The 144,179-nt window shown below is 42.8% G+C and overlaps 1 protein-coding gene across 1 annotated transcript; it reads left to right on the top strand.

The window, feature by feature from the left end:
• The first annotated feature begins 55,964 nt into the window (after nt 1–55,964).
• Nucleotides 55,965–138,758, top strand: COL6A1 (collagen type VI alpha 1 chain). The gene is made up of 35 exons (XM_068245256.1): nt 55,965–56,251; nt 71,828–71,957; nt 79,671–79,871; nt 80,038–80,197; nt 80,282–80,404; nt 81,375–81,395; nt 81,496–81,516; nt 81,662–81,706; nt 81,793–81,846; nt 82,924–82,968; nt 83,061–83,087; nt 84,623–84,649; nt 85,404–85,448; nt 86,005–86,058; nt 87,645–87,707; nt 93,888–93,950; nt 95,519–95,572; nt 95,657–95,692; nt 98,074–98,136; nt 100,968–101,030; nt 108,409–108,471; nt 111,028–111,090; nt 114,468–114,518; nt 116,563–116,598; nt 116,689–116,751; nt 119,076–119,141; nt 126,619–126,654; nt 127,034–127,070; nt 128,433–128,441; nt 129,392–129,525; nt 130,158–130,267; nt 131,400–131,583; nt 131,663–131,837; nt 131,961–131,990; nt 136,041–138,758. Exons 1-35 carry the CDS (start codon nt 56,077–56,079, stop codon nt 136,649–136,651), a joined length of 3,138 nt encoding a protein of 1,045 aa, XP_068101357.1. The 5' UTR covers nt 55,965–56,076; the 3' UTR covers nt 136,652–138,758.
• Nucleotides 138,759–144,179: the final 5,421 nt, after the last annotated feature.

Raw genomic sequence — 144,179 nt, 5'->3', positions numbered from 1 at the left:
TGATACAATCAGATGTTTGTAAGGAATGCAACAGTGAATGAATGGCCACAAACATAACAAATGTATTTATAATCGCCTATACAAAATATAAAAAACTGCTTTTCTTTAGAAAGGTTCACCAGAAAATCAGTTGGGTCTCTTGGTGATTCTAAATCTGAAACTAATCAGTAAGAGAACAGCGACTTGACGTCTGACTGCCGAATGCAGCTAATAGGAAGAATGCAAGTTTGTTAATGGCCAAAATCTTTATACATTTGTTTTTATTCAAAATGGAAAAATAGACTTTCTTCAGAAATGTCTGGGGCAACATTTCTCCAGAAATTCAGGTGAGTTTCCACAGAACTGTAGATACTAAATCAGTACCCTCACAGCAACTTGAACTTTGAACTCTGCTGATGTCAGCATGAGGGTCCCAGCTGTTACTTCCAAAGATTATAATAATAATAATTCAGTTTCAGTCTGGCTACACTGGGGAGATTTTCCATCACTACATGTTCTATGTGATACTCTGGGACAGGCCAAGCATAAAGCACAGCAAAGCCTCTACTTTTTGAGAGAGCTAAAGAGCACTAACCTTCCAAAGAAGCTGCCGGTTAATTTCTACAGATGCACTATAGAAAGTGTCTTGACCAACTGCATGATGGCCTGTTACAACAGGCTGGTAGAGAAGCCATGCAGCAAGTTATAAAAACAGCAGAGGTCATTATCAGCACTGAACTACCATCACCTGGACTCTTGTATAAGACTCACATATAAGAAGGGCTTAAAACATTATCAAGGATAACCTCACCCTGGAAACGCGTGTTTGAGCTCCTACTATCAGGTACAGGTTTTAGATCAATCCACAAACAAACAAACAGGCTGAAGACCAGCTTTTCCACATCTGGAAACTTGGTAAACTCTGAATCTTCTCTGAAATAATTACCATTGTGTACAAATTGTTTAAATATTTAATATACAGTACCTGTTATACTTGTATAATTACTCTTTAGGCATCACTATTGCAAATATCTTATCACATTTCCTGTTTTCAGTGAACCCGGCACTGCGACAGGAAAGAAATGGAAATAGCCCTAACTGGAACACAGACAGCAATACAGACTGGCAGGCATAATTATATGCTGCAGGGCTCAAACAAAAACAAGTGTAATGTGTCATATTATCCAACAAAGAGTAGGTATTGTTCGGCCGACTGGCCAATTGAGCATAATTGACCATGTTGCTGCCGAAATTCCCAGCGGTGTTATTCCCTCTCTGAGTGGTAGCAACTTGGCTGGGGGCTAAGTAATTTGGGATCTGGCTCACCGATATGCGGTCACAGACTGTTGCATTGCAGCGCTGATACCAGGTACATTGTGCGTCGAGTTGAGCTGCTTTGGAAAAAATGATAGCTCATTGATCCTTATGAAATACACCTTCAAAAGATGGCTAATAATTTATTTTCTAGATTCCTTGATATCATTAGTGGAGGAATTATTTTTCATATACAATGTATCCACATTTTTTTTTACTATTATTTCTCCCTTCTCATACATTACCGTATTGCCAAAAGTATCATAATGCCCCTCCAAATCATTAAATTCAGGTATTCCAATCCCTGCCATGGCCAAGTCTATTGAATCAATGACCTAAGCACGCAGAGTAGTTCTAACAACCCTATGAAAGAATGGGCAGGAACTTAATAAATTCCATTGTGGCACTGTGATGTTTGTAAATTTTTCTCACTACAAAATATCCCACGGTCAACTTCTAGTGGCATTATAACACAGTGGAAGAAATTGGGAACAACACCAACTCAAACATGAAGTGGTAGACCACATATAATCACAGAGCTGAAATAGCACTTAGACGTCGATTCACTACTCATAACGCACTGGAACAGCACTAGTTACAGTATATCCCCTTCACAGTATATCCCGTTCTGCATGCTAATAAAGTAAAGTGCTAGTAAAGACTTAATGACACCACTGGGTACACCAGGCACACTAGTAGCAGTGTAGCGTGCGTACCTAAACAACGGGGTATAATTTGCACTGTTCCAGCTTGTTATGAATAGTGAATCAAACTATTTCAGAGGGAAACATTATGCAGAAGTCACCATCTTTGTGCAGAGTCACAACAGTGCATAGAAAGCTTAAAGGGACTCCGAGCAGTGCAGAAACTATGGAAAGATGCATATCATTTTAAAGCTCTTTTTCTCCTCTTTCCAATGATATATAAACCGCCGCCCTACGCCTTTTAGTTTTCGCTATTTTCGCGATTGAAATTGCCGCGGCCGTGATTTCAATCGCAAAAATAGAGAAAACTAAAAGGCGTAGGGTGACAATTTAGGGGTCGTCAGAAAAAGGAGAAAGAGAGCTTTCAAATGATATCCATCTTTCCATAGTTACTTGTATTACACAGGACGACACTTTCCCCAGTGTCAGCAGCTCCATTCAGCAGAATGGAGCTGCTGACTTTAGGAAAAAGTCGCCCTGTGTAATACAAGTAACTATGGAAAGATGGATATCATTTTAAAGCTCTCTTTCTCCTCTTTCTGGCGACACCTAAATCGTCGCCCTACACCTTTTAGTTTTCTTTATTTTCGCGATTGAAATCGCGGCAGCGACAATTTCAATCGCGAAAATAGCGAAAACTAAAAGGCGTAGGGCAGTGGTTTATATATCATTGGAAAGAGAGCTTTAAAATGATATGCATCTTTTCATAGTTTTTGCACTGCTCGGAGTCCCTTTAAAAAAATGGTTTCCAGGGCCAAGAAGCTGCATCCAAGCCTTACATCAACAAGTGCAATATGAAGCATCAGATGCAGTGGTGTTAAGCACGCCACCACTGGACTCTAGAGCAGTGGAGTTGTGTTCTCTGGGAGTGATAAATCTCACTTTTCTGTCTGGCAATTTCATGAATGAGTCTTGGTTTGGCAGATGCCAGGAGAATAGTTCTTGCTTGACTGCATTTTGACAAATGTAAAGTTTGGTGGAGGGAAGATAATGGTGTGGGATTGTTTTTCAGATATTGGGCTAGGCCCCTTAGTTCCAATGAAAGGAACCCTGAATGCTTCAGAGTACCAACACATTTGAACAATTTCATGCTCCCAACTTTGTGGAAACAGTGTGGCTATGGTCCCTTCCAGTTCCAACATCACTGAGCACCAGTGCACAAAGCAAGGTCCCTAAAAACATGGATGAGTGACGTTGGTGTGGAGCAGCATGATTGACCTGCACAGAGCCCTGACTTCAACCTGACAGAACACCTTTGGGATCAAATGTAGTGGAAACTGCAGGCCGGGCCTTCACGTTCAACATCAATGCCTGACTTCACAAATGCTTTTTTTAAAGCATAGTCAAACATTCCCATAAACACACACCTAAGCCATGTGTAAAGCTTTCCCAGAAGACTTGAAGCTAGCTGTTATAGGGGTGGGCTAAGTCCATTTAAAAGATTATAGATTAAGAATAGAGTGTTATTAAAGTTCATATGTGTGTAAAGGTAGGCGACTCAATACTTTTCGCAATATTGTGTTTTTTGAGCTGTGGAGTAAAGAGTTTAGCATAAAAGTGCAATGTTCCTGTCATTTTTATACTTTGTAAAGTTTTGATGCTGAGAAAGACCTCTATTACAAGTGTTTGAGACATTCACTACCACATGCGCACTTCAGTCACTTCCTGCCAATATATTCAACACAGGAAACGCTGGAAAGAGTCTCTGTTCATTCAATCACTGTTTATATATTCATACTGCACTCACCTTCTCATCAATCCTCTCAGCATGTATCTGTTATAAACCTTTCACAATTGTGCATTACCACTATAAACTTGTCACCAAACCCGCCAAGCCATGCCTAGTGTCAAAAGGCCAGCGTACATGATTCCCCTTAACTCTTACCATATATGTACCATGCTCAGTATTGGTGGAGTTCTCGTTTATATGCAAAAGGGGGGTGGCGATGTATACATTATATTATCACATATATTATAGGCAGTGGCGTACCTACCATAGGGCTGCAGGTGCTCACAGCACCAGGTGTAGCCATAGCTAGGGGTGCCGTTGTCGTGGTCAGCCACTGTGTTCTTCCACCTGGTACCTTTTTTTATAGTTTGGGCAATGTTTGGGAAAATAGCAGTAGGCAGTGCAGGGGACTGTACTACTTCCTGCACTAGATGTAGCACTCCTCCCCCTTCCTGTCCTGTGGGCAATGTGTCTCCTTGCTCTCTACACACAATCTGCAGTGAGTGAATGTGCAGAGTAGCAGGGTGAGTAGAGAGATTGATTGCTGTGCTGCAGCTGGGACATTAGCAGGGAGGGGTGGCAGGAAGTGTTTAGTGCTTCAGAAGTTCCTCGTCATTAGTAGCTATGTGCACTGGCTGCTGTAATACCAGAGTGCCCTGGACTATTGATTATCCTGATCAGAGTAATTAATCAATAATGCGGGGCAGTCTGCTGTTGCAGAAGCCAGTGATACAGCTGAATTCTGTAGCAAGCAGTAAAGCAAGCTCCAGGCAATTTAGATTAGCGTAATTGCAGGTAATCTTATCTCTTTTCCCAGTTCCCCCTCCCACCCTGTTGTCTTGCCCATGACCATTTCCTCTTTTCAGATCTTAGTGGCTTCTTTCAACAGCGTGTCTCCGCCAAACAGCACTGCTGATGTCTGCAGTCCTGGTAAGAGGTCTTCCTGCCATTTAAACAGCACCGGTCTGTAAACAGCACCGGGTGTCAAATTCCCTAGGTACAGCACTGATTATGGGATATATAATGTACATGGTAATACTGTGAGTGATGTTCTATGGGGCAAATCAAGCACTGATTTGGTTTCACGCTATGTTCAACTTTATTTTTGTGTTTTATCTAATACAACTAATTGAATACATGCTGAGGATTTTAAAGAGTATGTTGACAGCCTTGAGTAATTACATCCTGGGTAATTAAGTCCTGGGTATGTTTGAACACACGATAGTGCTTAGTGAATATGGCAAAGGGGGAAGGTACAGTTAGTAACTCATCATTCTACCACCCAATACAACCAAATTAAATAGAAGCTAGTATGGCTGAGAATGGGGCTGTATTTGGTTTACTCTACATGGTAAAGGAGAAAGTAACATAGCTAAACTTGTATCCAATCAGCTTAATCCAGTAAGGTGCCATGGCTGCTAATGTAGGGTGGTATAATATGATTTAATTGCCCACACTCATATAATGGTGTCATCCTAATGATGAATAAACACAGTTAAACAAATATACAGTACACCATAACTTAAACAGAAACATTTAGCAGAATCATGAATCAATTAATAAACAATACAAATATATTACATAATAGTACACTATATAACACTAGGGCTGGATTTCTGGGAAGGCTACGAAGACCATGTCTTTGGGCGGAAAAAGCAGAAGCATGGCAGGACTTTGGACCACATGTCAAAATAAATAATCTCTGGTCGTCCACAGCTGCCCTGCTTTGCTCTGCGCACACTGTCTGAACGATGATTTGTACAGTTCCCTGCATCTTCCTTACTTCCTGGGAGTGCTGAGTGATGCATCTGCTGTCTGCTGATGATATAGGCCTCTGTATGATGAACAGTACAGACTAATCAGCAAGCTCATGGTGAACCAGAACTCATTGGAGTGTGTGAGGGGCTACAATGGTATTAAAAGCCCCATTTCTAAAATGCTAAGAAAAACGAAAGTTTGCTTTCTTAAAACAAAGAGAATTTGCGATAATTCAGGTTGGAGTGAGCTTGAGATATCTCCCTGAATTATCACAAATTCTTTCTGTTTTATGATGAACAGGACATACAAGCTGCAGTGATTAGTGCCTGGGGTTGTAGGCCCACTGTCACCAACTTGAGAAAGGACGCTTGTGTTGTGCATGCACACTTGAGACCCCTCTGTTGTGCTGCTTTGCCTCCCATTCATCAAAGAAGCAGTGCATGCTCTATCCACTTCGGCTCCCTGCTTCTGCCAGGATGTGCACAGCAGCCAAGGCCAGGAGTGGTATGGGTATGCATACTTGACAAGTGCCAGTCATACACAAGCCTCATTTCTGAAGTATGCATGGTTAGAACTCTTTCAGCTCCTATGCACATGTGGGCAGGAGTGAAAAACTACAATGAGCGAGAGTGCACAGAGCATGGACTGCTTCTTTGTTGAATGGGAGGCTGAGCAGCACAACAGATGGGAGCCTAGTCAAACCAGTAACGGCTAATCAGGGAGTTGGATAGTATGCTGTTGGGTTGGGTTGGGCGGGTGGGATGGGAGAAAGGAAACTGCAGAAAACTGCAGAAACTGAAAATAACCAAATAGAACTGCAGTAGTCATGGAATGCAACACAAATAACATTTCTGGTAAAAATAAAAGTCTAAGGAAAATGACAAAGGACACATTGGACTCGATTCACAAAGCGGTGCTAACCCAGTTAGCACGCCTAAAAGACTTTAGGCATGATAACCATTGCACCATGCTGGTGAAAAGCCAGTTTAGGCGTGATAAGTTTAGGCGTGATAAGTTTAGGTGTGATAAGTTTAGGCATGCTAAGTTTAGATAAGTTTAGATCGCTTGCAAAGTCCCGCACGCAAAGCAGCGCCATTAAACTTTATACAAAGTGCACCAGTCTTTGCTAGCGTAAAACTTTTGATCAGCTGTGCACTGTGGTGCTAACGCAGTTGGCGCTTAAACTTATCATGCCTAAACTTATCACACCTAAACTTATCATGCCTAAACTTATCACACCTAAACTTATCACACCTAAACTTATCATGCCTAAACTGAGTTTAGGCATGATAAAGGGCTTTTCACCAGCGTGCTAACTGTTAGCACCGCTTTGTGAATCAGGCCCATTGAGTACTTCAAAATAGCATACTTACAGCTTTGACTATTAAATTATTACAGGCTACAGATTCGTTGAAAATACATCAAGCTTATTTCCTTTTAAAATCAGACATCCATCACTGTTATCAGCTGAGAACTGGTAGGAAACATTGGGACCCTGATACTCCCATCAACACCAAAAGTGGCCTTTATTGAAGAGCTGTGATAAATAGCCAATAATTCGAGGAAGGATACAAGACTAAATGGATCACCTACACATCAAGAAAGCTAATTTTGGCGACAGTGCCGGGCCGAGGCAGAGGCGAAAGAGGCTCCAGCCTCAGGGCGCAGTGTAGGAGGGGGCGCACAACTCACTCAGCTATCATTCCCCTATTGTGTTTGAAGCAGAGAGAAATAAGAAAAGGGGATACATGGCAGTGACTGCAAACCAGATAACTAGAGATTAAAGGGTTGGGGGCTCTGGGGCGCTTCTTTGTCTAATAGCAATCAGTGTGTGACGGCTGGGGTGGGAGGAATGGGGGGCACACTTTGGTGTCTCAGCCTTAAGTGCTGGAGGACCTTGTCTCAGCTCTGTTCGGCGCAGAGCTGCACTGATGATCTGGGCGCCAGCATAGGCCAAAATGTGAATTACAGCTAAAGCGGTGCTCAATTACTAATTTTGGCACCGACGATTGCTGGAGCTCACAATAGAGAAAAAAAGAGGGAATCCGGCAAAAGCCAGTGCCTGAATAACATGTCCCCGCTGAGTTGTGACAACTCGGAGGAGTAAAAGAATTAACGCCACCCCAGACTTTCAGCAGACACAGGGTGAGCTTTCTTTTGGCTTCACTGTGTGCTGAAATTTGGCCACAGTCATTTTACATCTATGCACATGAATCTCAAGGACTGGTGTACAGAAAACTGACAGCACATGCTCTCAATTGATGGGTCAAAATTGCTTTCTCTGTTGAAAGGTTTGGGGATAGTACTTTAATTAATTTTTGCAGACAGCTGTGAAGCATGGTGGAGATTCTACTAATGTGTGGATCTGAATTTCCATAAATGTAATTGAGTTGGTCAAAGTTTGTGGCATCCTCACTGCTGAGAATGAGAGGTACATACAGATGCAATCCATCATGCAGTTCCAATAGGGAGAAAGTTAATCAGTCACTGCATGATTCTGCAGGATTACTATGACCCCAACCACATGTCTGAAATTATTAGGAACTTATTTCAGTAAAAACTGTATACATATAGTGAGTTCCCCACAGAACTCTGATCTCATCATCAAAATGCTCTAGGACGCTTGCAAACTGCAGAGACAGAAGCACGTAAGATACTCAAGATATTGTGTTAAAAGAACACTGAGGTGAGAGGGATATGGAGGCTGTCATATTTACAGTATTTCCTTTTAAACAATACCAGTTTCTTTCATTCCAATACTCAATACCAATACTCAATACCAGAGTACCCCTCCTGATCCTGTGTCTCTAATACTTTTAGCCATAGACCCTGAACAAGCATGCAGCAGATCAGGTACTCTGACTCAGCAGACTCAGTCAGGTTTTACTGGATTAGCCATATGATTGTTCCAGGTTTTTGATTTAGACACTACTTATGCCAAAAGATCAACAGGGCTACCAGGCAACTAGTATTGTTTACATCGAAATAAATATGGCAGTGTAAGGCTTGGTGGTGTATTCTCCACAGTCAGCATGCAACGCATGAGCTGGCGTGGAGGAGGTACACACACTAGCACCAGGAAACAGGCTATCCCTAGTATAGTGGAGGGGAGGACTGACTCCAATAGGAGATTGTGGCGCACAGAGCCGGTGCAGATCTGACAGCCACAAACAATGCTTTCGTTATAACGTCTCAGCGCAAAGTAGCGCTGAGCGCACAAACCAGAACTGAGGAGATCAGGACAGGTAGACAGAATGAACGCTTGCTAGCTAGCGGCTACTTAGCGACAGCAAGCGTCCAAAACCAGACAGACTGGAATGAGGCAGCCAATGCGCTGCGGCGATGGCGTGCCTAACAAAGACAGGACAGTCAGGAAACAGCAGGATCAAGATAGATGAACGTAACACAGATAAATATACAATAAGTATGTTTTCCTAGCGTATTACAATTACAGCTATCAATGAAACTATTTGTAACGTCTGACTAACATATGTATATATCGGCAATGAACCGATATATGACATAAGCAGGAACGCTGACTAGGACTGGAGTAATACAGGGAACAGGACTCAGAAGGATTCGCTATCTCTTCGCAGAGATGAACGCAATCCACAAACAGTAACAGAACAGGATTCAGAAGGATTCGTTATCTCTTCGCAGAGATGAACGCAATCCACAAACAGGACCAGGAACAGGATAACTAGCTCAGCACGGGTGCTCACGGTACGCGCAAACTACCAAAACGTGCTGGAAAACTGACTAACTGAACACAGGAAATAAACAGTTCGTGTACGTATATATCAGCGACACTGATGTATCAACGTAACACGAATACAAGGAAAATAATAAACGTGCTGGTATGCATATATATTGGCAATGAACCAATATATGATGCAAAACCAGCAAAGTATCTTTAGAACAAGAAACACGATCGGGGGCTGAAGCGACAGCAAGACGGGCTTAAACGGAAGCTATGAAAACCCAAGGAAACCCTGCAGGAAGCAGATCTTTATACTGAGGTCATCCAATGGGAGCAGACATGCAGATTCCCACACAGGTGAATGATAATCAGTCACAAGCTGACAGCAGGGAAAGACAGACAAAGCTATGCAGCTTGCATGGAAATAGATCAGAACTGCCTGAGCTGCAGCACTACTACTTCCAGCAACAGCTGCTGCAGCAGCGATCATCACAGTACCCCCGCCCTTAAAAGCGGATTCCAGACGCTTTTCAAAACTGAAATTCCCAACAAAACAGTCCGACTAATAATTCATGATGACCGGGACAGCCCGGCAAGACCGAATTCCAGAATCAGTCCCCACAAGACTGGACCCATCAGAACCAGAACCTACAGAATCATGCCCATCAGTACTACAAGCCCCAATGTGACACCCATCAGAACCATGATTTCCAGAAGAAAGCCCTCCGAAATTCCCTGAGCGATACCCACCGCCTTCCAGGAACCGTTCAGAAACGCCAAAGCCTTTGCAATGCCCACCGGTACTGTCTTTACCAACACAAAACCCACTGTTGAACCAGTCCAAGGCACCAGGACAAGTTTTCTCAGAGACCTCCCAGAACACCTTGAAGCTCCAAAGAGATCCCCATAGGTCAGAATGCCCCTTAGGCTCACATGGAGAACTATCAAGAACCCCTATGGAACCTAGGGCAATTACCGAGTCAGGGCCACAAGGACAAACATCAATATCAGGGCTTTCAGGGACCAGAACCATCTCTGGGCATGCAGGCAGACTGGCAACATCAGAACGTGTTCCCACTAAGGAAGCATCAGAGCACGCTAACACCTTAGACACACTTGGGCATTCTGGCACACAAAGAACATCTGGGAACACCGGCACAAGAGAAACCTCTGGGCATGTCAAGGAACTGTGAGCCTCAGGGTCAGCCAAGACAGGACCAAAACCAGGACTGGCCAAAAAAAATCATCATGACTAAACTTCGCAACTACTGGACTTTTACACGAGAATGCTGGATCAGACTTAGATGTCGCTGATTCCAGCAAAGTCAGTAACAAATCAGATTCAGGGGCACTAACAAGACAGGACAAATCTTCTGATGTATGCACTGAACCAGATAGGGACTCCACAACTACCTCTGGACTGGACAGAGACTCATTTAAAACACTGGATTGGAGCTCATGAGGCGCTGCAGAACAAGTCAGTATTGCAGCAGCCCCCACTGGACTAGGCAAAACTGAGGAATTCCCTGGACAGGAAAAGGACTCTGGAACCTCTGCCACAGCGGCCAGAGAACCAGAATCTTTCAGGATACAGGGCTGGGTTTCAGGAACACTCATCAGACCGGACTGAAATTCTGAGATTTCTATTATTTTGACCAGAGAATCAGAATTATCCATGTTACAGGGCAAGACTTCTGAAACATTCAGAGGACAGGGCTGGAGTTCCTCGGCTGTTACAACACTGGAGAGGGACTCAACAACATTGGTTAAATCAGACTGTGTACAGGGCAAGGTATCTAACACAATTGCTGACGAGGACAATATTTCAATGGCTTCTGCTTTGCTGGGCAGAAATTCACCAAGTTTTATTAGAGCAGACTGTAATTCCAAAACAGCTGCTAGACAAGTGAATATTACTGCAACACCAACTGAGGTAAGCAGTGCCTCAGACTCCTCTGCTAGAGGGTTTGAAATATCCAAAGTACTGGGTGAAGCATAAGACTCTGCGACCACAGCTTCCCTGGACAGGATCACTGAACAGTCCATATTGCAGGGCAAAACCATGGAAGCACCTGCTGGACAGCATAATGATTCTGTGACCTGAGTTTCATTGGAGAGATCTACTGCACAATTCATGGTACAGGGCAAATTTATTGGAACATTTTCTGAACAAGGTAATAATTCTGCGATTTCAGGTTCACAGAGCAGATGCTCTGAGCTATTCACGAAACTAGAGCGAGGTGTAGAAACAGGAAAATCAAGACACAATGTTTGCGCATCTGAATCACCATTCAATTGTAAAATTGGAAAATTCAGATGCTGGGGTTCTGAGGTTTCTGGACAGGATTGCTGGGACTCGGAAACTGATGTAGTGCATCTATTGGCATCTGCTGGATCAGACAGGAGTTGAACTTTATTAACACGGGTAATTTCTGCAGAAGTGTTTGCAGAGACAGGCAAGATTTTTCTGGTGTCTGTTTCACTGAACAAAGACTCATGAGTACTGGCTAGGCTGGACTCAGAAGTCAGCAGGACCTCTGGATTCTCTGCTGAGAAATTTGTGCAGGGCAAAGTTAAGAAAATATCAGTGGCTTCTGTTTTACTGGGAAGTAACACTGAGTTATCCATGGTACAGGGTGGAGTTACAGGAACATTCACAAGACATGGCAGGGACTCAGTAACTGGAGAAGTGGGACAGTCTCCAATTGACAGTGTGTCTTCCCTGGTATCAACTGATTGAATCGCATAAAAATCATCCAAAATCATTTTCCACACATCGATCAATGGAGCCACAAAGTCATACCCACACACACCAGTTTTTATTAGGTTATAGGCAGACTTAATGCATGCATTCAATACTAATTCACTTTTTGCACTGTAAAATTGACAAAATGAACTTGAATCATTCTTCCATTCATTGACCAGAGCTTCCATCTCTCCTTTCTCAAATGGAGGATTCCAAGCATACTTAACAGGCAGATCACAGTTTGCAGATATGATTGTGGCAGGGACATATATTGGGTTAATTAGCAGGTGATTGGCAGCAGTTAAGTTTCTAGGCTAAAATGCACCCAGGGCGAGGGTGTAAAAATTGCGCCCCCCCCCCTAGGTTAGATAGGTAGGTGCCTCTCAGTATAGGTTAGATTAGGTAGGTGCCCCCTAGTATAGGCTAGATTAGACAGGTGCCCCCCAGAATAGGTTAGATTAGGTAGCTGCCCCCCAGTATAGGTTAGATAAGGTAGCTGCCCCCCCAGTATAGGTTAGGTAGGTGCCCCCCAGTATAGGTTAGGTAGGTGCCCCCCAGTATAGGTTAGATAGGTAGCTGCCCCCCAGTATAGGTTAGATTAGGTAGCTGCCCCCCAGTGTAGGTTAGATAGGTAGCTGCCCCCCCAGTGTTGGTTATATTAGGTAGCTGCCCCCCAGTGTAGGTTAGATAGGTAGCTGCCCCCCAGTGTAGGTTAGATAGGTAGCTGCCCCCCAGCGTAGGTTAGATTAGGTAGGTGCCCCCCAGCGTAGGTTAGATTAGGTAGGTGCCCCCCAGTGTAGGTTAGATAGGTAGCTGCCTCCCAGCGTAGGTTAGATTAGGTAGCTGCCCCCAGTATAGGTTAGATAGGTAGCTGCCCCCCAGCGTAGGTTAGATTAGGTAGCTGCCCCCAGTATAGGTTAGATAGGTAGCTGCCCCCCAGTGTAGGTTAGATTAGGTAGGTGCCCCCCAGTGTAGGTTAGATAGGAAGGTGCCCCCCAGTGTAGGTTAGATTAGCAGCTGCCCCCCAGCGTAGGTTAGATTAGGTAGGTGCCCCCAGAATAGGTTAGATAGGTAGATGCCCCCAATAATGGAGGGGGGAGCCGCAGGGAGGGCAGCCCGACCTCTCTCTCCCTCCCTCTCCTCTCCCGGGCGCCCTCCGTGCTCCCCCCTCAGATGCAGAGTTCGTGAGCAGCAGGGAAGCGCTGTTTACAACTCACCGGCTGCCTGGCTCCAAGCGCTGCTCTCTCGCCGCTGGTCTCCTCTCTCTGTATACATACTGATACACGCTGCTTCCGGCTACAGGAAGCAGCGTGTATCAGTACGTATACAGAGAGAGAGAGGAGACCAGCGGCGAGAGAGCAGCGCTTGGAGCCAGGCAGCCGGTGAGTTGTAAACAGCGCTTCCCTGCTGCTCACGAACTCTGCATCTGAGGGGGGAGCACGGAGGGCGCCCGGGAGAGGAGAGGGAGGGAGAGGTTGGGCTGCCCTCCCCGCGGCTCCGGCTCCCCCCTCCATTATAGCGCCCCCCTCCCAACAGCGCCCCGGGCGGCGGCACGCTCCGCACGGGGCAAGAAACGGGGCTGATTGGCAGATTCCTTATTCTTAAGAATCTCTAATACCTGTAGCAAGTGTTGAACTGTAGTGTATGCAAACTTTCCTTGCTTCACAAATAAGTTGATTTGTTCAATACTCTGTAATATCTCCTCATAATCATACTCAGATAATTCTTTTAAACAAAAATCTTTATTTTCCCTAGCCAGTGATGAAAGTTCATTAATAGTTTCATAAGTCCATTTAACTCCCCTGAAAGATAATTGCATTTCATTATCTGTTAATGGCAGAATCTCATTATAGGTCTCAGTCGCTAAGGATAACGACTCTGCAGATCGGACACGTTTCTTAGAACGTTTGCGTTTTGCCTTAGACCCTGCTGTTTTCCCTGCTGTTTTTGGTGATTTATTCAAGGCTGCAGGAAAATTATCAGGAACACTCTCTGCTTGCTGATCATTTTTGCAAACAATTGAAGGAGCAGCTGATTGGCCTGCTGCCAGGAGTTCATTTAGAGGAAAAGGCAATGGATCTATGTGCAACCAGTTATGGATCACAAACGCTAGAAATTCCAGCGGTCTCTCATTCAAATCGGAATGATTGAGAACATCACATGCCCACTGAAGCAATTGCCCTTTAAACAAAATATAAACTAGCTGGAGTGCCCAGGTTGAAACAGGAGTCGCTTGGAGATCGGGATTGGCCAGGAACCTGGCACATTCAGAGAAAAACTCATTTTCTGTTTCAGGGTTAAGCTCTTCAAATTTCTTAAAGGAACAGGAACCATAATTAACTGTGTCATACTTTCTGGGAATCCCCCCCACAATGGGGATTGGTAATGGGGTTTTCATAATGTAAGGCTTGGTGGTGTATTCTCCACAGTCAGCATGCAACGCATGAGCTGGCGTGGAGGAGGTACACACACTAGCACCAGGAAACAGGCTATCCCTAGTATAGTGGAGGGGAGGACTGACTCCAATAGGAGATTGTGGCGCACAGAGCCGGGGCAGATCTGACAGCCACAAACAATGCTTTCGTTATAACGTCTCAGCGCAAAGTAGCGCTGAGCGCACAAACCAGAACTGAGGAGATCAGGACAGGTAGACAGAATGAACGCTTGCTAGCTAGCGGCTACTTAGCGACAGCAAGCGTCCAAAACCAGACAGACTGGAATGAGGCAGCCAATGCGCTGCGGCGATGGCGTGCCTTACAAAGACAGGACAGGACAGTCAGGAAACAGCAGGATCAAGATAGATGAACGTAACACAGATAAATATACAATAAGTATGTTTTCCTAGTGTATTACAATTACAGCTATCAATGAAACTATTTGTAACGTCTGACTAACATATGTATATATCGGCAATGAACCGATATATGACATAAGCAGGAACGCTGACTAGGACTGGAGTAATACAGGGAACAGGACTCAGAAGGATTCGCTATCTCTTCGCAGAGATGAACGCAATCCACAAACAGTAACAGAACAGGATTCAGAAGGATTCGTTATCTCTTCGCAGAGATGAACGCAATCCACAAACAGGACCAGGAACAGGATAACTAGCTCAGCACGGGTGCTCACGGTACGCGCAAACTACCAAAACGTGCTGGAAAACTGACTAACTGAACACAGGAAATAAACAGTTCGTGTACGTATATATCAGCGACACTGATGTATCAACGTAACACGAATACAAGGAAAATAATAAACGTGCTGGTATGCATATATATTGGCAATGAACCAATGTATGATGCAAAACCAGCAAAGTATCTTTAGAACAAGAAACACGATCGGGGGCTGAAGCGACAGCAAGACGGGCTTAAACGGAAGCTATGAAAACCCAAGGAAACCCTGCAGGAAGCAGATCTTTATACTGAGGTCATCCAATGGGAGCAGACATGCAGATTCCCACACAGGTGAATGATAATCAGTCACAAGCTGACAGCAGGGAAAGACAGACAAAGCTATGCAACTTGCATGGAAATAGATCAGAACTGCCTGAGCTGCAGCACTACTACTTCCAGCAACAGCTGCTGCAGCAGCGATCATCACAGGCAGCCTCCATATCTCTTTCACGTCGGGTTCCCTTTAAAGACACCTTATTTGTGCAATCATTCTAGCATTTTTTGTGCCTAAATCTTTTTCTTTGATGTCATATACAAATTTAGATGTCATATATTGTATATTGTCACAGTAAAGACTGTGACCACTGAAATAATTGACTAATATATAGATTTATTGACCTTGTGTATATGTAAAAAAATGTACTGAAGTATGGTGATCTCTTCTGCCACAACAAATGAGAGAGGGACATTTATCAAGTGGCATGAAAGCCAATTAACACAATTACCCCTCTAAGCAACAGTGGCACCACCCATGCCCAGCACTTAGGCTCATGCCTGCCACAGCATTTGTGATGTTGCAGGAAAGGAAAGTCATTCCATTTTTTAATCAATTCTGATTTTATGGTTTTTGCATTGGAACTATTCAACTATAATTCATTTTTCTTTATGGCTGCTTTTCTTCTTTTGCATCATTAACTACAAAGCAAGTTAAATAAATACTGTATATTTCCAAGTGCTCAGCAATGATAGAAAACAGATGTTTGTAAGGAATGCAACAATACATTAATGGCTACAAATATAACAAATTTGTTTCTAATTGTTGCCTACAAAACATTAAAAAAAGGCATTTCTTTAGAAATGTTCACCAGAAAATCAGATGGTGCAAATTCTCAGACTAAATAGTAACAGAACAGCGACCTGCCAGTTGACTGCCGAGTGCAGCTGATATGAGGAAAGCAACAGTTTGTTAATGGCCATGATAATCCTAACACTCTACATTTGTTTTTAATCTGAATAGAAAATTATGCTGAATTTCGTTAGAAATGCTTATGACATTTCTTCAGAAGTTCCAAATGAGTTTCAGGAGAACAGAAGATACTAAATAAACCAGTACCATCAAAGCAACTTGAACTTTAAACTTTGCTACTTTAAGTATTCCCTATCTGTCACTTCCAGAGATCTCTTTACTTTTAATACCCCCGAAAAATGGTGTGGTCACATGACTGATGGGGCTGCTTCCCCTTCTTAGTGTTCCCGGCTCTAAAGATATTGTAGGTTAACCAGGACATCTGGCTTGTAGAATGGTGAACCATTAAAGTGTTTTTTTTGGTTTTTTTTCAGATAGAGTGGCAAAGGGTTACAATCTCTGTCAAGCTTTTATTATTGTCCCTATTGAAGAGATTTCTTTATCACTTATTTTTCTATGTGAACGCTGTCTTTGGGACAAGAAATAATTAGAGATTGTTCTGCCAGTGAATAGTTTGCAGTGAACAAGGAGTGATAGCTGTTTGCGTTTAAGGCAAATTTTTTTTTCAATTTGCGTTCACATTTTTTCCATTGACTTTAAAGACAGGTGCACAGCCTCTGTCTTTAGTGGCTAATAGCAAAGCCCCCTTACTAGCTAGAAACACCACATTTGCAGGGTATGTGGAGGGGGACATTATAATTTTTGAGAAAATCGATTTTAAAGTTACAGTAGGAAAAAAGAATACATTTAAATGCGGCAAATGACAGATAATGTAGCAACCTAATGGTAGCGTACAGACCCCCTAGAAACCCCGAAAAAGTGGCAACGCTTTGGCCAAGGACTGCTATACAGCCACAATATGGCTGTATTGGGATCCCTCACAACTTTACCTATTTTTTAAACTTTGTTTTTATGTTCAGAATGTGGGAAATTAAAAAAAAAATTACGTGGGGTCCCCCTTCCCGAGCCTCTTTAGTCCCTAGTCCCATGCAGGCTGGAATAGACAGAATTTTGCAATATGTGTATGGCAAGGAATTTTTTTCTATGCTAATAGTGTGCGACATATACTGGTTCGGTAGTTGGAGGTTTTTTGTCGATGGAATAGACAGAATGCGAAGCCCCGGCAGAGTGAGAATTCACACTCTAAACTATACCAGCCCACATGGTCCATAGTGTGGGGGTGGGGCTCCAGGGGAAGCCTCCCTCTCGCCCCTGGAGAGATGCCCGGGGGGGGGGTCTTGGTGGCATCTGGGAGTTCCCTTTAAGAAGGGGACCCCCAGATGCCCGCCCCCCTCCTACCCCTACAGTATACTCAGAATCAGAATCACAAATAAAAAATTCTGATTCTGATTCTGAGTACAGGGGTAGAAAGTACCCCTTGCCCATTTCCACAAAGGGTTAAATGAAATAGAAAAACAACACCACAAAGTCCTTTAATAATCTTAATTAACCAGATATTCTTATCTTCTATCTTGCGACTTTCTTAGTTACTTTGATTAAAGATCAAAGATGCCACCACAAAATCACCCCCCGCCCCCCGTCTAGAAATGGAAATGGTTCAGGATACCTGCGCCCAGATGAATATTTGAATCAGCAGCAGTTCAAAAAATTTGAGGCAGGGAACACACTTGTCTTTCAGTTTTCTGCGCGCGTTTTCCTGCATACTTTTTCTGCACACCAAGTGTGTTTCTATGCAGGAAAACGCGCGCGTTTTTTCACAGCAGCTGATGCAGTTGATAGAGAAAACTGACAAAATGGGCAGAATCAGGATGCAGAATGTCAGTTTTTTTTCTGCGTGCAAAAAACATATTAAGTGTGTACTAGCCCATTGATTAACATGAGTTCTCAGTTTTTCTGTGCAGAAAACGCGCACGAAAACAGTCAAGTGTGTTCCCTGCCTGAGGGTGGCCCCTCCCTCAACGAATAATATAACAAATGTGGCCCGTCGTCTGCCCCACCTCTTCCTGGGGTATCGAAGTTGGGGAAGAGCCACTTGCCCATAGATTGGACAAGGGCTCCAGGGGAGAGGGGGAGGATTGGACACCCCTCTCTCCCCGGAGCCCCCCCCCCCCATTACCGCATTTAAATGTATTCTTTTTTCTATTGTAACTTTAAAATCAATTTTATGAAAAACTATAAGGCCTTATTGAAAATGTATATTCCTCTTGTACCCACTGCCCCCCCCCCCCCTGCATACCCTGCAAATTTGGTGTTTCTAGTATGTAAGGGGGTTTTGCTATAAACCGCTAAAGTTGGCAGCCGTTTGCCTGCCATGTAAGTCTATGGAGCCCGCTACAAATAGTGGACTAGATTCACAAATTTTTGAGGAAATTCGCGTTCGAAATTTGCGAACCAAAATTTGATGTTTGGCCCATCTCTAATAGGTGGGTGGGGATGTTATGACCTGACTCCACTCAGGTTAAGAAGTTGCTCTCTGTAGATAGGAAATAAGGGGTAACACCGCTCCACCAGTGGTGGACTTAGCAATATGAAGAGGAGCTCAAATAGAATAGAACAAAAACGTTTAAAAAACATAATAGTTTCATCATAGACTGACATCGATTTGCATAAAAGAGAAACAGGGGCGTGACAATAGATCCTGCAAGGGATGCAGCCACAGGGGGGCCCAGAAGATGCAGGGGGCCCCGTGGGGGGAGAAGTTTCTTTTCCCTGTCCTGAGAGAATGACAACTAAGCGCATGGAGAGAAAAAACTTTCTGCTCTCTGCACAATTGTTCTGACTGCAGCTGCTAAGCCACTGATAAGGAAGCATACAAAGTTTTGTAAACAAAGATTTGTAGACTGCCCCTATTTAGTGTTTAACCGGGTCTTATGTACAGAGCTGTTCTACCCCCAGCCTTTCTACCCCTCCCCAAGTGCTGTGTTCTGTAGTGATGCTTAAAGGAGTCATCAGGGGAAAAAGGCTAAAATAAATGGTACTTACCAGGGGCTTCCTCCAGCTCCAAGCTCCCTCGCCGCAGCTCTGCCCACAGTGGTTCGCCGCAGGTCCGTCCCGGTCCCCGGTGATGACATCAGAGCGACCTCCAGTCCGCTCCGGCCCACGTGGTGGTGATTGACAGCGTCGCTCGCGCAGGCGCAGTACTGAGCGACCTGGAGGTCGCTCTTACATCATCGCCGAGGACCAGGACGGACCTGCGGCGAACGGCTGCAGGCAGAGCTGCGGCAAGGGACGTCCTGGGAGCTTGAAGCTGGAGGAAGCCCCCGGTAAGTACCACTTATTTTAGCCTTTTTCCCCTGATGACTCCTTTAAGGAGTCTGGGCAGGGAGAGAAAAAGCTTTCCAATCTTTGCACAATTGTTCTAATGACTGCATCTACTCAGCCACTGAGAACAAATCATACAAAGTTTTTTAGACACAGATTTGTAGATAGTCCTTATTTAGTGTGCAGCAGGCTCTTGTGTACAGCGCCCAGCCCCAAACCTCTCTACCTCTCCCTTTGTGCTCTGTGCTGTAGTGATGCTGGAGAAGTCTGCAGAGCCAGTTCTGTCCCTCAGAGATGGACAGAGTGGGTGTAATAAGCTGAGGCTGGGAGCACACTCGTCTGTCAGTTTTCTGTATGCATTTTTTGCACCCCATGTGTGTCTGCATGCATGTGTGTTTTATCACAGAGGATAATGTAATTGATAACGAAAATGCATGCAGTGCTTCACTGCTGTCAGTGTTTATCTGCATAGAGAAAACACATTCAAGTGTGTACTACCCAACTGAAAAACATTGGCTCTCAGTTTACCTGTGCAGAAAGCGGGGTTAGGGGGCCCCATCCAAAGTTTCACAGGGGGGGCCCAGTGATTTCTAGTTAAGCCCCTGAAGATAAACCAGTGAGGTGGAGGGCAAATAATGCATTTAAAGTGGCTTATTAGCCCTGAGGTAGTGAACATATAAATGGAATGTGATATTTATAGAAGGGGCAGGTCGTGATGAGTTTGCGAATATAGACAGGAGTGTGTCGCATATAGTAAGCCAATAAAAAACAACTCAATAATAATGATAGTAAAATATTCTTAATAAAAAATCCCAATACAAATTCCCAGTAAAAAACTTTAAAAAATGACTTCCACAAAAATACAAAATATACCTAGAAAGTGTTTGTGTGAGTTGTATACAAAAGGGGTATGCTGAGCAGTGTTGCTTGCGAATCTTCTCCAAAGTTATTCTTGAATCGAGGATGCTTTTTTCAACTCTGGAAAACCTTGGCAAAAGAGCAGAGCAGGTCCTCCAGCACCCAAGGCTGAGACACCAAAGTGCGCCCCCTTCCCTCCCACTCCAGCCGTCACACACTGATTGCTTTTAGACTAAGAGGCGCCCCAGGACCCCCAACACCTTAATGTCTAGTTATCTGGCTTGCAGTCTCTGCCATGTATCCCTTTTTCTTATTTCTCTGCTTCAAACACAATAGTGGAATGAAAGCTGAGAGAATTGTGCGCCCACTCCTACACTGCGCCCTGAGGCAGGAGCCTCTCTCGCCTCTACCTCGGCCCGGCCCTGCAAAAGAGAGTGCTTGGTTACACATAATCATAGATTTTGTGACAAGCAGGGTGACCCAAGGGGATCCTAAAGTGTACCTTGTATGATGCCTACAAAACTTTTATGGTATCTGATGGCAGCCCTGGGGAAAGCCACTAAGTTGAAATAAGTAAATTCAGAATAATATGAGGTTGGTGCCCCAAATGTTTAAAAAGTAGAGATCTTACAGTTGCAATAAATGGTCAGCTGTGTCAAAAGCAGAGGAAAGATCTAGGACTAGAAGCAGGCAGAAGATGCCTTGTGATTTGGCTCTTATGCTGGATGGAAGCAAGTCCTTGTAGCTGCAGTGTGTTCCAAAATTTAACAGAAAGCCTTCCCGGAAGACAGGAAGCTGTTACAGTACGTCAGGGTGTGGTGTGCATGTGTTCACATACTTTTAACCTTGTCCTATACATGTATTTCAGCTGTGAATTTAGCTATTTGCTTAGTGCTCCTATTTTATATAAAATGCTTTTTATGCCACGTCCTATTTTTAAACCAGAGTGAATAAAAGCTCAGCTACCTTTTCCCAGTGCTGCTTTTGAGTAGATTCCAACGCCTTAGGAATGGAAAGTAAGAGGAATGAGAGCGAAGTCTCCTGATTGCTGGTAACACCAGGCCAAAGTATACAGTTCCACACTTACTTTCCATTGACACCTTCCGCCCAATCTGTCAGAAGCATTAAATAATGAAGTTTTGTGTTAAGTTATTTTTTGCTTTGTGATCTCACAAGCCTGTGACAGTGACGCTATCCACTCTCTTACTATAAGAAAGCCTGGCAGACAGATGTGCAGAGAGAAGGGATGAAGTCATGTCATGTCTAGCAAAGAAGGAAAATCTGCATTGTTAACATAAATCCATGTGATGCGTCTTTGATGTTTGAACTATGGCATCGGGGCACTTATCTATGGCCCTAATATAATATAATCACAGAGACAACAGTTACGTCTTCTTAGCTGAGCATCTTGTAGCAATCACATTTATGTAAAAGCTTGTATACCTTGACAAAAATGACATTTGAAGTGACATGTGGGGTTTATAGACCCCCCTAGTGAGGAATGCCATTTTTGCTTCTTAGGAGCTTTTTACGACTAGACTTCTGCTAGGAAAATGTCTTCTGCAAGGTTATTGTAAAACATCATTAGTTATTTAGACAGCTGTGTGGTTTATTAGTTACAGGCTAGCCCCGCATTTGTATTGAATAATTACCATTTCCTGGTTTTGGGACTCCTGCCACCACAGTGCAATTCAGCATGGTCCTTGTTTGATGGTAAGATTTGTGTAGTCCATCTTGTGTGGTAAGAAATTTCTCTGCAATGAGTGTGCTTCACTCAGATGAAAGGCCAGACCACGGCCACAAATGTTTCCCCAGTTTAACGTAGGCACCAAGTGGCACAGCTTGTTTTTATCTGTTTAGAATCTCCTTGTTCAGCTGATGTGAAATGCATTGCTTTTGTCATGGCTGTTCTTGCAGTGTTTGAGATGCAATTTTGTTGTGGTTGTGTTGTGCATGTTTCACTCTGCTGCATATAAAAAACATGGGACTGCACTCGCCAGCAGCCCACCCCACCAACCACTGCTTACTAATCAATGTTTTTTAAGAAACAAAGCTGCTGTCTCACTGCACATACAAAATCATTTTAATAACAGCCTTGGCTACATGTAATTTGCACGACATTGTTAAAATCCCACAAGTATAAAAACAACAATACCTGGCCAGGATGAGCACGCTATTACGTATAAGGGACCAGACCCAGTTGACAGCAGTGTGTGATCGCCCAGCCGCAGCCTATGCAAAAAACACCCTGCACACTCGGATCTATATGGTCCTCAACCACCACCCATACACAGCACACACTATGTGATCTTATCAACTGGATTGTCTCAACTGCTATAGCAAATTCCTGCAACGCTGTATTGCCATCAGGTTCCACGGACAGGAGCGTGATTGCTGCATATGGTAAATTCACACATGTGTATTTGCGGATGGGGGGTCACTGTATGAAATGTCCAGACTTCACAAACTTGTGGTATCCTACGGCTGTACAGCCTTTGATACTTGCGCTTTTCAGGTGGTGGGCATCAGCTCCCAAGGACCTCTGTTGACCGCAGTGCACTGGGTGTATCCAATCTTCTCCACCGCTGTGTTAAGCATTCACCTCCGTCTGCCTTAACTTCAGCGCTGCTAGCGCTATGTTCCATTCGCATGCTGAGGAGCCAGATCAGTATGGACGGCGTGGATGGTGGGGAAACCGTGCGAGCACTCCTGCGGTAGCCACGCCCACCGACGCGTTTTGCCCAGCCCACGGGGCTTTCTCAAGGTATTGAGTCCTTACTAATCAACTGAGCTGCAAAGAAAACAAGAGTTAACTTAAATAAGTAAATAAATAAATACTCCAAACTCCAATTGGCTATTAAAATAGCCATGGCCCTTTTTATTAGGGTTCAAGGAGAGGTGTAAAACTAAACAATCATGACACATCTTCTAATATCTAACATCTTCTAATAACACACATCCAATAACTTGACTGTGGTTGACCTGTTGGCTCAAGAGCAGAGGTTACCAACCGTCACATTAATCTGGCAGACCACTACCCCCATGAAGGAGCCAGTAACAAATCCAGATAAATTTGTCTACAAGAAAAAAAAAATAAGGGGGGGCTGCTTTCACTTGTTTCCCACAGAATGCTGCGAGCGGGCAAAGTGCTCAAGCTACAAATTCCCTGCTGTTCCTTCATTAGCTGCAGCACTCCAATCAGAGGGGACAGCAACATTCACCTCTGCTTGACAACCTCTAACCTGCCTCTCAAGGTAATCTCCTGGTTGTGCTCATTAACCCCCTGCACTACCTCACTGCTCCCTCTATTACTAGCTACATCTATGCCTGACTACCTCGCTCCTCCATATCATCCAGGGGCAGGGCAATGGGGGAAGGGCAGTACTGACTCATCATCCACTGCTGTCTCCCAAACAGCAAATGCACTGCAACTATGGTACACATGCATCATAACCATGGCTGGATTTTTGTGCCCCTAGGCTAAGTATGTTCTGGCTTCCCTTTCATGTTCAGTAGCACCCCTCCCATGCCATCTGCAGCCCCCTCTTCCATGTGTATCATCATGTACAGCAGTCCCATTCTTATAATAATAGCTTCCTTTTTTCATGTGATGCTCGCTGTTTCCAACCCCTCTATCATATGTAGCAGCCCCTTTCATGTCCAGGTGCCCCTCGGGGCGGCAATCGCACAAGGCCTGGGCCTTTATCGCCTTTCCAGAAAACCGTCCCAGACATTTGGTACAAATGCAGCACAAGTCTGGTACAAATGCAGCACCATTTACATCTGGGTAACATTGAGTTTGTAATGCAGTTTGTTTGCTCAAGTCCTTTTTGTGCCCAGCCAGGGTCCTTTTTACCAGCTACTTTTAGCTGACTTCCAGAGCAGTCACCTGCTATTTTCTCAGTTTTGATGCTGAGTTAGTAGAAGAACTGCTACATAAAAACATACCTTCATTAATGCTGCTGCTACAGTGCAACTATACAGTGCGTTGCTAAGACATGTAGGTGGGTACCAGAACAAGGGGTGGGCTAATCGCAGTTTTGCATGTAAATAAGTTCCTCCACAAGGCAAGGCAGTGCCAACAGTCCCTCCCTTTGAACTTCATGTCAGCTCTTTCAGATGAACTTGTTTAAGCTAAACTGCAATTTTTAAAAGTTTAATTGCAAATTCTACGTTTAGTCCAAGTTAACATTTGGAGGCTAAAATATTTGCTCAGCTATAAAGCAAACCTGTAATAAGCCTGTCCAGATAAACACCAAATAAGCTTCAGAATCAGAATCATTTTAGTTCACCAAACACGATTGGGTCATTCCTGGAATTGGACTTGGTGCACACAGGGCTTAAGTACAGGATAGGAGACTCAATATATAGCAGAGAACACACCACTACACATACAGCAAAAGTAGCACAAACAATTAATACAGCAAATTTAACACACACAAAAATAACTTAATGCTAATATATACTGTACAATGTACAGCAGTGTGAACAACATGGTTTGTCGTTACAGCATAAGATACACACAAAAAAACGAAAGGAGCGGAGCCAAGAGTAAAAACCTGTTTCTATACCATGAAGTCCTGATGGAGATGGACCGACACCTCCGGCCTCACGGCCTGAGGGGAGCTGGCTGAAAAAAAGGTGGCCAGGATGTGAGAAATCGATGTATCCTCACGATAAACAAATTAAATAGCCAGGTGTTTCAACATTAATAAATAGCCATACATAAATTAAGTAGCCATGTTCCACAATTAACAGAATTAATCTGATCTGAGTTATGATGAGATACAGGGGCAGGTATGGCGGTGCAGCAGAGGGGCGGGCATGGCACCCGGAGTGCTATGGCGCCCATGGCATGTACCACCCCTCTAGACACGCCTCTGTGGGTCAGATTATGGGAAGTTTAAATTGAATGATAGAGACAAAGAAACAAGACAAAGAGAGGGAGCCATCCCTAAACAGAGCACAAACATTATAGAGACTAGACTTTCCCCTGTGAACACCTCCAAAAACAACAAAAAAAGTGAAATTCCACAATGGACACTAGACTTACTATCAGAAGATGAAAAACAAGGCATAATAGGTGGTGGCCCCTTCTTCAGTCCCAAGGGAGGGCTAAGAGACCCTGGACAGGACCATTTTTTAGGGGTCACGCCCATCCCTACCCCCATAGCCCACAGAAAAAGTGGGCTAGAAGATGTAGAAGGGGAAATAGAGGAGGGCGAGAGGTCCAAAAAATAAAATAAAAGCTTAGACTCTTAAATACAGGTAATTCAACTATTAAAATACACAACCTATCGACACATCCCCTGATGGTCAGCGAAACCTTACTATTATAAAAAGGACTAAACTTCGCACCGACAACAAGACCCTATGGCCTCAATTCACTAAACTTCTCTCCTGTCTTTAATAACTCTTCTAGAGTTGTTACCATGGTGATAAGGCATGTAGTATTCAGGAAACATTTGACCTCAGGCAAGCCTAAAGTTAACTCTTCTGTCTTTAAATTAACTCTCCAATCCTTAAAATAACTCCAGAGTTAAAGACAGGCTGTTAATTAGCTGCATGTGAAATTAACTACAGAGGAGGTAAATTAACTACAGAGGAGGTAAATTAACTACAGGAGAGGTAACTTAAGGAATGAAGAGGTAAGATAACTCTCTCACGTGTGGAGGTAAGTTTTCTCTTGCCTTATTATCTCTAGCATGATCTTAGTGAATTGAGGCCAATGAATTTCAGCTTTATAAGGATTTGCATAGATTCATAAGGTCCCTGACATTGAAGAGGTACTTTGCATTAAAGGAGCGCAAAAGAGTAGTAGCCCCTCCGATAGTGGTAAAAGCAGACCCACCACCCACCAATAATATGGAATTAGACTTCGACTCTGATAATCAAGATATCCCTATACTGACAGAGGACGATTGGTTAAAATGGGTCCCTGACTCAAATGTCCAGCACACACATTTTAGACCCCAATCTGTGTTTTATCCTACCCATTCGAAAGGACAATACATAAGCACATTTTACCAAATCGTGCTGGACCAATTTAAAGAGCTTTATAAACAAGGTCAGACTAAGAAATATTCCAACTTAAGCAAATGTGAGAAAGAATCCCTTAAACAATTAATGGAAAATAAAGAAGTGGTAATCAGACAGGCGGACTATGTGAGCTATAGAGAGGCAGGTCTCAGACTATTATCTGATAAAACAACATATTTACCCCTGCCCTCGGACCCCACTCCAGTTTTTTATTGAAGAACTAAAGAAACTTGTTGACATAGCTTTTGAGAATGGAATTGTGAGATGAATCAGAAAAACGATTCTTAGTACCTACTCACCCCTCCATTCCATATTTCTACCACATCCCAAAGGTCCATAAAGATTTTACATCACCACAGGAAAGACCTATTGTGGCAGGAATGGATGGTCTGTTAAAGAATGTTTCTTCATATGTGGATTACTTACTCCAACCCATAGTATTACAAACTGAAGCATTCACACGAGATTGACTTCACGTCTTGGACATTTTACAAAATTATAAGTGGGAAGAAGGATACATTTGGGCCTCTTTAGATGTGTCCTCCTTATATACATGCATCCCACATGAAAAAGGGTTAGAAGCCATACAATATTTTCTAATTCAGGATGGTTCAGTACCTATTAGACAAGCTCAGTTCATTGTTGACCTGTTACAGTTTGCCTTGTCCCATAACTATTTTAGTTATATGGGACAACTCTACCTGCAGATCTGCGGCACGTCCATGGGGGCTGGGTTTGCCCCCAGCTTTGCCCACCTTTATATGGCGTACTGGGAAAGCCAACATATTTGGGTGTCCAATCCCTTTGCAAAAAACCTGATACTCTATACAAGGTACATAGATGACATATTAATCATCTGGGATGGTACTAAAGAGCCATTTGAACAATTTGTATCTTATTGTAATACAATTAACTTTTGGCTAGGTTTTACCCATGTTGTTTCCAGTGAGAGCCTAGTTTTTTTAGACTTAGAATTGTTTTCAGATAGCAATGGGTCTATCTGCACAAAGACACGCTTCAAACCTACAGCTGGCAATTCTTATTTACATGCATCCACCTGTCATAATCCTAAATGGATTAACAACATCCCAAGGAGCCAGTTCTGCAGGTTAAGAAGGAATTGTACCTCAGTTAACGATTATAATGCACAAGGCGAATTACTAACCAAAAATATATTGAGAAATGCTACAGAGCTGAGCAAATTCAATCTGTGTGTGATGAATATAGAGCCAAATGCACAGATAACCAGAATCAAGGTTCCACTGTTAATAGTAAGCCTGAGCTTTCCTTTATCACCCCTTACACAGATGACTCCAAGAAGATTAGAAATATTGTAATCCAAAATTGGCCCATCCTGAGGCAAGACCCTATTTTTAAACAATTGATACCCACAAAACCGGGGATCATCTTCAGACGAGCCAAATCTATAAAAAATCATATTGCAACAAGTAACATCAAAGACAGGAAAATGACTCGACCCAGCATGTTCCCTAGTGTTACAGGGAATTACAAGTGCCATGTTAAAAGATGTGGGTGTTTCTTTAGACATAGGACAAAGGTGATCACGGATGGTAACAACCAGACAATCCAAATTAAAGATTTCATCAACTGTGGGACTGATCATGTGATGTATCTCCTATCGTGCAGATGCCCTAAAGTCTATGTTGGTAGGACCACCAGACCACTTAGGCAGAGGTTTGGGGAACACAAACGTAACATTTTAGATAAAAGCGAGAAACACAGTGTTCTCCGACACTTTAAAGATCACCACAATAGCAGTGTGGACTCCCTTCAGGTCATGGGTTTAGAAACAATATCTAAAGATTTCCATTGCGGTAAGAGATATAAGCGATTGTGTGAAAGATAAACTTTTTGGATCTTTAAAATGGATGCACTTTCACCTAAAGGTCTGAACAAAGGTTTACAGATTTCAACATATTTATAGTTATTTTTAATTAATTATTTATATTTGTTTAGGTTCAGCTATTTGAAAGTAACCTTCAATGCCTTTTCCTCTTTTCCCTTTCTTCGCAGCTATCCTTTGTAGTACCTAGTAGTCATCCATACCACATTATCACTAGTAAAGGATGGTGAGTACTCTTTAGAATAGACTAAAGTATATTTCTGTGTGTGCCTCCCTGCCACCATTTTCATCTGTCCTTATACTGAGCAACCACAGAAGGTTTTGTCAGTCTGTGACTGTGAACCTGTGGGCCGTCTGGCCGCAGGCCACACCATAGGCTGGCATTGATTAATTTCTGCCAGGTCTGACATCCCATAAGATCATTGTTCAATATCCCCTCCTTGACATACTGGTATTGGTTTGCTTCACAGAAAACACTCGCATGTACACATAGGTCACCCCGACCACTTTTAGTGCTAACACCAGATAGAGTGTCCAGTGAATACTTTTTATGTTTCCCCTTTTTAAAAATTTCCGCAAGCGAGAAATATCCTCAGTTTAATTTTTAGCAAACCATCCTGTGCTGTTTCTATTGCCTATGAAAGGCTTTCAGGTATATTTTTCACTGGAGGTGCAAATAGTCATACAGATTCCACCTACAATCTGCTCTCCCATGTATGAACAGAATGACACAGAATAGTTGTTTATTATACACAGTTTCCCCACAGAAATGTTATGGTTAAATCATAATATGTGGCTTTTAGAGTTATTTTAGAGTTTGTATGAATTGCCTAAGTGTTTTAATATGACCTTGATTAGCAATTGGTTTTATCCTATTAAGTTTAACCATATATTTATTTTATCATGACAATATGGATTCTCTGGTAGATTAAGTTACATCAACCTTTGCTAATTGCCATGTAACATTTTTTTCTATGCGCGGGGAGTCCGAGCCTTGCTGGCCAGCTTATTTATACAGTAGCTGTAATGCCTTTCCACCAGCTCCCCTGCCCCAACTCCCATCCTCCTAACAAACGCTATGTTTGTGTAATGTTTGGTTATCACCCCACACAGCCACCATCGTTACCAAGGCGACGGCTGTGAACATATGGGGCGTGCCAGTGCCAGTAGCGTCATCTGACGAAGGCGCAGAGCGCCGAAACGCGTAATGGCGCTACAGGACCAAGCCCCGCCCACCCCCTAGCGAGACGAGTAGCGTCCCAGTGGAGTACGCACTGCTGGCCACAGAGGTGGAAGGACAAACCGCAAGGGGGAACATAGCAGAGGTTGCCCGCTGATAAGCGCATATTCATTTGTATCTTGTGAGTACAATTTTAACCTTGCAAATAAAAGTTTTTAAGCAGTAATGCACTACGGAGCGCTCCTTTTCTGCCTAGAGTTCAGAAGGCACATGCCACCAACCCCCAAGATTGTCAGGACATAGTTGACTATTTAACACAGAACACCTCATCTTCCTCAGCTTCCGCACGGAACCGTGACATATCTTCCTCCTCCTGCTCTGATTCTGGCATCCCACTTAATACTCAGTTGGTAGCCATCAAAGTGCCATCATCCCAGGGCTCAGCGGTGTGGAGATTTTAAAGTGTGTGTGCCTCAGATGAGAGCAATGCCATCTGTACTCTCTGCCACTGAAAATTGAGCCGTGGAAAGACCAAGACCCGCGTAGGGACAACTTCCTTACGAAGGCACATGATGACAAAGCACAAACTGCAATGGGATGACCACCTGAGGAAAAGCAGCACACAAAAGCAAAGCCACACACCGCAGTGGAAGATACCAGGCTGCAATTATTTCTCAAAAAATGTGCTACCCAAACTGTATCGTGATGTTGGAAAGCAAGTGGTGACATCTCTGGCACACAGCGTTGGGTCATGGGTCCATCTGACCACGGATGCCTGGTCTGAAAAGCACGGTCAGGCCCGCCCGAAGACTAAGTCGATCCCCACACAGCATCTCTGCCTGCAGGCCGCTTGACTGCCTTTTCTGCCACCACCAACAGGGTCCAGGCCTGTTGGCGGCCTGCTTTTGCTAGCAGCGGCCGCTAACAAAAGCAATAATAATTATTTCTGGTGCGTGTACATGCCTGCCTAATTTTTCTGGCTGCACTGCAGCTGCAACAACAAAACAAAAGGCATGTACATGTGTCAACTCCCCTTCATGATCGTTACCTTGCCGTGGTGAAGGGGCTTGCATATCACAATTGTGAGAGAACTGGTAACAGGGCAGAACGCGGAAAAGCCGCCGCATGTAACAACAGTAAGGCGGCTGGTTCCGCGTCTAGCACGGCGGTTTGCACGCGGCAGCGTGTGTCTGGTGTGGCTGAGTCTATTAGTGCACACAGGCTTAGGAATACGAGCGCACGCGCTGAGAGGCAGAACTCTTATACTGGGCAAGGAGAGGTCAGCTGATCACGCCGATCAGCTGACTCCAGAGCAGCTTACTATTGGTTGATCAATTAGGGGTGGTGCCGGAGAGCACTACTCCATATATAGTTACTGCTTGCCAGTCTCAAGTAATCTGCCGTTGCAAACACTACGTGGAAGCACTCAGACCTTAGTCAGATCCAACTGTGTGTTTTAACCAGGTGGACCTGGGAATTCACACTAAGCCAGATTACTTGTACTGTTATTCTGTTTATGCTTAGACTAGTTCCAGGGTGTAGAGACCACGAACCTCACACCCAGACTAGGGAACTTGTGTTATCTATCTGTTATACTTCAGACTAGTTCCAGGGTGTAGAGACCACGGACCTCACACCCAGACTAGGGAACTTGTGTTATCCATCTGTTATACTTCAGACTCGTTCCAGGGTGTAGAGACCACAGACCTCACACCCAGACTAGGGAACTTGCGTTATAAATCTGTTGTACTTTAGACTAGTTCCAGGGTGTAGAGACCATGGACCTCACACCAGACTAGGGAACTTGTGTTATCTATCTGTTATTCATCAGACTAGTTCCAGGGTGTAGAGACCAAGGACCTCACACCCAGACTAGGCATTGTTGATATCTGTTATGACTTACTGCTTTCCTGACTACCCCTTTGATCTCTGATTCGGTACCTCGCATATCTGATATTCCGTTGCCAGACCCTGCTTGCCTTGGATACCGAATCAACCTTCTGTCTTTGTAATTAATCAGTCCGTGTGTTGCCGACCAGGCGTGCCCGACCTCAAGAGCTATCTCTCCTCTTAAGAGATAGTCTCCAGATCAGATAGTGACATCCACCTTCAGGTGTCACTCACTCTCTGGTCCTTCCTATCTCCAGCCTGACTCCACCCCTTGGAGAGTCTCAGGCTGCTGGAAGGTTCCTGTGCCCTCAAGAGCAGTGTTCCTTTACTGCCTATGATCACCTGCTCAGCAGGTACATTACTCAAAGTAGTACTGTTACGCCAAACACTCACATACCTATAGGTGTCCAGAGGTTAGCAATATATCTGTATTATCGGTGATTCTGCAGATCATCAATAATCAGGTATATATCTGCATTCTTGGTGATACTGCAGATCACCAATAATCAGATTCTGCGTGCTGACACCAATCGTTACAACAATGAAGCAATGACGCTATAAGCATGATTATAAAAGTCCTTACAATTTCAATTATGAACCTTAAAGCTATTTTTTTTTCATCAAATGATCAATTCAACAAGTGTGGCTTCACAACTTCTTTTATGGAATTTCCCAAAGGTTCAGTATAATAAGAGGACATGTTTGTGAACCCTCCACAAGTCAGCGGTTGCAAAGAAACCTATAAAATGTATGCAATACACGTCCGCTGTAAGAGCGGAACTCCTCAAAGGTAAAGACTAGAGACATATGGTGCAAGCTATTAAAGAGCCTCTTTAATGCAGGAAGAGAGTTTAACTCCCCGCTGCTTCCAATATGTTGTAATCCAAATAATGCCTGGGCCTCTTCAGACTTTATAGTACTGTCTGTAGATGGATACTGTACAGCAAGTCTGATCTGAGCGGCTTATAGCTGAATAAAGTGTAGTTGGGCATGGTGATAAGGTAAAGTCTATACTGATTAACAGGTAAAGCTAACTTTGTAACTGTAAAGGCTTCAGATTAGAAGAGCATTCCCCAGTCTCTGGTTTACGAGCCCCATCTGGTGAGCACATCTAGCACGCTTTGATGCTACGTAGGAAAACATGTTAGCTGACATGCAGTATCTGTTTGATCATCCTGCATAGTTCACACTTGCCATGCACACATGCAGAGGTTGTGCTCCACATATCTTCAAAAAGTTTCTGTTTGGTAATCTTTTTTTTTCAACTTATGGTAATTAAAACAAACCTGTAACTTCTGTGTGATGCAATGGACATCTGTTAGCTGTTTGGTCCATAGAGCCAAATTAATCCATGCCATGCACTGATGAGGATCAAACAATCCGAAACAGTCTGTATGCATGTTGGATTATTATGGCTCTGTACAAATTAACAAGCTGACACATCATTGCAATCCAGCGGTTCTGGAGGTGTGTTTAGCTTCTAAGGGTACAATGGTTAATTTGCATATATTCAGCAGTGGTGCCTGGGAGACATCTCGAGCTCACTCTAACCTGAATTATCGCAAATTCTTTCTGTTTTAGGAAAGCAAACTTTTGTTTTTCTTAACATCTTAGTAAGGGGGCTTTTAGGACCATTGTAGTCCCTTACACACCCCAATGAGTTCTGGGTCACCATGAGCTTGCTGGTTAGTCTGTGCCTCTCGGATTTACATGCCCTACTCCATAGAGCCAAATTAATCCATGCCATGCACTGATGAGGATCAAACAATCCGAAACAGCCTGTATGCATGTTGGATTATTATGGCTCTGTACACATTAACAAGCTGACACATCATTGCATTCCAGCGGTTCTGGAGGTGTGTTTAGCTTCTAAGGGTACAATGGTTAATTTGCATATATTCAGCAGTGGTGCCTGGGAGACATCTCGAGCTCACTCTAACCTGAATTATCGCAAATTCTTTCTGTTTTAGGAAAGCAAACTTTTGTTTTTCTTAACATCTTAGTAAGGGGGCTTTTAGGACCATTGTAGTCCCTTACACACCCCAATGAGTTCTGGGTCACCATGAGCTTGCTGGTTAGTCTGTTCCTTTGTGCAAACACGCCTAATTTTGTTTGGCCAATGATTGTCCAGTTTTACAAGTTGTAACGATTGCGGAATTATTTCCGTGGTCAGCGTACAAGATGCGCGCTGACACTGCGGAAATTCTCCACAAGCGTGTAATTTAACAGAACCCAGCTATGGTGCTATGCACCTGTAGAGGGAAATTCCCACTGGCAGATGGAGCTGTGGAGTGCAGAGGAACACAGCCTCTGCACTGCCACAAATGCCAGATGGGAATTGTACGAGTTGAAGCAATGCAGGGCAAGATAGCCTATAGAGAGAGAGAGCACAGAGACAGAATGTGTGTGTCCACCATCTAGTCACCACCCGGCAACGGTAAACACACAACAGCGGAAACGAAGTGGGAACGCAATCGCAAAAGTGGCGATTGCCAAAGTATGTGTGTCCACCAATCTAGTCGCCACCCAGCAACGGTGAACACACAACAGCGGTAACGAAGTGGGAACGCAATCGCAAGAGTGGCGATTGCCAATAGTGACACAAGACCGAGTTAGACAGAGCTCAAGTGTAGCAAGAAAGACATAGCAAATAACAATGATCAGAACGTCAAAGAAAATATCAAACGCTAGCTAAACGTGAACTCCACACTCATTCGCAACAGCAAACGCGTTAAAGACACGATCACCGTGCGTTAGGCGCCCAGTGATAAGCGTGCCACCCTAACTAACCAATGTAACACAAACACGAAATAGAGAACGCTTGCTAAGCGGTTACTTCACCGAGCCTACAGCAAGCGTTCGTACCAGACAAGACAGAGAGAAGGAGTAGCCAGCAGCAACTGCAGCTCTGGCCTACACTCCCAGACAGAGCACAGAAGGAACCACCGCCACTACCGCTAGAGCGGATGCGATCCAGACAGACAAACAGATGAATCAACCAGTAGCAACCGCTGCTCTGGGTAGCACCCCTAAGACAGAGTACAGACAGAAGGATTTCCTGTCGACCGCCGCTGGCAACAAAACAATCGCAACAGATAGACAGTACAAGGCAAAATAGATAATACAACCTGACTACGCTAGAAGGGATGCCTAGTGCAGTCCCAAGGAATTACTCTAAGATAATCTTAGCAAACAATAGCAAAGGCTGATACTCCAGGAGAGTTAGCAGGAACAAACCATCATGACCAGCAGGGAATTCTAGGAAGAAATGGTTTTTATACTGCAAGCCATCAGAGGAAGCAGCTAAGCAATTTGCATGACAAGTGGATGCAAATTCCTCCCCAGAACAGCAACTCTGCAGCTTGCAGAGTGGAGACTGGTCTCTTTTCCAGGGACCTGCCACACTCAGATTTACAAAATGGTCAAACAGCTTCTGCCTGTGCAGACAGCAGAGCAGATCATTACACAAGTATTGTAGTATGAGAGTTTACTTTCACAATCTGTTCATAGTATTCAAAATCAGTTGGATCTCGTACCGCATAGCAGTGGTAAAATTGGCCAGTCGAAATCCATGACAAAACTCCAACCTAATGCTCCATTTATCAGTACTGTACCTGCTTGCAGAGCTGTCTGTGTCACCATCATAATATGAGCCTTGAGAAGGCATGCAATCACAGAAACAAGATAGATAGATAGATAGATAGATAGATAGATAGATAGATAGATAGATAGATAGATAGATAGATAGATGTCAGGGGTGTTTGCTTTTTGATTGATGTCAGGGATGGCTGCGTTTGTGTGTAGTTCACAAGAAAGGCAATGCTAACTCACCAGACACCAAGCTTTTGTGTGTGGCTCTAAGAAATGAACAGCAACTGGAAACACAAAGGTACCTGAAGTGAAACGTAACATGATGAGATGAAATTTTATATGTACAGTCTCAATCCTACATAGAACTAGCCTGTGTTCTTTTTGTCTTATTTGTCACTGCAAACATTAAGAGTCCCAGGCTCTAAATGATAGTTTCTCTGCATTAGGACTTCAGCTGGATTGTAGTGTAATGCTCACTGATATGATAACTGATTAGAGGGCATAAAACAGTTGCATGGCTGAAAAACACAGGAAAGTGCAGGAAACAGATAAAAGATTCAGTAGTTCAAGATTTGTCTGTGTGGGAGCTGCATAAACATTTAAAGACAAGAAACATTAAAATGTTAAATACCTATGCTGCTTTATCATCCTTAGGGGACACGCGGCTATGAGAACTGCGCAGGCGCGGCAGTACCTGGCGGCCATCTTAATTGGGGAATCGGTGATTTAGACACAGCAGAATGAGACTGGATGCACAGATGGCGTCCCCTAAGGATGATAAAGCAGCATGGGTATTTCACTTTTTTATGTTTCTCGCCTCGGAAGTCCTTTTAAATTCATGTTTTTTACTTTTAAAATCACAATACGATATTCAAATCCAGGAAAAACCTGTTTAGTTTTATATATGTATATTAGTTGTCTTATGTCATCATTTTATTTTTACTTCAGGTTTGCTTTAACCTCCCTAGCGGTAACCCCGAGCTGAACTCGTAGTAGGAAAAAATAGGTAGGAGAGGTAATCCCGAGCTTAGCTCGGGGTAGGGAAATACCTGATTTACTGGTGTATGGGAGTCCCGCGCACGTTCGGTGCTGCACAGTGGGACTCCAGCCTCTCTCCACGGCTGTTTGCCACTTTCTCCGGCCACCAGGATCCCCATATCCCCGCTCTTCTTCCGGGGACCCGGTGGCCAATCAGTGCAGTAGAGCGGCAGCAGCGTGATGTCGGCAGGACAAATAATAAGGTGGCTATAAATTTTCGCACACACCAAATAGAAAACATAGAGAAATGCGCCCTGTTTATATATATATATATATATATATATATATATATATATATATATATATATATATATATATATATATATATATATATACACAGTATATATATATATATATATATATACAGGGCGCATTTCTCCATGTTTTCCTTTTGGTGTGTGCGAAAATGTATAGTATATATATAATATATACCGGTATATGTATACATATACAGTATATGTATGTGTGTGTATATATATATATATATATATATATATATATATATATATATATATATTAGCTGAAGCTGATGTCCCGGTGTTGCCTGGGTATGTTTTTGGCTGGTTGTGGCACTGCACCCACTTTTTCTAACCCTAAAACACAAACACTCAATGACTGAATTTGTGAGCTTAGAAATTAAACAAATCAGATTGGCTTTTTGTGGCTCTGCCCCTCTCCAGCGTTTGAATCCCAGTCACCCAATGACCAACTGTAGCAGGTTTGAGGCATCTGCTATTAACAGTGTCAAAATAGCAGCAATTTAAATATTCCCCTTGAAAATCCAAAGGTGAATTTAAATGAGCTATTATAGGCTCCACCCACTTCCCTGAATATTAATCTCAGTCACCCAGTGACCATCTGGGCAAAGTTTGAGAACCCTGCCATTAACAGTGTAAGAATGGCTGCAGTTTATATTTTCCCAGTGAAATTTGTTTTTGGCTCTGCCCACTTTTGGTGGTGGCTGGATGGTTAAGGGCTCTGCCTCTGACGCAGGAGACCAGGGTTCGAATCTCGGCTCTGCCTGTTCAGTAAGCCAGCACCTATTTAGTAGGAGACCTTTGGCAAGTCTCCCTAACACTGCTACTGCCTATAGAGTGCGCCCTAGTGGCTGCTGCTCTGGCGCTTTGAGTCCGCCAGGAGAAAAGCGCAATATAAATGTTATTTTTTTTTTTTGTAACCTGGACACACAGTCACTCAATGACCAAGTTTGTGAACTTTGGGGTCCTTGGCATCAATAATTTGTATTTTCCCATTGAAATTAGACAAATCTGATTGGCTGTTTGTGGCTGCAATTTTAATATCCCCCTTGAAAATCCACAGGTGAATTTTGATTGGCTTTTTTAGGCTCCATCCTCTTTTCTGAATATTAATCCCAGTCACCCAGTAACCAACTGTGCAAAGTTTGAGAACCCTGCCATTATAACATTGAAGAAGGGATGCAGTTTACATTTTCCCAGGAAAATCTGTTTTTGACTCCACTCAAGTTTTGAGCTTTCAGGTTCCTGGCATCAAAATGATGTGAATGGAAGCAGTTTATCCAGCAAATAAATCTGATTGGCTTTTGTGGCTCTACCCCTTTAGTGAATTTGAACCCCAGTCACTTAATGACCAACTGTAGCAGGTTTGAGGCCTCTGCCATTAACAGTGTAAAAATGGCAGCAGTTTCAATATTCCCCTTAAAAATCAATAGGTGAATTTTGATTGGCTGTTGTAGGCTCCAACTTTACTGAATATTAATCCCAGTTTACTAGTGACCAACTCTGTCAAGTTTGAGAACTTTGCCATTAACAGTGTAAGAAAGGCTGCAGTTTATATTTTCCCATGTAAATAGTTATTGGTTTTGGCTACGTCCGTTATTTTTAACCTAGACATACAGTCACTCAATAACCAATTTTATGAGCTTTTGGGTCCTTGGCATCAATAAGTTGCATTTTCCCCTTTAAATTTAACAAATCTGATGGGCTTTTTGTGGCCCACCCCCTTTTCATAATTTAAACCCCAGTCTCCCAGTGACTACTAGATTTGAGGCGTCTGCCATTAAGAGTGTAAGAAGGGCAGCAATGGAAATATTCTCCTTGAAAATCAATAGGTACATTTTGATTGGCTGTGGTAGGCTCCACCCACTTTACTGAATATTAATCCCAAGCATCCAGTGACCAACTGTGTCAAGTTTGAGAACCCTGCCAATAACAGAATGGCTGAAATCAATCTAACAAATCTGATTGGCTGTTTGTGGCTCCACCCCCTTTAGTGAATTTCAATCCCAGTCACCCAGTGACTGACTGTGTAAGAATGGTAGGAATGTAAATATTCCCCTTGAAAATCAATAGGTGAATTTTGATTGGCTGTTGTAGGCTCCACCTACATTTCTGAATATTAATCCCATTCACCCAGTGGCCAACTGTGTCAAGTTTGGGAACCCTGCCATTAACAATGTAAGAATGGATGCAGTTTATATTTTCCCATGTAAAAAAGTTGTTGGCGCCGCCCATTTTTTTCTAACCTTGATACACACAGTCACTCAATAACCAAGTTTATGAGCTTTGGGGTCCTTGGTATCAATAATTTGTATATTCCCATTGAAATTAAACAAATCTGATTGGCTGTTTGTGGCTCTGCCCCCTTTCCAAATTTGAACCCCAGTCACCCAGTGACCAACTGTACCAGGTTTGAGGTATCTGCTGTTAACAGTGTAAGAATGGCAGCAATTTAAATATTCCCCTTGAAAATCCATATTTTGATTGGCTGTTGTAGGCTCCACCCATTTTCCTGAATCTTAATTCCAGTCACTCAGTGACCAACTGTCCAAGTCTGAGAACCCTGCCATTAAGAGTGTAAGAATAGAAATGGCTGCATTTTATATTTTCCCAGTGAAATTTGTTTTTGGCTCCAGCCACTTTTTGTAACCTTGACACACAGTCAATCAATGACCAAGTTTGTAAACTTTGAGGTTCCTAGCATAAAAAATGTGTGAATGGAAGTATTTTATCTACCAAGGAGATCTGATTAACTGTCTGTGGCCTCGCCCCTTTAGCGAATTTGGACCCCAGTCACCCAATGACCGACTGTAGCAAGTTTGAAGCCTCTGCCAATAACAGTGTAAGAATGGAGCAGTTTAAATATTCCCCTTAAAAATCAATAGGTGAAGTTTGATTGGCTGTTGTAGGCTCTACCCACTTTCCTGAATATGAATCCCAGTCACCCAGTGACCAAGTGTGGCAAGTTTGAAAACCCTGCCATTAACAGTGTAAGAATGGCTGCAGTTTACAGTATCCCATTTAAAATGAATGGCTGAAATTTGATTGGCTGTTTTATACTCCGCCCACTTTTTCTGAATTTGTAACCTCTGTCACCAAGTGACCAACTTTGCCAAGACTCTGGCTTGATTACTGTAAGAATGGCAGCCTTTTACATTCTTTTCCATTGACATGAATGGGTGAAATTTGATTTGTTGTTTGTAGCTCCACCCAGGTATGCAGGGGGGGGGGGACGAGACCCCCAGAACATATCTTCCCAGGTAGTAAGGGATCTGTATACCAAGTTTCGTTAAAATCGGTCAAGGCATTTTCGAGTGATTGCGGCACATACACACACACACAAACACATACATACATACATACATAGATACAATTTTATATACATAGATTAACTGACATGTACTATACCCCACAATGTGTTTTGTGAGGGGACACCCTTGCTTCATCAGGGATCAGATACAAATGGTTGCCATAGGTATCTGATCTCTGATGAAGCAAGGATATCCCCTCGGGAAACACGCTGGTTTTGACATGTCTGTTAATTTTTTTGATACACTAAAGAACTCTTTTCTTATACTCTGCAGACAAACAGATACTGTCTGATGCCTGAGAGTGAATCCACTCATAAGCCTTATTCACTGCTTACCATATTTTTGACTATAAGATACCCCTGACCATTAGACGCACCTAAGTTTAGAGGACATAAACCAGGAGAAAAAATATATACTAAACCTGGTGCATCCATGGTGAAGGGGCATCTTGTGGATTATGCCCCCTTGTACCTCTTGTGTCTCCCTGTTTCCTCCTCTGCCCCTTATGTCTTCCTGTGTACCCCATGTGTCCGCCTCTGTCCTCCTCTATGCCCCTTTGTGCCCCCCTTGTGTCCTTCTTTATGCCCGTTTGTGTCCCCCTTTGTCCTCTGTTTGTTTCCCCGTGTCCTCCTCTGCATGGGCACAGTACAGGGAGTCCCTGACATTGCGGTAGGATGGAGGTTCGTATTGGCAGACGTTCACAAGTCAGGAACTCTCTGCATTTGGACTATAAGACACAGTGACTTACTCCCCCCACTTTTTTTGGGGGAAAAGTGAGTGTTATAGTCCAAAAAATACAATAGTCAGTATTGACTCTCTCAGCAACAACTCAATGTGAGCTGCTTATTTTAAGGGTGGTTAAGCATATCCATACATTTAAATACAAGGAGCTCTTCATTTTTTGTCTTTCTGTATTTCCTGTGACAGTGACAGCTGGGTTGTGTATATAATTAAAACCAAACATACAGGAGCTTTTTTTTATAACTTCAGGAATAAGATTTACTTTTCAGGTTGGTGTCCAGATATTGAAGGCATTGTTTTTCCTCTGTACTCTGTCCATACCTTCTTATAACAAAGCTGGGGACTTATTTTTCAGATTAAGCAGAGCTGCTTCTCCGGAAATTTGAACTTTTCTTTATAATTATCAGAGAATCCTCCATCTGCAGGGAAGAGCTGGTCTCTGGCCAGACGGCTGCTCGGTGAGAGTCCCGGACATGGCTTAGAGCTGCTGAAGAAATGGAAAAAACAAAAACACATGCATGCTTCCAGCAAGATTTCTACAGCAAGATGTGCACTGCATTTAATTAGGTTTATCTTTACAGGCACTTGAATTTATGTTGTTTTCCAAAGGAATGCACAACAGACTTTGTGCTATCACAGAATTAAGCTCACAAAGAAAGTCTGCATGATGGAGAAATATCAGTGCGTTATCACAGATACATCTGGAATTAATTAAAGGAAGTTTTAAGAAAGCAACTAGCATATACACTCAAATGCAAGTCAACCTCGTCTATAAGTCGACTCCAATATTCAACCCTCTTAAGCTGGAATTGTTATTGACTCAAGTATAAGTCTACCCAACAAAGTTAATAGCTGCACTTGGGGCTCAGGAGGGGTTAATGACTGCACTGCATACAGTACTGCAGCCATTAACCCCTCCTGTCCCTTAAGTGCAGCCTATAACTCTTCCAGGTCCCCAAGTGCATTAATTATTCACTCCCCTTCCAGCCCATTATTTCCCTCCTGCCCCTTTCCTTGTTAATTGTTGTGGCCAGGACTTTCAGACCTGTGTTTTCTTGGCATTTCCTTTCTTCAAAGTATCTTTTACCACTGGGTAAATTGCTGCAAATGGGAAGATAACTATTAGTATACACAGTACTCAGTGTTCTCATGACTCATGTATAAGTCAACCTCTATACTTTTATGAAGTGAATCAGACCTACATTTCTAGACTTATACTTGAGTATATACATATCACTTAAGGCCTGTTCCCACTATGCGATTTTTATGATGACCAGTGATTTTTTTTAGCGACAAGCGATCGTTTCCGCAATCTCGCGATGTGAGTACAGGTGCACAATTATCACAGCGGTTGGGATCTTTAGATCCCCGATGACTCCTGCACAAAGTGCCCTGATCATTTGAACATTTGTTCGCACCCATCCTGTGCCAACGCATGAAGTCAAATGTACCCGCCGGCAGAAGTCATAGCTAAACTAGAAGATTACCTCAATTTATGGAAAGACAGAGCTGTTGTGAGGAGAGGATATGCCCACCTGGTCATATCAGGTAAAAATGGTGCTGCCATGGGCGACAATAGTTAAAGCCGACCTTAGCGTTAATGAACAGTAATGATGCTGACAGCTGGGTGGTTTAGGGGATTAAGGTTAAGCACAGGAAGGGGGTTAAGATTAGGCACGGGGTAGTTAAGTTTAGACATGAGGGTGGTTAAGGGTTTGGTTTGGGTTAGACAGTAGGGGGAGTGGTTAATGTTAGGCAGAAAGGGGGGTTAGGCATAGGTAGAGGGAGGGTTCTGAGTGAGAGTAGTGTTAGGTTAGGTCATAGTGAAATATCGGTAAAGATTACCAATATTTTTATATAGAAATTAAGTTGTAGGATATCAAAATTTTACAGATATTCCATACCAGCAGTCTCCTGTTCTATTTTTATCGGGCTCCATTTTTAAAGGTTTGCCCCTTGCTCTATTTTTTCTTCTTCTTTTTTATAAACTCAGCAGCCGACATAATCCTATCTCAGACTGTAAAACTTGGCTTCATCAGCATGTTTCCTGCTCCGGGAATTCGGTTACATCATCGTTTGCTACTTATTTTTTTGGTTCAACTCTTCTTTTTCTATTATTTAAAAATATATACAGTATATATGGTTGCAACAAGAATCTCTATTGTCAATTGGGAGATCTCAGCATGATATGATGAACTGTCACTGTGTCAACCCTGCGATTGGGGGCAAATGTATAACGGAAGATCAATGATTCATGTTCCTTAGGAGACCATCAGTCGTTACTCCATGATTGCATGACCACTACAGGTCCACTAGTTACATGCTCACTTTGCTGCAAGTACATTATTCCATGGATGTTGCATTGTTTTGCTATTGAGTATTTATATTGAACTGCCTTTGAACCTCCTGATGGGAGAAGTTCTGGGAACTGCAGCCCCATATTGTTCTGGTGGAGGAATTATGCCCAGTTTGGGGTAGTATTGGTATGTTAGTATTTTTGGGGGGTTTTGATCTATTATCAAGTTTGTATGTTTTTTATGATATATGAGTAATTTGTAATAAAGCTATTATATGTATTTTTCATGCACTCAAGAGCCAATTCTCATTTTTTATTGCTTCTTTATTTAAAAATATATAGCTAAGTCTGAAAAGAGATTAAAAAAGTCTAACTCTGAAGTGAATATGTACTGTACTGCTGCAAGTTTATAAAGCTTTATAATATTTAATAATATTTTAGCACTTTACAGATCTGCTTCTGCCTTATAATTTTAATCATTAACACCTGTTTATATTTCATTCTATATAATGAAATGTTCCATTAACTTTGCCCTGTTTCCTAGTGTTAGGCTTAACCAGTTCAATTCTCTTTAAAATGAACCTAAAATGAGAGTAATATGGAAGTTGCCATATTTATTTATTTATTTTTAAACAATGCTAGTTACCTGGCAGCCCTGGTGATCCATTTGGCTGCAGTAGTGACTGAATAACACCAGAAAAAAACATGCAGCTAATCTAGTCTAATCTGCTGCATACTTAACTTGTTCAGGGTCTATGGCTAAATGTATTAGAGGCAGAGGATCAGTAGGATAACCAGGCAACTGGTATTGCTTAAAAGGAAATAAATAGGGCAGCCTCCATATCACTCTTACCTTGGGTTCATTTTAAGAATATGTCCCTTTCTGTTTCTGCTGCTTCCAATCATCTAACACTAATATTTTGTTGCACGTGTAAGTTATATCTTTCTGAATATCAGGACAGTCCTATATGACATCAGTAGGCACTTGAGTGAAGATGTGTGCTGGGTTTACGGAAACTAGAAATCTGGCCTAAGGTACAGCAGAGCACAATTCCATTTCTGCTTCTAATTTGTATACTGGAGTGCTGAAATCTGACTTATCGCGTATTGGCAAAACACACATTCTTCTGCAGTCAGATGAAAAGGACATTGCCTAACTGCCTCATGCCATAGTAGGCCTCATGACTCCTTTGGAGTTCAGTAGCATAGGGGGCCCACTGCTCTTTGGCTATCTAATGAGTTGTGAATGAACAAAACTGGTTGTTATCATAATCATGATTTTGCCCTCCTGTTTGTCAATGGTTAATAAGACATTTAGCAGATAAGACCTGCTTATTACATCCAGGTAATAGGAAGATTTAAAGAGCCATAAGTAAAGTAACGTTATGTAGCCAGTTACTTACCTGGGGCTTCTTCCAGCCCCCTAAAGTCCTTCTGGTCTGTTGCCGTCTTTCTGCACTGCTCCATTCCCCCAATATCCCCCACCGCCTGCTCAGTACCGTCCTGATGACGTCGGAGAGGCCACGTGACCCTTGTGGTGGAGTGCAGAAGAAGCTCACACGGAACCCGACCTGGCGAGGTCGGCTGCACCAGCGGAGAAGACCGGAAGCCACCGGAGCTGCGGCGAGGGCACAGGACGGATGCCACGGGCTGGAGGAAGCCCCAATCTTTATTTTTTTTTCAGCTTGGATCACTCCTTTAAAGCGGAATGAAACCCAGCAATTCTTCTTTGCTCTAAAACATTATTTACAGCATATTATATACTACCAGCATTTTTTCTTTACTAGAACAGCATTCAAAGGGTTAAACACAGGACAGAAAAGCTCAATGCAACCGAACTAGAGATAATGTTATCTTGTGTTTAATTGTATCAAGTGAGGAATGTAAACAAACCCTTCTCTGACACTGCAGACTCTCCTGAACAAAGACAGACAGTCATAAAGTATTTATGCTTATATTTCAAGATGAAAAAAAAAAACAGTTATGAATAAAATGCAAAGTCAGCTCTCAAAGCAAAAAAGTGTACTTTGGAAACTTGTAATTTCTAAATGAATAATAATACGTATGCACAAAAGCAAATATGATAACCGTATGGCATATAAAAAGTAGGAAAACATGTTTTTATTGAATATTATGTCAGGGTTTTATACCGCTTTAATGGGTGACTGCTGAGCTGCGGGCAAAACAAAGGGGCGGTGGTGGCCACAAAGCTTCTTCAGAAAGGCTTCAAGCTAAAACCGAAAGGGGGTGGGGTTTCAGGTTTTTAAAAAATGATGTGTGTTTGCTGGGGCAAAAGTATGTGTATTTTGGGGGATAGAGGATTTGGTTAGAAAACTTTTGGTCAAGGGGCGGCTGGTGATAGTGGGTCTTGGGTGGTAAAAGCTACATGGCTTGTCACCTAGGTATCTGCATTGGGTGCCCTCTACAGATGAAGTCAGGCTTCTCATCCTGACTCTTATATTTTCCCAGGTCCAGGGGTCGAGTCCTGCGTGGACGCGGGAGAACGGCGTCCACCCACTTATTCTTCAGAGTGAACGCCGTTCACCCTGGCTTGTGTGGAGGGGAGCAGCGCAGAGAAGGAGAGCTATGGGGACAGCAGGGATGGGCAGACATCTCCCCCCCCCCATCCCTCACCTTCGTGCTCCCCTTCCTGCCTCTCCCCTCTGGCATTTTGAAGTGTCGGGCCCGGCGGCGAAAGTGGGCGGAGACTTACCGCCTTCTTCCAGCCGCAAGGGACGCTCCGCTCTGTGTGCGGCTAGAAGACCAGACTAGCCGCACACAGAGCAGAGCGTCCCTTGCGGCTGGAACGAGGTAAGTCTCCGCCCACTTTCGCCGCCGGGCCCGACACTTCAAAACGCCGGAGGGGAGAGGCAGGAAGGGGAGCACCAAGGTGAGGGATGGGGGGGGGGATGTCCGCCCATCCCCGCTGTCCCCATAGCTCTACTTCTCTGCGCTGCTCCCCTTCTGCTGGCTACCTGTGCACATATCCACCTGGCTACATATACTGGGCACATATACACCTGGCTACATATACTGGGGACATATACACCTGGCTACATATACTGGGGACTACTATACCCCTGACTACATATACTGGGCACATATACCCCTGGCTACATATACTGGGCATATATACCTCTGCCTACATATACTGGGCATATATACCTCTGCCTACATATACTGGACATATATACCCCTGACTACATATACTGGGCATATATACCTCTGCCTACATATACTGGGCATATATACCCCTGACTACATATACTGGGGACATATACCCCTGGCTACATATACTGGGCATATATACCGCTGGCTACATATACTGGGCATATATACCCCTGGCTACATATACTGGGCATATATACCTCTGCCTACATGTACTGGGCATATATACCCCTGGCTACATATACTGGGGACATATACCCCTGGCTACATATACTGGGCACATATACCCCTGCCTACATATACTGGGCACATATACCCCTGGCTACATATACTGGGCATATATACCCCTGGCTACATATACTGGGCACATATACCCCTGCCTACATATACTGGGCACATATACCCCTGGCTATATATACTGGGCACATATACCCTTGGCTATATATACTGGGCACATATACCCCTGGCTATATATACTGGGCACATATACCCCTGGCTACATATACTGGGCACATATACCCCTGGCTACATATACTAGGCAACTATACCTCTAGCTACATATACTGGGGACTACTATACTCATGGCTACTTATACTGGGGACACCTATAGACCTGGCTACCTTGGGGTACCTATTTTGGGGGAACTGCTGTCAGATTATCTGCATTTTTGTGGAACCGCTGTTATGTATTTTGGGGAACAGCTGCCAGATTATGTCTATGTTAGGGGAACGACTGCTGCCAGATTACGTGTATTTTGGGGAACTGCTGCCAGATTGTGTATGTTTGGGGGACCACTACTGCCCGATTATATGTCCTTTGGGTGTTACGTGTATTTTGGGTGAACCGCTGCCAGGTTTCGCGTATTTTGGGGAACTGCTTCCAAATTATGTGTATGTTGGTGGAACTGCTGCTGCTGCCACACTGTCTATTTTGGGGAACCACTTCCATATTATCTGTATTTTGAAGGAACTTCTACCAGATTATGTGTCTTTTTGGTGAAATGCTGTCAGATTACATCTATTTTTGGGGGATACACTACGGAACCGCTCAAACTTCCTCGGCAGACCTTTTACATCACTGCTAAGGTCATGTATTTTGGCCCCACCCATGACCACGCCCACGATGTGCTTGACCACGCCCATTTTTGGCTCGCCGCGCGTAGCAGGGGTTCTCCAAGTGAGTCCACTCACTTCTTTAAGTAAGTAAGTACCTAAGATTCCATCCTGCATACTATCTCTGTAGAACTGAGGCCAAAGTTGAAGAGATCATCCGGTTTACTGCAAGTAATTGGAGCAACCAGATGTTAATATGAAACAGTCTATTTCTCGAGAACCGTTATGTACATACCACAAATCACAGATTAATGATCCTTGCTGTGTTAATGACCGAGTGCACTGTGATTAATTAATGTAACAACATAAGCATCGGGCTGTTTGGAACTGCTAAAAATTGCAGCTGTTTCATCTCTGGATATTATCTCTTCTAATCAAATACATAAACATAATAACATGACAATAAGATGACATCATAGCCATCAATGACACGCAGCTCTATATAAGCACTGAGATCATATCTTTCAGCTAGATGTAGGTGGACTTGATTGCATAGCCAGATACGTTCATTCATCCTCTGTGAGCTAACCAATCGTTTGTGTTCCAGACCACCAGTTTCATATCTCTCGTTTTTTGTTTTTGTTTTTTTTTATTATTATTTTAGACAGATGTGATGTGGTCCAGTCTGCTGGGATCCAGATGCTAAACCTCAGCATCCCCTCCTGAGAATTGCTTCACAGGAAAGTCTTTTACCGGAGTGCCCAATGCTAGCTCTGCTCCTCCTGTTCACCCCCCCCCCCAAATGTACTCCTCATACGCATTCATTACTCCCTGTTTATCCTTCCCCCCCCCTCCCCTTATGAATGTTGGCCAAATGTGTCCCACGGCCTCAGTTATTAAAGAAATATTCTAAACAGATGTCTTTGGCTACAGCTAAAATAGATCATACACCCCTTCAGCACCACATACAGTATATAGAGTTTTTCTTAGAATACTGTCCGAGCTCTGTTTGCACAACTGGGATCTTATTGTGTTTGCATGTTTAAATGTAACATATGTAATGACTTATCGAAAATGACGCGCATACTTTTCTAAGTTTGTGAATTGTAGTTCTGGGGAAGCTGCTTTGTTTAACATTGCAAAGCTATCCAAACAGCTGTAGGATCACATAGGGAATGGGTGTGTAAGCCCCACTAATGTGTACAGTGGAGTAGGGGGGAATAGAAACTTATGCAGATAGGGCGGTGAAGAATTTCACAGTACGGTGGAGGTGGGGAAGCAAATTCTTACATTTATGTATATGTTGGCCTTTTTTCTCCTGTAGACCTATGTAATGACTTCATCCGTCTGGCTGCAGCTCTCTATGTGTACTCCAGGTGGCAGTGTGGTTCTGTCTCACTCCAAGGTCTACTAGTTGAATGTGCTAAGATTTGGCACAGATGTCCTTGGCTGTTAGAAGCATGTGTCTCTGATCATTCCCAGATGTGGCAGAACAGCCATATATGGAAGAGGGATTGACTCCAGACACTGCCGGTGTCAGATGCTCTTTCCTGGAGTTATTGCAGCAGTTGATTCTTTAAAGTAAAAATGTGAGGTGCAGAAGATGGCTGTTCATGTGTTCCATCTGTACGAGGGACACGGTTTCCCGCAGGACAATATATATTATGATAAATTTACGTCAGGTATCTGTAGGCGTGTAAATAAGCACCTTATGTGAGTGTGCAAAACTGCCTTGGACACACCACCATCTGCAGAAGGCATAATCTAAAGAATGGCCACATAGTCATAAAGGTGTGAGCCATGGTGAACTCGTTAGATGGGAGTGGCTCACTGCAATGAATCTTTTATATGCAATTTGTATTTTGTTTAATGGCTCCTACAGACAAAGGTAGCTATACCTATAAATATACCGTGCTGCAGATTTGTGGCTGTATCACAGGCATTTGGCACTTGTGGGCTGTGGCTGCCTTACTTAGGTGTCTTTCTTGTATGCATTGTGCCTGCTTAGGTTTTAATTGGTCATTCCGCTTTTGCTATTGTAGTTAGTTAACCATATAATCTCCTGAACGATCGACCGTATGATGGATTGGTTGCCATTAAGAGTACCAATCGATGACAAACGATAGTTCTATCGATTTTTCCGTCGATCTGAATTTCAGAACCATTCTTTTAGTCTGATTTGATTGCTTATCATTCCCCCTCCGTTGGTGGAGTAAACAAACATTTCTGATCAATCGCAACAATCGATTAGCTGTCTCATAAGTTTGCATAACTTTATACTGGGCGAGGACCTGTTTTTATGCTGATTGACTTGGTATTTTTTGGTGATGGCTTCACAGTAGCAAAGCTATGTATACATACTAATTATAATCTGTGATAAGTCCATTTGTTTTACAAACAGGAAACCATAATATATGCTGGGGCATGGCCGAAGGACAGGTCTGAGGTGGCCTCACTTCTGTTTGCAGCTCCCCTTCCATATATACCAACAGCCCCTCCCGCGTGCTCCATCCCTCTTCCAAGTGGAACATCCATATGGAGCAGCCACTTCTTCCATTTCCAGCCACCTCCTTGAACAGCAGGTGCCCTAGGCCATAGCCTATTCAGCCTTTGCAGATATACAGTCATAAATATCCTGTGCAGGTATGGTTATACTATTAGGAAATAGGACATCCTAATTCCTGGTATCTCCACTAAGCTTATCTAGAAGACGTAAAAAGAGTTTCCATAGGTACAAACTGGTCCTAAATAGATGGGATCTGCAGAAAAACAATGGGAATTACAGTGCAAAAGTTTACATTTTAATCTAAATGCATGTTAAAATTAAAGCTGGCCTTTAACTAAGCATGATCATTCTCTGACCTAGCTATTTTCATTGTTTGTCATTCTAATCGAGGAACAATTGTATGCACATGAACATCCATTAACTATAATACCACAACAGCAAGGTGTCTGACCTATCCTGGCAAAGGAATCAATCCTATCAAGCCTATTGGCATTTGGCCTAAGTGGTTGTTCCCCAGCATAAGCCAGTAGTGTGGTTGTACTTTGGCCCACCGTCTGCTGCCATAACCCTAAAGAAATAACTAGAACCTTTGGAGGTTAGATCATGCCTGTCCACCCAATTGCCATCTGCTGTTTATTATTATTTATTGTATTTATAAAGCACCAAAATATCACGCAGAGCTGGACAATAAATAGGGCACTGGGCAATAATTAGAGTGCTGGACAATATGAATATCTTAATCAGAATCAGCTTTGCTCGCCAAGTACGACATTTATCGCACCCGCAATTGTGGTACACTCGGCATTGGTAACAGTGCAAATACATACAGTGAATATCGAACGTTGAAAGACAGGCAAATAAACATCAAGGCATGGCATTCAGTAATGCAAGGATGCCCGTGGGGAGGGTGGGTGGTTTTCCTGGGAAGGGGGCTTGAGTTTTGGACTGCTTGGGGAATAAGGTGTTCCTGTACCTGGATGGGGTGGAACTGTAGCAGCGGCCTGAACGGAGAAGGTGGCTGGATCCTATGTCCTTATGTTTGTCCATAATTCTATGCTAAATTAATCAGGCTCGTTTTAATAAGTGAACATTTCCTTTGTTCCAGTTCTGTTATTAGAGGGTGAAATAATTTCAACAAACTCCCCTGTCTGAAAAAGGAGAGTGAGCACACTGGAGAAATGTCTAACGCACCAACTGGGGCAAACGTCACAAAGTCATGGAAATGTAATTTTAGTATTTACTTTTATGGGAAAGGCTTGACAGTAATTTAATTATATTTGGAGCATTCAGTCCTTTGCTGTAACTTTCACTCTGATATTTAAAGAGGAACTGTAACGAGAATAACGTAATTAATAACATTGCTTTTTTGCTTTTTTTACTATAATATTCAGTTATAAATTATTTAGTTAGTGTTGATTTGCAATCTGAAACTCATAACAGAGGCAACATCTTTTGTCTTGTCAGGTGCAGTGGTGCTGAAGGTTTGTTTCTGAGAATTTCAAAGCCAGTGAAAATAATGCCCGATCTCCCAGAATGCTCTGAGAGGAGAATTCCGCATAGCTAAACAGCCTAGGCAAATCATCACTAGGAGGGCGGGGCTGCATACCAATATACAGCAATATATAGATATAGGCAGTGTATCTGATGCTGAAACCAGGAAAACTACAGTAAAAAGGAGTATCCTGAATAATTTACTGCATTCTACTATATGTCTCTAGAGTGCCGCTTTAATTTTTACAGTAAACAGTTAGATAAACTTAAAGAGAAACTCCAGTGAAAATAATGTAATAAAAAAGTGCTTAATTTTTACAATAATTATGTATAAATGATTTAGTCAGTGTTTGGTCATTGTAAACTCTTTCCTCTCCCTGATTTACATTCTGACATGTATCCCATGGGGACATTTTTACTGCTGGCAGGTGATGTCACTGGAAGGAGATGCTGCTTGGTTTTTTTGGCAGTTGGAAACAGCTGTTATTTCCCACAATGCAACAAGGCTTCCACAGTGTGATGTCAGGTCCTCGGTGCTGTGAGGCGCTGACATCACACTGTGGAAGGGGTTTCACTACAAAAGCAGCTATACAGAGCCCCCTTAAGGATCCTTTTGAGAAAAGGAATATATTTCTCCTGGGAAAGGGTATATCAGCTACTGATTGGGATGAAGTTCAATTCTTGGTTACGGTTTCTCTTTAAAGAGTAACTGTTAGCCCCCAAAATGAAATTTAAATCTCTATTGCAATGTTTTATTTAGTATTTAAGTGAGCCAAAAAGCCAATGCAGAACTTAAAAATCAATCTAATTTTTTTACTATGTAGCCTTTTGCCCAAGCTCCGGACGCAAAGCCGCATATCAGATACTGATGAGCATGCAGAGCATGCCTATGTCTGCCCGATCCCCCTCTCCCCCCCAGGACCCGATATATTCTCACATCAAACAGCTGACCGCTCTGACACGGAGAGAGAGCGGGAGCACTTCCAGCGCCGCCACCGCAGAGCAGCCGCCGCCGAGTCACATGTGAGAGAATCACATGTGAGAGAGATGCACGGCGGCTGCTCTGCGGTGGCGGCGCTGGAAGTGCTCCCGCTCTCTCTCCGTGTCAGAGCGGTCAGCTGTTTGATGTGAGAATATATCGGCACCTGGTCCTGGGGGGGAGAGGGGGGTCGGGCAGACATAGGCATGCTCTGCATGCTCATCAGTATCTGATATGCGGCTTTGCGTCCGGAGCTTGGGCAAAAGGCTACATAGTAAAAAAATTAGATTGATTTTTAAGTTCTGCATTGGCTTTTTGGCTCACTTAAATACTAAATAAAACATTGCAATAGAGATTTAAATTTCATTTTGGGGGCTAACAGTTACTCTTTAAGTCACCCCGGTATTGAAATGAATCAGAACAGGGGGAGCGGGCCGAATAAAACAAGTCTATATGTAGAGGAAGTGTTGGGTAGCAGAGGTCGGTGCTGGTCTATGTAAACCACTCTCAGTGGCAAAGCTATCTGTTTTGGACATGGGGTAGGGATAAAAACACAAAGGTAGAGCGCACTCAGATGACTGAAGATAAAAGAAGACAGGCTGGTCGTAGACAGATCTCACCTGATCCGGTCGCTGATAAGCCCTTATGGGTATAATCAGCATGCAAACAAAGCCCACCCAGAAGCACTAGGAAATTACAGCTGTATTTGATGCAGTGGATTTAATACAGTTCAGTGTAAACAAAAACTTTACTTTCATTAACATTTACCTACAGAAAGCTTTTGTAGCATCTAATAAATCATTTCATTATTTTGTTCATTATTTTGTGCCTATAGAGAGATGTGTGAAGACAGTGGAACCTCTTTGTTTATATACTGTATGTAGAGCTGTAGCAGTGAGCTTTTCGGCATATGCTGACACTTAATTATTATCACTCGCATATCATAAGCTAAGAGTACAGTAAAATCACCTTATTACTAACTAATCGCAGAGCATTCCGGCTACATACTAAGGACCTATTTCCAATGGATGCCTTGCCTGTTTCCAAATCGGACTGGTACCTGTGCTGCAGTGAAGCTATAGCAGTGCTATGCATAGCTATAGGAAATCAAATGCAGGCTTCAGAAAACTGCAACACGTTGTCCATAATTGCACCAGCATGCGATTCTGAAGGCAAGCCTACTGTCTGTACTGGCAGCATTTCCCTGTCCAGCTCGCATGTGGGGAAATGCTGTGTATTTGTAGCAAGTGGAAATGGGCCCTTTTTCCTCCCTCAGATTCCTATCCTAGCAGCAAAGCAGCCTATTATGAGTTCCAGGCGTTTAGTCAGAATAGTGTAACAGAGGTTTTTTGAGTGTAGCTCTTTGGCCAGTGTGTAATCTGAGATCAATGTACTTCCTTACTCCTGTTTGTGTCAATAGGCAGGTGTTTTGGGGGTGTAGGCAAGCTGTACAGAGAAAGCTTGGCAGCAGCTACTTGTATTTGGGTAAGGGACTCTCCTGTCCTTTCCTGTTTCTTTTGCGTAGATAAAAACATACATAAATTACAGCTACAATTCAATATAAGGCACATATGGAACTCATGATTTTTTTTTTAACTGCCACCCACTTGTTATACTCAAGTGGAGATACTTATCACTCCATGATTGGACAGCTAGTGGCGCAGGAGAAACAATAAGTACTTAGTTCATATGCCCAATAACTGCACCTTTTTACATGGGAGAAAACCTATTACTGTCTGTATCCAACAATGTTGCTCGGTTTTACAGTATTTCTTTACTATAAACAGGAGAAAACCCAGACCCATATTATTTATCAAGAGCAGAAGTAAAGAAAAGTCAGTGTTGTATTCAAATGTTCACAACCAGAATATGGTATCAAATGTAAGATAGAATAAAAACAAAGTTTAATGATGTATTTCCGAGTCATCAGCATACACAAAAACTTGAGCACCTTCTATACTGTGCAACTCTGTACACAAAAATTATGCCCATTGGCCATGGAATACATGCTTATGGTATTTCCAAGCCAGACATAGCGCACTTGATATTCATTGCCAGCCATTGCTCCTACTATCAGAGTTTCCAGTAGTTTCCAAATATGGACGTTTCTGCCTTTACTCACTTACTGTGATTTGAAAGCTACCAGTAATGTTTTAGAACACTATATATCCAGCTGATAATCCAAATGTATTAATAATCAGTTGTCAATGTCTGCTGAAAATGGTTACAGCACCAAATCATCTGGTTTGAATGGTTTCGCTTTGTCTGGTTTCAGCCAACCTCTAGATGACAAGATCCTGATATAGCTAAGACCCTGCTTACACTTGCTTTAGGTGGCAAATGGATCCATGAAAACGGATCTGATCACCGGTCGATTGGATTCGTTTTCACTCTGTTGCTACACCATTTCCGTTCTGCTGCTTCCATCCATTTTTGGTAGATTCGATCACACTGATCAAAGTTCTGCAGCACAGAAGATCAGCAAACTTCCAACTGATTTTCAGGGTCTGATTGATCAAGATGCGTTAAATTCAGCCATTCACGTATAGATGTTTTTTTTTTTTACCAACTAATGTGATAACTTTTATTGCAATCTGTTGCTCCCAACATGCAGGACCAATCAGTTTTAAATTGATTTTAGGCAGTTTACCAATCAATAATTGATCTGATATGTTGGAAAATCTCTGTGTAAGTACAGGAGGAGCAGCAGGGGCTCAATGGTTGCATAGCAAGGTAATGCATTGAGTGTTACAAAGCTAACAGATAGATTAATAGACTACTGTTAACATTTATTTGATAATTGAGTAAAGAATGTGGTAGAGAATTGATCACCAACCAGCTGATTAAATATCAAGGTTTGATCGAATCAACATAAGAACATAAGTATCAAATCAAATTTGCACTGCTCTTGGTAGAATTCAATTTCAAAATGATAATTTCAGGTGATTGTTTCTTGTAAAGTGGCACCTATGGCCACTTTAAAGAGAAACCGTAACCAAGAATTGAACTTCATCCCAATCAATAGCTGATACCCCCATTTCCCATGAGAAATCTTTTCCTTTTCTCAAACGGATCATCAGGGGGCTCCATATGGCTGATTTTGTGGTGAAACCCCTCCCACAGTGTGATATCAGCGCCTCACAGAACTGAGGTATTGACATCACACTGTGGGTGTGGGAGCCTTGTTGCATTGTGGGAAATAATGGCTGTTTCCAACTGGCAAAAAAGCAAGCAGCAGCTACTTCCACTGATATCACCTGCCAGCAGTAAAAATGTCACCATGTGATAATAAATGTCAGAATGTAAATCAGGTAGAGGAAAGATTTTACAATGAACAAACACTGACTAAATCAGTTATACATAATTATTGTAAAAATTAAGCACTTTTTTATTACATTATTTTCACTGGAGGTCCTCTTTATGGTTACAGCCCTTTCCACTTTACATAGAGTTCTGTTCATAAAATACACCTGTCTACTCTCACCTTGCGGCGCTGGGTCGCAGGCTTAAATCTTAGCCAGGGCACTATCTGCATTGAGTTTGTATTTTCTCCCTGTGTCTGTGTGAGTTTCCTCCAGGCACTCCAGTTTCCTCCCACATCCCAAAAACATACAGATAAGTTAATTGGCTTCCCCTGAAATTGACCCTAGACTACGACACATACATAGACATGACTATGGTAGGGATTAGATTGTGAGCCCCTCTGAAGGACAGTTAAGTGACAAGACATGAAGACAATATACTCTGTACAGTGCTGCGGAAGATGTCGGCGCTATATAATCTGTGAATTATCCAGGCCTACAAATACATAAACACTTCAAAAAGCAGAACATATTTCTCAGTGAAGAACAGCAGATTTGCAGGATCACATCTCTTCCATTTAGCTATCACACTTTAATGGAGCATTGGTAAGGTTAAATCTAAAAAAACTCAGTCCAGACATCAGCAGATAATCACTCAGTGGGACAAATGATGCTTTTGCCAATAGACCACCATGAGCATCACCTCAAATAAGGTTCTAGAGTGTCTCTCCTCCTTTGTGTTGGGTGTGATACTTCCTTGTTAGACTCAGGGACGTAGACATTGAAGTGTATAGGAAAACCCTCCTTTGCAGAGTTAACAGTCCCCCAGTTTGCTCTCCACCCTCTGCCTCCCAGCACTCCCCTCCAGATTCAGCAGCAGCACTCCCCCTCCCTGTGAGCTGTCTGTGAGCTCCTTCTCCCTCCAGGCTCAGCATTCTGCTGGATTGTTAGCCACTCGCTGAAACTCCAACTTCCCTCCTGCCTGGAATACAGGGGAGCACCATGAAGATGCTGCGGGGAGACCTCCCGCTTACCCTACTACATCTTTTCCTTCTCTTAGGGGGTGGCATTGGACAGCAGCAGGGGCAGGGGCCCATCAAAGTCCCCCCAGAACCCGGCATTGGAGGGGACACTACTATAATCATCCCAGAACCAGGCAAAACATCATCTTTCCAAGGTAATGTATATAGTGCAGCCTTTACACTGTCTCCTCTGAATCTTGGCAGAGCTCTTCATTCTATAACTGTTTCTAACAACTTTATGCATTTCAGGATATGAAATCCTAATGGTCCAATGGTTCTTCATAGAGTGCCCTTTCTACAAGCACTACAGCATATGTTTGGCTTGTTCAGTATACTCCTATGTATGCACCTTTTTACAGGTGCTAGGCTGCCACTGCATGCTGTGACTTATAGTTCTACAGAATCTGTAAGCCCAATATGCTAGGCACCACAGGGTTACTGACAAGATCAAACTAGGTAGGATTACCCGTCTAATGCAAGCTTTACATTTAGTCATCTGATGTTCCATAACTTTGATTTGTTGCCGTTGATCAGATTTCTGGTTGTTCTTAGATAAATCCGTGCTAGGATAAGTTTGAGCTAATTTGAGGGAATATTCACAATGAGAAACGGAATAAAGAGCGTATGGCAGTCTGATACACTATGGACAAGCAGTGATGTGCAGTACAGTCAGTCACCTCTGTGGTGTGATAGATTAGAGTTTGCACCAGAGAGGTAATGGTAGGAGGGGCAAGAGGAACTTTGCCAGGACAGTGGGTGGAGTCACAGAAAACATTATGAATGTTTTCTCTTTCATAAAGTAGGCAGAGATACTGTAAATGTATTGCCCACTGTATAAGAAAAATATACATTACGAGATATAATGTTTATAATATCAATAACAATATATTAGAACAATAAAGAAGTAATAATGATATAGTGCCATAATACAGTATGTGCATAATATTGGTATCATATCAATATTGATATACTGTCAGTATTGATATAATATCAATATGAATGTATTATAGGCTTTTTCAGTGAAAACCTATATCAGAAACATAATATAAAACAAGATAATAGAAGAGCTGTTATTAGAAATCTAAATTAAATATAAACCTATACAGTAATATTTTTTGTTCTTCAAAAATATGAAAAGTTGCAACATAACTGTGTCTGTGCTGAAGAACTCTGCAATTTTGTAATAAGTTCAATGTGTTTGTGATTTTTCAGCATACAGAAGGTGAGAGTTTTACTAATTTTTTAGGTCATTTGGCACAATTAAATTTTGTAAATAACACAACGGTCCAGTTAACTGGCTAATGTATTGAAGCGTAACTGTGCAAACAGCATTGTTCTTGTTGGCTGAATGCTAGAATTACTGCAATAAACAGAACGTTTTTAAGCATGAATCTTATTTTTACAGTGATTAGTTTGATACAAGTTTTTATTTTAAGCCTGTACAAAAAGTGTGCCTAATCAGTTTTCATACACAAATCAAAAAGCCCATTAGACAGGCACTGGGTGCTTTATATCAGCAAAGTGGAATTTAAAAGCACAAAGACGGTTGGAGAGGTCCAAATTTGGATAGTCAAAGGCAGTGGCGTACCTAAGGAGCTATGGGCCCCGATGCAAGCTTGACAATGGGGCCCCCAAGCACTCTATAAATAACAATTGATACGGCGCACCAAAACCTGCCAATGGCAACTACAGAGTCAGAGGTGCAAGAGGGAGATGGGAAACCGCTTGTTAATGGTTACTACTATTCAAAGTATCTATAGAAGTGATTATTATGAGCACAGGACCAATAGAGAGCTAATACTGCAGTTGAGGGAGGGCCCTCTGACCCAAGGGCCCCTATGCGGTCGCAACCTCTGCAACCCCTATTGCTACGCCCCTGGTCAAAGGGCCTCTATTTGCTGAGCTTTGCAATTCTTCGGTACTGCGAAGCAACAGACGGTGGCATATCAATGGGAATGCAGAAGATGCACCAGGGCCCCTTGAGCACAGGGGCCCACATTTAGCCCTCCTCCAGTCACATTTTTATTTTTTTACTGCTGCGGTGGCAATGACCACCTCTATATGTGCTTCAAATTGTGGTTATTACTAATAAACCATTCATTTACCTCTGCTTACACTTCTTTCACACAGTGGCTGACCTGGGAGTTGGTTTTGATGGCCTGTATCGTGATTATGGCCCATACAGTGCTGGCTGGTGGGTGGGGCAGTGTAAATCTTGCACTGGGATCCATGATTCTGCAACTATGCTACTGGCCACAGGCAGATAATCTTGCATTATACATTCTATCTGTGACAGTAAGCCTAGGCTAGCTTAACATGCAGATATATTCAATAAAGTATACCAAAGAGCAGTGACAATTTTAGGTGTGATATCCCAACTAGATTTCAATGGCAAAATCTCTGGTATGTTTAATATGGGTAGTTCAACATTGCTGTTGCCTTCTACCTTACTGGGAAAGCAAATGAGTAGAAGATGGTTACATGCCACACCCATTTGTCTGATGACATCAATATCTGGTTTTGCACATGTTTTGCTACATTGCTGTCTATACATTTTACAGAGGTTTCATTTTCCACTAAGGCCAGGGACCGTTCTAGACTTTCTTTTGCCTGAAGGAAACTTAGGAGGCTCTACCTCCTCGTTCTGGAATCACTGATATTTTATATCCCCCATATCATATATACCCCCCATATAAAACCCATCACTGGCAAAAGATCACTATGGCCTGTCAAAGGGAAAGCATGTGACCAATCAGGTGGGGGTGCTGGCACCAGACTGGCCAATCACAGTCGTCTGCTGCTCCTACTAACGGGTGGTCTTGCGGGTGGGACCACGGCATTGTCATTGGGCCAATCACTGCACTTGATCAGTAGCAGTGAACATTAGATGTCAGTGATTTCACCAATGACAGCGCCATGGTCCCACCCACGAGACCATCGGCAACAGTTAGTAAAAAGAGCAACGGGCGGCTGTGATTGGCTGGTCTGGTGGCAGCACCCCGCCTCATTGGTTGCATACCAAAGCTTCCCCTATGACTTGCCATGGTGATCTCTCACTGGTGATGGGGTTTTACCGTAGCATACCTTATGATGTCATAGGGAAGGGTGCCACCGGTAGAATGAGGATGGGGATTCAGGGATGCATGGATGAGGAGGGTAGTGTGTGTACCAGGAAGGCAGGCAGAAGAGCAAAGAGGAGGCAGGAGCCAGGTGGCCAAAACTGGTGTCCAAACCCTGCCCCCTAGATTTTGCCATCTGAATCACGTGATTCAGATGTCTTCATGGTAGGGCTAAGGGCGGCCCTCTTCACAACTCTTTGTATTCCCTTACCCAACACATGTATGATATGTATTCATCTCTGTATGGCTAGCTGTCATCTGCACACATTAACAGTACATAAGCATTTCTCCACCTATAAGTGCATTAATATCCCAATACAAAGAAAAGTGGATTTCTGCAAGCATATACGTGTGAATCTGCATTTCACATGGAAATGTAATATGTACTCTCTTTTCAGTGTTACTTCTAGTCACTGTGGCCTGCAGCAGTCAGGCACGTTGTTTACAAGGCTTATTCTGGCCTTCTATTAGAGACCTCAGTTGAGAGACAGGCCAGTTGTTCCAAAGGAAAGAAAAATCCTGTTTCTAAACAGTGACCTCTAATAGCTGGAGAGAGTTCTGCATCAGGCTGCTGCAGGTTACAGCAGCTAAAAGGTTGTAGTGACAACCAGGGCTGTGGAGTAGGAGTCGTGGAGTCGGAGTCGTGGAGTCGGGCAATTTTGGGTGCCTGGAGTCGGAGTCGGGAAAAAATGCACCGACTCCGACTCCTAATGAATTTGTAACTGTAATTAAAATAGAAAATATGATAAAATGTTCTATTTCTAAGATAATAGTCATTAAAAATAATGTATATATACAGTATATATACAGTAATAGCTGTGCTTAGTCTACAAAAATGAAATAAACCAATCAAAATTAGTTACTTGTGCTGCTTCAATAAAGCAGTCCCCGTATTTTTAAGGTCAGATATACATATCTGATTGTGTAAGGCTTGGTGGTGTATTCTCCACAGTCAGCATGCAACGCATGAGCTGACGTGGAGGAGGTACACACACTAGCACAAGGAAACAGGCTATCCCTAGTATAGTGGAGGGGCTGACTGATTTCAAAAGGAGATTGTGGCGCACAGAGCCGGTGCAGATCCGACAGCCACAAACAATACTTTTGCGATAACGTCTCAGCGCAAGGTAGCGCTGAGCGCATAAACCAGAACTGAGGAGATCAGGACAGGTAGACAGAATGAACGCTTGCTAGCTAGCCGCTACTTAGTGACAGCAAGCGTCCACAACAAGACAGACTGGAATGAGGCAGCCAATGCGTTTGCAGCGATGGCGTGCCTCACAAAGACAGGACAGGATAGTCAGGAAATAGCAGGATCAAGATAGATGAACGTAACACAGACAAGAATACAATAAGTATGTTTTCCTAGCGTATTACAATTACAGCTATCAATGAAACTATTTGTAACGTCTGACTAACATATGTATATATCGGCAATGAACCGATATATGACATAAGCAGAAACACTGACTTAGACTGGAGCAATACAGGGAACAGGACTCAGAAGGATTCGCTATCTCTTTGCAGAGATGAACGCAATCCACAAATGGTAACAGAACAGGATTTAGAAGGATTTGTTATCTCTTCGCAGAGATGAACGCAATCCACAAACAGAACCAGGAGCAGGGTAACTACCTCAGCACGGGTGATCACGGTACGCGCAACCTACCAAAACGTGCTGGAAAGCTGACTAACTGCACACAGGATATAAACAGTTCGTGTACGTATACATCAGCGACACTGATGTATCAACGTAACACGAATACAAGGAAAATAATAAACGTGCTGGTATGCATATATATTGGCAATGAACCAATATATGATGCAAAGACCAGCAAAGTATCTTTAGAACAAGAAACACGATCGGGGGCTGAAGCGACAGCAAGACAGGCTTAAACTGAAGCTATGAAAACCCGAGGAGTCCTGCAGGAAGCAGATCTTTATACTGAGGTCATCCAATGGGAGCAGACATGCAGATTCCCACACAGGTGAATGATAATCAGTCACAAGCTGACAGCAGGGAAAGGCAGACAAAGCTATGCAGCTTGCATGGAAAGAGATCAGAACTACCTGAGCTGCAGTACTACTACTTCCAGCAATACCTGCTGCAGCAGCGATCATGACAGATTGTGACTGTATATATGATGTGTACACAGGAATCTCTTATATATACTAAATAACATCTATGCTGTAAGAATAAAGCCTGATGTGTAGCTGTGTCACTAATAGAGATGGTCAACGAGATGGAAATAATTCTGCATTGATGCTGATTTATGCAAATGTATGCAGTCCCTTTGCTGATGAAATCAAATAATTTGATATGTTATTAAAATTTGGTTTGGTAACTACAAATTAAAGGGTAACTGAGACGGATGAAAAGTAAAGTTTTATACATACCTGGGGCTTCCTCCAGCCCCCTTCAGGCTAATCAGTCCCTCGCTGTCCTCCACCTCCTGGATCTTCTGCTATAAGTCCTGGTAATTCAGCCAGTCAGCGCTGTCCGGCCGCATGCCGCTCCCACAGCCAGGAACATTCTGCACCTGCGCAATAGTGCTGCACAGGTGTAGTATGCTCCTGGCGGCGGAGTGTGTGCATGCGCACTACGCCTGACTGGCTCAAGTACTTGGACTCATAGCAGAAGATCCAGGTGGTGGAGGAGGACAACGAGGGACTGATTATCCTGAAGGCGGCTGGAGGAAGCCCCAGGTATGTACAAAACTTTAATTTCATCTGTCTCAGGTTTACTTTGTTACACAGTAGTACTATACTCTACATATGCACTCCCCACAGAGCTGCAGGGAATCCACTGAGAATGCTGTGCACATTGAACGCAGAGGTGTTGTCTGTTTACAATCTCCTCATTCCCCTGCAGACTGGGCCGGCCCGCCCATGAGGCGGGGTGAAACTTTTGCCTCAGGCGGCACTTCTGGAGGGGCGGCAGCCGCCCGTCTGTGTGTGTGGGGGGCCGCCCGAGCTGGAGGGGATAGCGGGCAGGAAGGGGGTATTGGGCCTAGCGGCGGGGAGGGGGGTCGGACCCCCCCCCCTCCCTCGCCTGGGTCCCCGTCCTCCGCTCCCCTCCAGCTTTAGAAGTGAGGTCGCTGGCTGCAGCTATATTGTAAGAGGCAACGGGCGGGGAGGACTCACCTCTTCCTCGTTCCAGCCCGAGCCTGCGCTCCACTGACGTCACTTCCTGCTACGCCGCAGGAAGTGATGTCAGTGGAGCGCAGGCTCGGGCTGGAACGAGGAAGAGGTGAGTGATCCCCGCCCGTTGCCTCTTACAATATAGCTGCAGCCAGCGACCTCACTTCTAAAGCTGGAGGGGAGCGGAGGACGGGGGACCCAGGCGAGAAAGGGGGGGTCCGACCCCCCTCCCCGCCGCTAGGCCCAATACCCCCTTCCTGCCCGCTATCCCCTCCAGCTCGGGCGGCCCCCCACACACACACGGCTTGGGGGGGGAGGGGCGGCGATTTTTTTGAATTTTGCCTCAGGCGGCAAAAAGTCTAGGGCCGGGCCTGCAGAGTACCTGCACATCATTCTTACATGAATCCACACTTACATTGCCTAGGGCCTGATAGATGTTCTTTGTTCCGGTTTGTACCTTTTACAAGTACTCTTACCAAGGACTAGTTTTAGTCATATCCTTCTCCCTTTAGTTGTCTTGTAAAATTCCTAAGCGTTGGCAGTTAAGAGACGAATTTCATGTTACATACTTGTAATCAAGTAAAAAATTGTAATATGCAAATTAGAGGAGTCGGAGTCGTGGAGTCGGAGTCGGTGGAATCCTAAACTGAGGAGTTGGAGTCGGTGGATTTTTGGACCGACTCCACAGCCCTGGTGACAACATTACACTCTGTACTATTTTGAGTTGAATGGGGGGATATAATCACATCTACACTTTTAATGGGAATAAAGAAAAATTTAAGTTTTAAACATATGACTTGACATGAATAAAGCAGTTGGAACAGGGTAAATTATCTCCTAAATAATGTTGCATTCATATGTATATAAATAGCTAATATGCAACAGTAGACTCATGTGAGCCTGCTTGAAACTTGACACAGTGCCTATTGTTTGGCTTTATGCAATCCGACCACCCTTTTTGCAGTATTCATTTTAAAAAATAAGATGTATAAAGTTATCTCATGTCCCTGCAGTCTGTAGTTCCTTGTACATGGCGCTCAAACGTATAAGTGGCACTGCCTGCTCACCCACTTGATTTTACACCAGTCTACCTTAAAGTGTGTAGGTGGGGTCAGGATATAGCCACTACCCTACCTGCCCATCTGAGTACTAGTGTACAACAAGATGGCAAACCCACACCTCCTGTCTTCCCACCTATCAGTAGAGGCCAGTAGCCAAGGATCATGGCTAGAGGTGATTAGTGGGTCAACAGAGGGCCTCATGGAGACTCATGATGGGTCCCCTAAGGTGCAAGGTGCAGATTAGTGCAAGTGGAGAGTACACATCTCTTCAGCCTCCTCCGCCAATCTACTGTATCGTCTCCAGACCTCCTAATCTCCATGACTACAATGCTGTCTCTCATCACATGACCCAACAGAAGGTTACGTAAAGAGATGCCATTAGTGTCATCAAGACTGGGACCATGGAGAAAAGTAGAGCTTTGGTGGAGCCTAGAGAGATGAGTTACTTCATCTCATACGGGGGCTTCTACTATTGCGGGTACCTTTGGCTATCTATACTGGGACCACTTCTGGTTCCTATACTGGGGATGCTACCTAATACTAAGGAGCCCTCTGGATACCTCTACTGAAGAGACATCTATTCTGAAGGCTACCTAATGCTGAGGGTACCTATGGCTATCTATACTGGGGGGCTACCTGGAGCTACCTAATACTGGTGGTGCTCGGGTATCTAATATTGGGGGATATTTCTGGCTACCTTAAACTGGTGTGTTTGGGGGAGGAGCACAAATATGGCCTTATTTTTAGGGGGGAGGTGGGGGAGGGCAACTATGATTTCCGGCAACACCCATGTCAGCAAGCCTTTGCTCCAAGACAGAGGCTGATGCATGGACAGGTGTGCAAGTATGACTATGGCCATGGGTGTTGCATTGCCTTATACCAGCAAGTAAAGACACCAAGGGAGTCCTGCTTTTAAAATGGTCTGGCCAGAGATGGATTAGGGTGAAAAGGGGCCCAAGGCAAAGTAGTAGCCCTGCTTCTCCTTGCTTTGAACCTGGCCTTTTTAGTAAGGTGAGATGAGGGAAGATGCTCAGTGAAGAGGCATACAAGAGGCCCTAGACACCTGCCTAGGTTATCTTGTGGAGGATCTGGCTCTGCATCTGGGGGGCATTTTTGCAATTCTCCTCATGTTTGTTGTTCACTAATGAAACCGCTAATGAAAACATATGCGCTGTCCACAAAAGCCGCACAAAAAGGGATTTTGCATTCTGCAACCGCAATGGAGAAGATCGATATGTTGAATACATTGATATGTGTCTTTTTATCTGCTTGTCTTCATTCCTATGAATGGTTTGTTTTTATGAGTAGTGTGAACCTCGTCCTAGCCTAACACTCACTCTTTTGACTGTATTTAGACCTCTCACTAGGTTAAATAATGTTACCTTGTGACAGCCCTGTGCTCTGCTAGTCATTTAAATAAACATAGCAAGAACATATTGAGGAATTCATGTATTTAGACTCATGGCATTCTTTTGATGTCATCCTACATCCAGTGTGACATCAGATCACCAACAGTTTATCGTAATTTCCATCTGTTTGACATTTGTTTCCCATTCATTAGTTTACAGTTGGTTGGGACATTTGTATGATGTCTTAATAACATCAAAGAAATGTCAACAGCCCATGTGTAGGCAGCATGGTGGCGTAGCGGATAGCAATCTTGCTTGCAGTGCTGGGCGCCTGGCTCAAATCCCAGCCAGGGAACTATCTGTATGGAGTTTGTATCTCTCCCCATGTCTGCGTGTGTTTTCTCTGGTCGCTCAGGTTACCTCCCATATTCCGAAAACATACAGATAAGTTAATTGGCTTCCGCCTAAAAATTGCCCCTAGACTACAATGGACATATGCCTATGGTAGGGATTAGATTGTGAGTTCCTCTTAGGGGTAAGACTATATGCACTCTGTAAAGCATTGCGGAAGATGTCAGCTTTATAGAAATACTGAATATTAATGTGTATAAAAAGAAAATAAATTTTGCCTCATGTTTATATGCTTAAATTAGAGCTAATGTAAAACTCCATTTCTGTTTAAAAAGTGAAGTAACATGTATTACTGGCAGACATCTTTTAATTCATTGTTTTTAAGGATGAATTTGCATTTCCACATCAGGGTAAAGCCAGCTAAAATTTTGCCAGGAAGTTTTAGGTTCACTGCTTTGCAACCATAGTGACAGTACACGGTTTGGTGTACAGAGAGTGTCCTGAATGTGTTACTGGATGCACTGAGCGGAAGGTTAAAATGTTATCAGCCCTGGATACAGCTGCTCAATTTAATTTTTTTTATAAAAAAATTGAGACTGATCAAAAGGTATAAAGGAGTTTTTAAAAGAGCTTTTCTGGTTGGTGTCCTCATTCTCGTTAACACAACTGTTGCTTAACTTTAAAGAGGAGGTCATGGAATTAACCCATTTTTAGATTTGGACAAGAAGGGGAAAAAATAAAAAATATATTGGGTTTTCATTGCCTCCAGAACAGAAGATTGTAGCAGAGAAGAGAACCTGTTTCTAAACAATTGTCAAAGGAGGTGTGACCTACTACACTTTGGATGGTTTTCTTTAACTTTCTGTTATGGGTGTTGGGCAGGAAGTGGAAAAACATGAGAAGAAGGGTCCCCAGTGGGAAAACAGCAAGCAATAAAATTCCAACAGTAGCTCTCATCCTTCCTTGATCTATCCAAAACCAACTGAAAAAAAAGGTAAAGCATTGCCATCTTCTTTGATTGAGGTTAGGTCACGCAGGCCACTGTCCCACTGCAGTTCAAAATTGTTAGCAGTCATTGCAAATGTATTGTTTGTTTACACACTCGATCCCTTGGGCCACAGTTTGGGACTGTACAAAGGTGTTGCTAGCTTATAGGCTAGTGACGCATTCATCTGCCACGGACCATAGGACAATGCACTGCACATGGTGGAGCAGGAGGAGCAAGGAGAAAAAAAAGCCATCAGCCTGCGCTCTAACAAGATTGTCCGTAGTCTGGAAATCTGGTCGATGCATCAAAGGGGGATTGGGGGCTGCTGTACATTTGCTACAATCTTGGCATAGGCGGCATCTATTGGCCTCCTCAGCCGAGAATGATCTATCTAGCATGACTACAAGGCTTAAAGAGGAACTTTAGCGAAAAGCTGAAAACAATCAATACATTCCAAAGAGAGAAGATAAAAAATAGATCAACATTAGTGTTTAAGAAATGATTGATATTTGCCATGTAATTTGATCATATTGTTTGATCCACAATCAGCCTGCATGAAATCATCTTTACTACTGGCAGACATGAAGAAAACAGACAGCGCCAACTGCCAAAATCTATAACCACACCCCGTACAATGCAAAAGGCTTGAGTGTTTTTTTTATAGATATACATATGCACTGCACAGAGGGAGATATTGGTTGCTTGCCAGTTGGAAACAGCTTTTATTTCTCCCAATGCAGTGAGGCTCCTGTCTGTGTCAGGACCTAGGTCCAGCCATCCCACTGTAGGAGGGGTTTCACCACACTATCAGCCATGCAGACATCCCTGATGATCTATTCGAGAAAAAAGTTAACATTTCTCATGGGAAAAGGGTATCAGCTGCTGATTGGTATGAAGTTCAATGCTTGGTTACAGTACCTATTTAAGTGTTAAGAAAAATACACAAACGATTTGTTTAGTAAAGGCTGTATGCATATGTCAACTATCCACTAAGAGCTATTTAATAGTCCCAATTTACTAATTAATTATACGTATCAGAATAGCTTCCTCACTTAACTTCATACTGTGTCCTGCAGATTTATTGTCTGGTTAGTGGTCTTAAAATTAATGTATAAACTGTTCTGTTTGAGCTCACTTAAAATTTTCTCCCCATTTTTTAGGTAGATAAAGTGTGTCATATTCTGAAAATCATGGTAACTGTTTCCGGGCTGAGCTAATTAAAATCTACATCCTGTTTATGTCTGTTTATCCCTGCCAGGGTGTAGATTGCAACTTCCGCGTGCACACATGGCGCCCCATCATTTGTGACACTGCAACCTGCTCGCTCTGCTGTAAATCTAGCTTCTAACCCTGTGATCACTGTGAACCAATCACAGTGATCACTACTCGTTTTGTGGGGAAAAAAAGTCTCTAGTCTTTAAGGGGCCAGAGACATTAGTTAATATATAAAAATCAACTCAAAAAATCAAATTTATAGCTACCCTTAAGATTTGGATATTTGCAATTTTCTACTTATTTTACAACAAATATTACACAGGCATTATGGGCTGCTTAATTATGTTATTTAGTGGGGGCGCTGTGCCTAATTGAATTGTAATAAGTAAAAAGGTATGCACACCTTATTAACTAGCAAAGAGTAAGCTCTTTTGGGTGCTCAGTCTATAAAACAGGCTTAGCAAGCCTTACAAGATACTAGTTAAGTAATTGATTCGCACAGCAGCAAATGAGTAATGCAAATAGTATATTAGGTAATATTAGAGAAAGCATTCAAAATCAACTGACAGGACAGGATATATAGCTCATCTGATACAAGATACAATGGAAAACAGCATACGGGGCCAGCATGACAATTTATGGAAACACAACAACAATCAAATCCAGGTAATAGCAATAGTCCATAACATCAAGCAGAAATGACCTGGATATGCATAAACCGTTTAGACAATAGTCTTGGACAATAAGCTCAAACGGTTTATGCATATCCAGGTACTCTCTGCTTGATGTTATGGACTATTGCTATTACCTGAACTTGATTGTTTTTGTTATCTATTTAGGCATAAGTGGTAAGAACATAGTCAGCTGGATTTTACACAGTATGTGGTTACGGACCTACTTTTCTTTATATCATGTTTATGTTTATTTCAGGTTCCCTTTAAAGCGGATCTGAGATGAAAAACTAACTATAACAAGTAACTTGTCTATATATCTTATCTAAAGTTTAGATAGTTTACATGCAGGCTTATCTGCATCTTGAGCAAAAAAACCTAATCCCCTCTCCTCCTCCCTCCTCCCCTCTGCCTCTGAAATCTCTGGCTAGTAATACCTCCCCTCCTCCTGCCCAGACTGAGCTCCCATGAGCCCTTGCTACTGTCTGAAAGTGCCTTGGCTCTCTGAAAACCTGTGGGTGTGGCTTGTTTAGTTTATAGTGAATTAGAGTATTAAAACAAAAATAAAAAAGTATTTGGCTTGAGGAATGCCCTATAAACAATAGGAAAGGAACACAATTATGCAATGTGTAAAAGTTCATCTCGGATCCACTGACTGATAGTGAAACACTCATTGTGCCTAGCTGCACCATCTTAACTTGTAATTCTATACTTTTCATCAGAAATCAGTTTAAAATCCATGTACATTTTCCAACGTTTTCCCATCTCTGCTCGCCTCCCCTCAAATTAGATAAATATAGGGTATGTGAGCAAAAAAAACACTTTGCAAACAGCTATATTTGTGGCTTAAACCATTGTTACTTGACAGTGTATCCTCTACATAGCTCTTTAAAACACCACACACATGCTAGATGAAATCCGGGTGTGGCCGCTGATAATGACCACCTATGCCAAGAATCCAGCATCTATACAGTGGCCCACGGCCCCTCTTGGCCGCTCAGCCATTAATCCACCTGGTAGATTGCTTTGGCTGACTGATGGCCTAGAACATTGTTTTCTCCACATTGTTAGTAAGGACACGGCTGTTGGCCTTGGCCATGCAATGTCGCCTGAGAGATCAGGTATGGATTCTCAATGGGCATCATTTAGGCCTCGTTCACATCAGGGCCGTTTCTGTGCGCTTTCCACAGCGCACTGCCCTGTGCGATCAGCAAGGTATTGATTTGTCCATGTAACTAAATGTAGCTGGTTCACATCTATGCGCTGCGCTGAGCAGCGTTACAAAAACGTAGTGTTGCATGCATTTCTGTGCGCTGAGCTGTAAAGCGCACAGCAATGCAAGTGAATGGGTCCGCTTTTTTAGCGCATAGAAGCGCGTACAAGCGCATAGAAGCGCATGCGTTTTTTACCCCTAATTGGAGAAAAAAATACATTTACATACAAGAACAAAGTTTTATTGACAACTGCTGCTGCTACAGTAAGCAAAACGTGCTTTAAAGAAGCTAAGCGCAACGCACAGAAACGCGGACTAAAGCGCGCACCGGCGCATGCGTTTTTTACCATGCGCTTTAACACGTTTTTCAGCGCAGCAGATGTGAACGAGGCCTTAGGCATCTGTCTGAGAGGGTGCTCAGGACTTTCCAGTTCTCCATATTACCCCTTGTTACTAATTTTTGCATCTCATTTAGCCTTGTTAAGAAGTTAATTATGTAACGAAGACCAAAAGAATTATGACATTCGCAGCATTTCATAGAGGCATTTCTCTGACTTGTTCTATTTATAGAGTATTCCTCAGGAATCCAAATCAGGTAGCACAGGAACATGTACAGATACAATTGCCTGCTTGGTGTTATTTGCCTTCTTAAAACAGAAGAAAACTTGCAATAATTCAGCTATAAGGGAACATCTGTGGTTACCCACAATGCACCACTACTGAATATGCAAATTATCTCTTAATACCCCTGTAGCCAGGCTAGCATCTAGAACCGCTGATGTATAGCAAGCCTAAAGCCTAAAATATTACACAGCCACATCAACTCCACATGTAGACCGCCTGTTTTGGACTTTTGGTCCTCCCCAGTACATGACAGGGATTGATATGGCTGTATGGGATAGGGCTTTGACCAGTACAACACAGTAACCAAGCAGCTCGGGGTAACCCAAACCACTAGTAAAGTATAGTATAGTCCAAAAGAAACCGAAAAGCCCTCCTACTAAAAAAGCAATGCTTACTGTGGCAAGAGAAAACTTCCACACATCGATCTTGCCTTATTAAGGTGTAGAGATAAGTTTTCACAGTGAGAGAGTTATCTTATCACTTCAGTCCTTAAGTTACCTCCTCTGTAGTTATTTTCACATGCAGTTAATTAACAGCCTGTCTTTAAAGAGAAACTCTGACCAAGAATTGAACTTTACCCCAATCAGTAGCTGATACCCCCTTTTACATGAGAAATCTATTCTTTTTCACAAACAGACCATCAGGGGGTGCTGTATGACTGATATTGTGGTGAAACCCCTCACACAAGAAACTCTTGAGTACGTACTCTTGGCAGTTTCCTGTCTGGGAACCTTGCTGCATTGTGGGAAATAGCTGTTTACAGCTGTTTCCAACTGCCAAAAAACCATGCAGCAGCTGCATCACCTACCAACCGTAAAAATGTCACCATGTAATAAATGTCAGAATGTAAATCAGGGATTTAAAAGATTTTACAATGGGCAAACACTGACTAAATCATTTATACATAATTATTGTAAAAATAAAGTACTTTTTTATTGCATTATTTTCACTGGAGTTCCTCTTTAACTTTAGAATTCTGTAGTTATTTTAAGGATTGAATAGTTAACTTTAGAGATCTCTCCTTAACTTAAAGACAGAAGAGTTAACTTTAGGTTTGCCTGAGGTAAAATGTTTCCAGAATACTACATGCTTTATCGCCATGGTGATAACTCTAGAAATGTTATTAAAGACAGGAGATAAGCTTAGTGAATTGAGGCCAGTGTGTGGTATTCATTATAACAATGTGCGGAGCTAGATGAAAGGGATTGCTTATTCCTCAACCCAGGGTGGAGTTTAATTCTACAACTCGAGGAAGAATTGAATTTAAAGTTCAGACCATACTGAGGTCATTTTATGATGCTAGTAGTGATGCATTTTATTAAGTATTAAGAGCTATAGAAGATAAATGTGTGCATGTGAGCTGAGCCACATGGCAAAAAAAACAAAATCTACAAATAAAAATTTACTGTAAAAATGCTTTAACCTCCCCGCAGAGGAACTCTCTGCCCCGGGAGGGATTTTTTAAATTAAATTTGCTTTAGCCGTTGTAGCTAGCACTTCGCTAGCTACCATTGTCCCCCAAGTCCCTCCACACTTCTTTGATTGCCCCCGATCGCCATTATACATACCCCCCCTCCAGCCTCTCCAATCAGCTCCAGGCTTTGCTATGGGGAGGATTGGAATTGCGCATGACGTCATGACTTTGATGACGTCAGACGTCATGTCCGATCGTCGCCATATCAACGACTGAAGCTCATTGGGGAGACTGCGGCTCTCGCGGGATCGCGGCTAGGTAACGTTTAGCGGCGGCGATAGGGGCACTTGGGGGACAATGGTAGCAAGCCTAGTGCTAGCTACAAGGAATAAAACAACTTTAATTCAAAAAATCCCTCCCGCGGACGCAGCCTCAGAAACTGCGTACCGCCAGGGAGGTTAAGATAAATCTTTTATTAGTGTGTGCATTTTTGTAGACAGGCGTATTACATGATAATAATAATAATAATGATAATAATAATAATGATAATAAGAATAACAATAATAATACATTTTACTGTTTCAGACTGTCCTGTGGATATCTTCTTTGTTTTGGACACATCTGAAAGTGTTGCTCTTCGGGTGAAACCATTCAAGACTCTGGTGACCCAAGTCAAAGAGTTTACCAAGAGATTCATAGATAAACTCACAGCCAGGTACATTCTTCAAGTCCTAAATGAATCACAGCTATCTCTTATACACTAGCATACTGTTTTTTTTTCTATGCCATCCTTTTACATCCTAGCAACATACTGCTTTTCTTCTATGCCATCCTTCTACATCCTGCCAGCACATTGCCTGTCTCTAAAGTCATCCTTTTACATCCGTCCACCATAGCACTTACCTCCTATGCCATCACTCTACATCCAACCAGCATCTTGCTTGGCCCTAATGCCAGCCATCTATATTCAGCCACCATATTGCCTGCCTCCTAGGCCATCACTCTTACTTTACATCCAGCCACTACATTGCTTGCCTTCAAGGCTATCATGCATATTACAAAAGGACCAGTTTTTATATCCTGCGCTGCTAAAAGACAATAGCTGCTTCAAAATCCGTTTAGGGAGTATTCCTTATGACAAATACACTAAGGTACTGCTCTTCAACTGGGTGGTACCAGGCACTAAAGAAAGTAAACAGAGAAAACAAAAGCGCTCCTATAGTGAATTAACTTCATTTAATGTTAACCGCAAATAACATTTTGCACTTACATAGAGGTAGTAGTTACAGCGCATGTAGGAGGCCGTCAACGTTCTATCCTTCTTCCCACGGTCTGGCTAGGACCTGGGAACTCTGCAGAACTTTCTGCAATGTCCGTGCGGTCCGTGTCTTGGTCAGAGACACAAAAAAGTTTTTTCTTGTTTCGTTTATCAGCCACCCCAAAACGTCCTTCAACTGGTTTATGAACCCATTGAAAACATTTGCGTTCTTCATCTACATCTATGTCTTGACATAGCAGCTATTCGCAATGCCAAGACAGATGTAGATGAAGAACACAAATGTTTTCAATGGGTTCACAAACCAGCTGAAGGATGTTTTGGGGCGGCTGAAAAAAACAAAAACAAAAAACCTGTTTTTTGTAACTCACGGACCGCACGGACACCGCGGAAAGCTCTGCAGCGATCCCAGGTCCTGGCCAGACCGTGGGAAGGAGGATAGATTGTGGGCGGCCTCTTACATGCGCTGTAACTACTACCTCTATGTAAGTGCAACCATTTATTTGCGGTGAACATTAAATGAAGTTAATGCACTATAGGAGCGCTTTTGTTTTCTCTGTTTACTTTCCTTCATGCATATTGCTTGCATCCTAAGTTATCCTGCATAGCACTGGCCTCTTATAGCCCATACTCACGGGCAACATTTTTGGCCTGTCGCCAGCACACGTGAGCGTGTGCGCGACAGGCCGGCGACAGCTCGTCGCCAGGTTCCTCCGCGTACACACGCAGAAGAGGGACCAGCGGTGCGATGGAAGCTGTCGCCGACGTTCCTCCTCCCCCCGCCGGAAGCGCCGTATTCTTTATGAAGGTTGCTGTCGCTAGTCCGCATACTCACGCGGACTAGCGACAGTTGTGGCGGAGTTGCGGCGGGAACTGTCGCCAGGCGATTGACCAGGTCAATCGCCTGGCGACATCAGCGACAAGCGACGGTTCGGGGTGCGCGCCCGTGCAACGCCGCATACTCACGGGCGACCTGTCGCCGCAACATGCGCGCGCCGCGTGTTGCGGCGACAATTGTAGCCCGTGAGTATGGGCCATTAGGCCAGCTTTCAACATTCATCCATCATATTGATTGCTTCCTAGGCCATCCTCCTACTTCCAGCTAGCGTTTTTATTGCTTCCTAGGCTGCCACAATACATGTAGACAACATATTGCTTTCCTAAGCTTCCATTGTACAGCCATCTAACATAATGTATACTACTTTCCTCCTAGGCCATCCTTTTATGTCCAATCAGCAAATTGCCTGTCTTTTAGGTTATATTTCTACATGTGTCCAGCATACTGCTCACTTCCTAAGCCATCACTCTACATCCAACCAGCATATGGCACTAATACCATCCTTCTATATCTAGCCAACATACACTGCTTGACTCCTAGGCTATCCTTTCATGTCCAGCCATCATATTGCTTGTCTCTTAGGTTATCCTTCCACATCTGTCCAGCATACCCCTTGCCTCCTATGCTGTCACACTACATTTAGCCAACAAATTGCTTGACTACTAGGTCATAACTTTACAATCAAATAGCCAGCATATTACATGACTAGGTCATCCTTCTACATGCTCCACCATTTCCTCCTCTTCATTAAGATTATAATATTTGCAGTCAGTACTGGGATCTTTGCTAAACAGCCATCCAGCCTTATTCTAGAGATATAGTCTCATCCTAAAAATCCTCTGCCTACTTAACTTTCAATCCTCCATTTCCTTTCACATCACTTCATCGTAGTAGAGGTACATGACTTCACATGGCTGTAATGCAAACACCATTTGGTCTCTCTCACCTCTCTACATTAATGTCAACATTTCCCCTCAGCTAGCACCATCTGGGCTCTTTTCAACACATGTTCCCTACTTGCTTCTGAAATATTTCTTGGTGGCTGTTTGTTGCTCATCATGGCTGAGCATTTGTAGGGTGGGATTCCATGGAAAGGTTTAATGTCTGAAGAGTAAGGCAGAATTACTCTGAAAAGTCAAGATGCATTTTTAGAAGTATAAGATCTAGTGAAATGTCTGCTTACTTTTATGACTACACTGGTATTTATAATTTAGTGATGTGCGTAAAGCAGCTAGCGTGAGAATAAGAGGCAAGAGGAACATCATCAGAGTCACAACTTAGTGCCTGGATCATTCATTCTGTCTGTTTATTGTTACACTGTAGCATCTGATGAGCAAAATACTTTATTTCTTCTCGGATTGTTCATTTTTGCCATACTGAAGTAGTGTTCCTGTCCTACTCTTTATTCATCAGCTAACAGAGGCATCAAAAGTGCCTATAAAACACAATAAAAGATCACAGGATCTTTGAGCAACCCCATCTTCATCCCCGATTTTAGGGTGGGTGGGACACTTAGGCAACCACTGTCAGGCATTATAATCTTCTCCAGTATCCCACCTCTAAGTCAAATTTTTTATTCCTTTCCAAGCATTTGCCATTCTTCTACTTTCCATTGCTTTCTTGGATTTCAGGAATCAGCTAAGACAGGCGTTGCACCCAGAATTATTTGTGGTACACACAGCATTGGAAATAGTGCAATAAACAGACATTAAAGAGATTCAGAGATCTCGTGGCATGAAGTTTTTTACTTACCCGGGGCTTCCTCCAGCCCCATAAGCTCAGATGCGTCTCTCACCGTCCTCCCGCTGTCCTCCGTTTAGAAGAAATCGGCACCCAGTATCTGGCTCATAGACATCAGATGGGGTTACCAGCCAGATACCGGGGTGGATTGCGGACGAACAGAGAAAAACGGGAGGACGGCGAAGGACGCATCTGTGCTTATGGGGCTGGAGGAAGCCCCGGGCAAGTAAAAAAAACTTCATGCCATGAGATCTCTGGTTATCTTTAAGGACAGGCATTTCCAAATTTGAGACATACAGAGAAGGTACCGACAAGTCAGAATTTGCAATGCAAAGAATGCATGAGAGCGAGGTATGAGGAGCTAGGGGATTTTGCATGGGTGGGAGCTTGAGTTCAGGAGAAGGACAGCCTGGGGGAAGTAGGTGTTTCTGTGATTGGTGATTTTGGTGGGGATGGTTCTATAGCGGCTGTCTGAAGGGAGATGGTTGAAGTAGACAAATGGGCAAATAAAATACATAGGTTTTAATTATGGTAGCGTGGATTATTTTAAAGCTATAATGGCCAAAAAGTGAGAAATAATGAATTTTTTCCATTTTTTTCTTATTAATCCTGTTAAAATGCATTTGTAAAAAAATAATTCTTAGTAAAATGTACCACCCAAAGAAAGCCTAATTAGTGGCGGAAAAAAACAAAATATAGATCAATAAATTGTGATAAGTAGTGATAAAGTTATTAGCGAATGAATGGAAGGTGAAAATTGCTCTGACGCATAAGGTGAAAAATCCCCGCGGGCTGAAATGGTTAATATGGTTTAGTGAACATACCCCTTTGATAATGCTAAATCATACAGGATCATCCCACTGACCACTGACTGTAACCACTTGCCCCTTTTTGTGTGTGTTGTTAGTACCAGTATGTTTTTGCTTTCATAGCATGCAGAGTGGGAGGAAGTGACAAGAGCTGAGTATTGAGCATGAGCACTGAAAATTGAATGGTGCAGGATAACTTGTAAATTTTAATACAGCTTTAGTGCTTGTAAAGTCTTGTTAAATATTCAAAGTGTCACTATTAAAAGTACCAAAAATGCAGGGTAAATGCATGGGTTGCTTTAGTTTAGAGGTGCACCTCTATATTCCAGAGCTGTGTTCAGGGTTTTACACACATTGTTATTACCTGTGTGTCACTGCATTTACCCTGCACTTTTGGCACTTTTAAAGGCGCACTATGGCGAAAAATTGTAAAATTTAAAATTTGTGCAAATATAAACAAATAAGAAGTACCGTACATTTTTCCATAGTAAAATGAGCCATAAATTACTTTTCTCCTATGTTGCTGTCACTTACAGTAGGTATTAGAAATATGACAGAAGAGGCAGGTTTTGGACTAGTCCATCTCTTCATGGGGGATTCTCTGGGATTTATTTATTTTCAAAAGCACTTAGGGAATGGCAGTTGCTCTGTCCAACTGCCAAAAAACTGTGTAGCGAGCAGGGAAGCTGGCCAGCATCATTGTTTAAATCCTTTTTAGAGAATATCTTTATAAAGAATAAAAGCCTTGCTGAGAATCCCCTTCGAACAGATGGACTAGTCCAAAACCTGTCACTTCTGTCACATTTCTACTACCTACTGTAAGTGACAGCAACATAGGAGAAAAGTTATTTATGCCTCATTTTACTCTGAAAAAAAAAAATACTTCTTATTTGTCTATGTTTGCACACTTTTTACATTTTAAATTTTTTTGCCATAGTGCCCCTTTAATAGCTTTTAATAACGCTGGTTGAGCAGATTTCATACTTTGACTCACACTTGTGCAACCCCTTCTCCCTTTTTACACATACAGTATTGTGCTGTTACTGGATGTGTTAATGGCTGCACTTGGGGGCCACAGGGTACTATGGCTGCATTTTGGAACTTAAACAGGACCTCCATACTTGTAATTAGTATGGAGGTCCTCTTTAAGCTCTTAATGGCACACTTTCCTGAGTCAAATTAAACTTATGTCATTAAAAACGTTTCAGCTTTAGAGGGTCAAGAATTTTGGGTCGACTTATACATTAAGTATAAATGGGGTCAAAAGTTGGGGGGTCGGCTTGCTTGCGAGTCACCTGTGGTTTGCGCCCCCCCCCACCCGCTTCCCCCCTACGGCCGCCGCTATCACCTGAGCCGGCGCCGCATCTTCTATTATTCCCCTCTCCGCTCGTAAAGTAATTCACAGCAGCGCGCCCCACGGCGGCTGCTGTGATGATGAAGCAGGAAGCCGTAGAGAGAGAGCGGCTTCCTGTAGCTATGGGAACCGCTCTCTCGCTACGGCTCCTGCCTCACCTTCACAGCAGCCGCCGCGGGGCGCGCTGCTGTGAATTACTTTACGAGCGGAGAGGGGAATAATAGAAGATGCGGCGCTGGCTCAGGTGATAGCAGCAGCCGCGCGGGAGGGGGGGGCACTGTACTAGCTATACTGGGCACTATACTAGCTATACTGGGCACTATGTGGGCACTATACTAGCTATACTGTGCACTGCCTACCTATACTGGGCACTATACTAGCTATACTGGGCACTATATGGGCAATATACTAGCTATACTGGGCACTATACTAGCTATACTGGGGCACTACCTACCCATGCTGGGCACTATACTAGCTATACTTGCCACTACCTACCTATACTGGGCACTATACTAGCTATACTGTGCACTGCCTACTTATACTGGCCACTATACTAGCTATACAGGGCACTATACTAGCTATACTGGGGCACTACCTACCCATACTGGGCACTATACTAGCTATGCTGAGCACTATACTAGCTATACTGCGGCACTATACTGGCTATACTGGGCACTATACTAGCTATACTGGGCACTATACTAGCTATGCTGAGCACTATACTACCTATACTGGGCACTATACTAGCTATACTGGGCACTATACTAGCTATACTGGGCACTATACTAGCTATACTGGGGCACTATACTAGCTCTACAGGGCACTATACTAGCTATACTGGGACACACTGGGGAGATCACGCGGCCAGCATTTCCTACCCCCGGCTTATATGAGGGTCAATCATTTTTTCCTGTGTGTTTTTAGGTAAAAGTTGGGGGGTCGGCTTATATGCGGGTCGGCTTGCTTGCGAGTATATACGGGTATATTCGTGTATGTAAGTGAATGCCACATTTTTTTACATGCACCTGCTTATGGTTCTGATGCAGTTCCCTATCATGCCTGAAGAAGAAACTTAAAGTTTAGAAACCTTGTAAGAAATATGTGTACAGTTAGTCATTAAAGAATTATTATTATTATTATTATTATTATTATTTAGTATTTATATAGCGCCGACATATTACGCAGCGCTGAATTCAACATTTGTTTGCTTGATGTCTTGATAGTCAGGTGTATTAGAAATGTCTCTAGATTAATAGTAACACTTCTCAAAATAGGTTCTAGCATTATGTTCTATGCTTTATTTTGGATCATTCGTGAGGGCAGGGCTGTTGCTGGACATTTTGGTGCCCAAGGCAAGGTTGCTGTTGCCGCCCTCACTTCCTAAACTTATGAATAGGATGTCTGTAGGCTACACTAACTAATAGATTAGATACAAAAAATGTTTCACAAAACAAGTCTACACAGGATATACGCATCATTACCAGGCCAAACCTACCTTACTGGCTCAAACTCACTCAACCCACATAACAAATCCTTCCAATAACTGTTAAGTGTGTGGCCACTATATAAAAAAAATACTTTTTTTTGTTAAGCCTGTGTATTTATAAGTTGGAATATTGTCCTGTAATTCCAGAAGAGTTGCAACAATTAATACAGACCAATTAAAAAAAATTACCGCTTAATTACCTCTTGAACTGTACCCGCCATTCATTGCTCTACTATTAAGGCAACCTTTCTTATGTTAACCCTCCTGGCGGTAACCCCTGCTGGGCCAATTTGCATAATTTTTTTTTTGCTACACACAGCTAGCACTTTGCTAGCTGCGTGTGCACTCCGATCGCTGTCGCTACCCGCCAATTCGCCGCTACCCGCCGCGCCGCCCCCCCCAGACCCCATGCGCTGCCTGGCCAATCAGTGCCAGGCAGCGCTGAGGGGTGGATCGGGGCTCCCTTTGATGTCACAACATCGATGAGGGGGTGGGGGGATGCCGCTGCACAGTGGCTGTCATGTAGCGAGCCCTAGGCTCGCTACATGATTTAAAAAAAAAACAATAAAAAAAACAACTGCTGCGCTGCCCCCTGGCGGTTTTTAATAGACCGCCAGGAGGGTTTTTAATCAGCTGTGCTCATTAAGATGTTAAAATTACCATTTATCCTGGTCTTAAATGGAACTAGCAGTTTTCTACAAGAATTCCATACAGCACAGTCTACTAGGAATAGCTCGTTGGTGCCCCTCAAAGCAGCAGTCATTTCAGGCACCTGCCTACTTTATCTATGCCTAAAAACAGCCCTGCCTTAGGGTTTTTTTTTAAATAATTTTTATAAAAGATATGAGATGTAGTAGAAAGGTAAAATTATATTTTTGCTTGAATTTTAGCTTTAAGTGTCTCTAAATATTTCATTTTTGTGCAGGTATTATCGCTGTGACCGCAACCTGGTGTGGAATGCTGGAGCCCTCCACTACAGTGATGAAATTATTCTAATCAAGGGGCTCACCGATCTTTCCAAAGACCGGGAAGAGCTGAAGAAAAAGCTTGATCAAGTTGAGTACATCGGTAAAGGAACCCACACTGACTGCGCCATTAAAAGAGGCATTGAGGAGATCTTAATTGGGTTGGTATCATCACTTGTATTAAATGTTTTGGCTAATGTTTGTATTGTACATGATATAGTTCTAACATAAATGAAAAATGCAGTATAGCCTTTCCAAAAGCAATCATTAACAGCATGAATTTGACAAATGGCTTTGGCAACTATGTAACATCGATCTCTTTTACAGAGGATCCCACCAGAGGGAGAACAAGTATCTGGTTGTGGTGACAGATGGCCATCCCTTGGAAGGCTATAAGGAACCATGTGGTGGGTTAGAAGATGCAGCAAATGAAGCCAAACACCTGGGAATCAGAGTTTTCTCTGTTGCTATCCAACCAAATCACCTGGTAGGACATAGGTCATCTTAATAATAGTCACATAAAACAAACTTTCATATTGGCAGGGGCAACAATTTTTGTTTTTGCCTACAGGAACCACGACTCAGTGTGATCGCCACTGATCAAAATTATCGCAAGAACTTCACAGCCACCAGTGCTGCTGGTCTGACCAGCCAGGAGATGGAACACACAATTGATTCCATCATTGAAACTATTGTAAGTAATTAATCATGCATTTGATGTGTCTGCACAAATAACATTTGTCCATATATAGTAATACTCAACAAGACCGCCAATTGGAGTTACGCAGTAAAGCCCTGCAGACAACATATAAAGGAACTTTGCAAGTTTCTCTTGACAAATACGATATAAAACCATGATATTTAAATGACCATGACAATACTATGTACTTGCACTAAATATTGTCACTTTTGTGACAGGGTGTGCAACAGTCCCATGAGACTTTGGTGCCAGATCTAATCTGAGAGCTCTACATGTATCAGATAACTTAATTCAATCATTACAACAATGCTGGTTTATGAAATATAAAAAGAAGTATAAGCCCATGATTGCAAAATAAATAGGGAGTACTTAAAGTGTACCTGTAGGGGAAAAAAAGTGCCCGTATGGGGTTCTCACCTCGGGAGAAGGAAGCTCTGAATCCTGGAGAGGCTTCCCCATCCTCCACTGGCATGTTCTAGTGCTGAAACCCCCACAAAATCGTTTGTCGACTGTTTGTGCATGCGCAGTAGCACAGAACCATTCAGGCTCTTGCAGAGAATGACGAGCCCAATCAGCTCCTACTATCTAGCCATGGGTCCGTGCTACAGCGCAGTCACAGTGCAGCCGTGCTTCGAGAGTATCATCACTGGATCGGCCTGGCTGAGGAGGACAGGAAAAGTCTTTCCAGGATCCAGAGGCTTCCCCCTGCCAAGATAGGTTTTCATAATTGGCTGTAACAAACCTTATAGGTTTGCCTTAACCTTGGGCTTTAACCTCATTCTACTAGAACTCCCCTTTGAAGGTACACCCTAGCTTAAATTATGGCATATCATATCGTTTTTAATGTTGTTGTCTTGTTTCATATATCAGCAGTTTAATTATATCACGGAATTCATATAGACTACAGGAACACTGTGTTACACTGAGCTGTATATAGTAATGATGGTCTGCTTCTCTCTTTCAGAAAGCTAATGGAGAACATGGAGTAAGTACCCCAACAACATAATAAAATGTATAACATACTCAAGTTTGGATTACAACACAATTAATTATTTTCCTTTTTATTATCTCCTGCCATGTTGCAGTGCTGTTCTTACGAGTGCCAGGTAAGGAAGTTATCTGTCGTGTTCTGTATGTTTGTCCTGGACACTAAAACAAAATATTCCTACTGGAATAGTATGGAAGAGTATGAATGGTCCTGTAATTTGTTTGCCATTTCTCAAATATTAATATTTTATTTTATTGCCGCAGCCTCCTCGTGGAGATAATGGCCCACCTGGTCCAGCAGGTGATCTGGTAAGTAGTTCTTATCCTCCAAAGTAGTTTAGATGTAAAACCTGTTAAAACTTTTGCTAACAGATTATTGTCTTTTTTATCTTTAGGGAGAGACTGGAAAGACTGGACTTCCCGGAGATCGTGGACCTTCTGGTGAACCAGTAAGTTTCACTGAAATACACTTATGCAATATATAAACACTATTGTCTCTAAATACCCAAAAGAATACAATCTACCCATGTATTGGTCCAGTATGTATTGGTCCATGCATGTAGTCCAGCTTGGCTACATCCAGTGGCGTAGCAATAGGGGGTGCAGAGGTAGCGACCGCATCGGGGCCCTTGGGCCAGAGGGGCCCCGAAGGGCTCTCCCTCATCTACATTATTACCTCTCTATTGGTCCTGTGCTCATAATAATCATTTCTATAGATGCTGTGAATAGTAGTAATCACTAACAAACTGTTTCCCAGCCTCTTCTTGCACCTCTGACACTGTAGTTGCTATTGGCAGGTTTTGGCATGCCGTATCAATTGTTATGTATAGAGTGCTTCAGGGGCCCCATGTAAAACTTGCATCTGGGCCCACAGCTCCTTAGCTACGCCACTGGCTACATCCCTAAATAACTTATTCATTCATATAAATGTCCCACCTATAGCTAAATAGGCATACATTTTAAAGCTAGTATGTTTGGAAACTAAATGACATACCAGAATGCTTAGAAAGAGTGTTAGTTAATGAGAACACAAATCATGTACATAGCACTCTGGTAAAAATCAGACTTGGTGCTTTATTAATGCAAGAGTCCCTGGACATTCAAACTTATAGTGGACCTCCACTGCATATTTAAAAGTGAAAAAAGAGCCCAAATGACACTTACTATGACTGTTCCCCCTCCTTTACTTACTTAGTGCAGCAGAGACTCTGCTCTGGTATGTAACTTACGGAGGCTGGGACTGCATTAGGCCTCTTTCCATCTCTATGAGATAGGCTGATTCAGTGGCAGGTAGAAGCAGTGTACCTCTCAGGCCACACCATGAGGCTCCTCCCACACACAGATCACAGTCTTCGCAAAAAGGCAGAAAACTGCCATGGCAGTTTTTCGGAAAGGGGGCATAGCTAACCAACAAAAACCTGGATTATATGGCAAAAGTGACCAGGTTTTAGAAATTTATTCCAGCCACTCTGATAAAAAAACTGCATATTTGGGAATGTGTAGTAATGTATATTTATTTTATCTAGGGTCGCCATGGAGACATTGGACCTGTTGGTTATCAGGGAATGAAGGTGAGTTTGTCATACCAGCTCCTATTACTGTTCGTATATCATTTGTGTATCATCAGCACCTTAAACATGTCTGTTTTTTTTCTTCTTTGTAGGGAGACCAAGGTGTCAGAGGAGAAAAGGTGAGCATGAAGCTTATTGGCCATTCCCCTAGATCCTATCACCTAGATAAATAGAGGAGCACAGTTGGTCAGGATCTACAGTATACCAGTAGGAATGAAGCTGAATGTATGTGATCCAGAAGCATGGCTATTGAAGGTTTTTATTAGGAAGCTTTGCAGTCAACCTTTACAGTCACCATTCAAATGTAGCTGTATTATGGTGGCCACTAATGATCCAATCTTTTTCACCCAATATTACCAAATATATGTAGTAGAAGAGTAAACTGATGGAATATATTAATTGGATACTATAGGCAGTTCCCTTATATTAGATAGAAATGGTAAGATTGGATGAAAAAGATTGGATCATTAGTGGCCACCATTAGAGAGTAACAGGTATGGAAAAGACAGATACATGATTGAACCTTAGAATTATAGAGGTTGGTGAAGATCAGACTAGCATAAAGACTGCAGTCAATTGTAAATCCAGGTTAGTACACCAGTCCTTTAAATGCAATCATCCTTTTTATTGCTCCATAGCATAAAGAGTAAGGAGTTATTTAAATCTTCATATGTTCCATTAAGTGTTACTAAAAAGTAAAAATAGATGTTATAAATAAGAGGCTTGGTAACTAATGAAGAAGCCTTACACATAAAAAAATCAAAATTGTGATTAATAAATGAGAAATAGAGACCATGATATTGTGGGAATAGCAAAGACATGGAGAGATGACAGCCATGATTGGATGGTAAATTTGGAGGAGCAAAGTGTGTTTAGAAAGGATAGATCAGACTATAACAATGTGGAGTCTGTGTGGATAAATATACATGGTGAATTTAAAGAATGTCTATTGCTTATTGGGGTGTGTTATGGGCCATCACACATAAACTCATTCTAGTAAAAGTCAAAGATTTTTATTAACACTACAAGATAAGTCATTGAATCAAGTGCTAGCTGAGGCAGATTTGGTAATTTCAAGATACTGTATAAAATGTTGATGTTTAGGAGCACTTGAGGAATAGCTATTGCAAAATAATATTTGACTTGTCATTTAGAAACATGTTGAGCAATGGGACATCTAAAAACTATGAATTTTACTTAAGCCAAGTATAAACAGCTCATGGATTCAGTAAGTCTAGTAGACAGGGACAACAAACTAGGATAAAGAAAGAGAATGGGAAACTTTTAAATATATTCTTAATGATGGTATACATTACCAAGAACAACATGTATAGGTATAAAAAGGCAGCTATAGATAACTATACGTTTCTTCGATGTGATTGTGTAAAAAAAGAAAAAAAGGAAATGTAACCACTTGTTTAAAAAAAGTGATAGTAGTGGATAGTTTAAAGGTGGCTTCCTTACTATATAGGACATCCACATCTATACATTTTTGGTATAGAATGGTGATTTCTCCAGTTAGTTTTGTGGCTTTTCATTCCTCTGGAATATGCTACAGTGAGGTTCAGGAGATGAAATTTGATAGACACAATTAAAATATTTTATAACATTTCACTAACTGTGTGACTGTTCTCTTTGATTTTTCCCCCCACAGGGCGGAAGAGGAGCAAAGGGTGCAAAAGTAAGTACTCTATTCTATGCAGGTTTTAAACATAAATTTAAGGACTGACGTATTTCTTGTTTCTCTGTTGTCCACATTTTTATTTCTTGTCTCTCTGTTGTCCACATTTTTATCTCAGTTCACATCAAATTTCATAACCTAACAACAACAGTCATTATAATACATGATGCTAACTGACTTACATAAAATATGAACCCCTTGACTTTGATAACTGCAACGTGTCTCTTTATTAACTAGTTTTGGACTGGACGGCTCTGGCCCCTTAAGGACCAGAGCCGTCCTCTTCCTTTTTTTCTCAGTGATTGCTGTGATTGGCTCACGGCAATCATAGAGTCAGGAGCCAATGAAATTGGCTGCTGACCATGATCCAGAAGCTCTGCTGTCAGTATAACAGCAGAGCAAGCAGGTACAGCAGTTCGAACAGTGGCGTGAGCGTCGAGAGCGACAAGACCGCACAGCGGGGATGATTGAAATCTACGCCCTGGCAGGAATAAGTGGCCACAAACAGGGTGTAGATTTCAATCATCAGTCGTCCAGAAGAGGTTAAAATATTCTTTATAACACAAAATAGTTTTTCTTAGTACAATACAACTTCATAATGCAGAAACACCACAATGGTGTTCTTTTTAGGCAATGATGTTGTGTAAAAAGAGCACACCCATCTCATGATCAATGGATGTTTCTTCCTTCTTATCATCTGTCATTGTAGACTATCCATAAACTAACTAATGTTAATTTTCAACTTATTTTACAGGGTGAGAAAGGCAAAAGAGGAAATGATGGCACTGATGGACACAAGGTCAGTATTATTCACTCTTCAAGAACACTGGGTCAGTAGCAAAACACAAACAATGTAGAAAGCCGGGGCATTAAAAGAATCAAGAGTTTAAGATCCATACAGGCAACTCTGTATATACTTTGTAATACAGCACCTTTGATCACACACATTTTACTTGGCAATAATACAGTTATGGTATATCTGCTCCTCATCCATCCACAGTTTCTAATCTTCCAGTAGGTTCAGATAGCTCACTGACATGTTTTGATTTTTATGCACCACCAGACATTGATCTTAGGACTACTGGAACTGTTTTTCTATATAAAAGCGTCTCCATAGTCTCCATTTCAAAGCTTACCACCCAATCCCCATATCTGCCATCTGAGAATAAACATATGTAGGCACACTGAGCAAAGATAAGTGGGGTTACTCTGTACAGAAAAAAAGTTAAGTTAGGCTATGTTATGTTTAGATATGTAGACTGATCCTATATTCTAAATGTTCAAATATACATGAATGTATAATAAAACTGTACTCAGGGATTTGACCTGTTTTCCATTTGATGTGCTTCTAAAAGGGAGAAGATGGAGAACCTGGATTTCCAGGGTGCAAAGGATCACCAGGCTTTGAGGTAATTATAGAAATTATTTGATTGTTATTATATGTTAACTTTGTATTTGACTCAGTTATAACGTTGAAAGTTGAGAGGTGTCTAGCACATCCAATGCAACTGTGATAAATAATCAGTCGAGACTCTGAAGGCATCACATACACCACGATAGCAAACTGATATTTTGGCCACATGCATACAGACCTCTTTTTCATTATTGAAGTCCTTAAAGGGCTACTAAAGCCTAAAATAAATCATTTTAACTTACTTGGGGCTTCTTGCAGCCCCGTGGAATCATCCTGTGTCAGGGCTGTCCTTTAGAGTCCCTCCAGCGAGCAGCGGCGACCCCCTCATTGCTGGCCAGTCACAGCCAGTCAGAGGCTACTGTGCATGTGTGGCCCTAGCCGCATGCACCCTGATCGCACTGCCATACCCGGGAGCATTCAGTGCATGCACAGTGGCAATTTTCCCATACTCCGCATGTGCAGAATGCTGCCTTGCCGTGAACAGGGACACGGGGAGGAGGCGCATGGTCGGCCAGCTTTGCGGGGGTCAGAAGGACGGAACAGGCACAGGATAACTCCCGGAGGCTGCAAGAAGCCCCCAGTTGGTTAAGCTGATTTTTTTTTCTTTAGCTTCTTTCTTCAGATTGGCTCCAGTAACCTTATAAGTGTTGATGATGCTTACATACTTTTGAAGCTCAGCTGTTCTCGCAACGCAAAGTGACCATTGCAGGAGGTGTGGCATGGATGTGAGAGTGTATTGTTTTGAGATCTGCTCAGTTTCTGGTAAAGCCCATTATGTACAGAAGCACTGACAACAGCCAATAGATAATAACCTATCCTGAAGTGGTAATGCTACTCAATGGTCAACCTTACCACCAGTTACCTGTGATGCAATACCCTACAGGCTCTCTAGCAGAAAGTTAGTTAAAATAAAACCAAAGTGACCGCAAAGCAAAAAATTGCTGAAAATTGGTCATCTTTAATGGACAAAAAGATCCCACTTACGTACAAAGTTAAAAACAATACACACTAAAAACATTTAAAATGAACTATGGATCATAAGCTTATAGATGGTTAGCAACTCACAAGATAACACACTCCTGCAGATAGATTGATAGATCAGTATTATTGTACAGTAAATATAGTTCTCCAATCTGAATACAACACTCCACAAATCAGCAAAATCTTCAAATATTAAAAATAGTTAAAGTGTGCTATCTTCAAGGCATATTTCGCTGCTTAAAGTGGACCTGCACAGTAAATTCCAAAGTGAAAAAGAGCCAGAATAACAGTTACTTCGACTGTTCCCCTACTTCTAATGACTAAGTATTGAGGCAGTTCTAGAATGCCTCATACTGAGGCTGGCACTGCACTACTCTTTTCAACTCTCCTTTCTGTGATAGGCTGAATCAGTGGCACAGGTAGAAGCAAAGTACCCTTCAGGTCACACCTCCTACCCACAGTTGACACAATCTTTTTGAACAGGATATATTAAATGTTTATGTTGATAGTAATGTATCAAATGAATGTATTGTTTTTATAACAATGTAATACTGAAATATCAAATCCAATGAACAAAGAATCATCTATTTTTTTTTTCAGGGAGAATCGGGATTACCTGGTCCAAAGGGAGATCCTGGGTCCTATGGACTTAAAGGGGGAAAGGTAAAATTATAAAACTTCACTTTGATGTAAACAAAAGAGACAAACTGAAACTAGGGGATAAAGAATATATGTGAAGAGATGGATTTGGATATTTTTCTTGAACTGTAGCTATATTTTAACTACTATATTAACTGATTAAAACGTTTAGGTGCCTATCTATAAACAGTGACAAAACATTGCTATATTTATTGACCTGCATTACTGCATATGGCAACATAATACAGTACTAACAGAAGCTTTAACATATTTACAGAGAAGTCTTAAAGAGAATCTGTACTCTAATATTCTTACACTAAAAAGCATACCATTCTATTCCTTATTTTCTCCTGTGTCCCTCTGTGCTGTTTCTGCCACTCTCTGCTGCAATCCTGGCTTGTAATTGCCAGTTTTAGGCAGTGTTAACAAACAAACTAACCAGCTTGTGATAGGCTCACATAAACAGAGTGTGTGAGTCATACAGAGGGTGCAGGGGGCCTGCAGAGGGTGTGCATCGCTTCTATCCAATCACAAGCAGCCCTGCACATTCCACACATTCAAGCCTTAGCCCGACAGACACGACAGAGGAAAGGAGATACGAATTATTACAGAGACAGTGCAACTAGAAAATGCTGCAGTAAGCCAGAGCACATTAGAACAGGCATAGGAACTTACTAAGGCTGAAAAATTGGTTACAGAGTCTCTTTAAGAAAACCTCCAAAACGACTTCAGTAATGTACAGATCACAGGTCACTGTGTGCTGGGTCACATGATGCACACAGAATGCCATGTGACCTGGCTTACCAGTGAGAACTCCTGAGTTATACCATATTTTTTGAAAACAGGGTCACATGGTGGTTAAATGGGAGGGACAGACACTGGATCTCTTCCTTGTCCCATTGAAGGTAATAGGCACTTACAAATTAGTAAAGCTACTCTTTTGAAAAAACAATGTGAATAAGCACTTCTGAAGTAATTAGGTTACCTTCATAACCCTTTAGAAAAAGTTCCATAAATGATAGATCAGGGGGAACCAAATCAATACTTAAAGTCAATGGGAATCACAAAAAGACCCAGCCAGATACTTACCTAACGAGAGGGAAGGCTCTGGGTCCTATAGAGCCTGCCCTCTCTTCTCTTGGTACCCCTTTTGCAGCGGCAGCACCCCGGTGTGAATCCCCCACCTCCGGGGACTTTGGAAGTCTTCAGATGCCAAGTCCTCCCGAAGACAGTCATCCCCATACTGCGCACACACAAGTGCTTGAGAGAGGGCACTCACGCATGTGCAGAATGGAGTGGCTCATCTTCATGAGCACCCTGCTCCCGAAGACTTCAGAAGTCCCCCGCGGCGGGGGATTAGAGCAGTATGAAACCAAACTGGCTGAATACTGCCCCTGGGGAGCCAACGCTAGATTGGGGACCAAGAGAGAAGCACAAAGGCTCTATAGGACCCAGAGCCTTCCCTCTCCTTCGATAAGTAGCTGGCTGTTTTTTTTATTGTTTGTTTTAAATCCCATTGACTATAAATGTCCCTACTGTAATGTCTTAAACATAAAGATTTATAAACTTATCTATATTATCTTAAAGAGGAACTCCAGTGAAAATAATGTAATAAAAAAAGTGCTTCATTTTTACAATAATTATGTATAAATGATTTAGGCAGTGTTTGCTCATTGTAAAATCTTTCCTCTCCCAGATTCACATTCTGACATGTATTACATGGTGACATTGTTACTGTGGGCAAATTATGTAGCTGTTTCTAGCTGGTCTGGCTTTAACAGACAGCTGTAAGCAGCTATTTCCTGTCTGTGAACATTGTTATATTGTGGCAGTTTGCCCAGAGTACCGTAAGGTACCAGAGCCTCTTGTGGGAGGGGTTTCAGCACAAAATCAGTCATACAGCGCCCCCTGATGGTCTGTTTGTGAAAATCATTATTTTTCTCATGTAAAAGTGGGTATCAGCTACTGATTGGGATAAAGTTCAATTCTTGGTCGGAGTTTCTCTTTAAGAAATGTTTCAGTGATAATGTGCATCATCATATCCCACATAGATTATTGTAATTCCCTCCTCTATATCATTCCAACTAACAGATTCCTCAAAGAACTCTGCTACTCAACTTATCCTCCTCTCTTCTTAAAGGGAACCTAAACTGAGAAGGACATGTATTTTTCCTTTAAAATAATACCAGTTGCCTGACTCTCCTGCTGATCCTGTGTCTCTAATACTTTCAGCCACAGCCCCTCAACAAGCATGCAGATCAGGTGCTCTGACTGAAGTCAGACTGGATTAGCTGCATGCTTGTTTCAGGTCTGTGATTCAGTCACTACTGCAACAAATAGTTAATAGTTTAAAAGGAAAACATCCATATCCCTCTCAGTTTAGGTTCCCTTTAATCCTCAACTGCTTCTACTCTCTGCCAAGCTCTTCACCTGCTACCAGTTAACCAGAGGATCCACTTCAAGCTCCTGGATTTAGCCTACAAAGCTCTCCACAGCCTTTGTTCTCCATACATCTTCTCACTACTTCCAGATCTCATCCCAACTGCAACATCCTTTCTGCGTACATCCTATGTCTGTCTTCCACTAAAATCTCCTCACATTTATGTACCTCTACTTTGTACTCCACCATGGAAGGTGATGGTGATAAATACATCAATAATATAAAACAGATAAGTCCAACTTCTGGTACAAATGTTTTCCTGTTACTGTGTGGCAGAACAGGTTGTGTTTTGTTTTTAAATAAGTTGCTTAATTACAGAGAGTCGGAAGCCATATAAAAAATGGCTTTTTAGCTTATATTCGGCAGGGGCATGTTTGCCCCTGCTAAAACGCCACTATCCCGCGGCATAACGAGGGGTCTTTACCCCCCAAATCCCCCCTGCAAAATCCACGACCAACTTGGTCAGGATTTTGTTGCCCCTGTGCGCTTCCGTGCGAGGCAGGGCTATGAGCTGCAGCCCTGCCTCACACGCGTCTATCAGCGGCGGATCTCCGCCTCTCCCCCGCCCCTCTCAGCGAAGGCAGACTGAGAGGGGATGGGGAGAGGCGGAGATCCGCCGCTGATAGACGCACGGAGGCAGGGCTGCAGCTCATAGCCCTGCCTCGCACGGAAGCGCTCCCCGGAGGTAGCAGGGGGGATTTGGGGAGTAAAGACCCCTCGTTATGCCACGGGATATCGGCGTTTTAGCACGGGCAAACATGCTGAATATAAGCTAAAAAGCCATTTTTTATCTGGCTTCAGACTCTCTTTAACTGATATCAAACACATTCATCTATAATTACCTAGAGCTACAGATTGCCCAGCAAGCTCATGGTGAACCAGAATTCCTAGGAGTTCCACATATGCTCACTTCAACCTGAATAATCGTAAATACCTTCTTTTTAAAGAAGACAAATGTCTGTTTTACATGGCATTGTTTTTTGCTGCCTTTTTAGCCTCTTTTTAGCCTAAATAACCACAGATACATTCTGTAGGCAAATTTCTGTTTTACCTATAATTACCAAATCAGGACAGAGCACTCAACCCTTTCTGGTAGTGCTTCAGGTCACATGATCAATTATTCAAAGTCTTAAAATAGGCCAATATTAAACAACTCCTAGGAGTTCTGGTTCACCGTGAGCTTGCTAGGCAATCTGTAACTCTGGGTGTTTCAAGTTCTACTTCATAGATTCACATTAATCCACGCCATGCACTGATGAGGACAAACAGTCTATATGCATATTGGATTCGTTTGGCTCTGTGATATTATCAAGCGGGCACATCATTGCATTCCAGTGGTTCCGGAGGTGTGTTCGGCTTTCAGGAACAACAAATCAACAATTTGCATATTTAGCAGTGATGCATTGTGGGACACCTTATATGCTTACGCTAACCTAAATAACCACAGATACATTCTGTAGGCAAATTTCTGTTTTACCTATAATTACCAAATCAGGACAGAGCACTCAACCCTTTCTGGTAGTGCTTCAGGTCACATGATCAATTATTCAAAGTCTTAAAATAGGCCAATATTAAACAACTAGGGAATTTCAAAGCAGCAGTATGGCTCCTGATTATTTCTGACTGAGGGCAAAATCACCATATATATGAGTATAAAACTTTAAAAGACAACTCCCTGGAGCTAAAACTGTAGATAAATGGCTATGTGCATAGCCTTAACCTACAGGGAATTGTGCACTCATACACACACTGCCCTTCCCCCTACCAGAAGCTGTTATGGGTGCCCTGCAGCAGTTTGGTCAGGCTCCTCACTTTATATATTTTACTCATCTATGTCACCAATGTAAAATCAGAGTATGGGGACCATAAGCATAACTAGCATAAATGCCTGAAATTCTGCTTTAAATGTATATGGGTAAAAATAACTTATTCACAACACTGAGGGGCAGGCATGATGTATACATCATTTACTAAGCTTGAACTGCTCATCTCTAATATGGGCTTCTTCCAGGACCAGATTTAAATGTCGCGAGCCTAGATGTACCAAAATCCCAACACCTTAAACTCTCCCCTAACACATGGCATACTTAGGCCCCGTTTAAACTTAATCAGTTGGTGTGCGTTAGTGTGCGTTAGTACGCGTTGGTGCGCATTAGTGCGCGTTGGTACGCGTTTTTCCATAGCAGTGCATTGGGAGGAAGATTTCAGTTAAAACGCATTAAGTGTAAAAGAGGCCATAGGAAAACATGGGAATTACTTTGAAAATCAGTTTTCTTTCAGTTATAACTGAGAGCAACTGATTAAGTGTAAAAGGGCCCTAAGTCACATCCCTTACATGTGACTGGCCTGCCTCTCATAGTGAATACCTAGTTGACACAGTTGCAGTTACAAAAGTGTCAGTCCAGAATCAGTTACATGATTGAGCTCCTTGCAGTTTTAAAGAAAACCTGAACTGAAAATTAAAAGTCAAAATAAGCATACACAAGTTATACTTGCCTTCCATGTAATCTACTCCTCAGTGTCTTTCTCCTGTCCCGCGTCCTGTTTGTTCACTGTGATCAAGGGAATTTTCCGTCCTCCATTTTGAAAATGGCCATTACCCATAACAGCTTTCTAGTCAGCACACAGTTAAACTGTAACATCGACCACTTGAGCCATAGGGAAACATGGACATTACCTGGTACATCAGTTTTCCTCTCAGCTCTAACTGACAGCAACTGATATTTTACTGACAGAAACTGATATATTTCAGATCTGACAAAATATTGTCAGAACTGGAAGGGATTATTGTCAGAAGAAAATGGTGAGCTTCTTAGAGGAACTGATGGCAAGGTAGCTATGCAATGTTCATTTGAAGTTACCTCATGTGTTTATTTTAAATATTTTACTCAGTACAGGTTCTCTTTAAGTGTAGCTGGTGAGAACCAGCCACCTCTCTAGCACTGCCACCTCTACATGCATATGCCTAGAGTGCCTAGTCTTAAATCTAGCCCTGGATACCACACAGGGCCACAGAAATAAGAAACACACTGCATTTTCTCCATTCACTGTGGTGACTCCAGTCTTTCAATAGAACAAACAGCTATGCACCTGTCACATTTATAAAAGACCATTATACCTCCTACACAAACTAAATTTAAAATCAGTACCTGGAGTTCCACCTTAATGAACAAAAAAGAGAAAAGCAAGACCAAAGTTAACCACTTACGTACCAGCAGTCTCTGGCCCCTTAAGGACCAGAGACCACTGGTACCGAATAATGGCGCCTCCTGACGAATTGCCGTGCATACTCCGCTTCCACCAGTCATGTGGCTCCTCTATTCCCATAGAATCCTCTCTCTGCTGTTGCTATGATAGCAAAGCTGTGTCAGCCAGTCAGGAGCCGCTTTCATTGGCTCCTGATACTGTCCTTCAATGTAAGCCAATTCGATTGGCTTACAGTGATGACAGGGTCAGGAGCCAATGAAATCGGCTGATGACCAGCTCACACAGCTCTGCCATCATATAGATGGCAGGGCAAGTGATCTGTGGCAGAGAAGCAGCGACGCGATCGACGGTAGTGGTGAGAATGTGTGGCGGGATGATTGAAATGTACGCTCTGGCAGCAGAAAGGGGGTCAAAGCAGGGCGTAGATTTCAGACAGTAGCGTCTGGAAGTGGTTAAGCATACCAGGTTGTGCAAAAAATGAAAAACAAAATACAAAGCAACATAACATGTAAACTGCAACTCTTAATTGCTGATTAAAATGTCATTATTTTTTCTAGGGAGAGCCTGGAGTGCCTGGTGGCCCTGGAAAACCTGGTACTACTGGAAATTTAGGCGATAAGGTAGGAATTTATACATTTATTAAGATCTCTGAATTACCCACATGAATGAATTTATTGTATGCACTGACATTTGCTGTTGTAGTGCTGTCCACTATTTACTGGGGGCTGGCCCTGTACCAGGGGCGTAACTAGAAATCACTGGGCCCCCCTGCAAAACTTTAGATGGGCCCCCCTTCCCCTGCACACTTAATAGGGACTGTCTACAAGTCTTTGTCTACAACACTTTGTATGATTCGTTATAAGTGGATGAGCAGATGCAGTCATTAGAACAATTGTGCAGAGAGCAGAACGTTTTTTCTCTCCTTGCCCTGATTTGTCAGCCTCTCAGGACAGGGCCCCCGGTGGCTTCTGGGCCCCCCTGCAGCTGCATCCCTTGCAGGGTCTATTGTTACGCCTCTGCCCTGTAACCTGAAGTATAGGCCCTACCTCACACCCGCTGACAGTAATTGTGGATCCTTCAGTCAGTGCCATAATCTTTAATGGCAGCTTCATTTCCATACTAATCTATTCTTTTCTAGGGATATCTATAGGCATGACCATCAAAGACAAAAAGTCATAAACACCAATGATCAAAGCATGATTTCTAATAAATTAATTAATCTCCAGAGTAAAGCTAGTTACTTTTAATGGCAAATCTTCACTGGTTCTAAGAAAATATTAATGTTCAGCAAATATAAATTATCAGCTTCCAATAGAAATTCTAACAGAATTAATGGCAATTCCTTGGCTAGCAATGACAGATTTCTAAAAAATTATTTAAGTACAAGAGTCATAACAGTTGGGCCTTCCTCGAAGTGTGAACTACATTGGACTTGAGCTCAGACATTTTATCTAAACATTTTACAGTTTATGAAGACACCTTAAACTATATACAAGGTAAGTCCAACTCCAGTCCTCAAGGCCCGAGGTCCTCACACATTTGAGCCAGAATTCTGTAGACTATGTATAGAATTTAGACATCTTAGACCACCCATAGATATAAGATTTGGTAGATTTTGACCAGATCAGGTAACTTTTTCATGTTTACTGACAACATAAAACTGGAAAATATAGTAGAAATTAATTTGTTTGCCCTCAGATACAATGTCTGTAGTCTCCTCATCCATGGCAATATATATCAGTTTAAGCAAAGGGCAATTATATCTTATGTATACGCCCAGCTACTTTTTAAGGGTTTGACCAACTTTTCAAAACCCAGCTCCTGGAAAAAAAACAACCCAAAATGAACAGTGCGGGAAGGAAGTAGAACCTTTGGATGTCTTGGAGTCCTGAATGGAAACAGGTATCTTCTTTGTACTAAAGCTCTTTCAGCCCAACAGGAGAAAAGCGCTATATAAATATTGGAATTATTATTATTACTATAGACTTATTTCCAGACTCCATGACACGAGGGTATATGATAAAACAGTGGAGATCAAGAGAAGACCCAGGGACAGGAAGTTAAAATCAAATTGTTTTCTGGAGTTAGGCTTCAAAAACACATTTTTATGTGAATATCTCACTCTCTCCCATACACTCCACAATTTGCAGTTGGGTACAAACTTAATCATGTTTGCTGTGAATTACAGGGAGATCCTGGAGTAGGTGGCCCACCAGGAGAAAAAGGGGAGTCTGGTGATGAGGTAAGTGGCTGAAACAAAATAAAAATTCGACAAACATAATTACCACCAGCTCTGCAAATGGTGACCCTTTATTTGTATTTTTAGGGTGATGCTGGACCAGATGGGCCTGCAGGTGAAAGGGTAAGTGACATTAAAACCTACATATTGTTGTAAGATGCTGGTTTACATACCTTATTATATCCAAACATGTAATCCGTAGGAAGAGTACGCTAACTATATACCTAACTTTCATATTTATAGTAAATAATGAAACTATATTTATGATTGTCTGATGATTGCAGTGTTTAAACCCTATCAGATCACCGAGAACGCTTTGAATGACAGAGGTGTTGAGCTGACCATAGACATGGTATTTTAGTTTGCAGATGGCCCCATTAACCATCTTACCATCTGCTATCAGACTCGCTGATGGACATTGCAGAGTAATCTCCAATGTTATCTAAAGCATGGCCTACTGGAAGGGACAATCAATGAGAGACAAATAATTCTGAGTTGATACAGGATTATGTACATTTTGTATCTACATATACAGTATGCAGCTTAAAAATGGACCAATCACGTCAATCCAAGGTTTAAATTGATTGGTTCATTTTCAAGCTGTATATATTTGCATCCAGAATTTGCATAATTTTTCACCAACTTTAAATTATTTGCATCTCATTGATCATGCCTACCTACTGGCCTTGTTTCAGTCATAAGGTGGTGCAATAAACTTGTGGATGGAATTCAGCTATTGCACAACAGGGTAACGTCACCATGGAAATGTGATGCTAGTCAGTCTGTCCTGGCAAACTGACTTTTTGTCTCACAGAGATTTTTTTTTTCATTTTGAAAAAAAATATTATTTCTGACAGCAAATACTAGCTTTCTTTTTTTGTTATCTAAAGTATCATGTCTACAGATAACTATAGTTCTCCCTAGCATGAAAATGATGGGAATAGGAAGAGTTCATAGAGAGTTGATATAATGCTTATTGGTTGGGTCCTGAAAATTGCCTGGCAGTTTCGCTGATCCTCTGCCTCTAATGCTTTTAGCCATAGAACTTGAACAAGCACGCAGATCAGGTGCTCTGTCTGAAGTCTGGCTAGATTAACTGCAGACAGTGTTGCAGCCAAATAGATCAGCAGGACTGCCAGGCAACTGGTATTGTTGAAAAGGAAATAAATATGGCAGCATCCAAATTCCTCTCACTTCAGGTTCCCTTTAAACAGGATCTTTGTGAGGTTTATCACTGCGAGGATAGTGTTGTGACATATGTCACAGCACCACACATAAGACATGATTAAAAGTATTAAAACATTCAGTTCAGGGGTAATTTAAGTTGTTGTATACAGCGGAGAAAGGCAGCGCTACTTAAAGTGTACCAGAGACGATTAACAATAAAAGTTTTATACATACCTTGGACTTCCTCCAACCCCATGCGCATGGATCACTCCCACGCCGCCGTCCTCAGCCTTCTCCAGCTCCGGTACTGGGTCCCGTAACTTCAGTCAGTCGCAGCCAGTCTGCACAAGAGAAGTGCGCCCTCTACATATCCGAAGCCACTGAAGAGATACATAGAGGGCGCACTTCTCTTGCTCAGACTGGCCGCGACTGACTGAAGTTACGAGACCCGGTACCGGCGATACAAAAGGCTGAGGAGGGTGGCGTAGGAGCGATCTGTGCAGATGGGGCTGGAGAAAGCGGCAGGTATGTTTAAAACTTTTATTGTTAATCATCTCTGGTTTCCTTTACGGCAAACTGCATCCAAATGACGAGCTGCACGAGTGTGCAGAACCTACTAATAGGCAACATGCACACCCTGCATTCAAATCAGATGCACCAAATTACCATTGGATGATGTTAGATTCCATAATAGCTTGCATGAAAATGATGTACTTGAACCTCCCACCACGATGAGATCATCCTCTGTGGAAGGGGCCCTACCTCTAACTAAATTAAAAACCATGCTTATGCATAACCTGGGTGCGACAAGAAATGAAAGTTTAAACATGCAAAAAAAGAGTAGATCAGCATATCATCAGGGCACCTCTGATTGGGTACCAACGAGACAATCAACGTACCTTGACTTTAAGTTGTAATTACCGGCTCAGTCTATTTCCTCCAAATCACTGTCTGAGCCCTGTGTCCACCGTCTTGCAGCGCATAACCCCACCTCTTTGCAAAGAAATGCTGTGGCACTTACATAGCTCTCTATCTTTGCACTTCTCTGCAAAGGGGACAGGGCTATGCGCCGGAAGCCAGCAGACACGGTGCTCAGGGAGTGAGGGGGAGGAAACAGATGAGGAGGTAATAATAACAATGTTAGAAGAGGATCCATAAAATGTAAAATTGAGATTGAATAGGCTCTGTAACACGCACACAAGGCAAATAAAAGGTTATCGTAGGAAATGAAGAACCAAAATCTCCCACATATGGCTACTGCATTCTTACTGTACATGTTGTAGTTTGTGTAATTTAATTAAGACACTGCTCAAACCTAAATATTTGTCTTTCACCAGGGTGGTCCAGGAGAGCGCGGTCCGCCGGGAGTATCTGGAGCTCGTGGGCCTCGAGGAGACAAGGTTGTAATTATGTTATTTACAGTTAAACCTGTATTTACTGAACAGCAAACATAAATCAATAGCAATGACTGATATCAGATAGCTTTCCAATTCCAGTCAACTAAAGTGCAATGCATCATAAATGTCAGCAATAAAATCTGTGTGTGGGTGATACCGTATGGAGAACATTAACTCAAAGTAATTCTGAGTAATCCTGAAGTAAATCTAAATGTTATGACCTGGAACAGTGATATACTTTTATCTGTGAGAATGCAACCCGTGGTCCCCTTCCCTGAGCCCTGATAACCTTTAGTCTCTAATATGGAAGCATCTGCATTCTTCTGGTAAGGAAGGTGAGACCAGCAGGGATAAGAGGAGGAAGTGAAGGAGGAGGAAGTGACATCCTAGAGAGGAGAAATAGGAAGGAAGTGAAGGGTTGAAGAATGTGTGGAAGAGTTTATAGCAGTCCTATATTCTATTTTGACTTGCTATATGTGACAGCATAGCAGAGGTCATGATATACTGTATAAAATTATTATTTCAGTGTTGTTTGAAAATGCATTCTTCTTTTATGCATTTTCCTGGTGTGGCTCCACACCTGTGCTTGGAATGACAGTGTTGTGGAAGTGAGTTTTTTTCATGCCCACTATTCCCACATAAGTTTGCCCGCCCATTCCCCTCACATAATCGCAGGCCTGCCCACTGCATTCTGTGTTAGGAAGGAGAGCAGAGGGCATGCCTCTTGTACTGTGTGTATGTGGAAGAAGAGAGAGCGTGGCGCACTGGTGGATAGCTCTATCCATATACACAATACAAGTAGAACCTTGGATTGAGAGTAACTTGGTTTAAGAGCGCTTTACAAGACAAGCAAACGTTTTTATGAAATTTCGACTTGACAAGCAAGCGACGTCTTGATATACAAAAACAGAACCTTTAGATATGTCACATCATCACAATTAAAACTATGGTTCTTTGACTCAGCAGGGTTGTACTTAATTGTACTTAATCTGAGTATAGGGACTGTACCATATAACAATTTTGTGAAAAAGTAGGCAAAAGCAACAGTCATTGGATAATTTCTTGGTTAAAGCCACACACACAAAAAAAAAGTTTGGTGTGAGCCAACAGATAACAATGATTCTGTTTTCTCCTTTTTTTTTTAACACAGTACAGTATTTTGTATTAAATATTTTTCTGTACATGTTTTTGGACCATGGAAAGAATCATCTGAGTTTACATTAATTCTTATGAGGAAATTCGCTTTGATATGAGTGCTTTGGATTGCAAGCATGTTTCTGGAACCAAACCAAGGTTACACTGTATACTGGTTTAGATCTCTGGGGTCAACAGCACTTTCCTTGGTAAGAATTACACTTACACCTTCCCTATTTGAATGGTTTGGTGCCAAGCTATTTAAAATTACTTGTATTGTTCTGGGAAATAAGGGTACATGGCTTTGTGGGAAGGAGCATTGCATCATGGGAGCACAACTAAGGCATATCATGGTTCTTAGTTACCTTCAGTCTTGTAGCCATCACAGAGGTGTTTTTTGAAAACCAACAAAGATAGGAGTAAGCATACAAGGTACCATGCTAAAGTATGACTACTATTTTAAAGTAGAACTCTAGCCAAAATGTTGCTTTATGTTTTGGATACAACAGTAAAGGGTTTGAATGTTTGCGTAGGTTTTATTGCTGTCTGTGACTTCATTATGGGTATTGGAATAAATCACTTCAGCGCAGATTCACTTATGTCCACCACCGAGAACACCATAAAAACAGATGCGCTTACCAGATCCTTACAGACCTTAACTACAGGGTCTGTAATATAGCTCTATGAGGTCAGCAGCAGGTATCTTCACAGCCGGCCTCCTCTCCAGAAGGACAGAATAATCAAATCCTCATATGCAGTGTTTCACCAAATAGAAGCATGCAAAAAAACAATGCACATCTAAGCGTGTCTGTAGCGTTTTAATATAGCTCAATAAAATCAGCATAAAAGATTTTAAAATATCACTTACATCTGGGCCCTTATGACAGGGACCCACAATGAAAATATCACATAAATCATAGAACGCCGTCCAGCCACACGTCCGCCTCACCCGACCGGTTTCACTGTCAAAGTTTCATGCTTCTATTTGGTGAAACACTGCATATGAGGATTTGATTATTCTGTCCTTCTGGAGAGGAGGCCGGCTGTGAAGATACCTGCTGCTGACCTCATAGAGCTATATTACAGACCCTGTAGTTAAGGTCTGTAAGGATCTGGTAAGCGCATCTGTTTTTATGGTGTTCTCGGTGGTGGACATAAGTGAATCTGCGCTGAAGTGATTTATTCCAATTTTCACGTAAAACGCTGTACTGAGGTGTTGGACTTTGGCTGCGACACATATATTGTTCCACATAATATGACATTTTTTTGGCTGCGCTGATATTTTTGTTTTGATTTTCATTATGGGTATTACCTATCACTTGGGGTAACTTTAATATATATCTTAGAGCTTGGTACTAAATGTACGGTAAGCAAATGATTACTTCATTACCTTAGATTCTTAATTAACTATCTAAAAGCAACATAATTATGTAGTAAGTAATGAAATCTCTTACATGCCTCTTCGCAGCTGCTCAGGATACTTTGTTAGCATATTTGAGTAACAGACATTTAAATGTATTATTTCGTTCTACCCTAAAGAGACAGTTATCCTTTATGTTGTATTCATATCCAGACCTTTGGTTCTCTAGTATGTTGTATTATCTAACATCATTTGCAAGCTCTGTTGATATCAGTGAACCATTATATGTAAACTATGTTACAGAACCCTTGGATTTCTCATACTGTAAGTTCTCTTATAGGGAGAGGCTGGACAGCCAGGAGATCAAGGACGAGATGGACCAGTTGGACCCTCTGGAGATCCAGTAAGTTGCAAATCTTCCAGGTGATACTTAAACGTCCTTACACTTTACTATTGGCTTAATTCATGAAAATGTAGTGCTCACTTCTCCCAGGTTTCTTACTAAGCTTGAACTCCAATTTGTGCCTGATCTTTTCTTATGTATTTCAGGCAGGCCTTTATAGTGGTGAATACCAGCCCTTCAGTAGCGATATTATTGGTGGAGGGTCTATAACTCCTACTCAACACAGAGATAGGACTTTACACCTTAACCTCCTCATGCTTACCAAACATGGTCCTCACCTTTGGGGATTATCTGCCTTCCTTCTCCCAAGTACACTGTTAGGCTCCTGTCTGCACCAACAAAAGGGCTTTCTGTCCGGACACCAGCTACTATTCCCTGTTTAGCCCTCCATCCGTAGATTAAAATTGGAGGCATGTTGAGTGGCAGGCTACCTCCCTGTCCCTCCTCCTTCATTAAGTAGCACATTGTGCTATATCCCAAAATTCAGTATTATGCATTCAATACTGGAGTCATGTTGCCTCCTATAGAAAACAAAGGGATGGAATATGATTGCATCTTTCTATAGATCCTTTCCAGGGAGTGCTTTTGTAAAGAATAGATGAAATACTGAGAATCTCCCATGAAGCGATGGACTAGTCAAAAACCTGTCAGTTCTCTCAGCTTTCTACTATAAGTGACACCAATATATGAGAATAGTAATTTATAACCAATTTTAACCTGAAAGACACATACTTACATCTGTTTCCATGTATTTTAAATTTTTCATGTCAGTGGTCCTTTAATTCTGTGCAGAAGTAGAAGCTCCTTGATTAGCTGATGCCAGACAGATCACTCCTAATGCTGGGCATACATGGGTCGACCCGGCGGCTCGATTAGCCGCCGGATCGCCTCCCGCTGCGGCCCCGCTCATCCCCGTCGCCGTCTGGATCGTTTCCCGCTCGTCCCCGCGGGCGCTTCCTTATCTTCCGCTCGACTCCCCGCTATTGTCCGCCGGCGGGGATCGAGTGGGGAATCGATCCGGCGGGTCATCAGACCTGTCGGAAATTATCAATCGAGCCATCAGCGGCTCGATTGATAAGGGGGAAACGTACCGTGTATCCCCAGCATTAAATACCTGTTTAGGAGTCCACACACGTGTTACTTGCTGTTTATGCTGTAGGCTACAATGTTCTCACACATATTCGAACTGTGCCACATGGCTTACAGTCTGAACAGTGGAGATGTCGTAACCCTGGCGGCATCAGCATCTAAAGCCAGAGTTTTAAACTTACTAAATCCTGGTGCTTATGGTGATGTGATCAAAATTTCAAGACAAGGTTTTTAGCTGCAGAAACTTCTTTTCGAATAAAAAAAATAATATACCAGGCGAAAATAGGGATCCCACTGCTTTGAGACAATCAACAAACAATATACAGACAGTATGTAAATAATTAAGTTACTATTATTATGCCAATCAGGCAGTGGTTAGAAGATAAGGCATACATTCTGTAAAGTTTATGCTCAGTACTTACTGCAGTTCCATCTCATGCCTGCTGTTGCATATTCATCAACAGCTGTATATGGTAGTTCTATTAAACAAACGTGTGCTTGACATGACTTAAAAAGAGTTATGCAATTTGAGTAACTCACTACATAAACTGCGTAGGTGTCAGCGTAAATTAAGATTACCATTCTTTTGTGAATTGCCCCTATGTCCCCACCAACAATGAATTTTCTCAAACTGCCAAGAATCATTGATGATATGCAACAGCTTTTTAGAAAATGTAAGCATAATGTAAACTTTCTCAAGTTTCGTATATCTGTAGAAAGGTTTCCACGTGTGTCGGGAATGCTATTAGTAATTAATTTGTACAAAGTGATCTATACCATAGTTTAAAGTTGCAGTAACACAGGTTCCAGGTCCTAATAAAAAAAAAAAAAACTACAGTTTGACAGTCTCCTTTTACAGAATCCACACCTCTAGTGGAGGAATTTTCTCCTAGCTTACATCAGTTTACTATTAGTTGTTGCCAAGCAACATTATCCACTGCCTCCGGTAGGAGAGAGCCTGAGAGATGCTGAGCCAGAGAGGTCTGTGTTACATAAACAATGAATGGATTTTAGTCATCTACTAGGTTTGTGGCACGCACACATTGCACAGATTGGCACCTCTCCAGCTCTCCTCTCTATGCAGGTAGATTAGATGAAACCATTGCTCTTGTTGTATTACCACTAATTTGTATTGTAAATATGGCTACAGATGGTTCAGTTTTGATTTTTTTCTTGATTGTATTTTTCTAAAATCGATTGTGTAGATCAATGAATTCAAATTTTCCACCATATATGATTAGGCATTTATCAAAAATGTCTACGAAAATCCATGGTGATCCATTGATAAAAAATATTTTGATTTATTTTTTCCAAATACAGTATAATCCATCATTTTTATTGAATAAACCTGAATGACCACCCTTAGTGAGACTAAAAGCAGGATAAGTTCTCCAGGGCCAGTTCAGTCACAATGGGGCCCCCAGGTAAAAATAATCTGGGGGGGGGGTGCTGGCAGACTGCTTCTTCCCTAAAGCAGCATTAGCGGCCTCTTTGTTGCTGTCCAATTCACCCCAGGAACCCCAAGTTTGCTTTTGCCCCCCCCCCCCTAGATCTTCCCAAACTTAACTCTAGTCCTCAGGGCCCCTGAAGAGTCTTCAGCCATGTAGTGACTCACCTGTCCTGGCCGGCCGCTTCTCATAAGTCTGTGACTTTGTGTGTCACTGTCTTTAGCCTCACAGTGGGCTCTCATCTCTGCGTGGCATATTATGTAATGACATGAGTCATGGAAGAGTGGCGCCCCCTGCGATTATGAAACGTGAAGCACACAGAGCTACGAACCAATGGAGCAGTGCGCTGTCCTGTACAAGTGAGTTGCTACACTGCTGAAGACTCAATGGCCTTGGGGACCACAGTTAAGTGTGTAGGGGGGTGACCTTGGGTGGCCTGGCAGCTGGCTCAGGGTCCTGGGGCAATTGCCCAGGTTGCCGCTATGGTAGTGCCAGCCCTGGTGGTATCTCAGAGGCACAGGAAGCACAGAAACCTATTTCCCTCCATCCCAGAGCCTCCTGTCAGCAGTGTGGGCTGTTAAAGTTCCACCCTGGTTAAATGCCAATTCCACAGATAAAACTAATTTACAGTTATTGTTTTTATGTGTGGTTCATTTTGTGGTCAGGAAAATGTATGTTTTTTTCCTTATCGTTGAAAAAAAACTTTTTTGGGAGCTCCATTCTTTTTAGAGCTCCTTTTAATTTGCTTCTGAAATTCTTCGCCTTGACCTTATTTTCTCCTCCCGAATAGTTTTCAATGTGAAGATTATTTTATATAAACATTGGCACAGATCATCTCTAGAGTAAGAAGAAGCAGTAGCAAGGATGTAAGAGAAATTAAGCAGAAAATCAGTCAGACGTGGCTGCAGCCTGCTCAGTGCTGAGATAGAAATTGGAGTTTCTCCATTGTTATAACAGCAGAGATCTGTGTACGCAACGGCCATGACAGAAGAGCTCATGTTTGCTCCAAGTGGAAACAGTTAAATACTGTTTAAACATTGCACAGAGAGTGTAATTTACAATGGTGCCATAGCTGAAGCTGTACATGCCAGATGTGGTTTTCATTACTTAATATTTTATTTTCCGTTTGCTCTTTATATTGGCATGAAAGAGACAGAAATAGAGAATTCCAGAAGACTAATCTGAGGCTCAATCCTCTGGGTCCAAAGCCATTAGGGACAGGAGCAGCCCGAGCCCCCCGCCACGATTGCGGTGTGGCCTGTATCCCCTAGTGCCCCTCCTCCCCTAGCTATTTATACTAGGAGGGGGACTACCTAATACTGGGAGCTACTCTGCCATCTATACTTGGGGGGGGGGGGGGACTTCCTAATTCTGGGGGTACATCTGGCTACCTATACAGTGGAGAGGGGAACCTACATAATACTGAAGGCACATTTGGCTATCTATACTGGGTGGCTGGGAGGCTACCTAATACCATGGGCACATCTGGCTAACTATACTGGGAAGGAGGAACCTACCAAATACTAGGGGCACATATGGTTACCTATACTTGGGGTAACCTACCTAATACTGGGGCACACCTGGCTACCTATACTGGGAGGGTGACCTTCCAAATTCTGGGGGTACATTTGGCTACCTATATTGGGGCGGGCACAGTTTGGAATCTCTATACAAGCCCTGAACACCAGTTGTCCCCTTAATCATTGCCAATGTTTCTGGTCTGGTGGCAAGCTCTTATGGCAAACTTTTCGAGAGGCACATCTAATACATTTGAATGGGGTGGTGTTGTAGAGAAATGAAATGTTTAATAGATTAAAGATATAGGAGTTAACTTTACCGTTGGCAGGAAAAAGACTTTGTATTGCATGCCTGACTCTTTTAAGCTGTTTACCACACTCCCATTACTTCCATTAGCCTATGGAAAATGCTGTTAGTTGGTGTTATCTGGAATCTATAGATCATGATGACACATTAATGGACTGTGCTGGATTCAAAGGTTTAGTAATAGAAACCATACACAAAAATATGTTGTTATCCTCAGAAAAGCCTGGGCCCCTTAGCATTATATTTGTATATTGTGTAAGAGTGACGTTCTTAGTTTTTAAAGTGGAACTCTATAAACTGGTCTTTTAAGTTTTAAGGTGTGGAAGGGTTACACAGTCAGTAAGGTTTGGATAGCTGTTTTCAACCCCATTGGGGTGACCTGGCTTCCCTTCCTGCCTTGTGTCACACCTTCTAATGAAACAGGAAGTTAGTAGTGCTATGCATACAATCCTCCTAACATGGTTTCCCTTTAAATGCTTTAGCTTGCACTCTGGATGCATTATTGGAGCAACATTGGATACATTTTTTTCACACACAAGAACTTATTTAAATTGAAATACTTCACTAGCATTTCTGGAAAGCAGGCAATAAACATTCCAGGGTCTTGTTTGTACCATTTACAGCCTTAATATGGATTCACTTAACAGAAATGAGTGGGCGGACCGAAGGCTACTGAGAGCAATAAAAGAAGTTTCTGCCTTGTAACTCATCTCATAGTCCTGCTTTGTTTTATAATGCAAAAAGAATTATGCAGTTGTTGCCCTTTTAAATTTTACGTATCTTCTGCCACAGCCAAATACAAACAAGGAAAATACACTTGCTATCATTTCCCTTTCCCTAACACTTAGCAGAATGACAAGCAAAAAGCTATTAAAAAAAAAAAAAAAAAACGTCAGACGCTACATCATATATTATTGACACAACACCATTCAGCTCTGTGTGAGAGGCGGGGCATAGACCTCTATGTTGTTCCTGATCATCCATAGTCTGGAAAAATGAGCAGAGAGGCCACAGCACCACTGTAGTCAGGGCAACTAAAGGGCAATCGGTTTGCCCGACAGGTCATCACCTCTATGTTGAAATATACTCAAAAGTTTAGTGGAAGAAATGCTATCACAGAACTTCCTTATCTTCTTGGCAGCATTGTAGGAAGAGTGAGAGTGATGGGCGAACCATCACCAACGATCCTTCACAAAACAATTCACATTTGTTTCAGGAAGTCAACGGGTCTGCCGCAAACAAACGTTTGTGAAAACGATTAGGAACAGTTCGCGAAAGAGTAGGGAAAATGTTAATACTGACATACTGAGATTACAACGACATTAGTTTATCAGCTTACCCCTTACATACAAGAGGTCTGCAACTAGTGCACAGTGACTGCAATAGGCATGTTCCCCAACATTTATGGACAATTACTGAAAAATGTGTCATTTTATAATAGGGGATGTTAAATATTGTTACTTCAATTACTATGGTATATGCAAGGCTCTTTAAACCATTTGATAACCATTCGATCATTGTGGCATGTGTAGGAATTGAGGTAAGAGGCGTCTATTTTTCTTCCTTTCTGGAAGTAGGCTAAGGTGATACTGAAGTGACTTTAAAAAAAAATTCAGATACTCACCTATGTGGTGGGAAGGATCTGGATTCTATAGAGTATTCCCACTTCTCTCTCGATGTCTTCATTCTAGTGCTACCTATCACCCTCACATTTGACTAACTCATCGAAAACACCTTTGGGGATCGTTGAAAGACTTCGGAACCACTTATGTCCACGAGTTCTTCTGAAGACATTCAGCTTCGTATTGCACATGCGCAGTATGGAGGTGCCGGTCTTTGGAAGCAGGGAGGGAGAGATTGGCAGACTCTGGATGAGTATAAAACCTAGTAATTTTATTGGTACAAAAGGACAGATACAGGAAACAATTCCATCCACAGGATCAACTGACGCGTAGTTGATCATAGTTGCCTTAGAGACACAATAATAGTTACTTTGGGACACAAGTTCTTCCAAAGACTTCCAAAGGCCCCTGGAGAAGACAAAGAAGAACAGAGGACAACTCTGAAACTGAAGGCTCATACACATGTCAGATTTTTTTAAACGACGGGTCGTTTGGATGTCCCGTCGTTCAGTCGTCCGGACGTCAAATCAGGCGTGTGTACAGTCCGTCGTTCAGCTGATAAGACTGGTCTTGAGCGATCCACCTGGTGGATCGCTCAAGACCAGTCTTATCAGCTGAACGACGGACTGTACACACGCCCGATTTGACGTCCAGAAGACTGAACGACGGGACGTCCAAACGACCCGTCGTTTAAAAATATCCGACGTGTGTATGGGCCTTTAGACACCAAGAGAGTACCAAGAAGGCTTTATGAGATCCAGGGTCTTACCTCTCCATAGTAGAGTATCTGACTTTTTCTTTATTAATACACCAGTATCAGGTAATTGCAAACTGCAAACCTCAATATACACTAGCCTAAAAAAGGCCAATTAGATTTTGGTGTAGGTTCTCCTTCTGTCCTGTGCAAGAGTTCAGGTCCACTTTAACTGCACTTTAAGTCCATTGGCACTATAAACTTTACATTTTACACAAACTAGCATATGCATTACTTTATGGCATAGCAGACTAATAATGTGCTGCACGCAGTTAGAATGTTTTATCTGCCATTCCTTTTTCTTCATTAAGTTTTATAACATATCCCTGATTCCCTGAGCCTGCTAACACTAATTAATTGTTTGAAACATTTCTTCTTTTCCACTCCTCATTTTTCTGAGGTTGTTTTCTCTTCACCTCTCACTCTGCGCTCATCCAGCTGTGCGTTCTGCCAAGCAGCCGATAACCTCAGAGCATCAGAGGAATTCTTCTACTGAGTCTTATCAGGCTGACTTGTGGTTTTCCTCTCACAGGATTATTTTACGCTTTAAATCTTTCTCGTTGTCACGCTGACTGTGTGGACTTGCTGAAGTTGCTGCCTATTGTCATTAGTGACTCATTTCTACTATTCCACTCTTTTAGGGTGAATCGGGACCAGAGGGACCCAAAGGATACAGAGGGGATGAAGGACCCAGCGGGCCTGAGGTGAGTAAAAGGACTGATGTCAATGAATTTGTTTAATTTTCATAATGTTGCCTTCTCAAAACGGAAGGTATTTGCAATAATTCAGCTTTAAAGAGAAACCGTAACCAAGAATTGAACTTCATCCCAATCAGTAGCTGATACCCCCTTTGCCATGAGAAATCTATTCCTTTTCTCAAACGGATCAATGGGGGTTCTGTATGGCTGATATTGTGGTGAAACCCCTCCCACAGTGTGATGTCAGCGCCTCACAGCACTGAGGTCCTGACATCCACACTGTGGGAGCGTTGTTGCATTTTTGGGAAATAACAGCTGTTTACAACTGCCAAAAAAGCAAGTAGCATCTCCTTCCAGTGACATCACCTGCCAGCAGTAAAAATGTCACCATGTGATAAATGTCAGAATGTAAATCAGGAAGAGGAAAGATTTGACAATGAGCAAATACTGAATAAATAATGTATACATAATTATTGTAAAAATTAAGCATTTTTTATTACATTATTTGCAATGGAGTTCCACTTTAAGTGAGCAAATGGGCTTTCCCCTGATGTATCACTTTTAAATATGCAAAGCATCTCTTTAGCTTAAAATACTGTGCATGAACACTAACAATAAAGTATTAAACATGTCTGCAAACCACACAGAAGAAATGGCTTATACAGTACACACATTCAAAGAAATTTGCAGACGTTTTGTTTTGCATATTCAAGTAGTGGGGGTGCACCGATAAAAAATTATATAGTGACTCATTAATGTATAAAATGTTCTTTCAATTACACCTTTAATGAAAGATGAATGAGAGCAGACATTTCTGCACTCCTTCTAAAAATGTGAATTTGGCCAGTACAGCATAGCCTCATTATATAGAAGGTATTTGCATATCACCATTTCCTGTGTGAATCCATAAAACAAGGAACTTGTCCCCCTTTCAGGAGTGGATTTTTTCTTTAGTCTCCCTGTAACCAAACTGTGATTATAGTACCCCTGGTTTAGAGTATAGGTGAATGCGCTGGTGTCAATGTGTGGGCATGGTGCTTAGCAATGTAGCCAATGCTTGGCTTCAGCTGGGGATTCACTATGTAACCAAGACACCATGCTGGGCTATGAGAAGTTATTTGCATCCCTAGTTGTAGCTCCGGCCTTTTCTGGGGTCCAACTGGCAGCCTCTATGGATCGCCGACCCATCGGTTGGTGTCTTCTGCACATGCGGGGGTGTCCAACTGTTCCGCATGAGAACATGCCCACGTCACCGGGAGCATACTGCGCAGGCACAATATGCACATGATGATGGTGGGCACGTTTGCATGCAGGGTCTTGCATGGGCCTATGCATGCCAAACCATCCAGGTGTAGTCTAGAGGAGGCACAGCACAAGTGTTGAGTAGGTGAAGTCATGCTGCAGCCTTTGTGGGCTACATTTACTTTCTGCACATAATAAAGTTTGTTTATTGTGGATAATAAAAGCAATTAGGTCTATTGCCAGACTGTTATCTGGAGTAGATGGCAGTGGACCAATCAATATGCAAAACTGACCTATACATTCATATGCGCTCTTGTGTCTGTTTTCACTGTGTCTGGACTTGTCCATTGTGTTTCTGTAAGGGACAATCTGTACCACATATCCCAACTAGTCAGATGTGCTACTGCTCTGGCTAGGTCCACTGTACTGTGTACTGAGCCTAATACAGTTGGAAAAGGAGCAACTTCATTGCAGCCCGACCTACATTACCTTATCCAACCTTATCCAACAGATGGGAGAAGAAGGCTGTGAGGTTTGAGTAGAAGCCAGCTGTAGACCTCCATGTTATGAGACAGGCACCATTGAGTTAGGACAAATATACTAAAACATGATCTCAATGATTATTTATAATCTGTCCACCAATGAAGTATGTATAGTCAGAAATAAAGCTTCTAATGCTAGGAATTGGGGTGAAGTCAAACTGAAAACTATATAACACATATGTAATGGGGGTGGAGGTGATGACATAAGTAAACTGCTTTGAAACCAAAGGGACAGTCATCACAGTCCTTACAGGACTTGTCTTGCTTCTCAGGCCTTCAGGATCACTTGCACAGCTTATCCAAGTTCGGATTTCCAGCTGATGGAAAATATGCATCACTTTCAGGACATCTTTGTCTCGTCCAAAGATTTGTGAACATAAATTAGCTGACAAAATGAGTTTTTCTGCTTAGTTCAGGCACCAAGCACACTAACAAACGTTGGAGCCCTCTGCACTGTGTAATTCATGTACTGTACTTTACAAAATCAATACCAGATTTCCTTGCGGAAAAGGCACCCTTGATGCCATCTGTTTGTCATGACAGGCTCCATTTTGTCTTTTCCGCATATTATGCCTTAGTACAGTGTGCTCACAATTCAAGTGACAAATTGTCCACAGCAAGACTTGATGAGCTGCTTTTGATTCCCGCTGGACTCTTCAGCATGTGTATTAGAATCATCTGCAGCTGTTTCCTGTGTCTCCGCTGTTTCCCATTAACTATAAATCTTTTTTTCCCTTTCATTTCTTCTTATTTTTGGCTTTATTATTTTATTGCTTAGGGGACTAAAGGACCTCGAGGAGCTAAAGGATTACCCGGCGAGCAAGGAGTGGCAGGCGACAGGGTAAGTGCTGAAAACAATGAGGAAGAGAAGGTATTGGGAATAAAGTGACTAAGAGTACAAGACAAGACAAGACAAATAACATTTATATTGCGCTTTTCTCCTTGCGGACTCAAAGCGCCAGAGCAGAGCAGCAGCCACTAGGGCGCGCTCTATTGGCAGTAGTAGTGTAAGGGAGACTTGCCAAAGGTCTCCTACTGAATTAGTGCTGGCTTACTGAACAGGCAGAGCCGAGATTCGAACCCTGGTCTCCTGTGTCAGAGGCAGAGCCCTTAACCATTACACCATCAGCCAACTGCTGAGTACAGCATGCTGTATATACAGTACAACGTACAGCCCTCCCTACAAGTAAATGAAACTTGTTTTGGAATTCTGTATTTCAAACTGATGAGCTGCTGGATAATCTGGTGTTAAAACAAACACAGTACATTGTTGGCATGAATGCCTTAGCGATAGGTACGTTCAGATTTAAGCGAAACTGGCCTTCTATTTTTTAAGATCTCTGAAAGGGTGGGGATTATGAAAGGGGAGTGGTTTGACTAGCATTGGTAAGTGCTTCTGAAAGGTAAGACTATAAATGGTTGTTACCTTCAAATATATTTTTACATCTAGACTTTAATAAAAATAGAGAATAACCAAGTTTAAAGGACACTTGAAGTGATAAGTACCAAATATGGAGGCTGCCATATTTATTTCGTTTTAAACAATATTGTCAGCCCTGCTGGTTTATTTGGATGCAGTAGTGTCTAAATCACTCAAGAAACAAGAACACAGCTTATCTTGTCAGATCTGACAATATTGTCAGAAACACCTGATATGCATATCCTTGTTCAGAGTCTATGGCTAAAAGTATAAGAGGCAGAGGATCAGCAGGACAGCCAGGCAACTGGTATTGCTTAAGAGAAAATAAATATGGCAGCCTTCATATTCCTCTCATTTCAGGTGTCCTTTAAATTGTATTATCAGCCAAATGTTTGCTCATATTTATGGCAACTGAATTGTATTGGTTTGAGAGAAGATTGGTTTTGTGAGGAGAAGCGTATGGAGATCCTGATATAGACAGTCACAACTTTTTGCCCCGAAAAATTTTGTAGGAAAACAAAATCTGCAGATAATTTGTCACAAAGTTTTTTTGACATTTTAAAGTGACTATAAAGTGTTTAGTCAGATTTTAGCAGATTTCCATTACTTATTTTTATGTCTAGTAGTAAAAATGAGTTTATGTACAAATGTATATTTAATTTCTTAGCAGCATATCATATAGTACACATAAACAATTAAATTGCCTTGGAGTACTATTTAGAGTTTTATATGCAGAATAGAGTCTTGGCATACTGATTAAAAAACTGTAAATGCAAATCTTTTAGGCCCTGTTCACATCTAAACGGGAATCGCGCGATTCACGCTCACCGCAAACCGCTAGTGGTTTTTAAAACCACTTTGCAGTTGTTATCCCATGGCAGTGTTCTCACTGCCGCGATCGCGAGCGTTTTGTGATTAGCGATAAACACAAACGCGTTACATGCAGTGTTTTGGCGGCGATTCTGGAGCAATCATGATTGGCATGTATAGAACCGCTAGTCGCGATTGCTCCCAAAACGCCACTTCTTCCAGTGATTTTTCGTCGTTAATCGCAGAAAAATCACTCCCGCAAAATGCTAGCGGTAATCGCTAGCATTATGCGCTTTTAGATGTGAACGGGGCCTAAGTCTTGGCAAGAAACTACTAGATCACAGCACATTATTCAGTTGGTCCATTTTCAAGCTGCATAAATTTGCCTAAAATGTCCTTGAACTTGGAATTATTTGCATCTCATTGACCAACCTTATAGACTAGAAAGCTTGGATCAGGGGCATAACTAGGCCCCACCGGGCCCCCCTGCAGATTTTCAGAGCGGGCCCTCCCCCCCCCCCCCCCGGGGCCCGCTCGGGGCCGCTTTGTGGGGGCTAGAGGGGTGGCAGCATGAGGGGAAAGCCGTAGCCACAGTCGGCGGGGAGAGGGGAAGTTCCCCCCCTCTCGCTCACCTCGGGGCTCTCCCCTCTGCGCTCTCCTCCAGCTTAAATGTGTGTCCGTGGGCAGCGGTGAGCAGCGACGGGCAGCAAACAGATACATACCTTCCATGCGCTCCACCAGCCTGCGTTCCTCTCGCTAGCCTCTGACGCGACTTCCTGTTATACTGGCCCTATTGTTACGCCAGTGGCTTGGATCTAGTTATTACTTGCGTAGCCTGAAGAATTTGCATTTGTAACTGACCATCCCTATTCTTTACTACACAGCAGTGGAGTAAAAGCCGCCACACGGAATGCAACTTTCCATCAGATCGACAATAATTTCTGAGGTATCCAATCTGTTCCTGATCGATAACGGGATCGATTTTGTGCAGTAATAATATTAAAATCTATCCTATTATTGATCGGGAGCATATCAGACATGTTAAATATTATTGATTTGACCCATCGGCCTGACGGAAAGTTGCATTATGTGTATCAGGCATTAGCCCTCGTTCACATTAGGCAACGCAGGTGGCCGTGCGATCAGAAAGCAACGCCCGTCATTGTTTGCCATCTGTGCTGCTATGTATTGCGCTAATAATCACGTTCACTACAGTGAATCGGTCAGCGCTGCGCTTTGCCAAAAATACAGTGCTATAGCGCATCGTACTGCTGTGCAGTGCATCGCAGCACATGTATTCTGAAAATCAGACGGTGTAGTGTTGGCACTTCTGATGTACCTGCGCGTCGCACTCTATACGCATTGCCGAAATGTGCACGGTACCATGTATAGTGTGAATGAGGCCTTACACCCTTCTTTCATGCTGGACTAGTCAGAAGGTGGCAGTGAACACAAATATCACATTTTCAGTTGTACTGATTAATAAGTTCTTGATAAAAAATAAAATAAAACATTTAAAACGGTTCTTTAAAAAAATGAACTTGATAAAAAAAAAAGGCAGAAAAGAACAAAAGGTAACTTGTGTAGACAGTGGCTTAGCAGTAGGGGGAGCAGAGGTAGCGACCACATCGGGACCCTTGAGCTAGTGGGGGGCCCAACCTCAGCCATTAGCTATTAGCTCCTTATTGGTCCTGTATTCACTTCTATAGATGCTTTGAATAGTAGTGATCATTAAACACACTGCTTCCCATTCCCTTGCACCTCTGACACTGTGGTTGTCCTTGGTGTGGTTTTGGTGCACCACATCAATTGTTCTGTATAGAGTGCTTGAGGAGGGTGGGCAATGTAAAATTTGCGCTGCGGCCCACAGCTTCTTAGCTACGCCACTGTGTGTAGAAGTGTTTCTCCATACACTGTCAATTTTTATACATATTTGTACTTTTTAAAAAAAGTGCCATAATTGTCTAATATTTAGATTCTATTTACAGGGAGAGGACGGTTTCGCAGGAAATGGCACTGATGGATTCCCAGGATTCCAGGTAAGCTTCCCACCTCCTAGAGACTTGGGTATCCCTGGAGGATATGCTCCTGCTGCTTTGTGTAGGGGAATATTTACAGTACACTGTGCTTTTCTTAACGCACACACTACAACACGGGCATAACGCAACGTAATCTGTGCGCATAAAAAAGTGCTTTTTCAAAACCACTTTATTTTTTGTTTTTCTTCTCAGTGTGTCCACCAGATACTTTGAAATTGAGTGTTGGAGTTCAAGGAGATGCATACAATATGTACAAAGTGTGAGAATTGGGGAAATGAGTGGGTACACTACATGCACAAGTACAGATTCTGCAGGAGATAACTAGACATCACTGTGTGTTGTGCATGTGACTCTACATTTCCCCATTCATTGGGGAAGGGAGAGATAACATGTGACCCGTGTCCCTATTCAATTAACTTTTCTCCAGAGTTTTCTCCCTGGAGGTTAATATTCATCTTATCTACAAAATAATTTTTCAGCACCTGGCAATTGAAAAAGTAATGGAAAATAGGTAAAGAAGTAAGATCAAACTTATTTTGAGTATTTCATTTCTTGCTGGCGGCTTGAACGATATTTTAGCGATAAGTTGTGAAAACATCTCCTGAGAGAAAGTGCAGAAGAAAAGTTAACCAAAATGGCCATATTCACAAAATTGCATTGACCTTCATGTGTAATGTACACTATGCAAAAGGCTTTCCTGTGAAGCAATTCTCAGGAGGGGATGCTGAGGTTTAGCAACTGGATCCCAACAGCAGGGCCGGGCCGAGGCATAGGCTGGAGAGGCTCCAGCCTCAGGGCGCAGTGTAGGAGGGGGCGCAGAATTCATTCAGCTGTCATTGCTAATTGTGTTTGAAGCAGAAAGAAATAAGAAAAGGGGATACATGGCAGTGATTGCAAGCCATATAACTAGATATTAAGGTGTTGGGGAGGTTGTGGGCCCTGTGGCGCCTCTTAGTCTAATAGCAATCAGTGTGTGACGGTTGGGGTGGGAGGGATGGAGGGGCGCACTTTAGTGTCTCAGCCTTGGGTGCTGGAGGACCTTGTCCCAGCTCTGCCCAACAGACTGGACCACATCACATCTGTCTGAAATATATTTATAAAAAACAAAACGAGAAATATGGAAGTGGTGGTCTAGAACACAAATGATTGGTTAGCTCACAGAGGATGAATGAACTTATCTGGCTATGCAATCAAGTCCACCTACATCTAGCTGAAGGAGATGATCTCAGTGCTTATATAGAACTTCATGTCAGTGATGGATAGGAACCAGAGGACCCAGCGCTGCAAGACGAGCGCTAACCACTACACCACCTTGCTTCCCCTACGCCATTGCACTGCACTGTACTTGAAATGTTCCAAATAAACTCAAGGCAAACATTATTTTTCTTACCTACTTTAAAGTACTTTTTTACTTACTAAGTATTGAAAAAGTATTTTGTAGATAAGATGAAAAAAAGACCTTTCCTGGCACAAACATTAATTGAATCAAGAAGTGCGCATTTGGATTAGGCACTCAGTAGGAATAACATTTGTAATGTATACCTTTCTTTAAAAAAAAAATAAGTTCTCCTTGCAAAGTTTCCAGTTTCATAGATTTGAAACATTTATAGCCAGCTGGCCAGTTCAGATTTCAGAGTCAAGAGGTAACTACAAAGAAACAAAGTACTTGCACTGCAATTTGAAGAACAATAGCATTTTCTTTTAATGATAAAATAATATTTGAGGTATGCTTAAGAGTAGCATCTTATCATTGCTAACACAGCATGCAGTGGTGAGTGGAGGTGAGGACGAAAAACCTCTGAATTTCTGTTTAAACCCCTCTATGATGCAGAGTGTTTTCAGTATGTGATATCTGAATAATATTTCAAAACATACTATAAACTAGGGGAAAACAGTATGGAAAAATAAATTGCAGTTACTGATATCGGTAGCAAGGTACTTTTATTGAGCACCTCCTGGAGTTTTTCTGTAAAAAATCAAACAAAAACAAAACACTTTTATTTACTTTGTGTAAGTCTGTAATTGGCACTTTTGTCTATTTCAGGGTTACCCTGGGGCTAGAGGAGATCGAGGAGCTAACGTGAGTCTATAACCATTACCTGTGGCACAAATTATCTGTTAAGCACTGTATTTGAGCGTGCTTAAAATAATTTTGCTTAACATTGTGCAGGGAACAAAGGGCTATCCTGGGCCAAAAGGAGATGAGGGAGATCCTGGCGATCCTGGCAATGACGTGAGTATGAGCAGAATTGTGCAATGATATTTTCCTGGTTTAGAAATTATGGCTTTTGTTAGTGTGAGATTACTGCTTCAGGCTGAGTTAACACTGGTGATAACGAAACAGAACGGATCCAAATGTATGCGAACGGATCCTATGCAAAAAAATATCAGTCTGATCAGAAAGAATCTGTTTCGGTCTGTTCTGATAAGTGAAACACAACTTTAAGTACTGCATGACTTTTCTGGGCCAGCCAGATGAAGCAGGTGGTGATAGAGGCTGACAGAATCAATGCTAGCCTATGAGAATGGATGGTGTCTGTTTTCACCAGGCTGCTCACCGCATAACAAAATACTAATTTGCAGCCATCCATTCGCGGTCTCCCCAGCTGCCACCACCATACGTTCAGGTATCTGCGCACTAGAAATGCCGGTATACCAATCCCAGAACCCCATCAGAAGCATTAGGCTACAACTGGTTTGCCATAGACCAGTGGGAATTGTCCCTCCCCAGTGAGAATTCTCATTGGTTCACTGGGCCAAATTTATCAAAGCATTACTGACAGTTTTTTCTTCTTAAACAGCTCTAACCAGCAAGGAGACTGTTCTGCATTATAATAAGAAACTTCTTAAATCCTATTTAATACTGGCAGTTTACCATGAATTTGTAGAATTGCACTTCAATTAAGAAAACTGCAAATCCATCCCTAAAATTCCACAGATTAAGAAGTGCTTAATAGCAGGTCTACTGATAGTGCAGCAGTGCAGGCTAGGCATGATTTGAGAAAGGCTCCTTCCCCCTGCTGAATTCCTCCTCAGAGCCTGCCAGTATTAATACAGAAGATGTATTGGTTACCTCAGCAACAGCAATTTCCCTCACACACCACACTGTCTGATAAACCTTCTTATCTCCTCATATTATAGAACAGTTTTAGACGGAAACTGCACAATTGTGATTTCTTAAGATGTCTGAGACAGTTCTGCACATATGTCTAAAACCTACCAATATTTTGTCTCAGAGACTCTTAATAAATGTCCCCCACTGAGTAGTGAACCAATGAAAATCCTCCCTGGTGCTCAGGGTCTGCGGAGGGATGAAGCGACAAGTACCTACAGTATGCAAAAATAGAACAGAAAACTGCATGAAAAACTGATGCCCAATGTAACAAGGTGATTTTTTTTAAAATGGAAAACAGATCAGTTTTCACTGGATTAGTTTTTCATCCGGTAGAGTGTGAACCCTGCCTTATGCATACAAGTTTTAGCTGATAATCTCGCAAAACATTATTGTTCCAGTGACCCATTGAGTTTAGACCACTTCAGTTTAGTCCAGAGATGTATTGATGAGAAATCAGGCCCTAGTCAAGGGAGAAGTGGCTTTTGTAGCAAGGTGAGATGGTCAGTGGGGTCACAGGATTTGTCAACCAGGCCCTTGGATACTCAGCATCTTCTAGGCCTCTTCCTTGAATGTCTTGTAGGTGATTCAGCTGTGTTTTAGACCCTTAGCACAGAAGTAAAGCTTGGTGTGAGGAGGCGGTAATATGGTCAGATTTGCCTATGTCAATAGTGCTGCAGTACAGAGTATCTTAGATTCATGTGGAGACCGATTCAGTGCAACCAGTCAGAAGTTTCACTTTATGCACTAAGGAGTACTTTCATGGAAGTGCAACTCCAGCCAAAACCTTTATTTTAGCTTGTATAGAATTTGTGCAGTAAAGTCCCCTGGCCAGATGGATGTGTGAGAGGAAGTGCTGTCAGAACTTTGTACTAGCTGATAGGCTCCAGGGACTGGAGGTGGCTCCATATTTACTACACAAAGGGAAATGACTACTTTAACAGGTAATGCTAGGTACACACTATACCATTTTCTGGCAGATTTACCTGCCAGATCGATTATTTCCAACATTTCCGATCTGAATTTCGATCGATTTTTTGATTTTCGGTTTAAATTTTTTTTTTATCATTTTTTGATCGATTTTCATGGAACTGAACAAAAAAAATCGATAAAAAAACGAACAAAAAACGATTAAAATAACCGACCAGAAAATAAAAAAAATCAATGGAGATTCAGATTGAACATATTGGAAATCTGCCAGAATATTGCAGGTTGTGTACCTAGCATTAGACATGCATACTGAACTCAAAAGGACTAGCCCGGCTATCTTTAGAAGTCATTTGTCTATTAAGAACAATAGTCACATACCGGTACACACTGATATAGGCCACCTTCCATCCAGCTTCTCTTTGATCCTGGAGTTACTTATTTAATACTGGTATACCTTAAAACAGAACATCTTGTCCCATTTTAATTATTGTGTGTAATTGTATACTTTATTTTAGAATCTTGTACCAGGGACTGCTGGGCCCAAGGGATCAAAAGGCTACAGAGGACTAGAGGGACCACAGGTGAGTAGTGAAACACAAACTCAACTAAACATTGATAGATTGTTAATTTTAGGATGTTCTTCCTTTTGAGTGTCGAATAATACATAATACTTTGAGTTGGTTTGGTCCAAAGAATGTAATACAAAATATAGGGGCCTCCTGACTCTAAGCCTCATCTCAGAGGCAAATATTTTGTGTGATGTATGCCGTGCTAAAGCAGTAATAAATTATATTCTGCTGTAAATGCACTTTTTTTGTAGAAAGTATTCATATTTATATACATTCAAGTTATTCCTATGTGTTTATTAGTGTTGGGCGAACAGTGTTCGCCACTGTTCGGGTTCTGCAGAACATCACCCTGTTCGGGTGATGTTCGAGTTCGGCCGAACACCTGACGGTGCTCGGCCAAACCGTTCGGCCATATGGCCGAACTAAGAGCGCATGGCCGAACGTTCCCCGAACGTTCGGCTAGCGCTGTGATTGGCCGAACGGGTCACGTGGTTCGGACCCGAACGCGCTCTGATTGGCCGAACGGTCACGTGGTTCGGGTAAATAAATACCCGAACCACGTCATATCTCCGCCATTTGTCTGTGGGTTTAGCTTTGGGTAGGCAGGCAGGGTAGTTCGCGCTCCAGCCACGCTAGCCAGGGTCCCCCCTGTCATTGTGTCACTGCTGGGAACAGTAGTACACCGCTTGCTCAGCCACACTATATAGCATTCTGTTTACTGCCACTCTGTGTACCTCGCTCAGCCACACTATATAGCATTCTGTTTACTGCCACTCTGTGTCTGCTGGGAATAGTAGTACACCGCTTGCTCAGCCACACTATATAGCATTCTGTTTACTGCCACTCTGTGTACCTCGCTCAGCCACACTATATAGCATTCTGTTTACTGCCACTCTGTGTCTGCTGGGAATAGTGGTACACCGCTCGCTCAGCCACACTATATAGCATTCTGTTCACTGTTCTGTGTCTGCTTGGAATAGTGGTACACCGCTCGCTCAGCCACACTATATAGCATTCTGTTTACTGTTCTGTGTCTGCTGGGAATAGTGGTACACCGCTCGCTCAGCCACACTATATAGCATTCTGTTTACTGTTCTGTGTCTGCTGGGAATAGTGGTACACCGCTCGCTCAGCCACACTATATAGCATTCTGTGCACTGTTCTGTGTCTGCTGGGAATAGTGGTACACCGCTCGCTCAGCCACACTATATAGCATTCTGTTCACTGTTCTGTGTCTGCTGGGAATAGTGGTACACCGCTCGCTCAGCCACACTATATAGCATTCTGTTTACTGTTCTGTGTCTGCTGGGAATAGTGGTACACCGCTCGCTCATCCACACTATATAGCATTCTGTTCACTGTTCTGTGTCTGCTGGGAATAGTGGTACACCGCCCGCTCAGCCACACTATATAGCATTCTGTTCACTGTTCTGTGTCTGCTGGGAATAGTGGTACACCGCTCGCTCAGCCACACTATATAGCATTCTGTTCACTGTTCTGTGTCTGCTGGGAACAGTAGTATATAGCATTGTGTTTACTGCCACTCTGTGTACACCGCTCAGCCAGACTATATACCATTGTTTACTGACACTCTGTGTACACCGCTCAGCCAGACTATATACCATTGTTTACTGACACTCTGTGTACACCGCTCAGCCAGACTATATACCATTGTTTACTGCCACTCTGATTCTGCTGGGAACAGTAGTACACCGCTCGCTCAGCCAGACTATATAGCATTGTGTTTACTGCCACTCTGTGTACACCGCTCAGCCAGACTATATACCATTGTTTACTGACACTCTGTGTACACCGCTCAGCCAGACTATATACCATTGTTTACTGAAACTCTGTGTACACCGCTCAGCCAGACTATATACCATTGTTTACTGCCACTCTGATTCTGCTGGGAACAGTAGTACACCGCTCGCTCAGCCAGACTATATACCATTGTTTACTGACACTATATAGCAGACTATATAGCATTGTGTGTACACCGCTCAGCCAGACTATATACCATTGTTTACTGACACTCTGTGTACACCGCTCAGCCAGACTATATACCATTGTTTACTGCCACTCTGATTCTGCTGGGAACAGTAGTACACCGCTCGCTCAGCCAGACTATATACCATTGTTTACTGACACTCTGTGTACACCGCTCAGCCAGACTATATACCATTGTTTACTGCCACTCTGATTCTGCTGGGAACAGTAGTACACCGCTCGCTCAGCCAGACTATATACCATTGTTTACTGACACTCTGTGTACACCGCTCAGCCAGACTATATACCATTGTTTACTGCCACTCTGATTCTGCTGGGAACAGTAGTACACCGCTCGCTCAGCCAGACTATATACCATTGTTTACTGACACTATATAGCAGACTATATAGCATTGTGTGTACACCGCTCAGCCAGACTATATACCATTGTTTACTGACACTCTGTGTACACCGCTCAGCCAGACTATATACCATTGTTTACTGCCACTCTGATTCTGCTGGGAACAGTAGTACACCGCTCGCTCAGCCAGACTATATACCATTGTTTACTGACACTCTGTGTACACCGCTCAGCCAGACTATATACCATTGTTTACTGCCACTCTGATTCTGCTGGGAACAGTAGTACACCGCTCGCTCAGCCAGACTATATAGCATTGTGTTTACTGCCACTCTGTGTACACCGCTCAGCCACACTATATAGCATTGCGTACTCTGCCAGTCAGTGTGTATATTGCTGGGATCAGTAATACTCCACTCACCGTCAACCACTATATGAGCTCAACATGAGTTCCCCAGAGACCTCCGCTGTGAGCAGCACTCCCAACAACAGCAACAGCCAACGCCCCACGCAAGCTATAACATCCACCCCAGCAGCCAGTGGTCAGCAGCAGCCCTCCCCGGAGGAGAACGTTGTGTCCATCAGTCCGTCGCCAGAGCGATTAATGAGGGCTGCCATTGAGGAGATGATGGGGCCTGATGTGGAGGAGGAGGTCTGGCTCAGGCCAGCATCCCAAGTTAATGTTGAGGACGATGAGGGGTCTGTGTCTGGGGATGTTGGGGTGGCAGAGGTGGTGGGTGGGTCAGACTCAGGAGAAGAGTTGTATGATGAGGATGATGATCGGGACCATCTGTATGTGCCTCAGAGTCCGACCCCGGAAAACATGTTGTATCGTGTGTTTAGGTACTAAAATCTGCGTTCCCTCCCAGTAGTGTTGGGCGAACAGTGTTTGCCACTGTTCGGGTTCTGCAGAACATCACCCTGTTCGGGGTGACTATATAGCAGACTATATAGCATTGTGTTTAATGCCACTCTGTGTACACGGCTCAGCCACACTATATAGCATTGTGTTTACTTCCACTCTGTGTCTGCTGGGAACAGTAGTACACCGCTCACCCGCCACTGTATAGCATTGTGCTCTGTGTCACTGCTGACAATAGTGGTACACCGCTCACCCACCACTGTATAGCATTTCTGTACTGCCACTGTACTGCTGCCAGTCAGCGTGTACTTTAAGGATAAGTGAAATGAGGAAGAAATCCGGTGAAAGAGGGAGGGGCAAGGGAAGAGGTGTTTCCCCTGACGGTTCACGTACAGGCCACAGGGGAGCACCCAAGAAAACCCACTCAATACTGCCCATGTTGTCCAGGACAACAACCCTCACAGATCCAAAAGAACAGGACCAGATAATTACTTGGATGACCTCTCAAGCGTCCAGCAGTGGGTTAAGCAGCACCAGCACATCACGCACGAGGTCCGAGTCCTCAGCCAGTTAAAGTCTGGGCTTTCTTTGAAGACTGCACTGAGGATGTTACCATGGCGATTTGCAAGGTGTGCAAGACCCGCCTGAGCAGGGGGAAAAGTATTAACAACCTCTCCACCACCAGCATGAGCCGCCACATTCTATCCAAACATCCCACTCTGTGGGCAAACGCGGCAGGACAGGGTACCACCAGCAACACTGCCTCCCTTGGGTTCACCAGACTCACCACCAGACCCGCCTCAGCAGCAGCAGTAGCCCAGCCATTGCGTGGTTCACAACATTCACAAACATCAGACGATGCTGACACTGTCACTTTCCGGACTAGTGCTCTTGAGGTCTCCCAGTGTTCATCAAACACAACAACCAACAGCCCTTCGGTGTGCAGCGCTACGGTTGAGTTGTCTGTCTCTGAGATGTTTGAGCACAAGAGAAAATTGCCAGCAAATGACCCCCGGGCCGTGGCAGTAACAGCCAGCCAGCATAGCCAAGCTTCTGGCCTGCGAAATGCTGCCATATCGAGTGGTGGAGACAAACAGCTTCAAGGGCATGATGTCAGTGGCCATCCCACGTTACGTTGTTCCCAGCCGCTACCACTTTGCGCGCTCTGCAGTGCCTGAGTTGCATGAGCACGTGGTCAGCTAAATAACCCGAAGCTTGAAGAATGCCGTTGCCTGCAAGGTTCACCTCACCACTGACACCTGGACGAGTGCGTTCGGCCAGGGTCGATACATCTCCCTTACCGCGCACTGGGTGAACCTTGTGGAGCCTGGCAGCGATTCCTCACCTGCTACGGCGCGGGTGTTGCCCACGCCGCAAACAGCTGGATAACAACAGCAGCACCTACCTCTCTGACTCCTTCTCCTCCAACGCATCTCAAAGCTGTACCTCATCCGGAAATGCTAACCCAGCACCAGCAGCAGTAGGATCGTGGAAGCAGTGCAGCACAGCTGTTGGCATGCGTCAGCAAGCGTTGCTGAAGCTGATCTGCCTTGGGGATAAGCAGCACACAGGGGAGGAAATTTGGAGGGGAATAAAGGAACAGACGGATTTGTGGCTGGCACCGCTGGACCTGAAACCGGGCATGAAGCTAGACACCTGGCACGAACTGGCAATGTACGCAATAGAGGTGCTGGCTTGCCCGGCAGCCAGCGTTATGTCGGAACGCTGTTTCAGTGCTGCCGGAGGCATCATCACAGATCGGCGTATCCGCCTCTCCACAGAAAATGCAGACCGTCTGACTCAAATTAAAATGAATCAATCCTGGATTGGAAACGACTACGCAACACTCCTGGACCCCAACCAAGTAACATGACCGATGAACATCTGGGATGGTTTAGCGTTTCCGGTCCCTGTTTATTGAACCTCTCATCTGTATTACATTTATGACTGCATGGCGGCAAAAAGCATTGCTGCTATATCCGCACGCTTTTTGTCCTCATGCAAGGCCTGGGTTGTTGTGTCTCACAAAGCGTGGCCTTCTCCTCCTGCGCCTCCTCCTGTTCCATCACGTGTGCTGCTGCTGCTGCTGCTGCTGCTGCTGCTGGGTTACCGTTGCCGCGTGGTCCCTGTTTATTGAACCTCTTATCTTTATTACATTTATGACTACATGGCGGTACAAAGCATGCTATCCGCACGCTTTTTGTCCTCATGCAAGGCCTGGGTTGTTGTGTCTCACAAAGCGTGGCCTTCTCCTCCTGCGCCTCCTCCTGTTCCATCACGTGTGCTGCTGCTGCTGCTGCTGCTGCTGCTGCTGGGTTACCGTTGCCGGTCCCTGTTTATGGAACCTCTTATCTTTATTACATTTATGACTACATGGCGGTACAAAGCATGCTATCCGCACGCTTTTTGTCCTCATGCAAGGCCTGGGTTGTTGTGTCTCACAAAGCGTGGCCTTCTCCTCCTGCGCCTCCTCCTGTTCCATCACGTGTGCTGCTGCTGGGTTAGCGTTGCCGCGTGGTCCCTGTTTATTGAACCACTTATCTTTATTACATTTATGACTGCATGGTGGTACAAAGCATGCTATCCGCACGCTTCTTGTCCTCATGCAAGGCCTGGGTTGTTGTGTCTCAAAGCGTGGCCTTCTCCTCCTGCGCCACCCTCCTCCTGTTCCATCACGTGTGCTGCTGCTGGGTTAGCATTACCGGTCCCTTTTCCTGGAACCTCTTATATGTATTACATTTATGACTGCATGCCGACAAAAAGCATGTTACCTGTGCAAAGAAAACAGACATTTCCCGCATTTAAAAGACAGTTTTCCCTTTGAAACTTTAAAATCGATTTTCTCAAAAACTATAAGCTCTTTTTGCTAAAAATTTTTTTCCTCTTGTACCCACTCCCAAGGTGCACATACCCTGTAAATTTGGGGTATGTAGCATGTAAGGAGGCTTTACAAACCACAAAAGTTCGGGTCCCCATTGACTTCCATTATGTTCGGAGTTCGGGTCGAACACCCGAACATCGCGGCCATGTTCGGCCTGTTCGGCCCGAACCCGAACATCTAGATGTTCGCCCAACACTAGTGTTTATCAAATTGCATGTGTAGTTGTTTAAATCATTAAGGTTCAGGTTAAACCTAACATGGATGACCAGGCAGAGGAAATGGTGGTTTGGTAAAGAGGAATGTGGTCAGGGGACCCCATTACTAGACTAGTACGGTAGTCTACCATTTTGATATTTGGCACCAAGGTAATAGAGCGTTAGAATCCAACCATATAGGGAGTTCTAGATTTATGACAGGGTCCTGCTCTAAAAATGTGTGCATGATTCAAAGCATGCATGATTTGTATAATTTAAACTATACATTATTAAAATAAAATTATTAATTTAAACATCTGTAATTATTTTCAACATACGTAATTGTGACCCTGTTTTGCTTTAAAAGTCAGTTATGGGACCTATTAATATAAATGTACCTGTGCCCACTAACACAGGTCAAAGTATAAATCGTATTGTATTTCAAAACACTGTAATGTACTACCAGCACAGATTTAAAACACCCCTCCCCCCCATCAGTGGAGTACTAAATCTTAGTGAATCTCTTTAGCATACCAAATCTCAGTGAATCTCTTTAGCATATCAAATCTCAGTGAGTAGCCAAGTTCCAAATCTTAGCAAAAAAAAAGCTGTATACTACTTAAATCTCAGTGATCCTCTGCAGATTCCCAATCCTTAATAAATCTTTCCAAAAAGTACAGAACTGTAAGTTCATGAGAGGTATCGTTGGCCATAAGATAGTCCAGAGTCTTGCCTCTTCTGGAGGTCTATCTTTATTTATTTTTTGCCGCTTCAACTATGCTTTAAACATGTGTAAGTTTAAACACATTAACAAGGAGAACTCAAACTACTCTGCCATAGGCCATTTTCTAATGATTTTTTTCTGAGCTGTTACATTCTTAAATATTACTTTTAGACGCATCTCGTATGTCGCATTACTGCACCAGTTAATATTAGATTTCTAGCAGAGAAAGCTGGCCAAATGAAGCAGGCACACAGTGTCATGGTGATGGTGAGATGCTGCCTCTTGTAGAGAGAGTGGCTGCAGCACTTCTAAACATGGAAATGCTCAGGATACAGATGCCAGTGAACCCTTCCAGTATGTTTAGCTGCTGTCCGCTGAGAGAACATTGGCAATTTAACTGCATCTTACCATGTAATCCAACGCAGCACAGACTGTTCAAAATCCGATAATCATTTTAACTATATTTTCTCTTTCCTTGTAGGGACCACCAGGACCTCCAGGACCACCAGGCCCAGATGTGAGTTATATTTTATTGTTCCTGGCGCAGTGCCTGGTGACCATATTCTACCTCTTTTATTGCTGTAAAGTAGTCAGTGTTTTGTGATTTTGATAAGAAGGAACTTGAAGTTCTGAAGCAAGCTATGGCAGACCTTGCACTTACGAGGTGTGGTCGCCCCACCTTTGGTGACTCGACCGGTGCCTAGTCTGCCAGTTGCTGGCAGAAGGAGATTCCATACCAAAATCACAAGGCATATGAAGCATATATTCCAAGTGACTCATGCAGTGTCTAATACGGAAGCCTGGACAGAGGCCAGCATCTGATAGTTTTACTATTCAAAGTCTGATCTACCCATTTACTTAGAAAGTCAATTTATTGCCTTTATTTACATTTACAGGAGTGTGAAATACTGGATATCATCATGAAGATGTGCTGTAAGTACTTACCCAATTATCTTTAATAGTCTGAGCTAGAGAAGCTCTAAGCAAATAAAGTCTCCAATAAGTACAGTACGTGTCTACAGTTCATGGTCCGTTCCAAGCCATAAAACTGGGATCCAGCAAGTATACCAGTGATGTGTCAGGGATTCCACATCATGGGTGAATTCTGCTGGACAGGAACTGACACTTTCCAAGCAATCAAACTGTTCTTGGACTAGAGAGACCCAGTAGTGATAGAATGAGTGGAAATGCCATGAAGTGAGATGCTGTACTGACAAAGCTGGCTCACTGCAATTATTATGGAAGCAACCCTTAATCCAGTAATGTGTTCACTGAAGACAGATTAAATGCATTTTTATATCCAGTCATTAAAATATCGGATCTGATTAATTTCCATATATTTCTGAATATTACCAGAAGAGACCAAACCTACCATTGAAGTTAAAGAGACACTGAAGCGAAAAAAAAAATATGATATAGTGAATTGGTTGTGTACTATGAATAATTACTAGAAGATTAGCAGCAAAGAAAATATTCTCATACTTTTATTTTCAGGTATATAGTGTTTTTTCTAACATTGCATCATTCTATAATATGTGCAGATTACACAACACTCAGCATTCAAAATGAGTCTTTCAGAGCAGTCTGTGAAGTAATGACCTCTCCTCTAGCAGAGGAAAAGTGAATAGTCCAGGAACAGTTGAGATAATAAAAGTCAGATAACAGCCCTCTCCACGACTAACTTAGTCGGAGAGCTTAATGGCTTGTTTGCATAGAGATAACAACTGGAGTTTCTCAACTCTTCCTGTACTGGAAACAATTACACTGATGTATCTGATCTTAATGTTTTATTTCTTAGCTGTGCTACACATACAAATCATAATATCATCATTTTTTTTCGCTTCAGTGTCTCTTTAAGTCTCCTTTTACACAGTACAGCTGTGCAGCAGGCAGTGATGCTATCCATCTTATCTGACAGTCCCATTATTGTAGATACCAGGCTTTTATTGGTCCTTGCTCACAACCGATCAGAAGTCAACATCAGGCACACATACAATAGACTTCAGCATTCTTACAGTTATGTGAATTATATAAACCATGCCTCTTTGATTGAGAGGCTTCATATAAATCTATGTGTAACTGGATGGCTTCCTTTTCATGTCTGCTCCAAATCTGTCATGTTGGATATGATCTGTTAAAATGTCCTTCATCACTTGAGAGAGTTGTTTTGCTCTCGTTCTACATTGCCTGTCTGATGTCAGGCCTGCTTATTCGCAGCTGTTTCTTTGATGTTGGGTTTGTTTATGACACACTGTTTCTGATTGACTTTTAACTGTCTTTTTCTTTTCTTTTCAGCGTGTTGTGGTAAGTATGTGCTTCTTTCATGCTTTTATGCACTACCATTTTACTTTGGTCCAGACTAATGCAGCTTTCCTACTAATGTTTTATTCATTCCCTTTACTTGTGTCTTTCCCACACAACTTATCAGGAATCCAGAGCCATTAGCCATACTATACTCTGATACAATAAATTGCTTTGTGTCTTTTATTGTGATCTGACTGGTGTCTTTGAAGTATCTAGAAGCCTGCTTTACTATTTTATGAGAAGCAGACAATTTGGGCTCCAGCTGCTAGTGGACAAAAATGGGCGCTGCCTTTGACACCAATACAAAGTAGCGGCAAGCGAGCGGCCAATTAGGGTTAGGCTTCAGGAAAGGTGTTTGTGCGAAGGGAATGGTTAGTAGACGAGTAGGGCGTTTGTGGGAGGCAGTTAGGGTTGGGGCATTGTATGTTTATGATCAGTGGTTCTTGAGGGCCTCTACCTTGTTTTGGGATAGGTGACTTAGTTGCTCATAGATGCCTTCTTTATGCCTCTTATAATCTGGCATTCTTCTCTGTCCATAATGTGTGCCTTACGATACTCAAAACAATGTCCCTACTGAAGTACAGATACCCAGAGCTAAAGACTTCCTATTTTGTGCCATGTGTGACTTAGGGTGGGGTTGCTTGATCTCCACAATGTAGACATTTTTGTACTTCTCAGCACTCTGGATTCCATACACTGCAATACTTTGCTTCTGCCTGTTTGTGGGACAAGATTCTGTCTCAGGGCCTGATACTATTCCAAGTATTAAATGGCTTAAGCATTAACATGTATTCAAAGATGAATTTTAAGAACCAATATAACAAGAACGGATATAGCAAGGGAATGCGGGGGGAAGGGGGTGGGGGAATTGGCATTCATTTAACACTTCCCAGATTTCTCCTTTAAGTCTGTTTGTGGCTTATGGTTCTTGTTGTCCATCTTTCTTACAGACTGTACATGTGGTCCCATTGATGTCCTCTTTGTGGTTGACAGTTCTGAAAGTATTGGACTCCCCAACTTCCAGATAGCCAAAGATTTTATAGTAAAGGTTATTGATCGGCTGCACAGAGATGAACATGTCAAGGTGAGAATCATTTAAAATTAGCTATGGGTGACATATGATAAATGACTGAACCAACTTCAGTTTCTTAATGGGTTGTGACCATGCTGTCAGTATCAACATTCTGCCGTAGTTTTTCCATATACTTGCAGTTAGCATCAAGCTACTCCTACTACTTAGGCTGGGTTCACACATAAAAGGTGTCCATTCCTGTCCTGTCCGTTTTTTTGACAGTTAGCGTCACTTTTGTATTAGTTTTATTTGTCTTGGTTCACACATAAAATGTCTAGATTTCTGGTTCAGTCCAGTCCTGCCAGTTTTGTATCAGTTTTCTATGGGTGTGTTTACACATAAATGGTGTACAGTTCAAATCCTGTCAGGTAAAACCGATTGAAAACTGATGGGGAACTGACAGGATTGGACTGGACCAGAAATGTACAAATTTATACTGTTGCAGTCTTATTTACCGTAGTTAGCCAGTACAAACAGCAGAAAGGATTACAGTGCACTGAATTTAGATGATTGAATAATGAACTTGAGTTGGATGCCCTTACCGTTGTTGTCTGTGTGCTCTTCATAATCGCCTTAGTAAAAAGTATGTCGTTGGCTGAAGCCCTTGTCTCCCTGTTACCATCATCATTTCATTCTGATTGCAGTTTGATAATGGAGAATCCCGCATTGGAGTGGTGCAGTACAGTCATGGAGGTACCCAGGAAGCTGTAGCCATGGGTGATCCTAAAATCCAAACTATTGGACAGCTGAAAGAGTGAGTAGGATATAAACATATTCCTTATCTCAAGTATAATAGATGATATTGTACATATCATCTACAAAAGGAGAGTTCTAAAATGTAGACTGTCTGGAATCACCGACTATAACCAAATTCCTCTTTGTTGCAGCTTAGTAGTGGAGGAAAGGCATTCACTGCATCATGGGAGCTTAGCTTTTTACTTTACTGTTTTGGTTCAGATAACAAAGGAAGTGGAGTGTTTACACCAAGATCTTCATTTTTGAACTATTCATGAGGATCTTATTAGCAAGATATTTTTTCACTGAAAATTTGTGTTGTTCCCCCTCCACAAATTTTCAGTGTGGTTATGCAATATGTTCAAGCAAGATAAACAGTGACTGACATGTTCTCAAACTCCTTCCTAAACCCCTAACCTCACCACCCCTTCTAAAGCAAAACCCTACCTTAATGCCTAACCCTAACCTCCTCCATTAACCTAAGACTATTAACGCCATCCTTCCCCTACCCTGTTCCGTAACTTTGACGCTTCTAAAACTACTCCTAACCATATCCTATCTCCGTATCATACTATTTGGAGCTTGGCTATATAATATCTAGAGCTCCAACTCCAATACCCAGAGCTCTGCAACACCTGTTACATTACCTAAAACCAATACCCAGAGCTTGGCTGTATAAAAGCTTGTCCCTGGCGCTGAAGCGAATATCCAGAGCTCAACTATTGAGGCTACGTTCATAGTGATGCATTGCGGTCCACATTGTAATGTGGCTTGCCGCGCTGCAATGCACCACCTATGAGTTAGTCACAGTGGCCGGTGCCATATAATGGTGTGTGGCATAGCAATGCACTGCATGCATTAACAGTGACAGTGAAGCACACTTTTCATTGACTGTATGTTTTACTATATGCAACACAATGCTTGGATGATGTGCGTGCGTGACTGTCCACTAGTCGTTCACTAGTCATTCTCTTGTACAGAGGTTTAGGCCGGGGATAAGGGGATAAAACGTATTGATTTCCCTTGAGGTATGATTTCATGTTTTCTTTTATGTATGTCCTGTTGCACCATAGATGTATAGCATTAAAATATTATGAAGAACAGTCGGTCTTTTCATTTACTAAGTTTAGGCACTGTCTACTTTTTTTAAGGGCTATTAAGAAATTGAGCTGGATAGCTGGTGGCACATGGACTGGAGAGGCACTTGCTTTTACTAAAGATAACCTGCTGAAGAGGTTTGGATCAGACAAGAGGGTAGCCCTTGTCTTGACAGATGGTCATTCCGACATCCTGAGAGACAAAACACCACTCAACACACTCTGTGAAGTTGCTCCTGTGAGTAGATACATATGGCCTTTACTCTTCCAACTACACCCTATGATCCGGTGGCTGACATTCGTTGTATCTTTATTAGGTCGTGTCTCTGGGTGTTGGAGACATTTTCCAGGCTCCTCCAAACCCTGATCAGCTGGGAGAGATTGCATGTGGAGGGTCATCCTATACACAGGGCATATCTCTACAGAGATCCAGCTACTCGGAACTCCTTGATGATGGCTTCCTGAAGAACTTGACTGCTCATATCTGCAAAGGTAATCAATTATTCTTGCATTACATTAATGTGGCTAAATACTGTATATTGCTGTCTGCTATTACATTTACCCATTCTGTAAACACTAATGATTTAATACTTTAATTTTGTTTATTTCCGGCAGATAAGAAGTGCCCAGATTACAGTTGTGCCAGTAAGTATGCAACATATACCATGTATTGGCGACAGAATATTTCCATATATTGGGGATCTTGATGCAACGAGCATCATGGATTAGGAGGATTAGGAGCAATGTCCAATTGCCATGTACAAGATACACATTCTACATAAACCATTAGCTGAGGCTCTTGTTGCACTTTTTGTTTTCAGCCACCTCTCAAATTACACTTCAAATAAATCATAGGACAAGTGTCAATAATGTCAAATCCCACTATTGCTCACAGCAAAGACAAATCACTGAAGGTGTCAACTGTCCCTCTTTCTTTCTATGAATAAAAAAAGTATTTCTCCAAATCATTCTAATCACCACTGAATAGATTTCCAGATAGTTTTCACAGCGAACACCATAAGCTACAATAAAGAACAGCTGTGTTTGACTCGTGTGGAGATCAGCACTCTTGTTGCCTAATTGAAAAGTCGGTTATTGGGCCATGTTCTCAGTTTTCTGTCTTGCAAAAAGCAGTGCTTCTGGCTGATGATCTGTCACTCCATTCAAGTACATATAGCTGTGAAATACTAGCTCAGGTGTATTATTGGACTTGTGATTAAGCACTGATTGGTAGAGACCAATAAATGGGCATGCATACATATTGTACTGCTGCAGACGCGTAGCTTGGGGGGGTCGGGGTAGGACAGGTGCCCCCGGGCGCTGGGTCCCTAAGGGCGCCCAGCCGTGTGGTGTGTCCTTTTTTTTTAATGTATTTTTGTCTCAGTACTAAGCTCGCCGGGCCGGGGTCTCCATCTCCCTATTGGGTCAGTGACGTCCCCAGTGACGTCACACGTCGCCGCAACACAGGCCCACGCAGCGTCCATAGCAATGGAACGCTGCGCAGAGCGGCAGAGAGCCAGCCCCATCTATTCCATTACTGGCCGGGTGACAGGAGTGAGGAGGAGCGACCAGGCAGGGAGGGACAGCCAGGTCGGGTGCACTGATGCGAGTGTGGAGCGCCGCCGGATGCGAGCGGGGCAGTGTGAGGCTGAAGAAAGCCTGCAGCATCGAGCATGCAGGCTGTCCTGAGTGCCACCAGTGAATTCAGCTCCAAGTGGAAGCGGCTTCCAAGACAGCGGGCAGAAGCCAGCCGCGTCGCTTTGCCCGGCCCCAAAGTCCTGTGACGTCAGCAAACCCCATGAACCCAGCCAGGAAAGAAAAGTGGATGGGGAGGTCTTGCGGTGTGGCTTACGCCGGGTCTGATATTTGGAAGAGAACCCCAGCATGCAGGCGCCGCACAGTTAGACTCTCTCCCTCCCCCTGAAAAGTTTTTCCTGGGAATAGCGATTGCCTCCAGGGTGTCTGAAGGTGTGTGGTGGTGGATCCTGAATGGGGAGAAAAAGGCTGCAGGCTGTGAGTAGCAAATTATGTTGTTCACTGTGTCCCCTCCCTCCATTTAAACAAGTATGGAAGTAGACATATCTGGGTGGCTTCTTACCGGTCCCCATCTGTTTTTGCTGGGGTCCCCTCTGCTGTCATGGTCTAGGGCAGAGATCAAGCAGATGGATTACAGGGGGCTATACTGTACTTACTTTATCTCAGGTTTCCTTTGAAGGCTGTAGACACACTATGAGCACTTTTTGAGTGCTTTGCTGACCATCAGAGCTTTCTGAGCGTTCTTTTTTTAAAATGCTCCCATAGACTTGCATTAAAATCGCAGAAAAATTGCCATGATCGCCATTTTTCAAAAAATAGCAATCGCAGCAATTGCACTGCAATTTTAATGCAAGTTAATGGGAGCATTTAAAAAAAACACTCATAGCTCTGATGGATAGAAAAGCACTCAGAAAGCACTCATAGGGCTGGATTCTCAAAAGTGTGATAAGTGCTATCACACCAGTTATCACGTGAGCTGCGCTCACAAGGGGGGCGCAAAAACTGACTTTGTCCCCGGGCGTTTACAACCCTAGCTACGCCTCTGTACTGCTGCCCATTGTTCAGCTATGTGTAAATTGTCGGTGTTTTTTAAAAGGTCCATAATCATAACAAATTTGCTCCATATTATTTTACCATAGCATCTAAATTGTATGAAGTAATGCTGTATTTAGATACAGCAAACCAGTGCAATATTAGAAGGCTTTGGAAAGTCATATGCAGAATAGATACAGCTGAGATGAGCTAACATGGAGTACCATGTCACAAGTCCCACTATGGTGATGGGATACTGAGCCTCCCGAGTTCTGGCAGCAACAACTGTAGTAGATGTATGTTAGGAAAAAGAAGTCACTGAGCTGGTGTTTTTTGAGAGAATTTAGCTTGTTGAGACATGGTGTTATGAAGAGGACGTAAAGAGTGGAGCCCAGCAGTGACCAGAAGGGCAGTGAATTTACCTGACTGAGCGCATATGATCATTTTGTATGATCATTTAAGCTGGTGAGTGCGTTCACAAGAGGTGTGGTGGCGGTTTGAAAATCTTGAAGTTGGTTTAGAGATCTGCGCTGATCAAGAGAGACTTTTATATTTTATATTTAGAATTTAGCTTCTGTTTGTCATGACAGTCAATCTCTGCAATGTCACCACCAATACTGCCGCCTACCTCCCAACTTTTTGAGATAAGGATACTTTAAGATACACCCCTGTCACACCTCTAACCACGCCCCTTGCCATTCATCTCACTAAGGATTCAGAATTAAATTAGGTTGTTTCATCATTCAAACCACAGTGGTTCTCTCTATTATCAGTTTTCTTCACTTCCACAGTTGAAAATAAGAAATATATCAATTTAATTGATAGGAATAAAGTTTAGAGTCAGTTTAACATATTTTTTAGTGGAAAAATACAGATATTGACACAGATCTGTACACCAGTCTTGAAAGAGGTACAAATAAGGAAGAAAGAGGAATTTGGTTCCCAAAGAGGGACTGTCCCTCCAAAACAGGGACAGTTGGGAGTTATGCTGCCCTGCTTATTAGAGTAACCACTTTAAGTTGTGTTTGATGCAAGAATTGTTGTACCAAATAGAGGAGGTGGTGTGGCTAGCAAGAGTAGATTCAGGATAATAAGAAGTTGTGTCAGCCTACAAAGGATGGTCCTTAGATCCAGTAGAAAATAGTAATTTTGGGCTATTATAAGAACAGAGATTGTTCCTGAAACTACTGATACATTGGCATAAATATCCTGAAGGACAGATGGTATAATGATAGACCTGTCTGTCTGTGTACAAATCCAAATAAATCCACTTAGGAGGGAGTAAATATGAATCCTATGCTAAGAGCAAACCTTTAGAAACACACATAGGTGTAGCTGGAATGAAAGATCATAGCTAAATTCACACTAATATATGTAACAGGTTTAAGTCAGGTACAGTTCCAAAGTAACCAGTTCCATACCTTCCATGGCTTTCATAGTAACCTCAAGTTCAACTGTACTATTTATGATATGATAGAGGAACTCAACCATTAAAGCTTAAAAACACTATAGCTGTATAGCACTATAGTTAACATGCCTTATCGGAGTTAGTGTGCCTTCTCAGAGTAGCATAGCGAGCGCTACAAACCTATGCCTGCTAATTGGCAATGACGAGAGCTCCACTCGTCCTGCTTTGAGCCCCTGTGGGTCCAATCACTTTAAAGGACGAGTGGAGCTCTCGTCATTGCCAATTAGCAGGCATAGGTTTGTAGCGCTCGCTATGCTACTCTGATAAGGCATGCTAACTCTGATAAGGCATGTTAACTATAGTGCTACAGAGCTATAGTGACAGTGAATCAATCTCTATGTTTTTTAGTCTTTAATGGTTGAGTTCCTCTGTCATATCATCCTCTATAATAAGGCACGCCGACTCTGATAAGACATGTTAACTCTAATAAGCCATGCTAAGCATGCAGTAAGGGGAGCTGAAGGTGAATCAACCCCATTGTTCTTTAAATGCTGGTTGTACAGCGCACACACTATGATGTAAATATTGTTATTTTTTACCTTTAGTACTTCAGGTTGTTCTATCAAAAATAAAATACAATAAAATAGATCTTTGTTTTGTGTGAGTCTACTCACAGCAGGTACATAAATAGATGACAATCTGTCATTTTATCTTCCCAGTAAACTTTGATGTTCCAGCTGACATCACTCTGCTTGTGGACAGTTCTACAAGCGTTGGCAGCCGAAACTTTGAGACAAGCAAAGCCTTTGTGAAGCGAATTGCACAGCGGTTCCTGGAAGCCAAGAGTCCTGCATTTGACTCTGTGCGAATCTCCGTGGTGCAGTACAGTGGTCGCAATGAACAGCAAGTTGAGGTACAGTTTGTGTCCAACTACACAGAAGTAGTGAGCGCAGTAGACAAAATGAAGTTTATCAATGGTGGTACAGATGTTGGAGCCGCACTACGTGCAGCCACAGAACTGTTCCGAGAAGATGCTGCTGCGGGAGCAACTAAGAAGCTCCTCCTCTTCTCTGATGGAAACACACAAGCAGAGGAAACACTTCTACGGGCCGTGCGTGACGCCAGGTCTGCAGGTATTGAGATCAATGTTCTGTCAGTAGGAAACCGAGCTCATGAAGAGAATTTACGGATACTACTAACAGGTGCTCCAGCTGACTCCAAAGTTGTCATAAGTGAGAGAAGCCTCTTCCGGGTACCTGACTACCCTTCTCTACTCCATGGTGTCCTGTACAAGACCGTGAGCCGCCGAGTGTCTCTTAAACCCCAGTAGATACCCAGCTCTGCTCCACCTGACACAACAGGCATGAGTTTTCACCTCAGCCACACGTACTGTGATCACAGATAACAATGAAGGGTTGTGACTGTGCCCTGCAGATTGTCATTATGTCCATCCCAGCCCCTCTCATACCTTTTACTGGATTTCCCAATAATTTGGCCGCTACATTCAACGTTCATATTCATGTTTTTTATTCATCTGGTCTTAAATGTGTCAGGAATCCTAGATGTTTGAACCGTATGATCATCACCATATGTTTGAGTTTGTCCTTTTTTTAAACTGAGCATTTAAAGGGTGTGAGAGGTGTGTCTTTTATTGTGGGTGTGTATATGTGTCCTTACATGTATGTATGCTGTAAACTCAGGTATACACACAATCACAAATGCAATGAGAGCTTTAACAACATTTGAGGTTTGTCCTAATACATTTCAAAATAAATTTTGTTTCATACAAAGCTTATCCAGGGCTTACCTATAAATTACGTTCAATTGAAAATAATGTAAAGATGTCCATGGAAAACTCCCTGGGGTCACTGCCTATCAACTATGAGAAACATTTGTTTGTATTGCATCCTGCACAGATCTAAGCCCTGTCCCGTGACTCAGTCATTCCTCTATAGTAGTGCACATAAACAAGTAATGCAAAGGTTTGTTTTTTTTACAAAATAGTTAGAACCACTGCAACATGATATTGTATGATTTATAATTGTCTGTTTTGTACTGAGGTGGTAGTTTGGCTGAAAGTGAACTTATCATGTATGCATTGTGCAGGAAGTCGTTTTGTAAACAATGCCAGCATGTTGGCCATGTGTTCATCAAGAATTAGTGGTCATTTTGAGGTATTGTGTCTCTTAACATTCATGTGGCATCTTTGTTCATCATCCAACATGGCAGCCTGCACAGTGTTTAGATGGTGCACCTAATCATCATCAGTTGGTAGGTACATTTGAAGGGGGGTAGGAAAAGAGCAGCAGGCAGGAAAGGAAGCACTTTATTTGAACATACAGTGGTTAGTAAGAATTAATAAGTAGACAAGAAATGTAAACAATATTACAATTTTATTTTCACACAGATTTTACATGGTACCCTGAAAGTCGTGTTTGTGCGGCTTCAGCGTCCTTTAAAATATATTCCTAATAAAAACTCTAGGCAGCATCCAGTGGCTTAACTGACTACAAATCATGGGGCCTCCCACCAAAACTTTGATAGGCAACCCAATATTCACACGCCTTTCCCCATCTCCCCAGATGACCCCCACAACCTGGAGGCTCACCTGCCAGAGGTCATGAAAAAATAGCCAAGATGATCTCCTACCCATAAAAAGTGTGGCCACAACACCTGATCTGATGAACCTATTTATTGAAGGAAGTGAGGGTTGATAGGTGGGGCTGACCCAGCCCTGGTTCCCCTTGTAGTTGCAGGGGCTGCTCCTGCTATGGTTACGCCCCTGGCAGCATCTTACAAAGATCTTTCCATTGATAGGATAACTTGCCATTCACAGAATGAACATAATGCCTAGAACATAGGACTTGCTCATATACTTCATAGACTTGAAACTGATCACTGAGAATGATAAAAAAAAAAAAACTAGCACCATAAACCAGTAAAACAAATCTGCAGGAATGAAAGAAACATTACGGTATGAATCTAATCAGACAGATACCCCACAGCTCCGAGCCCTATTTTGAAGCAGTTTGTTTTTCCATTATAATTGTGATAAGCCTCCAGGGAGATATAGAGCATCCACCACCTACAGGGACCATCAAGTTTTTTTTGTTCAAGGGATTATGTGTAGTCAACCATTTTATGGTGCAGTTTAATATTTGTTTTTCTGCAATTCCAGCGAATATGGGTGCATAAAGACTGCCAAGCCTGATACATTCACGCTGGAAGTGTAGGGTTAATCAGTGTTTTCATACTGGTGCTATATTCAGGGAAAAGAAGCACAGTGGAGTCTTATGATCACGTTTATTTCTGTGCATAGGGAATCCTGATTGCTGTTACAACTGTAGAGGTTGTTCTACTGCACAATGTGGCTGTAAGACCCCTTTCTTAATCAACCTATGCTTACTTTGGTCTCGGAATAAAGGGTTTAACCACCACCACTGAGTTCTGTGTTCATTCATCTGTATTGTTTAAATATGCGTTTCTTTAAACTTGCTGCTTGGACATCATCCTTGGTTCCCTCTGGACACTATATTTTACATAGTCATCATTTTCAATATCTAAATGGAATTTGACAAATGCAGTGGGCCTGGCACTAAATGCCCATGCAGGATATAGTACAGAAAAGCTACAATGTACTCAGCAGCTATGAAGGCTTACATGAATTTCGGCCGCCATGGAAAATCAGCACAGGAACAGTGCCCATAGTGGAATATTGGTAAATGTATCAATACCGTACTTTTTCAAGTGTTCATTTTCGTAAACAAAATATTAGTAATTGTTACCGATATTTAACTATAGCTAAACCTAACCCTACTCTCACACAGAACCCTCTACTACCATTGCCTAACCCTAAGAACCCCCTGGTGGTGCCTAAGCCTTAGACCCCACCCCTGGTGGTGCCTAACCGCTCTCCCTGCACAAACCCCCTCTCTGACGCCTAACCAACACCCCCTGCGCAAACCCCCTTCCTGACGCCTAACCATAACTTTCCACCCTTATACACAAACCTCCTTCCTAACTCCTAACCCTCACCGCTCCTCACCCACTCAAACAACCTTCCTAACACCTTACCCTAACCATACCCCCCTGCATAAAAAACTGGAAAAAAGCAAAAAAAACAAAAACGATCATTACCGGGTGTCACCTGGATTTCCGCTTAATCGTCAGCTTCGCCGGCTTAAAAACAGAATAAAACTTACACAAAAACGATAATTAGCGGGCGTTGCCTGGTGCCCAAATTTCTCTTTTGGCACTGGCTTGACGATATTTTCAATTAATGGTGGCGCTTGATTTATCCAGGAACTGCAAGTGCCCAATTTTCCTTATACCATTATGAAAAATCCATAGTTAGGGCTGGTGCACACCAAAACCCGCTAGCAGATCCGCAAAATGCTAGCAGATTTTTAAACGCTTTTTTTTATTTTTATGAGGCGTTTTGCTAGCGTTTTGCGGATTGCTGCTGCGGTTTTCAGTATAGTAGATTTCATATATTGTTACAGTAAAGCTGTTACTGAACAGCTTCTGTAACAAAAACGCCTGCAAAACCGCTCTGAAGTGCCGTTTTTCAGAGCGGTTTGCGTTTTTCCTATACTTAACATTGAGGCAGAAACGCATCCGCAATCCAAAAAATGCCTCACCCAGGCATTTTTCGTTTCTGCAAAACGCCTGCCGCTCTGGTGTGCACCACCCCATTGAGATACATTGACCAAGCAGATCCGCAGCCGCAAGCGGATCTGAAAACGCCCAAAAAGCCGCTCGGTGTGCACCAGCCCTTTATGATGGGAAACAGAGCTGGACACAGATTCACCTACACACAATTAACAACATCAAAGGGAAGCAGTGCAAGTAAAAACTTAGTTTCCCTACTTTGTCAGAGGCTAATACACCTGTGAAACAGCTGTCAGTCCTAGTTATTCATTGCACCCCTTCTCTCTGATGCTGTTACTGGTGGTCAAATAAACTGTGCATGTTTGTGTATCAGTAGTATCTGGCTCACTGTGTCTTATTATCGGTTGGTCAAAATGAAGTAAGCTACATTCAGCTATAATCTATATATATAATAGAGTAAGTGCCTCAACCTTCAAGCAAGAAGAAGAAGTAGCGCCCTGCCCCCAGGGCCGGTCCAAGCAAGAAGAAGGGGCTGGTCCAAGCAAGAAGAAGAATTTAGTGTCATATCAAACCAAGGGCAAAGAGGGATAATTTGCATATTCAGTAGCAGTGCATTGTGGGTAACCACAAATGTTCACTTATAGCTGAATTATTGCAGATTTGCTTCTGTTTTAGGAAGGCAAATTACACCAAGCTTTGCTTTTTTAGTAGGAGGGCTTTTTGGTCTCTTTTATCCTCCTATACATTCTTAGTAGTTTGGGTCACCCTGAGCTTCTTGGTTACTCTGTTGTACTGGTCCAAGCCCTATCTCATACAGCCTTATCAATCCCTGCTATGTACTGATGAGGACCAAATGTCTGAAACAGGCTGTCACATGTGGGTTTGATATGACTGTGTAAAACTTAAAGAGAATCTGTAATGTCAAAATGTCACCTGGGGGGTATTCACCTCGGGTGGGGGAAGCCTCAGGAACCTAATGAGGCTTCCCACGCCGTCCTCCGTCCCTCAGGGGTCTCGCTGCAGCCCTCCGTGCAGCGGTGACGTCAATATTTACCTTCCCGTCTCCTGCGCAGGCGCTCTGACGGCTGTCGGCTTCAAAGTAGGCGGAAATACCCGATCACCGTCGGGTTTGCTCTACTGCGCAGGCGCAAGTCTCCAGCGCCTGCGCAGTAGAGCGGACCCGACTGAGATGGGGTATTTCTGTCTACTTCGGAGCCGAAAGCAGCCACAGCGCCCCCGCTGGAGCCTGCAAAGGTAAATATTGAATTGACAGTCGGGTCTGTCGCTGGCTGTTCGGAGGGCTGCAGTGAGACCTCCGTGGGACAGAGGACGGCTTGGGAAGCCTCATTAGGATCCGGAGGCTTCCCCCACCCGAGGTGAGTACCTCCCAGGGGATATTTTTGAGGTTACAGTGTCTCTTTACTTACCAAGGGTGAAAAGGAATAATTTGCATATTTAGTAGCGGTGCATTGTGGGTAATCACAAATGTTCACTTATAGCTGAATTATTGCAGATTTTCTTCTGTTTTAAGATGGCAATTACACCAAGCTTTGCTTTTTTTAGTAGGAGGTCTTTTTGGTCCCTTTTATCCCCCTATACATTCCGTGTGGTTTGGGTCACCCCGAGCTGCTTGGTTAGTCTGTTGTACTGGTCCAAGCCCTATCTCATACAGCTGTATCAATTCCTGCTATGTACTGATGAGGACCAAAAGTCTGAAACAGGCTGTCTACATGTGGGTTTGATATGACTGTGTAAAATTTAAAGCTATAGGCTTGCTATACACCAGCGGCTCTGGATGCTTGCTTGGCTTACTAAGGGTGAAAAGGAATAATTGGCATATTTAGTAGCAGTGCATTGTGGGTAACCACAAATGTTCACTTATAGCTGAATTATTGCAGATTTCCTTCTGTTTTAAAAAGGCAAATTACACCAATACAGTGTGCGGCATTGCAGAAAGTGACGACAGTGGAACGCACGCTGGAACACGGAAGAGGAGAGTCATCCCCGCCCGCTGCCTCTTACTAATAGTGACGGCTGCTACTGTGCTTAAGCAGGAGGGGGAGCGCACATGGGGGACCCAGGTGAGGGGGGGGGGGGATCCTGCTGAGCTTAAGCTGGAGTGGGAGTGCACATGGGGGACCCAGGTGAGGGGGTGGGGTCCTGCTGAGCTTAAGCTGGAGAGGGAGCGCACATGGGGGACCCAGGTGAGGGGGTGGGTCCTGCTGAGCTTAAGCTGGAGGTGGAGCACACATGGGGGACCCAGGTGTGGGGGGTTCATGCTGAGCTTAAGCTGGAGGGGGAGAGCTCATGGGGGACCCAGGTGAGGTGGGGGTTCCTGCTGAGCTTAAGCTGGAGGGGGAGTGCACATGGGGGACCCAGGTGTGGGGGGTTCATGCTGAGCTTAAGCTGGAGGGGGAGAGCACATGGGGGACCCAGGTGAGGGGGGGTCCTGCTGAGCTTAAGCTGGAGGTAGAGCACACGTGGGGGACCCAGTTGAGGGGGGTCTAACCCCCCTCCCCACCGCTGTGCCCAATACCCCCTTCCTGCCCTCTACCCTCTTATGCGGCGTATGCTACGCCGCGGGTCGGCTAGTATTAATTATTTTGTTATAAGTACAAAGTCATATAGCAGAATGCTTTTAGATAACAAAACGTTGTAGCATTCTATAATGCTTTACACTTTACCGTACTCAGGTAAAAAAATCAAGACATCTTCCTGTTAGTATATTGGATTTGATTGATCAAAACCAGTGCAAATGAAAAGTAGCAAAAATGGAGCAGGTGCCCAATGCAATCATTTAGCACCCTTGTTTTGATCAACATCTAAGCCTGATTGGTTCATTCTTCACTAAGGAGGGACGTGGGCACCAGTGTACTTAAACGAGCATTTATTGCAATACACGTGTAAAAACAGTGATAGCAGTGTAACACCTTGGTAAAACCAACAGTTTACATCACCCGTCCAAATGAGACCACACACACAGAGCCCATCCTCCGACAATTGTTTCGCACCGGGTGGTGCTTGATCACGGAAAGCTCAACTCTACGGCGTCCAAAGGTGTAACAACTCCATGGAGGGGAGGGCGTGAGAGGGCGTGAACAAATAGCGTTAATCCCACACGCCCATCTATTTGCCTACACCAATGAAGTACTGGCTCCTCTGACCGGCACAGAGTGCGTTCCAGATGTACGCACTACCATTTCTGGGTCATTCCAGTGCGCCAATCCCGGCTGCTTTTGCCACCCACGTCATGTGCGCGTCTGCATCGCCATGGAAACGGGTGAGAATACCCAAAAGACTGCATGTGGCCACCTCCTCCTTACGATTCGGGAGGTTAGTGACCATCATACAGCCCTGGCAGCAACTGTTTGGAAATGCACATACAAAGGGTAGGCAAAAGAGGCGCACGGGAACACAACTCTATCCCGGACAATTAAATATGCATCATAAATATTAAACATTACTATAAGAAAGATGAACTATTTTAGGAAACACTAAGCATAAGAAAATACAAATAGGCCTATCATCACACACCCTCAGTAGAAAGTGAACTGAACCATTACCCCACCATATTAAATTAATTCTACCATAGAGGAAAAAATAGAAGGATTACATTGCCAAACCCATTATAGAAGACCTATATATACAACTCATATCAAACAAGCTTTAATAGAGGTTAAATCTATCTCTCCAGAAAGACACTTAGATCGTTCCGGTCATTGAAGCCAAGGCTTCTGTTTTAGAAATTCAATACGATTCCCTCTGTGAGAGGAACCGATCCCAGGCCCCCCTCTTTTTGGGGGCCCGACAGCGACCAGTCCCACCATTTTAAGGCGGGAGGGGTCACTGCCGTGGACCTCCTTAAAATGTTTGACAAGTCTAGGTACACCCCCCTCCCCTTTACGGATAAATCGGACATGCTCTACCAATCTTTCTCGCATAGGACGAGTCTTCTTCCCAATATAGAAGAAGGAACAGGGACAAAGGAGAGCATAGACCACAAACTCGGTTCACAAACTCGGTTCTACGAGTAATTAAGTCCCTAATCTGGAATTGCACCTGACCTAGTTTCACATGTCTGGTTTTTACAATATGTGGGCATGTAGGACAATGTCCACAGGGAAAAGTACCCATTATCCTGTGTCCACCGAGCCAAGTTTCCCATATAGGGGGCACAAACTCGCTGTGTGTCAACATGGAACCTAACGTAGAGCCTTTTCTGAAAGCCATTATAGGGGGATGGAGTA

Source organism: Hyperolius riggenbachi, chromosome 7 (assembly GCF_040937935.1).
Source record: "Hyperolius riggenbachi isolate aHypRig1 chromosome 7, aHypRig1.pri, whole genome shotgun sequence".
NCBI classification, from domain to species: domain Eukaryota; kingdom Metazoa; phylum Chordata; class Amphibia; order Anura; family Hyperoliidae; genus Hyperolius; species Hyperolius riggenbachi.
Note: the sequence above shows the minus strand (reverse complement) of the source record. Positions and strands in the feature narration are given on the sequence as shown.

Bases quoted from the DNA above. Each gene is read 5' to 3' on its own strand.
- COL6A1 (XM_068245256.1), top strand. From the start codon at position 56,077: ATGAAGATGCTGCGGGGAGACCTCCCGCTTACCCTACTACATCTTTTC. The intron at 82,969-83,060 runs GTGAGTTTGTCA...TCTTCTTTGTAG, and splicing joins TTGGTTATCAGGGAATGAAG to GGAGACCAAGGTGTCAGAGG. The intron at 131,991-136,040 runs GTAAGTATGCAA...TTATCTTCCCAG, and splicing joins CCCAGATTACAGTTGTGCCA to TAAACTTTGATGTTCCAGCT.